The sequence below is a fragment of the Helianthus annuus genome, chromosome 17 (genome assembly GCF_002127325.2).
Source record: "Helianthus annuus cultivar XRQ/B chromosome 17, HanXRQr2.0-SUNRISE, whole genome shotgun sequence".
NCBI lineage: Eukaryota > Viridiplantae > Streptophyta > Magnoliopsida > Asterales > Asteraceae > Helianthus > Helianthus annuus.
The window spans coordinates 182335395-182479573 of record NC_035449.2 but is presented as its reverse complement, the minus strand read 5'-3'; the positions used below and the strand labels follow the sequence as shown (position 1 = coordinate 182479573).

General features: G+C 39.4%; 3 protein-coding genes, 2 long non-coding RNA genes and 2 other non-coding genes across 7 annotated transcripts; 2 read left to right on the top strand and 5 right to left on the bottom strand.

Annotated features, from left to right (window-relative positions):
• The first annotated feature begins 19423 nt into the window (after positions 1-19423).
• LOC118489412 lies at positions 19424-19530 on the top strand. The gene has a single exon (XR_004887431.1). It is a non-coding gene; the product is annotated as a small nucleolar RNA R71 (small nucleolar RNA).
• Positions 19531-62367: 42837 nt separating this feature from the next.
• Positions 62368-63082, bottom strand: LOC110867268. Its single transcript, XM_022116393.1, has 2 exons — positions 62519-63082; positions 62368-62433 (listed from the first exon to the last, which is right to left on the bottom strand). The coding sequence occupies exons 1-2, from the start codon at positions 63080-63082 to the stop codon at positions 62368-62370; spliced, it is 630 nt and encodes a 209-aa protein (XP_021972085.1).
• Positions 63083-77282: 14200 nt separating this feature from the next.
• LOC118489657 lies at positions 77283-77389 on the top strand. Its single transcript, XR_004887674.1, has one exon. It is a non-coding gene; the product is annotated as a small nucleolar RNA R71 (small nucleolar RNA).
• A 21714-nt stretch (positions 77390-99103) lies between these two features.
• On the bottom strand, positions 99104-99827 carry LOC110867267. The gene is made up of 2 exons (XM_022116392.1): positions 99264-99827; positions 99104-99178 (listed from the first exon to the last, which is right to left on the bottom strand). The coding sequence occupies exons 1-2, from the start codon at positions 99825-99827 to the stop codon at positions 99104-99106; spliced, it is 639 nt and encodes a 212-aa protein (XP_021972084.1).
• An 854-nt stretch (positions 99828-100681) lies between these two features.
• Positions 100682-101192, bottom strand: LOC110867520. The gene is made up of 2 exons (XR_002551658.2): positions 101021-101192; positions 100682-100890 (listed from the first exon to the last, which is right to left on the bottom strand). It is a non-coding gene; the product is annotated as an uncharacterized LOC110867520 (long non-coding RNA).
• A 38-nt stretch (positions 101193-101230) lies between these two features.
• LOC118488957 lies at positions 101231-102478 on the bottom strand. The gene is made up of 3 exons (XR_004885421.1): positions 102152-102478; positions 101886-102066; positions 101231-101364 (listed from the first exon to the last, which is right to left on the bottom strand). It is a non-coding gene; the product is annotated as an uncharacterized LOC118488957 (long non-coding RNA).
• A 16459-nt stretch (positions 102479-118937) lies between these two features.
• On the bottom strand, positions 118938-120184 carry LOC110867266 (translation initiation factor IF-2-like). Its single transcript, XM_022116390.1, has 4 exons — positions 120068-120184; positions 119633-119881; positions 119490-119543; positions 118938-119306 (listed from the first exon to the last, which is right to left on the bottom strand). The coding sequence occupies exons 1-4, from the start codon at positions 120182-120184 to the stop codon at positions 118938-118940; spliced, it is 789 nt and encodes a 262-aa protein (XP_021972082.1).
• Between the last annotated feature and the right edge of the window lie 23995 nt (positions 120185-144179).

Below are 144179 nucleotides of genomic sequence, written 5' to 3'. Positions count from 1 at the left end.
CATGGATCATCGGATATGCACGGTCGTGCGACCTTATGCACGACCGTGCCACACGCCCAGGTCAGTTTTTCTAACAGAAGGTTCACAGCTTCGTCGTTTTATCCGGAAAGTCCTCGTTTTCGCTATCATCTTGTCTGGTATGCTGTTTTAGGCCTGTAAACAAAAATGTAGATAATTAAGTATCCGAATGACGGTTTTACGGCCGAAAACGCATAAAATAGGGGTAAAACGGGGGACTAAAATTTGTGTAAATTAGCGAATATCACCTATTCGTATTTTCACTGATTGTGCCAGAGTTAACGAGTCCAAAAGGACTGCTGCTCGTCCAGTTACGACTCCCTTGTGTGGTGCTATTCTTCAAGGAAACTACAATCCAGAACATGATCCGAATTGGTTAAGCATTAGAAGTGGTGTTGATCAAATTTTTGTTGGAGATGCTCATGAGCCAGTGGTTGTTTAACCTCAGGTTGATCCTCAACAACCACCGGTTAATCTTCCGGAACCTGAACCCGTTCAAGAGCCAGTGATTTCTGAACCAGTTGTTGTTGCTTCTATTCAAGAGGTTGTGTCTGTTCAAGTTCCAGTTTCTACGTCTTCGGCAACAAGAGTTGCTGTAGAAACTAATGATGTGATTTTAGAACTTGATGCAGCTCTAGAGGCGGGTCCGTCCTCCCGTATAGTTGACAAAGGGAAGCGGCCTATGGAAGAAGTTTCTATGGATGAATCGTTAGATGATATGCCATCTGAAAAGCAATACCTTCTGTTAGTAATGAAGGAACTTCAAAATCGTCTGTCACCCTCCGAAAGAGAAAAGCTTGAGTTATTTAGAGCGAAGGTTGCTTCTCTCGGTCCCTGTTCCGATTGGAGTATACGCTTAGCTAGTTGGAATGACAGAGCGAATGATTTAGATTCAATTGTGTTTAGCTCGTCCTCTTCTGATGATGATGATGAAGATCGTCTTCGTCCTGTTATTGATACTGTTCGTGTGCCAGTTCCTCTCAGGACGTATAAGCGACAACGTGTTGCTGATTCGGATCTTCAGTCTTCAAGTCCGATGGTTGCTTCAGTGACGGTTACATCCAGCTCGGCTCCATCAGACTCCAGAGGTCTTCTTAATATGGAGTTATCTGTAGCTCTCCCGTCACTGTCTTCCTCACTTCCATTCACTTCTTTTGTGGAAGCTACCAGTATGGCTACAAATCTTCAACCAGTAACGCCGATGATGTCTTCTCCGATTCCTGCAGTACCATTATTTGGGTCGTTATCTTCTCAAATGGGTACGGTAATGTGTTTGCTTTATCAGGAAGTTCCTCTCTGCCACCGCGACCTAGTACTTTCACCGACTTGCAAGCTCCAGAGACACGACAAGCAGGTCCGAAGGTCGCTTTCGGTCGGAGTCCGCCGGCAGTGCGATCGAAGAAAAGATCTCTGCGTCCTCCAGTGATACCATCCTCAGGTCCTAGGCCATCCAGTGCACAGCCGTCTGGCTCAAGACCTCCTGCTCCTAGAACTTCTACAGTTTCTGCTTCGAGACCATCAAGTTCAGGTCAAGAGCAGAATTTTCAGGAATTCGTTTGTGGAAAATTTCAGGATGCAGCCAAGGTTATGGTTCAACACAAGAATCAGATCTCTAGGCAGCAGAAAGAAATTGCTTTCTTGAAGAAAAGGGATGCAGAACGAGACCAGCAGATGGCACCGCTTTTTCGTCTAACCAAAGATCAGAGTGTTCAGTTGGGTAAGTTCATATCACAAGATGCCTCGACGTCTGCCCGACAACAGAACTTGGTTAGTACTACGGATTGGGATTGTGACAGATCTCGTGTCACTCCTTGCTGCTCAGGGGGAGATTTCGGCTTCGGATTTTCAGGTTCAGGCTAAGTGCAAGATGGATGAACTAAAGAAAATCAGAGACGATCTTGACAAGGACAAGGATCCCAACGCGTCGAAGCAGGGGGAGCAGTCAAGGAGCGCACGTGCTCCTGAAGCTGCAACCTCGGCTCATGCTGAGGGGGAGTCCTCGGGTGCACCTGCAGGGGGAGATAAAGACCCTGTAGATTCTGATACAGGTGTCCTATCTGATTCTGAGTTAGATCCTGCTGCTGATTTGGTCTTAGGAGCTGGTGAAGTGGTTGAGGAAATGATTGAAGATTGGTGAACCGACGACGACTTAGCTGGTAAGTTCAATTTCATTGAGACTGTGAAAGGCAAGAGGATTGAGTACGAGTCCTTACCGGCAACAGTGATGTTATCAGAGGCTTTGTGTTTGGCTGTGAAATGCACGAAGAAATCTTTAATCCTATACGAATTCCCGAAGAAGTCAGTGTGGCAGCTCACAAATGGTTTAGAAATCTTCCAGATGACACTCAAAGGAAGAGGTACTTATCCACAAAAGGTGAGTATTCGGGTCAGATTCGTAGTTGGGATTTCGATGAGCAGCACGGCCTGGTAATGATCAAAAGGACCGATGGAGTACAGTACTTCAGGCCAAGGGCCAAGTATCTTCAGACTCTTCCAGCTCGTGATCTCCATCACATTGCTCAGCTCGATCTCAACAATCATACACATGTTGCTAGTATCAGAGGATTGATTCCTCATCTCGTTGCTGAGAGTCGAGAAAGCAAATGGAAGATGTTCAAGCCAGCAGTCGGTCGAGGAGTTAAGTACTTGAACAAGTTCACCGGTAAAGAAGAATGGAAGATGGTTTATCCTCCAGCCAGTTGCCTTCGTAAAATTCCTATGCGAAAGTTCGATCTTGATAAATTCGACAACATAGGTTATTGGTATCTCCATGGCAAGACTGGGGAAGCCGTGATTACTGAAAAGAAAGTGTCGGTTGAGATTGCTAAGATTATGGATCCGATTTGGCTTGCCAACCTTAGAGAAGCACATCTGAAGAAGCTTCGGCGACTGCCTCTAAAGTACAATGAAGAAGATCGTGTTCTAGCGGACCAGTTCATCAAGGTGGTTCAGTCGTTCTGTGTGAAGAACAAGGTCTGGGCAGGAAGCAACTTCTCGAAGAGAGTATGAAGATATCAAGACCAATGAAGACCATGCACTGATCAAGGGGGAGTTTGTTAATGCACTTTAGGTGATAAGTGCATGTCTCCCATGTTATAGGGTCTTTATTGTACATATAGTGAAACTTAGTCCCAACTTTATCCTTGGACATTTTGTCCAAGTTTTAGACTAGTTTTTTGTCTGTGTTTTGTTTTGGACAAAAGTCGGAGTTTTGGTTAGTTGTTTGTCTGGGCTTTCTAGTTTGTCTTGAAAGTCCGGGTTTTGCCTTGTATTTATATCTTTATGTGGAATAGACAAGGTAGCGATTCTGTGTGAAATTCTGTGCACCTAACCCTAATCATTGTGTGTGTTTTGTCTGGCGGCTGCTTTGTGTGAGTGACGTCATTCATCTTCATCGTCAAGAATACTCAGTGTATTCTTGATTTCTCTCACAAATCCTTGCATACTAGTGTTTCATCTGCAGTGGTTAATCATCAGGTGGATTCCGCACACCTGTTGGTGGCTTTAGCTGAGTGAGATCTTGGATTAGGAGGCCTTACATGTAGGTTCATGATTTCGGACCGAAATCGTGATTAGTGAGTGATTATGTTCAAGACGGTAGAGATTAGAGATGAATGTCAATTAGTTAGCTTAACTTAGTTGCTGGTAATGATTATTTTTGCAATAACCTAGTTACTATTGATCACCCTGTAACTGCTAATGCAGTTATTGGTGAATTACCATTGATTGATTAGTTCATAGTGATTGATCGGATTCTACTTCAATGTTTCTACCAACTAGGTAGATTCGAAGCAAGTTTTAGAGACGATATGTGAGACCATCTGCTAGAGGCTTAACCCATGAAACCCACTAGAGTCAGCAACAAATATGAGACCATATGGAATATGAAAAAGAATAGATATAAATGCTCATAAATTATGTCCCTTAGGGCTCAAAATGACTTATCTAATCTTATGGTTTAGATCAAATTGAGTTATTTGTTACTCTTTACATGTGAGAATTGAAGCGTCGTAGTGATCTTGATAAGAGGCAAGAGGTGGAAGGGCTAAATTTACCAAAAGTTTGGAATAATTTATCAGGAAAGTATATCAAGTCATTAAATTAGTATTTATTTAGTATGATGTGTTTATCTGCTAGTTTTATAAGTTAGATTAGGGAGCATGTTTTATGTTTAGCATAAATAGATAGTTAGAGTCTTTGTATTTTGTGTGGTTTTCGTTTAATAATAGTTTTTGTGGTGTCATGACTTGAGTTACTGATCAAATCATGGTTTTCTTTTGTGTGATATATGATTTTGGGTTGCTAATTGGTGGCTTAGGTAGTGCTCATACTCACTGAGAGGCTGTTGATCAATCGAGTCCTAAGGAGAGGAAGATCAGAAAGAGGAAGCAATTTGGACCATTGGTCGATCTGTGAGAGATTGATCATTAGAAAGAGGAACCTATTTGGACCATTGAAGAACCTACGCTTGGTTCATGCTACATGGTTAACGATATGTTATAGATCAAGAACAATACATGTGATACAGATAAGTAGTGCGCTAAGTATTCGAAACATGTGAGGGTGCGGCGAATAGTGGTGCGATGCTAGTCTTGAAGAATCGTGACTGTGAACAGTGTGATCAGTGATCACTTGTGGTAGGTGCATTCAGGAGAACTGTTGATAAAAAAGTTATCTGAACAACTTTTGGAGAGCTGTATAGGTGATCGGAAACTTGAGTAATTCAAGTGGTGCAAGAGAGTGAGGAATGACTGAAGACCGGTGTAAATCGGTTTAACTTATCTATTTAGTTTGGGAACAAGGCATATCGTAATTGGGGAATAGAAGAGGACAATAGGTAAAGTTATGAAGGCGAAGCAAAAGAAAAGGGGAACAAACAATTAATGTGGTCTTTGTTGGTAATAATAGTTGTAATGTAACTAGTGATTACTAACATAAAACCATGGGTGTTATTCAAGTTTGCCTAATCCAATATTTCAACAATTGGCAGCAAGTCAAATAGGTAGTTTGAATTTTGAGGAGAAGAAAAGAAAAGATACAACGCAAGGTAAGAAGAGAAAAAAGAAAACAAACAAGTAAATTGCTTGTAATTTTGGAAGGCGTTGGTTTTGTGTGAGGCAGGAAAAAAAAATAACATAAAAGAGACGTTGCAAGAGCTAATCCAAGGAAGAGGGCATGAAAAGCAATCTATGATTACTTTTGTTTGGTGCAAAATGTCAAGGATCATGAACGGGTCGGTGGAACAAAGACGTGTATTGTTGAGAATTCAAGATCTAGGAGGTATAAATACAAGATTAAGAGGTTAGAATGATGAAAGTAATCTCCATAAGATGTTGAATTAGTCAACTAAGAACTAAGAACTAAGAAGTAGAAGAGCAGAACCAAAAGTTTGATTTAGTTTCTTAGGAAAATATAAGTATGTGTTTAGTTTGATATATTTATCTCTTAGTTTTATATGGTAGGGTAGTGATGTAGCGTGTGTGAAATGACAATCAAGAATTGATCACCTTGATTCTGTGATTACCCATGATAATCTTCCCCAAACCCCCAAATCCAACCCGAAAGACAGAGAATTTGAAATGGCAAAATGATTATTGCAAAATTGATGAATGACCATCCGAATTAAATGAGAATAACATAAATAAGAACAGAAATTCAAAACGGACTATAGAAAGTCCATGGCTCAAACACAAGACTAAAAACAAAATGCATAAAATATAAAAAAAAAACATAAAAGTGCCTATAACTCCCACCAGAATGCGTTTTTTGAACCGAAACGTGCTTAAGGCCCCTGTTCGAGTCGTTGGCACGACGTGCTCCTTGTTTCAAGCTTCGGTTTGACTGGTTAAACGCCGAAAACGGAGACCCGTAGCCAATGTTATGGTCGTTTTCGTAAATCTCCCTGGTACCTGAATCATAATTTATAGGCCTCCAGAAATGTTATGGCTTGATGTTCCACACTTGGGCCTACATCAGGTAGTGAGCAAGTGTTATAATTTTGTAGATAGATGGTTAGAATCTTTGTATTTTGTGTGGTTTCCTTCAATAATAATAATATTCATAGTGTGTCCTCACTTATTTTAGTCACCGAATCCTAGTTTATTTCATTCATACTTACCAAGTTAAATCAAAACAGAAGGTAGACGGGCAACAAGCTGCGCCGCCACCCCAGTGTTCTTGTGTGTGGTATACGTTTCTAGGACAACAATAAAAGAGTTCACCTATGAGAAATCAATAATCAACATAGCGCGTAATAAGTAAAGCACAGATTTAATAGATAAATTTTTATAGTTTGTATACTGATCACATGTCATTAAAGACATGAATAAAACTCAAAAATAATTGAAAGAGTAGCAGTAAGGGAAACCGCGTAATAAGTAAAGCACAGATTTAATAGATAAATTTTTATAGTTTGTATACTGATCACATGTCATTAAAGACATGAATAAAACTCAAAAATAATTGAAAGAGTAGCAGTAAGGGAAACATTTCTCAAATCAAGAACTTTGTAAACTAGAGAAAACATGATAACCAACTGGGGTGTCCCAGTTGGCCAGCCTCACCCCTACTCTTCATAGAGACCCGGGTTCGAGTCCAGGCACGGGGACAATCGGCCACCTTCTTCCCAGAAGGAAACGGACTCAGCTCGGGATGGGGTATTCACCGCCAGGCAGCTATGGGGCTGAGCTAGCTTGTGGAGTGGGATCACTCCAGCGGTTGGGAGGACCGTGCAATATCCCCCCCCCCCCCCCTAGAGAAAATATCATATAATTAAAAAAATTTGCCATGGGCAAGCAAGAGATAAAGAGATACATTCGTAACCCAGACATGTTAGCAGCTTGAAAAAGAAAATGCATGAAGCAAGACACACAAAGGTCAACAAAGCAAATATATCCTGTCAAAGGTGGTTGATTAAGATTGTAATGGATACACTTAAAGAACCAAACCATAATGACTTTATGATTTTACACCTGGTGACTGTAGCAATCACTGCAAGGAATAGAGTTAGAAGCTAAACCTTAAAAATAAAAATCTAGCTAGTTGTTGGATGAAATCGATAGTAAGCATAAGATCATGACACCTACACCAAGATTAATATACTTTTTGTAAAACATATGAAATATATAATAAAAAAATATGTTTAAAATATTTGATATTTGCAGACTAGATATCATTTGAACCATTGACTTGCATCTTAATGAAATAATGAGCGACAATGCCTTTGATTGTGTTTCATATACATATAGAAACCGCATAATCATGTTTCATTGTTGTATTTTTTATTATACTTTTGCAATTTTACTTCAAAATTATGCTAACAAATAATCCTGAATAAAATATGTGTTCAGCAAAAGAACATCACAATTTATCCTTCGGAATCAGACCCCATATCTTCCGACATTTATTTCATATTAACGTTGTAACTAATAACATATTTTACTAAATAATTAACTTTAGATACATAGATTAATCCAGACAAGCAAATTATCAGAGTCTATACCTGATACGAACATATATACAAATGAATGCAACATGGAAGGAAATCTCACCATTCCCAAACTACATAGTTTCTGCAATTAGATGAACATTAAACACCCACAAACATCATTTAAAAATGCAGGAAACAACAACAGAAACCCCATAAATAAACCATACCTAAGTTTGAAATTTTAAAGATTCAAAATCTCTGACAAGAAAGTAAACCCAAGTGCAGGTAATTCACTAAGCACAAACAACATTGCAGTCACTTATACCTTACTATCTACTATCCAAAACACCAACAAATCTTTGATCGTTCACACAGCAGCTAGCTTCACATCTTTCCATTTTCGTTCACTTTGTATCTATCCTTATGAACTTTAGACAGGTGTAAACCAGGAGATAGAGCTTGTGAAATCAATCAAACAAGATTTGTTAACCCTTTATAGATTGATTCGGCTGAAAATTCATGAGTTGGGATAAACGATTTCTTACATCTAGTTTAACCTGAAGACTTCTAGGTCGCTTATTAGGTTTTCTTGGTGGTTTCTTCCCTGTCATAGCAATGAAATCTTCTTCAATTTCCTTACGTGATAGCTGGATTGAAAATTTCGGTCTTTCTTCCTTTTTTTCAAGGTTCCTTCTAGGCCTCGTTTTCATCGATCTCCGACCATCAGCCTCGGCAATATTTCCTCTGTCAGCCCCATCTTTTGAGTGAATCGCAGGCAAAGGCGATGGCGATGAGGCTTTGGATGTCAAATTTTTCAAACATTTGTATTTTGAAGGCGGTGAGTTCTCTTCACCTTCATTTGGGGGTCAAGACGCCTTGATCAAAGAAGATGATGAATTCTGCCTAAAATCCAACTTCTTTTGCCGATCATCGGTGGAAATAGGTTGTCCCGCAGAAGGGTTCTGGTTAGCCTCGCCTAAATCTGAAGATTCATTATCTTTAACCACATACATTGCAGGAACTGGATCAATGCATCTCAATAGATGTTGTTTCCCCCACCTCAACCCTGAAGGGAAAGTGAAATTGTGCAGATTTTTAGATTGCTCCATCCACAAGACTTGAATGTTGTTGCGAGTTTCTTCTAGTAGATTTTTGTGCTTGAAGAAGCAGCAGGAACTGAAGAACATGTTTAATCAAGTCCATCCGAGTGCAAGAAACGGCTTCGGGCCGGTATTGTTTTATTTATTTGTTTTAGTTTATTATGGGTCAAAACAGTTTATGTTTATGTTTATGTATTTGGGCCGGAGGCCACGTCTAGTGGGTCGAACAATGTAGTAAGTCTAGTTAGGTTGTGTTATGTTGAAAACAAGTGGGCTGGGCCGATATCAACGAACCGGTGCGTCCAAGATAATAACCGCAGGAGCGGTTATCATGGGAGCGACACATCTCCTCGTTGAAAAGACGTGACTATTGGAGACGTACCCTTTCGTTGTGCATATATACGGCTGCAGATCCATTTGTTCTAAGTTCGGTTAGTTATTCAAGTTCGTGTAATTACAAGTGATTGTTAGTAAAAGTTCAAGTTCGTTACAAGTTATTTTCGGTTAGTTTCATTATCATTCACAAGTTAGTTTTGTTCGATTCATGATGATGCACTGTGATTATTGTGGGTTGTATGAAAACGATTGTGTGTGCGGTCACAACACCGTCCGTTCCGAATGGTCCTGGGTTTCCGATGACGATGATACCAACATTGGTATCAGAGCCAAAGGTTTAACAGGAAGCGGAAGGAGTTGTGATCAAGATGGGAACCGGGTTTGTGGAAACAAAGGAAAATCGGTGGAAACCGATTACGGTGAGGATGTTTTTGTTCGTAGTGGAAAGTGCGGCCGGGCGGCGGAAGAGGATGAGTACGCGCAGGGGAAGCCAACCATGCGAACCGGGAAATCACCAACGAAGAAGTTTCCAAAGAAAGTGTTTCAAAAGGGTTTCGTGAAGAAGTTCGGCAAGAAATCAAATGCACCAGTGGGTAGGCCGAGGAAACCGGGGATCCGGTGTTTCAAATGCAAGGAATTCGGTCACATCGCATCGATTTGCCCAAGTAAGTATATCAAGTTATCACCGTTACCAATTGAAAGTGATTATGTTGTGAAAGATACTTGTGGTGGCAAATGGGATTCAATATGGGTTGTAGATCCCACGTTCAAAACACATATGACGGGAAACCGGAATATGTTTAAGTGTTTCAAGAGACATTTTGGGGTTGTGACAAACGAAAGTAGGAAAGATTTTTCGTTTGTGCATGGAATAGGAGAAGTGAGAGTGCCGGTGGACGGAAAAGACAAGACGATCCCGTGCGTAAGTTATGCACCAAGTCTAGACAAGAATGTTCTAAGTCTAGAACAACTCTTGTTTCAGGGGATAGAAACGGTCACCATGGGGGATACGTGTGTGTTAAAGAAAATGTTTGGTTGTCGGTCGAAGGGGTTCGACATTGACATTTATGAAGACAAGTCGGAAGTCGACTTGGAACAAGATTATCTCAATGCGTTCTACGATAATCTTGGGGTTGACAACGACTACAAGAAGGAAAAGAAAGAATTCCAAGAGTGTTTGGGTGATTATTACGAAAGGGAATTCGAGAAAGCAAGAAACAAGAAGAAAGTGTACGGTGAAAATACAAAGGGTAGAAAGAAAGAAGTTGTGTACTCCAAGAAAGCGAAAAAGGCACTGTTGATTTACATTGAAGGCGAGAAAGATAACCCGCGTCAATCAAGAGAAACGCTTCGGGAACGAGCGTTATGGAAAGTTGTGTGGAACCGGGAGATCTTATTACATTGCACGAGGAAATAAAGAAACACCAAAGGTTCTTTGATGCACCGTTCGAAGAAGTCTTGGTTTGGTTCATTACGGATTTCCTCGGGATTGTATGTGAGAAAGCAATGCCGCCAGAATTAATCGACGGCCGAGACCTTAGTCTCATATTGTTACACCGCATCGTGAAGCACAACCTTGGGTTCAAAGAAGTGATGGAGAAAAATATGTGGGACGTACTTGCGGCCAAGTACGGTTACGAACCGGATGACGCATATGAGATGAAAGTCACCTACATCTATTATTTGGAACTAGTCGAGTGGTACTTCGACTACATGAAGAAAGAGCGTGAAAGAAAGAAAGATGGCATGGCTGGAAATTCAAGTAACAATTGCGGTTGGCTCGACAAATCAAGCGACGACGACGTGGTGGTCAAGATAGAGGTCACCAACAATCGCAAGGAGTGATCGCGGCCGGAGACTCGGATGTTCTTGCTTAGGGCGGTGAATGAAGAACATGTTTAATCAAGTCCATCCGAGTGCAAGAAATGGCTTCGGGCCGGTATTGTTTTATTTATTTGTTTTAGTTTATTATGGGTCAAAACAGTTTATGTTTATGTTTATGTATTTGGGCCGGAGGCCACGTCTAGTGGGTCGAACAATGTAGTAAGTCTAGTTAGGTTGTGTTATGTTGAAAACAAGTGGGCTGGGCCGATATCAACGAACCGGTGCGTCCAAGATAATAACCGCAGGAGCGGTTATCATGGGAGCGACACATCTCCTCGTTGAAACGACGTGACTATTGGAGACGTACCCTTTCGTTGTGCATATATACGGCTGCAGATCCATTTGTTCTAAGTTCGGTTAGTTATTCAAGTTCGTGTAATTACAAGTGATTGTTAGTAAAAGTTCAAGTTCGTTACAAGTTATTTTCGGTTAGTTTCATTATCATTCACAAGTTAGTTTTGTTCGATTCATGATGATGCACTGTGATTATTGTGGGTTGTATGAAAACGATTGTGTGTGCGGTCACAACACCGTCCGTTCCGAATGGTCCTGGGTTTCCGATGACGATAATATACTTGAATGTTGTTGCGAGTTTCTTCTAGTAGATTTTTGTGCTTGAAGAAGCAGCAGGAACTAGGGTTTTCTAATCTCTACAATTATGCGACAATCGCCGCAAATCATTATATATGCTACACCAACACTAAACGGTGGCGTATCATGGTGGCAAGGCAAAATTTAATTTAAAGCGTAATCGTTAATTAGTGTAGATGTTACACTTACTTGTAAACGTTAAATTTAAGTGTAAATGTCACACTTTTTTAAAATCACTATATATGCCAGCAAACACTAAACGATGGTGTATCAGGATGGATAGGCAAACATTACATCTTTAACTATAGATTTTGCACTTAAGTGTAAATCTTACTGATAAATGTGTGGTGGAATGGTAAAGAGGGAGTCTAAATGCTTAGTATTACAGGTTTTAAGGTTTTATGGCGTTTATTCAATTGGAATTGTTTAACTACAATACAATGTGTTTTTCAGGTTTTGCGGGCTTATAGGGTGTTTAAATAAGAAACCTGGAGGTCGAATGATCTAAAAAGAGCAAAGAAATGGAATTTCGAAGAATGGTCTAGCCGTAAGCCACTGCCGTAATAGAGTGCCCAGGCATCTTAAAGGTGTTTTGGCCATAAGGCGGGATCAGGATGGCCGTAGGGCTACTTCAGCATCGTAAGCCTACGACGGCTGCAGATGAAAACTCGTATTTTGGGTATAAAAACGGGAATTTTAAGGTTTTTCAAGGATCTCTATCATCCAATTCGTAAGGGAGATGTTGGGGACGATCCTAGGCAACTTGAAGCAATTTTGTACACCATTCCACACCTTCCGATCATTCCTTCATAACCCATCATGCATTCCAACATCAAATCTGAATATCAAATCATCGTCATGAATGGCTATAACTTTTGTGACTTTGATGTAGCGTGTGTTACGATAACTAAGAGCAAAACACGTTGATTCTGCGAATACCCGTGTTGATCTTCCCCAACCCCCAAAATTCAACCCAAAGGGCACATAATTTGAAGTGAAAATTGAGTAATTTCGAAATTCAAGTCTAACCATCCAAATTACAAGAGAAAGACATAAATAGAGACAAAAATTCGAAATGGGCCACAAAAAGGCCATGGGCCAAACACAAGCCCAAAACAAAATGCCCAAAACACCGAAAAAACATAAAAAGATAAATAACTGATAGAAATAGGCATTTTTTGGCCCGGACGATGACCCAATTCACCGTAGGCTGTTTGCAGCAAGATGGAGCTCGTTCTCATGATCGTTTCGCCTGGTCGCACACCCAAAACGGACCCCGTAGCCCAAGTTAGAGCTATTTTAGTGAAGCCCCTTTTGTTACACGATCCTGGGCCTCCAAATACAAGATGACCCGCTCCTCCACACTTGGACCCGCCTCAGACTTCCTCTAGGTGGACAATTCATATTTGTTTTGCACATTATTTGGTTTATGTATTGGATATTATTTTATTTGTGATGAGAAACATCTAAATCTAATTGATGTATTAGTTAACTTAAACAATGTGTGTGTGTTTTGAGTTCTCTTTTTACAATTACATTCGGTTGATGACAAACCTAGAAGCGGGTTGGATGACTTAATAGGGTTGACTTAACACTAATAAATTGGGTAATTGACATGGTTTGAGGACAAGAACCTTTTTTGATTGCTACTTTAACTAATTTCCACAATTATACCTATGGGGTTCCCAATTAATTCTGAATTTTGTGTTAAACCTAGAACCTGAAGTTTGGAGGAGGTTACCTTTCTCATTATTGTTTTTCAACTAAACTAAAAAACACTTTTCTCAACTCAATTAAAACTAGGAATCAATAGTTTAGGAAATTTAGATAAAACCATAACTTTCCACAAATTCCCTATGGGTTCGACACCATACTTGCCCTTACTAGTAAAGGTGGTTATGACACTTTAAAACATATCTTTTGACTGACCATTTGACATGGACCAGTTACATATTTTTAAGTGTACATTTAATTTACACATAATTAAGTTGGTTTAGAAAAACCAGGAACCTAAGCTTTACTATTTGAATTTTTGTTATTGTGAAAGTATCCTTGATATCGAGGTTAACTGGTAATTATTTTTCTTGATATTAATATAGATTAATAAAATACATGGATGGGGAATCTATCAAGAGTAAATCATGCTCATATATGATGAAAAAGTGCATGTTGAATATGGAATTTAGATAGTGGAAATATTAAATTAATGTAGTGCAAATGTGTATACTGAGCTTCCATCTGTGTTTCACTGGTACATCTCATCTCGTGTATACAAGATGTGAAGTCAGACGATTATTGTGAGTTTCGATCTGCAGATGTCAGGTTAGGTTTTAGGTTTTGGGGAACGCCTATAGACCTTGTAAAAGAGATAGATCAAAACTTATCGACATGGTGTCATATATTCAAAACATGGGGCGAAGGACATTTTAAGCGGATACGTAGGAGCCTAACTTGGCACTCAGTGGAACCTTGTCCTGAGAGTCAATAGATGGAAATGTCCCAGACGGGGCTTCTTCTTGCACAAAGGTATTCTGTCGTCGTTCACTTGTTAAGCATCACTAGGAGTTGTACATTCTTCCCATTATTGGATCATCATGTTGAGCCACAACCTCAAGTGATGATGCTCATAAGTGATGATGCTCATACAACGGGGAACACTTCATACATGTTAAGCTGGACGGGGACTATCCTATGCCTTCAGCGAGCCATAACCATTTATGGCTGATGCACCGAACACTTGCTGCGGAACGGTGGGAAAATATGTTTAGGCCGCGTCTACAATGGTATGCATAGATAATCGGGAACCAGACCCAGACTCTAGTGTAAATCTTATCGAAGAAATGATTTAAACGGAAATTTGTTATTGTTATTAATATTATTTTTTTAATAACAAATATTATTTTTATTAATATTATTGTTATTAATATTATTGTTTTTAATATTAATATTATTTTTATTATTGTTATTGATGTTGATGTGCGTTAGGTGTAATATAATTTAGATGTATATTTTAAGCCCTTTTACACTTTTAGCCAAGTTTTAAATTTATAAAACACGATATTTACTAACACTAAACACACATATGGGCAAGTGCACCCATCGTTGACGTAGTATAGTGTTGGTAAGATACCGAGGTCGTCCAAGGACACAAGAGCTTTTAGTACCGGTTTATCCTCAACGTCTAACCAAATCAAAATTGTTAGAAAAGAATTTTAAACTAAGAAAATAAAAACTAACTAAATACTGAAAATAAAATAAAAATAAAAACAGATAGACAAGATGAATCACTTGGATCCGACTCGTGTATTAGTATAACCTTTGATTATTTTCGCACTTTTGCACTTGTTTAAGAGATTATCTTAGTTATTGTAGTAGGCCCCTCTTTTGAAGGCGACGTTACCCTCAACCCAGTAGTTTGAGTCAGCAAGGATACAATCCTAAAGGGTCAGATTATTGATAGATAATGAATTAAGTTATTAATGCAAATTATGGTAGGCCCCACTTTTGGAGGTGACGTTACCCTCGACTAAGTAGTCTGAGTCAGCAGGGATACAGTCCTAAATAGCTGGGTTATAGTACTAATAGTAGTTAACTTATGAGGCGGTCAAAGAGTTTGGATCCCCGCCATCCAATACCTATGGGCATTGAAGGAGATCCTACTAAATTTGACCCAGGTCCCTTGCAGGACCTCTAAACGCTGAACAAGGGCAAGACCCTTACCAAACCGTTCCCTTAACCCCCGACCAGGTAGCCAACATACCTCCATATAGACCGTGGAGATATGAATGGTGAAAATCTTTTATTTTATATAGACAGTAAAATAATGCCAAGACACCACGGACAAACGATAAGGAAAGATCACCTTCAACATAAGCAACTAGTTATTAAAGTCATTAATACAAAACCAAATAAAAAGTGCAAAATATTAAAAATAAAAAGTATTATACTAAACACTTTTCTTCACCAAGTGATGTAAGAGACTTAGGCAAACATGGCCTTGATTGTCAAGAACTCTTACGATCAATCTTGGATCCCGAGACGACTCACACACTCTATGATGGACAATGGATGATGGTGGTGGATGATGGTGTTGTGATGGTGGTGGGTGGTGGATGAAGTGTGAGAGAGGTGGTGTGCCAAGGGATGAGTTGCAATGAAACCAAGCACTCCTATTTATAGGCTGAACAGAAGGCTGGACACGGCCCCGTGTTCGCTGGACACGGCCCCGTGCCTGTCTGACAATCTCTCTTTTCATTAATTGTAATTCGCAATTACAATTAATGCGCCTGCTGTACTTTCGCCACGCCGCCGTGTTCACTGGGCACGGCCCCATGGTGGGCAATAGAAGCTTCTATAGGTTTGTCTTTTCTGCTGCTTCTTGGGCACGGCCCCGTGCTGGCTGAGCACGGGGCGTGTTCAGTCTTCTGCCTTCTCTATTTTGCTTGGGAGGATTCTGTTGAGGGGTCGGGCAATCCACTTATGTTCCTTTTCTTGTATTTATGTTAGATTTAGCTGTCTTTTTGCTTCTTTTGTGAATTTGAGCTCATTTAATCCTGAAAATACAAAAGGAAGACAAAAACACTCTTTTTCCAACATTAGTACTTAAAAACGGTTAGTTTTATGCCCCATTTGATGTAATTTATATGTTGCATTTTACACACATCAAATACCCCCACACTTCAATTTTTGCTTGTCCTCAAGCAAAACTCTTTAATATGTGGCTTACACTCCCAAATGGAATGGCTAGAAGAGAAGGTTTTGGCTTGTCATAGAGTGTCGGGAATCCAAGGTCTTTTTGGTTTTATTTTTATTTATTAACAATCCTATTCGTTATGATTTATTTAGAACGTTTCATAGGATAAATTACTTATTTGGGCATAGCATGCCTTTTTAAAATTCCATTTATATACAAGTTCACATACCTCACGGGAGAAATCACTCACACTCGGCCGAAGGTGTATTTTTAGTGAATCACTCGAGAGCGGCGTGGAACTTATCCCTACCATAGGCTTGCCAAGCAATCAATCCTCCTCCTTTTTAACTTGTTACCTTTGTAAATATCAAGAGGACTTTTTTGGGTAAAGGCTTGGGCTAAAGGTGGGTAGTTGGGTTAGTGGTTAGTAGAAAAGGGCGAAAAGCGTAAAAAGCGTCGGTTTACGTAAACATTTTGTTTTAGTGACTTTTTATTCTTAATGAAGTATTTCTTCAAACAAGCTTTTGTTTTAAGAGCTTTGTTTGTTTATTTCTAACTTCATCATTTTTTTTTCAGTCACACGAAAACCGAGCTTGTTACTAAAATAAAGGGTAAAAATAAAAAGGGTTTTGGTGGGTAAAAGGGTTTTAGGGTAAAGAAATGAAAGGTTTAGGCTCAAAGGGGTTAACTAGGGGGAGTTTTTGGGTAGGTGAAAAGAAAAATAAAAATAATGGTTTTGAAAGAAAAAGGGTTAGTCCTAATGCCTCCATCATTTACTTACTTGGGTTTAAGTTGGTAAGGACCGGGAATGAATCGTCGTGGCAAGTTCTAGAGTCGTAAGAACCAAGCGACTATTCACACAAGAAACGAAAAATGAGCATTTAGTCTAAAGATGTGTATTTGTATGCTCAATAAAGGCTCAAAACTCACTTTTTATGGGAATGGGTTTTTCTATGTGATCAAGTATATATAATCGAATTTTAACTAAGCTTGCCATGCCGTTTCACAATTTTCTTATGTTAGTTTTTTTTATCACGACGCTATCGGTTGTAAACTTGCAAAAATATAACCTTATTAATCTTAGAATTCCCAACTTAAACTTTAGACAAGTTAAAAAAAAATGAAAAATTTTTTGAAAAAAATTTGGGGTAATTAGCGGTTCCAATAGAGTTTTGTGTAAGGCTTGTTATTTGGACTTGCAAAATTTCAAGGTTTTAGCATCTCCCCCACACTTAAATTACACATTGTCCTCAATGTGTCCCAAAAAATAAATTTTTAGGTTGATTGAATGTGTAACATGGTGTTTTAAAGCAAAAATTTATATTACTGGCAGCCTTGACACGGCCCCGTGGGGACCGGGCACGGCCTCGTGTTCAAGTGCCAGTAACGATAATTAAGAAAAAGAAACAGAAGCCTGGACACGGGGGCGTGTCTGGTGAACACGGCCCGTGTCCAGTTACCTGAACTGGGCATTTTCTTGCAGGGGGTTCAGCACGGGGTTGTGTTGGTTGGGCACGGCCCGTGTTGATCCTTCTGTAATGGAGAAATCGTCGACGTGTGGCCTTGTTCTTGTGCATGGGGCCATGTTTCTCAGTTCCCTTATCATCCTTTACCACCATGAGTGTGTCTTATTTCTGCAAATTAAAACTAAAAGATTAAACTAAGCTAAGGATAGTTCCGCGGAATGCCTCCGTGGTGCGCCACGTTTATAAGGGTCCTTGGCTAGACCCAAAGTGAGGTTATATAATTTCTGAGTGGGATGTTTTGCATCCCATGTTGCACCGTCGGAGAGCAGCATCCAAACTCGAATCAATAACCTTCATGTAGTTGACCGGGTCATCATCCTCTATTCTCTTCCCAACACCGAACTTTACTTCATCATCTCCATACCTTAAGGTGAGCGTTCCGTTATTCATGTCTACCACTGGTTGTGTGGTGGCTAGAAATGGTCTCCCTAGTATGAGGGGGACTTCGGTGTCTTCTTCCATATCAAGTATAACAAAGTCGGCCGGGTAGACAAATTTGTTTACCTTTACTAGGACATTTTCGATGACACCTTGTGGGAATTTGACGGACCGATCAGCAAGTTGTATGCTCATTTTTGTAGGACTCGTTGTTCCTAGGTCGAGTCTTTTGAACATTGATGAGGGCATGAGGTTAATGCTAGCCCCAAGGTCGGCTAGCGCATTACGAACGGGGGAGTCCCCGATCGAGCAAGGAATTGTGAAGCTTCCGGGATCGATTTTCTTTTGGGGGAGTTTGTTGAGTACGAGGGCGGAGCATTCTTCGCCTAAGTTAACTAATTGCAACATTTCAGTTATCCTTTTATGAGTGAGGAAGTCCTTCATGAACTTAGAATATTTAGGCATTTGGGTTAGGACATCAATAAAAGGAATGTTGACATGCAATTGTTTTAGTAGACTTTCGAATTTTGCGAATTGCTCATTGGTCTTTTGATGAATTAACCGACCAGGGTACGGAACTCGAGGAGCTTTGGTAGGCTCTGATGATGGAGGGGAGTCCTTTTCTTGCAGAGGCGGTGGTATAGTCTCCTCTGTCGGCGGTGGTGCTTCTGCAGGCCCCACGGTGCGGTTTCGTAACGTGATGAGATGAACTTGCGCTTTTGGGTTTGTTTCGGTATTGCTTGGTAATGCGCCTGGTGGTCTCTCGGAAAAATTTTGGGCTAGTTGACTTAATTGTTTTTCTATGTTTTGAATACTAGCTTGTTGATTTCTAAAATTTGATTCTAATTGTAGAAATCTTTCCGAGTTTTTCTTTTCAGTGTCGGAGATGAGGCGAGATACAGTATCTTCAAGCCTTTCTCGTCCACCTTGTTGTTGAGTGAAATTTTGTGACTCATTTCTTGGTTGTTGAAAGTTTCTTCGTTGGTTTTGTTGGTTACTACTATTGCCGGGTTCTCTCCAACCAAGGTTAGGATGATTCCGCCATCCTTGGTTGTAAGTGCCCGTTGGAGGACCCGACGGCCTAGGTCTATTGTCAATGTAGCTTACCGACTCTTGTTGATCGTCTGTTTCTTTCATACAACTCCAATTTTCATGTGGCCCACCACACCCTTCACAAGCCATAACCGAGACCGTTTTTGTCATTTCCAATTTTTTTATTTTTGAAGAAAGGGCCTCGATTTAGGCTTGTAAAGAAGTGTTTTCATCAACCTTATGGGCGCCCGGGGCAATAGATTTATTGCCTCGGGGAGTGTGCCACTGGAAATTGGTTTGAGCAATTTCCTCAATTTGGTTATATATTTCATGCGGGCGGCGATTACCTAAAAGTCCCCCGGAGCTAGAGTCAAGTGTCTGCCTTGTGTGTGGCAACAACCCATTATAGAAAGTGGATACTTGTTGCCATATCGCAAGGCCATGATGTGGACACTTTCGCAATAGCTCCTTGAACCTTTCCCAAGTTTCATATAAGGATTCCCCGTCCTCTTGTGAATATGTATTAATTTCAGTCATTAATTTAGCCGTTTTAGCGGGAGGGAAATACTTATATAGAAATTTTTGGGCTAGCTCATCCCAGGTGTTTACCGATTCAGCTGGGAGGGCGTTAAGCCAAGCTTTTGCTCGGTCTTTTAGTGAGAAAGGAAACATTCGAAGGCGGATGGCGTCATTTGATGCTCCATTGATCCGAAAGGTATCACATATTTCTAGGAAATTAGTAATATGTAGATGGGGATCCTCGTCCGCAAGCCCATGGAAGGTTGCGGAGTTTTGTAGCATTTGTATCAAATGCGGCCGAAGTTCGAAGTTATTGGCTTCAACATTCGGTGCATTGATAACGGCGCCGAGGTTACCTACGGTGGGTCGTAGATAATCCATGATAGTACGTTGATCCGCCATTGGAAGTGGATTTCCCGAAACCTTCTCTTGGTTTTTGGCTTTTAGTCTTTTCCTGAGAAAGCGTTCGGGTTCTTCTAGAGGTTCTTTTATGTCCTTATTAGAACTGGAGCTCATACACTACGTAGGGGTGGCGTCTGGTTCCAAGTCTTGCAATAAAAACAAAAAAGAATGCTGGTCAGAAGGTTCACCACGGCCCCGTGCTCAGTGAACACGGCCCGTGGTCGGAGTTACAGTGATTGTTTTCCAGATCCCAGTTACTGGAGAGTTGGACACGGCCCCGTGTTGCACCGACACGGCCCCGTGGTCAGCCTTCTGTAACTTGGAAAACTAAAAACTGCCAGTAACAACGCTAGGCACGGCCCGTGTCCGACCAGGCACGGCCCGTGTCCGACCAGGCACGGCCCGTGTCCGACCAGGCACGGCCCGTGCTGAGCTCTGCAGAAGCTGAAAAACTAAGAAAATCTCAAAAAAATTAAAAAGAAAAATAAAAATATGATTAGGCCGTTGATTCCTAACTTTCTTAAAATCCTTGTGTCCCCGGCAACGGCGCCAAAAACTTGATGTGCGTTAGGTGTAATATAATTTAGATGTATATTTTAAGCCCTTTTACACTTTTATAAAACACGATATTTACTAACACTAAACACACATATGGGCAAGTGCACCCATCGTTGACGTAGTATAGTGTTGGTAAGATACCGAGGTCGTCTAAGGACACAAGAGCTTTTAGTACCGGTTTATCCTCAACGTCTAACCAAATCAAAATTGTTAGAAAAGAATTTTAAACTAAGAAAATAAAAACTAACTAAATGCTGAAAATAAAATAAAAATAAAAACAGATAGACAAGATGAATCACTTGGATCCGACTCGTGTATTAGTATAACCTTTGATTATTTTCGCACTTTTGCACTTGTTTAAGAGATTGTCTTAGTTATTGTAGTAGGCCCCTCTTTTGAAGGCGACGTTACCCTCAACCCAGTAGTTTGAGTCAGCAAGGATACAATCCTAAAGGGTCGGATTATTGAAAGATAATGAATTAAGTTATTAATGCAAATTATGGTAGGCCCCTCTTTTGGAGGTGACGTTACCCTCGACTAAGTAGTCTGAGTCAGCAGGATACAGTCCTAAATAGCCGGGTTATAGTATTAATAGTAGTTAACTTATGAGGGGGTCAAAGAGTTTGGATCCCCGCCATCCAATACCTATGGGCATTGAAGGAGATCCTACTAAATTTGACCCAGGTCCCTTGCAGGACCTCTAAACGCTGAACAAGGGCAAGACCCTTACCAAACCGTTCCCTTAACCCCCGACCAGGTAGCCAACATAACTCCATATAGACCGTGGAGATATGAGTGGTGAAAATCTTTTATTTTATATAGATCGTAAAATAATGCCAAGACACCACGGACAAACGATAAGGAAAGATCAACTTCAACATAAGCAACTAGTTATTAAAGTCATTAATACAAAACCAAATAAAAAGTGCAAAAGATTAAAAATAAAAAGTATTATACTAAACACTTGTCTTCACCAAGTGATGTAAGAGACTTAGGCAAACATGGCCTTGATTGTCAAGAACTCTTACGATCAATCTTGGATCCCGAGACGACTCACACACTCTATGATGGACAATGGATGATGGTGGTGGATGATGGTGTTGTGATGGTGGTGGGTGGTGGATGAAGTGTGAGAGAGGTGGTGTGCCAAGGGATGAGTTGCAATGAAACCAAGCACTCCTATTTATAGGCTGAACAGAAGGCTGGACACGGCCCCGTGTCCGCTGGACACGGCCCCGTGCCTGTCTGACACTCTCTCTCTCTTCATTAATTGTAATTCGCAATTACAATTAATGCGCCTGTTGTACTTTCACCACGCCCCCGTGTTCACTGGGCATGGCCCCGTGGTGGGCAATAGAAGCTTCTATAGGTTTGTCTTTTCTGCTGCTTCTTGGGCACGGCCCCGTGCTGGCTGAGCACGGGGCGTGTTCAGTCTTCTGCCTTCTCTATTTTGCTTGGGAGGATGCTGTTGAGGGGTCGGGCAATCCACTTATGTTCCTTTTCTTGTATTTATGTTAGATTTAGCTGTCTTTTTGCTTTTTTTGTGAATTTGAGCTCATTTAGTCCTGAAAATACAAAAGGAAGACAAAAACACTCTTTTTCCAAAATTAGTACTTAAAAAGGGTTAGTTTTATGTCCCATTTGATGTAATTTATATGTTGCATTTTACACACATCAATGTTGATATTATTGTTATTATTATTATTATTATTACTAATATTATTTTTATTGTTATAATTTTTTTTTATAAAACTTAACTAATAAAACTTAATATTAGTGTACAGACTCTTTTCCTGGGCAATAATGGTAATTTTCCTAGTCAAAGCATCTTTGACCAGACTAAATTTCCGTTATAGCCCTCGAAAAGGGTCTGTAGACAACTTATTCCAGGGCTATAATGGTAATTAGCCTATGGCTTTCCAGGGCCGGGGCTAGACTGTCACACCCCGGCCGCGTTAAAACAACAAACCGCGGCGGAAACGCTGGGATGTGAGGCGACAGAATTATTGTTCCACAACCATGGTAGTTAAAAGTTTTGTTTTATTGAAATATTGGGAAATGTTCATTGTCATTAAACCAAACAAACAAACTACATATTGTTTATAATTGTTTTTAAGTCACTAAGGCCTTGTCCAGATCCTAAGTGAACTCGCTTCCTAGCAAACAACATCAAGCAATACCACCTGAAACATATGTAAAAATAAAGTCAGCAAAGAAATGCTGGCGAGTACATAGGTTTTATGGGAGTATCGGATTCATGGCTCGTTTATATGTTGCAGTATCTCGTTAGACTACAAGAGTCAAAATACAAACCTTGTTTTGAAAAGTGTATTGCAACATAAATAACCAACACAAATCAAATTGGTTATAGTTTATAAAATCTCGTAGCTATGACTCTTAACTCAAAAATATTTGTTTTAGTATAACAACTTGTAAACATCTCGTAAAAACTCGTTAATAAAACTCGTATGGTTTATATCGTTTCGAAAACCTCGTGGTGTGACATCGTTTCAAAATCGTTTCCCCAGTGAACTAAATAATGACACGCAATGTAACATGATAGAAGCACTTATATATAAGATGTACCAGCGGCGTATCTACCATGATTCTATCATACTACACCCGTCCCATTATCTAATCACTACCCAAAACCAATCGTTTAATTCGTTTAACTCGTTTCAAATCATGTATCTCGTTTCAAATCATTTAACTCGTCCCAAAATCGTATTCGTTTTAATAGTGAAACTACTTTTGGTCGTCTCGTTAACAACATTCAAACCTTCGTGACTCGTCTAACTCGTTTCTCGTTTCGTATTAACAAACCACCAAAGGGTAAGTTAACAATCATCAGGTTCGGTCGTTACCTACATAACCCCCACACATAACCATGGGTGTAGTCTGATAACGGGATTTGTCAGATCCTATGGTACCATAACCTAATACTGGTCGGCTCGGCCAAAGCTAATGAATGTCATTCGTTATGTAATCACAACCAACAAGTCTTGTTCACCTTATTGAAATCGTTATTAATTTACTATAAACCATCGTTTTTGAAATTATCGTTTAAACCTTGAAATTCGTTTTGTACATATGAATAACCCCAAAACAATTGAAAATAGTAAAATAGGGGAACTATGTACTCACTTGGGATTGCTAATTAGTCTTGAGAATAAGACCAATTTAAGCTCCAAGGGTCACGGAATCAACCGGTACCTAGTATAGGTAACTATGTTAATAAATCGGCTCCTAAATCGGGAGATAGGATAGAATGAGGTTCTATAAATCAAATGAGTAATTGAACTCATATGGTATGATTTAATAGTCCCAAAATTCTGATTAGAAAGCCTACCTAAGTGCTTTTGACCCGTTTCGACACATTATGGTAACATAAGTCACTATAAGGCGTCATTAGCGTAAAACTATGTTCGGATGGTTAACTATGTGCTATGCCAAGTCTTACATGCCCAATAATCCCTAAACATGTTACTAAATCAGGTTATATGTCAAAATTATGTTCACATAGTCAAAATACGGATTTATGCTTCAAAAGGGCATTTTGGTCATTTCCTATGGGCATACAAGCTAACAAGCATATGACTAACCAATCCTATGTGATCATAAGGTATAACCTCAGTGGTTATTACCTATGTAACCATGATCACTAAGTGTGCTTGGTCGGATCCTAAAGATCGACCAAACGGGTCGGGTTCGGAAGTATAAGCGGTTGTTTAGACCGCTTATCTTACGACCCTAAACAAGCACAAACTAATAGTGTCGAGTTAAACATGTCAAAACATGTCTAACCTACTGATTTGGTATCAAAACAAAGTGTTTTGATACCCTAAAGTAGTTCCGAGGCAAAATGCGTGCTAAAACGCATCTTGACCAAAACTTTGACTCGACACTATAACTAGCTAACGTGGTAATCAGCGGCTATAATCACGAAGGATTATAACTATCGTGATTACAATCACGTTTCAAAGTTCAATTGAACTTTGACTTGACCAATTGATGGTCAAAACCGAAAGTCAATTTGTTGGCCAAACTGTTTGACTTTCTGCTTAAACATAAAGAACAAGCATGAAAGAAGACTTACAAAGGGTCCTAGCTATCTTTCCTACAAAGAATAAAGTTCCAAGCAGATTAGAAAGCTCCCAAATCAGATAAGAGATGAGAAATGAGAGGAATGAGCAAAGAATTGAGGAGTTTGGCCAACTATTTATACTTGTTGGTGATCAACTAGATCATGACAAGTGGTTTGTTTAGCCATTTGCAATGAATCACAACCATACAAGTGTTAGGAGCAGGTGCAAAGCCTTGGAGAGGTGGTAACTTGGCTACCACACAAAGAAATTGCAAGATTGGCCCCTGAATTTACAAACTGATGCTGAAAACAAACTTTCTGCCCAGATGTGATCGTCGCGTAGCGCGACCACAAGGCCTTATGGCCGTCGCGTAGCGCGACGATGTAGGCTGAACTTTCAAAGTTTGGCAGAAATGGTCCCTGCACGTGTTTTAAGCTTGTTTCAGGCCCTTTTGACCCCCGTTAAGCCATTTTCAAGGCTCTACAAGGTCAATAAGGTTTAGAGGACTCAAAATATGCTCAAAAACATCTCGGATGTCGGTTCGTTTGGTCGTACGGTCACGTTGTTCGGTTATTTACGACGAAACTCGAACGGACGCGTGTACGATCCAAAATGCGCGACGAATGGCGTTTTCGCATCCGAATCACTAAAATAAAAATATTTTAGTGTGTACAAAAATTTTGGATGTCCAGATGTGGCCAGAACGTAAGATATGCGCGAAAATGCAAACTTACGTCGTTTTTGACACTTTTAGTCCCTGTAAGATCAAATAATCATGTTTTCGCACACCGAACCTATCAAAGCTTATTTCTAAGCCATGTTTAGGTTATATATGGTATGTTTAACTTATGATCAAGTTCCGGACTGTTCGTTACCTTACGAATCGGTAGACTTTTGCAAGTTGACGCAAATAGTCCCTGAGAGCGAATAAACTTGTTTTCGACACACCAAACCATCCAAAACTTATTTCTAAGTTATGTGAAGGTTATTTAAGGTATGTTAAGCCTATTTCACTATTCCGGAGTGTTTGTCGCGTTTAACTGATTGCGTTCACGCACCAGTTTGCGTATAACTTTCCAGAAAGCGATTTAAAGCTTGAAATCGAACCGGATCGAATTGTAAAATCATCAAACACATAAAACACATATAATAACACCAAAACACATTGATTTATTGATAACTAACATTGTTTTTCATTGTTCATCGATTAAAGAGCACAGTTGTCACAGTCTCCCCTACTTTAGGAAATTTCGTCCCAAAATTTTAACTAGAGGAAACTTGTGAGAACAATTGCGGATATTTCGTCTTCATTTGGTCCTCACGTTCCCAAGTAAACTCTGGGCCACGTTTGGATACCCAACGAACTTTGACTAATTTAAATCCGTTTGTTCATCAACTGTTTGAATGTACAGTCCATTATCTCCACAGGTTTCTCGTCAAAGTGTATCGTTTCATCGATTTGGATCTCGTCGAGAGGAATGTGAAGATCAGCGTCAGCTAAACACTTTCGCAAATTGGACACGTGAAAAGTCTGATGAATATTTCCAAGCTCTGGAAGTAGCTCTAGTCGATAGGCAACCTTTCCAACTCTTTCAACAATCTTAAATGGTCCAACATATCGTGGTAAAAGTTTTCCTTTCCTTCCAAATCTCACCACTCCCTTCCAAGGTGACACCTTGAGTAGGACATGGTCTCTGACTTGAAATTCTAAGGGCTTGCGTGGTAAATCTGCGTAACTCTTTTGACGGCTTCTAGCTGTCACAAGATTATCGCGAATTTTCTTGATTTTGTCTGTCGTTTCCAGAATGAGTTCAGGTCCAGTAAGCTGAACCTCACCGATCTCATTCCAACAAACAGGTGAATGACATTTTCGACCGTAAAGAGCTTCGAATGGTGCCATAATAATGCTAGCATGATAACTATTGTTGTAAGAGAACTCGATCAATGGCAGATGAGAATCTCTATTACCACCAAAGTCGATCACGCATGCTCTAAGCGTATCCTCCAAAGTTTGAATCGTCCTCTCAGATTGTCCATCTGTTTGGGGATGATAAGCAGTGCTTAGATTTAGTTGGGTTCCCATAGCAGATTGTATGGTTCAAAAAAATGAGATGAAAATCGAGCATCACGATCGGAAATGATATCCAAAGGAACACCATGTCGTGATACAATCTCATCAACATAAATCTTTGCAAGTTTATCAGCAGATAGATCCTCATGAATCGTAATCCTAGAGAAGTTCATAATGAAACGACGATAATAACCAGCGAGACCAAGAAAAGAACGAACTTCTGTGGGTGTCGTAGGTGTATTCCAATCCTTAATTGCAATAATTTTGGATGGATCCACATGAATACCCTGCTCGTTGACTATATGTCCCAAGAACTGAACTTCTTTAAGCCAGAATTCACACTCGGAGAATTTAGCAAAAAGTTGTTCCTTCTTTAGGAGTTCGAGAGTCAAACGAAGGTGTTGCTCGTTATCGGCTCGAGACTTGAATAATTAAGAATGTCGTGATTGAACATAATAATGAACTTGTCTAAATAAGGTTTACAGACCCTATTCATTAAGTCCATAAAGATAGCTGGAGCATTTGTCAAACCAAAGGCATGACAGTAAACTCATAGTGTCCATATCTCATGCGGAAAGCAGTTTTGGGAATATCTTCTTCGAATACACGAAGCTGATGATACCCAGAACGCAGGTCGATCTTGGAAAAATAGGTAGCACCTTGCAGCTGATCAAAGAGATCATCGATTCGAGGTAGGGACTATCGATTCTTGATGGTAAGCTTATCAAGCTCACGAAAATCGATACACATTCGAAAAGATCGTTTAAGGTTTTTAGGGAAGACCACAAGTGATCATGGAAATGACAGAACCACACGAGCAGTTTGTCTTTGTGTTGACATTACAAGGTTGCATCAAACATTCATACAATTGCAGTAGTTTAAAATAAAATCACAAATTTTATTTATATAACAACCGCATTGTCTTTAAATGTTAAAAGATAACAACCAAAAGAAATACAAAATACTAATTGCTTATAGCTGCATCATCGATCGCCTCGTTGATGTTAAACACTCGTCCACGAGCGGGATTCACATTCACGTTCGCATTCGGATTTGAGTTATCATTCGCATTCGCGTTTACCAATCTCGGGCAATTGTTGCGGAAATGACCCATTTCTCCGCAATTGAAACACGAACCAGGTGGGAATCTCGCAGCATTCCCTTGAGCTTGTGCTGGAACCTGGGCAGCCTGATTTTGACCAAAACGACAAGTATTGGCCAAATGCCCAAGCCTACCACACGTAGCACACTGTTTACAGGCCTATTGGGCAACATGGTGACCATTACATCGAGTGCAGTGAGGTGCAGTACCAGCATATGCTTTCTTCGCAGGAGGTTGAGTTGGTGGGTTCTGAGCAGTTTGATTGGTGACAACAAAGTTTTGGGAAGCCTTGCGCTTCCTTGACTTTTTCGAAGACTCACCCTGCTGCTTACCCTTACCCTTTTCCTTATCAGAATCAGTTGACTCCTTTTTATCACCCTTGCGGGTGAGTTTACCCTTCCTGACTTGGGACTCAGTCAGGGTAGCAGACAACTCGATTGCTTGACGAACTGTAGTAGGATTAACGCCCGTCAGAATGTCCTGAATGGAATCGGGTAAACCATCGATATACCTCTCGATTGCCTTATCCAGCGGGGTAACCATCGTGGGACACAACAAACTAAGCTCCTCAAATCGATCCGTATAAGCACGGTGTTCTCCCCCGACTTGTTTCAAATCGTCAAATTCTGGTTCCTACACTCGAATCTCGTGACGGGGACAGAACTCTCTCATCATGAGAGCTCGGAGTTCTTCCCAAGTTTGTGCTAGTGCCACTTCAGCACCCCTATCACGTATCACTCCGTTCCACCATGTAAGAGCTCGCTTCTCAAACACGCTAGATGCAAACTCAACTTTACGCGCATTCGGACATTGCACATGTCTGAATGTGCTCTCGATACTCTCAAACCATTGCAGGAGCGCGGTTGCTCCTTGTGACCCAGAAAACTTAAGCGGCTTCGCAGAATTGAAATTCTTGAAATTACACGGTGCATTGTTGTTGTTATTATTGTTATTGTTGTATAACTCGTGGATTTGGGTCACGATGCCTGGAAGTACAGCAGCCATTTGCTGAGAGACAAGGGCTGCGACTTCCTCAGCAGTAAAAGTTTGAGCATCACGTCGAGGAGGCATTGTCTAACAAGGAAACATGGGAAACGAGTGAGGTTGACAATTGGAGGAACAAAAGAGGCAATGAAAACACCGACAAAACACAAGGAAGGCGATCATTCGTTCGTTACCTCGAACAAATAAATGACACGCAGTGACAAATCAAAGTAAATAGGTCATAATAATGTATCACCGAAGACATGCTCGCCTATAAGTGAACACTCACCCCAAGAGTTCCCAGGTAAGAGTGACTGGTCCGATAATGCGGATTTGTACGAACACTCTAGCCTTAGACAGAAAACTCAGGGTACAGGCATTCACTCTTCCAGTTTGCACGTGTTCACATTATTTAGACCCAAACTTTGACGAGATTTAGAAAATTCAGAAGGCACTTAAGCCAAAGTGGATCAAATCGGAAGGGTTCAAAACCATATAACAAAGGGTTCAAAACCTTATAATAGGAGGTTCAAAACCTAGTAATCAATCATCCAAGGATAGATGATTAATTTTCGAAGCGGATTCATTATTGTGTTCTCGTTGTGGTTATCACCTAAGGATAGGTGACAGTATTGTTTTAAAATCTAAACACAAGTAAACTTGTGTTGGGGTCCTAGAAAGTTATAGACTAGGTCAAAGCATTGCTAACAACCTAATTCCCTATAACCATTGGCTCTGATACCAACTCTTCTGTCACACCCCGGCCGCGTTAAAACAACAAACCGCGGCGGAAACGCCGGGGAGTGAGGCGACAGAATTATTGTTCCACAACCATGGTAGTTAAAAGTTTTGTTTTATTGAAATATTGGGAAATGTTCATTGTCATTAAACCAAACAAACTAACTACATATTGTTTATAATTGTTTTTAAGTCACTAAGGCCTTGTCCAGATCCTAAGTGAACTCGCTTCCTAGCAAACAACATCAAGCAATACCACCTGAAACATATGTAAAAATAAAGTCAGCAAAGAAATGCTGGCGAGTACATAGGTTTTATGGGAGTATCGGATTCATGGCTCGTTTATATGTTGCGGTATCTCGTTAGACTACAAGAGTCAAAATACAAACCTTGTTTTGAAAAGTGTATTGCAACATAAATAACCAACACAAATCAAATTGGTTATAGTTTATAAAATCTCGTAGCCATGACTCATAACTCAAAAATATTTGTTTTAGTATAACAACTTGTAAACATCTCGTAAAAACTCGTTAATAAAACTCGTATGGTTTATATCGTTTCGAAAACCTCGTGGTGTGACATCGTTTCAAAATCGTTTTCCCAGTGAACTAAATAATGACACGCAATGTAACATGATAGAAGCACTTATATATAAGATGTACCAGCGGCGTATCTACCATGATTCTATCATACTACACCCGTCCCATTATCTAATCACTACCCAAAACCAATCGTTTAATTCGTTTAACTCATTTCAAATCGTGTATCTCGTTTCAAATCGTTTAACTCGTCCCAAAATCGTATTCATTTTAGTAGTGAAACTACTTTTGGTCGTCTCGTTAACAACATTCAAACCTTCGTGACTCGTCTAACTCGTTTCTCATTTCGTATTAACAAACCACCAAAGGGTAAGTTAACAATCATCAGGTTCGGTCGTTACCTACATAACCCCCACACATAACCATGGGTGTAGTCTGATAACGGGATTTGTCAGATCCTATGGTACCATAACCTAATACTGGTCGGCTCGGCCAAAGCTAATGAATGTCATTCGTTATGTAATCACAACCAACAAGTCTTGTTCACCTTATTGAAATCGTTATTAATTTAGTATAAACCATCGTTTTTGAAATTATCGTTTAAACCTTGAAATTCGTTTTGTACATATGAATCACCCAAAAACAATTGAAAATAGTAAAATAGGGGAACTATGTACTCACTTGGGATTGCTAATTAGTCTTGAGAATAAGACCAATTTAAGCTCCAAGGGCCACGGAATCAACCGGTACCTAGTATAGGTAACTATGTTAATAAATCGGCTCCTAAATCGGGAGATAGGATAGAATGAGGTTCTATAAATCAAATGAGTAATTGAACTCATATGGTATGATTTAATAGTCCCAACATTCTGATTAGAAAGCCTACCTAAGTGCTTTTGACCCGTTTCGACACATTATGGTAACATAAGTCACTATAAGGCGTCATTAGCGTAAAACTATGTTCGGATGGTTAACTATGTGCTATGCCAAGTCTTACATGCCCAATAATCCCTAAACATGTTACTAAATCAGGTTATATGTCAAAATTATGTTCACATAGTCAAAATATGGATTTATGCTTCAAAAGGGCATTTTGGTCATTTCCTATGGGCATACAAGCTAACAAGCATATGACTAACCAATCCTATGTGATCATAAGGTATAACCTCAGTGGTTATTACCTATGTAACCATGATCACTAAGTGTGCTTGGTCGGATCCTAAAGATCGACCAAACGGGTCGGGTTCGGAAGTATAAGTGGTTGTTTAGACCGCTTATCTTACGACCCTAAACAAGCACAAACTAATAGTGTCGAGTTAAACATGTCAAAACATGTCTAACCTACTGATTTGGTATCAAAACAAAGTGTTTTGATACCCTAAAGTAGTTCCGAGGCAAAATGCGTGCTAAAACGCATCTTGACCGAAACTTTGACTCGACACTATAACTAGCTAACGTGGTAATCAGCGGCTATAATCACGAAGGATTATATCTATCGTGATTACAATCATGTTTCAAAGTTCAATTGAACTTTGACTTGACCAATTGATGGTCAAAACCGAAAGTCAAACTGTTGGCCAAACTGTTTGACTTTCTGCTTAAACATAAAGAACAAGCATGAAAGAAGACTTACAAAGGGTCCTAGCTATCTTTTCTACAAAGAATAAAATTCCAAGCAGATTAGAAAGCTCCCAAATCAGATAAGAGATGAGAAATGAGAGGAATGAGCAAAGAATTGAGGAGTTTGGCCAACTATTTATACTTGTTGGTGATCAACAAGATCATGACAAGTGGTTTGTTTAGCCATTAAGCAATGAATCACAACCATACAAGTGTTAGGAGCAGGTGCAAAGCCTTGGAGAGGTGGTAACTTGGCTACCACACAAAGAAATTGCAAGATTGGCCCCTGAATTTACAAACTGATGCTGAAAACAAACTTTCTGCCCAGATGTGATCGTCGCGTAGCGCGACCACAAGGCCTTATGGCCGTCGCGTAGCGCGACGATGTAGGCTGAACTTTCAAAGTTTGGCAGAAATGGTCCCTGCACGTGTTTTAAGCTTGTTTCAGGCCCTTTTGACCCCCGTTAAGCCATTTTCAAGGCTCTACAAGGTCAATAAGGTTTAGAGGACTCAAAATATGCTCAAAAACATCACGGATGTCGGTTTGTTTGGTCGTACGGTCACGTTGTTCGGTTATTTACGACGAAACTCGAACGGACGCGTGTACGATCCAAAATGCGCGACGAATGGCGTTTTCGCATCCGAATCACTAAAATAAAAATATTTTAGTGTGTACAAAAATTTTGGATGTCCAGATGTGGCCAGAACGTAAGATATGCGCGAAAATGCAAACTTACGTCGTTTTTGACACTTTTAGTCCCTGTAAGATCAAATAAGCATGTTTTCGCACACCGAACCTATCAAAGCTTATTTCTAAGCCATGTTTAGGTTATATATGGTATGTTTAACTTATGATCAAGTTCCGGAGTGTTCGTTACCTTACGAATCGGTAGACTTTTGCAAGTTGACGCAAATAGTCCCTGAGAGCGAATAAACTTGTTTTCGACACACCAAACCATCCAAAACTTATTTCACTATTCCGGAGTGTTTGTCGCGTTTAAAGTATGTTAAGCCTATTTCACTATTCCGGAGTGTTTGTCGCGTTTAACTGATTGCGTTCACGCACCAGTTTGCGTATAACTTTCCAGAAAGCGATTTAAAGCTTGAAATCGAACCGGATCGAATTGTAAAATCATCAAACACATAAAACACATATAATAACACCAAAACACATTGATTTATTGATAACTAACATTGTTTTTCATTTTTCATCGATTAAAGAGCACAGTTGTCACATAGACGTCCCCGGTATACACCACAAACAATACACACTAATAAACTGTGATTTTGTATATTGGACCGTATTTAGAGCGTATATTTTGCACCACCATGTACATATTCATCATCTCTCCATAATTTTAAGTTTGTACTGTATTTGAACCGTAGATTAGGTGAGTTTTGGTTGAATTTGATGACTTTGGGGCTCTAAGGATTTTGGGTGAACTACTATGGAGATAAACGATATGTGGCATACAGGCATGTACGCAACACTATACACAGCTTATTTTTTTTATTTTATTATTATCCGCATTTTGAACTGTATTTATTAGTAGATTAATATTATATTATTATTAGAATAAGTTAGAGACGTATATCGTATTTCGAGCGTATATTATTATTATTATTATTATTATTACTACTATAACTAGATTATATAACGATATGTATACCATATTTCAAGCGTGTATAACACTATTATATATTACATTATTATATATTATATTATTATAGCGAATTTGACGACGAATACAGTATGACGACCGTATATAACCCAAGTATATATTATATTATTATTATATCGAATTCGAAGGCGAATACGACATAGCGAGCGTATATAAAACTATTATATATTATATTATTATTATAAACGAATTCGATGATGCATACGGTACAACGAGCGTATATAACACTATCATATATATTATCCTATTATATAGAATTCGACGGCGAATACGGTATCCCAAGTGTATATAATACTATTAAATATTATATTAGTATTTTATCGAATTCGATGGTGAATATGGTGTCACGAGCGTATATAATGCTGTCATATATTATATTATTATTGTATCGAATTCGACGGTGTGACAACTCGAATTTCCAAGATTTCGATTACGCATTTATTACACGTTTATTGATTGTTTAATTGTTTACTTGCAGTTGGGTCGCTATGAAACTGTATACGTTTTGATACAATATAGTGTTTTGTGGTTGTGCATGGTTATGTGTTACTTGTGTAAGAATTGACAAATAATGGAATGTGGTGTTGAAACTGTAATAAATAATACTTATGGGTGTGTAGGGTTGATAGTGAAACTTTAACAACTCATAACCCTAATCCCCTCCCTAATCATTCACTAATCATTCTCAAAGAATCAAAACACGTACACCCACATTCCCTAATCCTCTCTACAACCACCATCTCATCATTCTTGGATTCACAAGTTCTTTGCATCAAGTTGATTGCCAATCCATCTAGAATTGAATCAAGGTAATTGTTTAATCATTTGTTTGTGATTAATTGTTGATTGATTGATTGATGTTAAAACCCTAGTTCTTCATGAGATAGGCTGTGGTTATTGATTTGATTCTGAAATTACTGTGATGACGATGATGATTAGTTATATGCCGGATGGATCGTTTGTTATATGATTGTTATTGGAATCATCGATTTACTGCTTATGAATTCTGTAATGTGAATTAGGGTTTGGATTGTATGTAAACGTAACTGGTGCAACATAAGAACGTAACTGATATAAACTTGATCATTCGTATGTATGTTGCTGTAAGTCAGAGTTTTATTGGATGTTAGTTGCCTGAGTTTTTTTAACCATGAAATCTTGCCCGACTTTTGAACATTGTCTGAGTTTTATTATAGCACCAGAATACCCGAGTTTCTTTGGTTTAAAATCATGTATGGCCCGAGTTTGAGAAACTCCCATGGTCCGAGTTTGAGAAACTCCCATGGTCCGAGTTTGAGAAGATTACATGGTCCGAGTCTTAACCCCCTCTCTTGTCCGACCTTGTACCCCTTTGATTTGTTGGTCCGAGTTTATTGAATGGATTGTGGTCCGAGGTTATCGAATAGATTGTGGGCCGAGTTTATTGAATTGAATGGTGGTCCGAGTTTGGTCATGAAAAGCCTATGTCCGAGTTTGTTTGAGGAGGTTTACCTGTCCGAGTTTTGCAATGGGGGAACCCATGGTCCGACCTTATGAAGGTCCCCACTCCATGTCCGAGCTTTGAGGGGAAACCCCCCCCCCATTACCACTGTCCTAGTTTCATGCATCAAAACCCCTCACCTTTTACCCGAACTTTTGCATGTTATGGTGTTATCTGAGTTGTGACTTCCTGTCAAGGGTTTAACTGGGTAGGTTGTAACTGTGATATTTATTGAACATGTACAATTTATGCCAATAGATTGTTCTGGTAAACTGTAAAGGGGTATTATTGATAAACTACGTTAGATTGTGCATTAAGTATTAAGCTACGCATGCTAACCCCGTTACGACTGTAAGGATATTAATTCAGTAGACGTATCACATTGCTAGTATGTAAATCCTGATAAGTATGTTAACTACATGTTCTCCCTATCAAGTATGATTTGTATAAAGAGGATTATCTGGTTGAATGCCTACTGTTAACTGTTACACACACACTTTATGATGAACTTTACATGCGAAACCTTACAACATGTACTGACTGTGGACACATGCATACTCTAGGCCTTGATTGATTGATTGATTGATTGTTCACGAGCATATAGTTAGCATACCGAGCAAACCAAGGTGAGTTCACACTCTTACTAAGGCATGGGATTCCCAGGGCACGGGAATTGGGATTGAAGGATTGTGATTGAATAGAACTGTACTTACACTATTACTAGACTACCATACCATCGTCCTCGGTTGTGAAGGATACTTATACATACTACTATCCTCGGTTGTGAAGGATACTTCTACATACTACTATCCTCGGTTGTGAAGGATACTTATACAAACTACTATCCTCGGTTGTGAAGGATACTTATACATACTACTATCCTCGGTTGTGAAGGATACTTATACATATTACTATCCTCGGTTGTGAAGGATACTTATACTTAATTACTATCCTCGGATGTGAAGGATACTCACGTAAGACCTACGTGAACTTATACTTACTACTGTTCTCGGATTGTGAAGAACACATATATGGTTACAAATAGTCTAGTGGTTATACAACATGGGAAGCCCCCACCAATAGAACGTACTAATGGCCCAGTAGAGCCACCTGTTACAAACGAACTACTATTACGCATTTACTTTCGGTGAACTCGCTCAACTAGTTGTTGATCCTCTGTTACATGCCTTGCAGGTCGATAGGTATATGGAGCTTGCACAGGGAGGAGCAGGTCGTTGTGGGCTTGGATCGTGATTATCCTGTTAAATACTTTTGATATTTGATACTTATTTACGATGGGTTTTTATTAATACGCTTCCGCTAAACAATGATAACTTTCTTATGGTTTGGAACACCTTTCATATGGATTTGGTTTGGTTTAAATGACAATTACTTTTATTATATGTATTGTTCTGTATGATTGGTGGCTTGATCCTGGTCAGTCACGCTCCCAAGCGGTGATACTCCGCGGGTGGATTTTGGGGGTGTGACAGATTGGTATCAGAGCCATTGGTTATAGGGAACTTGGTTTTAATATGGGAAAACGTTTTTATTAAAACCAGACTATAACCAGAACAGTGCTCTCAACGATCCACAACGACGCTTCGCTCCACGTGCAAGACTCAACATCCTAGGTAATAAAGTTTATGTTTATTGCCTACATGCTAGAATTGCATAGAACCTTGCTCGTAGTATGCTTACATTACTTTGCTCACTACTTGTTACTGCTTAAGAACACCTATGTGCCTACACTTTTCTGTCATCGCACTACTCGCGAACCATTCATACTTATGCTACCTTTACTGTCTGATCATGTCTGGACGTGTTAACATGACTCAAGCCCAGTTGACGGCTCTCATTAACGAACAAGTTGCTGCGGCGCTTGCAGCCGCACAAGCAGGAGGTATAACCTGCTATTCCAAGACCTATCCTAGGATGCTAGATCCTACTCTCGTGACCCAACTCTCGCGCTTAACCTTGATCTATCTTTCTCGCGCAACGGGTCAGGACGCACAGCAACCTGTCTGCACATTCACGAACTTCATGGACAGTCGTCCAAACACATTCAGTGGCACGGAAGGAGCAGTGGGACTACTTCAGTGGTTTGAGAAGCTCGAGTCATTGTTCGCGATGTGTGAATGCCCTGAGGCTTGCAGGGTCAAGTCCGCCACTGGTACTTTGGAAGGAATCGCGCTAACTTGGTGGAACGCGCAAGTACAGATCCTAGGGTTGGCAGCTGCTAACGCCACCCCTTGGAATGATTTCAAGGAATTGATCAAAAGGGAATACTGCACGCGTGATGACATCCACAAGTTGGAAGTGGAGCCTTACCATTTGAAAATGACGGGGTCAGAAATTGAAGCTCATACGAATCGGTCGAACGAACTGGCCATCTTGTGTCCAACCATGATGGACCCTCCAAGCAAGCGTATCGAATTGTACCTCAAGGGTCTAGCCTCTGAGATTCAGAGCCATGCTACATCGGCTAACCTCGACAATATCCAAGACATTCAGCGTCTTGCTCATCGCCTCGCGGATCAGGCAGTGGAACAGAGCAGGCTGCCTAGTTGTATCAGCACTATTACTACCGCTATCACTTCTGCTACTCCCGCTACTCCTAGCGACAACAAGCGGAAATGGGATGGGTATTCCAGCAAGGGTTCAGCTACCATTCAGTCTCAAGCACAGCAGCAGCGCAAGAATAGTGATCACCAGAACCGAGTCAGCCAACTTCTGGTGGTCAGGGTAGGGTGGATATAGGGGAATTCACCCAATGTGTAACAAATGCAACGGACACCACGGTGGTTAATGCAACGAGGGACGTTACCAGAGGTGCCTCAAGATGGGCCATGAAGCTAAGGATTCAGGAGCCCACGTCCTGCAAATCAGAATCGCCAGCAGCAACAGCAAGCAGAAATCCTATTCAAGGAGAAAATCATTCGTATTCCTCGTACGGGGAAGGAACCTCTCAAAGTTTAAGGCGACAAGAGTGGTGCTGTGGTTGGCATCATCTCTTTCCTGAAGGCTCAGAAATGCTTACGAAAGGGTCATACGGCTATCTTGGCACTTGTTACTGATGCATCGACAAAGGAGAAAAGAATAGAGGATATTCCAGTGGTACGCGAATTTCCTCAAGTGTTTCCTGAAGACTTACCAGGTCTACCGCCTCATCGTCAGGTCGAGTTACAAGTTGAGCTAGCTCCAGGAGCAGCACCTATAGCTCGCGCACCGTATCGTTTGGCTCCAACGGAATTGGAAGAACTGTCTAAGCAACTACAAGAGCTCTTGGGTAAGGGCTTTATTCGTCCAAGCTCTTCGCCTTGGGGAGCTCCAGTGTTATTTGTGTAAAAGAAGGACGGTACCTTCAGGATGTGTATAGACTACCGGGAACTCAACAAGGTGACAGTGAAGAACCGTTATCCTCTTCCGCGTATAGACGGCTTATTCGACCAGTTGCAAGGGTCGTGTTACTACTCCAAGATTGATCTACGGTCTGGTTATCATCAGCTGAGAGTCCGGGATGAGGACGTCTCCAAAACCGCATTCAGAACTCGCTACGGTCACTACGAGTTTCTAGTCATGCCATTCGGACTTACGAACGCGCCTGCAGTTTTCATGGATCTTATGAGCAGGGTGTGCAAACCCTATCTCGACAAATTCGTCATTGTCTTCATCGACGACATTCTGATCTACTCCAAGAGTCAGGAGGAACACGAGCAGCATTTACGACTTATCTTGGAACTCCTTCGAAAGGAGCAATTGTACGCAAAGTTTCCTAAATGCGACTTCTGGCTTCGTGAAGTCCACTTCTTAGGCCATGTGGTGAACAGGGATGGGATTCATGTCGATCCACCCAAGGTAGATTCAATCAGGAACTGGCCTGCACCGCGTACACCAACGGAAATACGCCAATTCTTGGGTTTGGCGGGGTATTACAGACGATTTATTAAAGACTTCTCTAAGATCGCGCAGCCGCTTACTATGTTGACATAGAAAGGTGTTACCTATCGTTGGGGTAATACACAAGAAACGGCTTTTCAGTACTTAAAGGATAGGCTTTGCAGCGCACCTATTCTCTCATTGCCAGAGGGCACGGATGATTTTGTCGTCTATCGTGACGCATCGATACAGGGGCTTGGTTGCGTATTGATGCAGCGGGATAAAGTTATTGCCTACGCCTCTCGTCAACTCAAGGTTCATGAACGGAACTACACGACGCACGATTTAGGGCTGGGAGCTGTTGTTTTCGTGCTCAAGATATGGCGACACTACCTGTACGGTACCAAGTGCACTATTTACACCGATCACAGGAGTCTCGAGCATATCTTCAAGCAGAAGGAATTGAATATGCGTCAACGACGATGGGTCGAGTTACTTAATGATTATGAATGCGCCATCAAGTACCATCCAGGCAAAGCCAATGTTGTGGCTGACGCTCTCAGTCGAAAGGACACTCTACCTAGACGCGTACGAGCCTTGCAGCTCACTATTCAGTCCAGACTTCCTGCACAGATACGTGATGCTCAGGTGGAAGCATTAAAACCAGGAAACGTCAATGCTGAAGCCTTGCGCGGCTCAAGGCAACGATTAGAACAGAAGGAAGACGGTGCTTACTATGTAACGGGGCGTATTTGGGTCCCACTTTATGGCGGCTTACGAGAACTTGTGATGGATGAAGCACACAAGTCTCGCTACTCGGTACATCCAGGGTCGGATAAAGTGTACCACGACATTAGAACTACTTATTGGTGGCCTAGCAGGAAGGCCCACATTGCAACTTACGTCGACAAATGTTTGACTTGTGCGAGAGTCAAGACAGAGTATCAGAAACCCTCAGGCCTACTCCAGCAACCCAGGATACCACAGTGGAAATGGGAAGAAATTTCCATGGATTTTGTTACTGGTCTGCCTAGATCCCAGTGCGGGAATGATACTATTTGGGTGATCGTAGATCGACTCACAAAGTCTGCACATTTCTTGACTATCAAAGGAACGGATAAGTTCCCTACATTAGCAGACATCAATCTTAAAGAAGTTGTTTCGAGGCACGGGGTGCCCACCTTCATCATTTCGGATCGGGATGCACGATTCACGTCAGAACTATGGCAAGCGATGCACAAATCTTTTGGCTCTCGATTAGACATGAGCACAGCTTATCACCCTCAGACGGATGGGCAATCTGAGCGCACGATTCAAACCCTAGAAGACATGCTTCGGGCATGTGTTATCGATTTCGGCAACGGCTGGGAAAAGCATCTCCCGTTCGTGGAGTCTTCGTATAATAACAGTTATCACACCAGCATACAAGCCGCTCCATTCGAGGCATTGTACGGGCGTAAATGCCGGTCACCTCTCTGTTGGGCAGAGGTGGGGGATAGTCAAATTACGGGTCCAGAGATTGTAGTGGACGCCACAGAAAAGATTGCACAGATACGACGACGCATGGCGGCAGCACGCGACCGTCAGAAAGCCTACGCGGATAAGCGTAAGAAGCCATTGGAATTTCAGGTCGGGGACCGGGTATTATTTAAAGTCTCACCCTGGAAGGGTGTGGTTCGTTTTGGCAAACGGGGCAAACTCAATCCACGGTATGTTGGACCGTTCGAAATCACTGAAAGAATAGGCCAAGTAGCCTACAGACTGAACCTACCAGCTGAACTCGGTGCAGTTCACAATGTTTTTCACGTGTCGAATCTGAAGAAGTGCCTATCAGATGAGACCCTTACCATTCCTTTTAAGGAACTCACTATCGACGAGCGGTTGCAGTTCGTCGAGGAACCAGTTGAAATCACGGACCGGGATGTTAAGGTCCTCAAACACAAGAGAATCCCTCTTGTTCGAGTTCGTTGGAACTCCAAACGTGGCCCAGAGTACACCTGGGAACGCGAAGGCCAGATGACAGAAAAGTACCCCTAATTATTCGAAACCAATGCAACCACTACTGAGGCTGAAGCTACTACTACTGAATTTCGGGACGAAATTCCAAATCAACGGGGGGATGATGTGACACCCCAGGAAAACCAGTGAACGATATAACTTACCTAGCTTCCTCAGTGAGTGCGTACCAAATTTCGGGACGAAATTTCTTTTAAGTTGGGGATAATGTGACAACTCGAATTTCCAAGATTTCGATTACGCATTTATTACACGTTTATTGATTGTTTAATTGTTTGCTTGCAGTTGGGTCGCTATGAAACTGTATACGTTTTGATACAATATAGTGTTTTGTGGTTGTGCATGGTTATGTGTTACTTGTGTAAGAATTGACAAATAATGGAATGTGGTGTTGAAACTGTAATAAATAATACTTAAGGGTGTGTAGGGTTGATAGTGAAACTTTAACAACTCATAACCCTAATCCCCTCCCTAATCATTCACTAATCATTCTCAAAGAATCAAAACACGTACACCCACATTCCCTAATCCTCTCTACAACCACCATCTCATCATTCTTGGATTCACAAGTTCTTTGCATCAAGTTGATTGCCAATCCATCTAGAATTGAATCAAGGTAATTGTTTAATCATTTGTTTGTGATTAATTGTTGATTGATTGATTGATGTTAAAACCCTAGTTCTTCATGAGATAGGCTGTGGTTATTGATTTGATTCTGAAATTACTGTGATGACGATGATGATTAGTTATATGCCGGATGGATCGTTTGTTATATGATTGTTATTGGAATCATCGATTTACTGCTTATGAATTCTGTAATGTGAATTAGGGTTTGGATTGTATGTAAACGTAACTGGTGCAACATAAGAACGTAACTGATATAAACTTGATCATTCGTATATATGTTGCTGTAAGTCAGAGTTTTATTGGATGTTAGTTGCCTGAGTTTTTTTAACCATGAAATCTTGCCCGACTTTTGAACATTGTCTGAGTTTTATTATAGCACCAGAATACCCGAGTTTCTTTGGTTTAAAATCATGTATGGCCCGAGTTTGAGAAACTCCCATGGTCCGAGTTTGAGAAACTCCCATGGTCCGAGTTTGAGAAGATTACATGGTCCGAGTCTTAACCCCCTCTCTTGTCCGACCTTGTACCCCTTTGATTTGTTGGTCCGAGTTTATTGAATGGATTGTGGTCCGAGGTTATCGAATAGATTGTGGGCCGAGTTTATTGAATTGAATGGTGGTCCGAGTTTGGTCATGAAAAGCCTATGTCCGAGTTTGTTTGAGGAGGTTTACCTGTCCGAGTTTTGCAATGGGGGAACCCATGGTCCGACCTTATGAAGGTCCCCACTCCATGTCCGAGCTTTGAGGGGAAACCCCCCCCCATTACCACTGTCCGAGTTTCATGTATCAAAACCCCTCACCTTTTACCCGAACTTTTGCATGTTATGGTGTTATCTGAGTTGTGACTTCCTGTCAAGGGTTTAACTGGGTAGGTTGTAACTGTGATATTTATTGAACATGTACAATTTATGCCAATAGATTGTTCTGGTAAACTGTAAAGGGGTATTATTGATAAACTACGTTAGATTGTGCATTAAGTATTAAGCTACGCATGCTAACCCCGTTACGACTGTAAGGATATTAATTCAGTAGACGTATCACATTGCTAGTATGTAAATCCTGATAAGTATGTTAACTACATGTTCTCCCTATCAAGTATGATTTGTATAAAGACGATTATCTGGTTGAATGCCTACTGTTAACTGTTACACACACACTTTATGATGAACTTTACATGCGAAACCTTACAACATGTACTGACTGTGGACACATGCATACTCTAGGCCTTGATTGATTGATTGATTGATTGTTCACGAGCATATAGTTAGCATACCGAGCAAACCAAGGTGAGTTCACACTCTTACTAAGGCATGGGATTCCCAGGGCACGGGAATTGGGATTGAAGGATTGTGATTGAATAGAACTGTACTTACACTATTACTAGACTACCATACCATCGTCCTCGGTTGTGAAGGATACTTATACATACTACTATCCTCGGTTGTGAAGGATACTTCTACATACTACTATCCTCGGTTGTGAAGGATACTTATACAAACTACTATCCTCGGTTGTGAAGGATACTTATACATACTACTATCCTCGGTTGTGAAGGATACTTATACATATTACTATCCTCGGTTGTGAAGGATACTTATACTTAATTACTATCCTCGGATGTGAAGGATACTCACGTAAGACCTACGTGAACTTATACTTACTACTGTTCTCGGATTGTGAAGAACACATATATGGTTACAAATAGTCTAGTGGTTATACAACATGGGAAGCCCCCACCAATAGAACGTACTAATGGCCCAGTAGAGCCACCTGTTACAAACGAACTACTATTACGCATTTACTTTCGGTGAACTCGCTCAACTAGTTGTTGATCCTCTGTTACATGCCTTGCAGGTCGATAGGTATATGGAGCTTGCACAGGGAGGAGCAGGTCGTTGTGGGCTTGGATCGTGATTATCCTGTTAAATACTTTTGATATTTGATACTTATTTACGATGGGTTTTTATTAATACGCTTACGCTAAACAATGATAACTTTCTTATGGTTTGGAACACCTTTCATATGGATTTGGTTTGGTTTAAATGACAATTACTTTTATTATATGTATTGTTCTGTATGATTGGTGGCTTGATCCTGGTCAGTCATGCTCCCAAGCGGTGATACTCCGCGGGTGGATTTTGGGGGTGTGACAGACGGCGAATACAGTATAACAGGCTTATAACGCACTATTATATATATATAGGAACAAGATCAGGAGAAAACGCCTCAAAGTGTGAGAACGATTCTCAGCCACAAGATCTTAGTTGCTTGTGGCTGAGATTGATACGGTGGCATTTTTGTAAATAATAGGGGCCTTGGAACTACCAGGAGGGGTAAATTAGAAAGATCCAAACAAAGGTGCACATGCTAATCACATGCCATTTTCACCCATCAAATTTAAGCGACAATAATTTTTTTATACGTGATTATTTGTTGAAAAAAATTACACCATAAAACTCAGCGTTTTTTTATCTTTCCAACGAGTATACTATTGATATATTTTTCGAAAAAAAAATTAACTGTGTTTATGGCGTTTTTCTGAACCGGGTGTTTTATGGCGTTTTAGACTAGGTACTTTCATGGCGTTTTTCTGAACTAGGTGTTTTTTATGGCGTTTTAACTAGGTATTTTCATGGCGTTTTTCTGAACTGAGTGTTCTATGGCATTTTCAACTGAGTTTTTTCATGGCGTTTTTCTGAACTGAGTGTTTTATGGCGTTTTTACAGTACAAATTATGATTTTTCTGAGCTCAAAAAATATTAGTTTAGGCGGTTAGACCAAAAAATTGTTTTTTTTGAGCTGTTGTAAATTATAGCTAAAAAAATAGCTTTTTTTCAGCTGTTGTAAATTATAGCTCAAAAAAATAGTTTTTTTTTTTTTTTTTTTTTTTTGTTATGGCGTTTTAATTGGGAGCTATATGGCTAAAAAATGGTTTTTTTTGAGCTGTTGTAAATTATAGCTAAAAAATAGTTTTTTTTGTTAGCGTTTTAACTGGGTATTTTAATGGCGTTTTGCTGAATTGGGTGTTTTATGGTGTTTTATTTGAACACCCAGTTCATGTGAGTGTGTTTTTTTAACATCAATGCCACATGTCACCACCAAAATCATTCTCACCGTGCTCACACTTTTCAATGTTCTCTCAAAATCCTGACCCTATAATACATACATATATATATATATACATACATATATATAATATTTATATCGAATTCGACACCGAATACGGTATAACGAACATATGTTACACTATTATTTATAGTATTACTGTTTATAGAATTTGACGGCATACACAATATAACATGTGTATATAACACTATGATATATTTTATTATTATTATTATATGAAATTCGACGGCAAATACGATGCAACGAGTGTATATAAAACTATTATATATTATATTATTATTATATCAAATTCGACGACGAATACGGTATCACCAGCGTATATAATACAATTATATATTATATTATATTATGATTTTATTGAGTTTGATGACGAATATGGTATCACGAGCGTATATAATACTATTATATATTATAGTATATATCGAATTCGAAAACGAATACGTTATCACGAGCGTATATATTACTATTATATATTATATTATTACTATATCGAATTCGGCAGAGAATAGAGAATACGGTTTAACGAGCGTATATAACACTATTATATATAATATTATTATTATATCGAATTCGACGGCGAATACGTCATAACGAGTGTATATAACAATGTTATATGTCATATTATTATTATATGGAATTCGATGGTAAATACGTTATAACGAGCGTATATAACACTTTTATATATAATTTTATTATTGTATCGAATTCAACGGCTAAAACGATTTCGCGAGCGTATATAACACTATTATATATTATATTATTCAATACCAGTTTTAAAAGGGAATACCCACTAAACCACAAACAATTGGCAAGTGTACTGGTCGTAGTGTACTAGAGCAAGTATCTCCAGATATCAATCTGTGGACACTATAACACAAACTTTAATATTGAACTGCTAATGATCGTAGCCTAAAATAATCGAAATTTTGTATTCAGCTAACAACTACTAAAGCAAGTAAATACGAAAACAGAGACTACTGGTAGACTGACAGAGAATTGATAATGATGAGATGCTAAACGAGAAAGATATGTGTTTTTTATGTTATATGATATATCACGGGGAGAATGTACGTCGCGTAAAGTACTCCAAAGAATATGAACACAAAATGAATGGTGTGAAGCAAAGTAAATCAGATTGAGCGTGAAACACCAGCCCCAAGGGGCATAACCTAGATGTTATGGGCGGGGGCGTTTGTGTGTTAACGATCTTGCCCAACAAAATCAAATCCATTTAATTATGAAAGCTGATGAAACTTGAGACATCACTACTTGTTTCTTATTTTTATTTATATATTTAATTCAAACATTATTTAATCAAAGTGGTCAAATGAAACAATTACACACTTTTCAGGGACAAGTGAGTGATAGCTCTCTACCAACGTGGCAAACATTTTCATACCTTTTATAGTTAAAGCACTATATGTAAGTCTTATAGGTATTGTGAGTAGTCCCGGTCCTGGATTATCTCTCTGAATTATGCAAATAATTAAATTTTAAAGTAAAGTATTTTGATATAAATCTCATAATCTTAATCAAATAATTCAGAAGGACTCAAAAATGAGTATTTAATTTCTGCTATAGAAACGTGTGCCTGAAATAGAACAAAGACTGTCTTTGTGTAAGTACAGAACCATCACAATTGACAACATTTGTTTAAATGATACAATGCTTCGTGAAAGAATGTCAATTAGTTAGCTTAACTTAGTTGCTGGTAATGATTATTTTTGCGATAACCTAGTTACTGTTGATCACCCTGTAACTCCTAATGCAGTTATTGGTGAGTTACCATTGATTGATTAGTCCATAGTGATTGATCTGATTCTACTTCAATGTTTCTACCAACTAGGCAGATTCGAAGCAAGTTTTAGAGACGATATGTGAGACCATATTCTAGAGGCTTAACCCACGAAACCCACTAGAGTCAGCAACAAGTATGAGACCATATGGAATATGAAAAAGAATAGATGTAAATGGTCATCATATATGTCCCTTAGGGCTCAAAAATGACTTATATAATCTTATGGTTTAGATCAAATTGAGTTATTTGTTACTCTTTACATGTGAGAATTGAAGCGTCGTAGTGATCTTGATAAGAGGCAAGAGGTGGAAGGGCTAAATTTACCAAAAGTTTGGAATAATTTATCAGGAAAGTATATCAAGTCATTAAATTAGTATTTATTTAGTATGATGTGTTTATCTGCTAGTTTTATAAGTTAGATTAGGGAGCATGTTTTACGTTTAGCATAAATAGATAGTTAGAGTCTTTGTATTTTGTGTGGTTTTCGTTTAATAATAGTTTTTGTGGTGTCATGACTTGAGTTACTGATCAAATCACGGTTTTCTTTTGTGTGATATATGATTTTGGGTCGGTAATTGGTGGCTTAGCTAGCACTCATACTCACTGAGAGGCTGTTGATCAATCGAGTCCTAAGGAGAGGAAGATCAGAAAGAGGAAGCAATTTGGACCATTGGTCGATCTATGAGAGATTGATCATTAGAAAGAGGAACCTATTTGGATCATTGAAGAACCTACGCTTGGTTCATGCTACATGGTTAACGATATGTTATAGAACAAGAACAATACATGTGATACAGATAAATAGTACGCTAAGTATTCGAAACATGTGAGGGTGCGGCGAATAGTGGTGTGATGCAAGTCTGGAAGAATCGCGACCGTGAACAGTGTGATCACTTGTGGTAGGTGCATTCAGGAGAACTGTTGATAAAAAAGTTATCTGAACAACTTTTGGAGAGCTGTATAGGTGATCGGAGACTTGAGTAATTCAAGTGGTGCAAGAGAGTGAGGAATGACTGAAGACCGGTGTAAATCGGTTTAACTTTTCTATTTAGTTTGGGAACAAGGCATATCGTAATTGGGGAATAGAAGAGGACAGCAGGTAAAGTTATGAAGGGGAAGCAAAAGAAAAGGGCAACAAACAATTAATGTGGTCTTTGTTGGTAATAATAGTTGAAATGTAACTAGTGATTAGTTACATAAAACCATGCGTGTTATTCAAGTTTGCCTAATCCAATATTTCAACAATTGGCAGCAAGTCAAATAGGTAGTTTGAATTTTGAGGAGAAGAAAAGAAAAGATACGAAGCAAGGTATGAAGAGAAAAAAGAAAACAAACAAGTAAATTGCTTGTATTTTTGGAAGGCATTGGTTTTGTGTGAGGCAGGAAAAAAAAATAACAGAAAAGAGACGGTTCAAGAGCCAATCCAAGGAAGAGGGCATGAAAAGCAATCTATGATTACTTTTGTTCGGTGCAAACTGTCAAGGATCAAGAACGGGTCGGTGGAACAAAGACGTGTCTTGTTGAGAATTCAAGATCTAGGAGGTATAAAATCAAGATTAAGAGGTTAGAATGATGAAAGTAATCTTGATAAGAGGTTGAATTAGTGAACTAAGAACTAAGAAGTAGAAGAGCAGAACCAAAAGTTTGATTTAGTTTCTTAGGAAAATATAAGTATGTGTTTAGTTTGATATATTTATCTCTTAGTTTTATATGGTAGGGTAGTGATGTAGCGTGTGAAATGATAATCAAGAATTGATCACCATGATTCTGTGAATAACTATGATAATCTTCCCCAAACCCCCAAATCCAACCAAAAAGACAGAGAATTTGAAATGGTAAAATGATTATTGCAAAATCGATGAATGACCATCCGAATTAAATGAGAATAACATAAATAAGAATAGAAATTCAAAACGGACTATAGAAAGTCCATGGCCCAAAAACAAAATGCATAAAATATGAAAAAAACATAAAAGTGCCTATAACTCCCACCAGAATGCGTTTTTTGAACCGAAACATGGATAAGGCCCCTTTCCGAGTCATTGTCATGACGTGCTCCTTGTTTCAAGCTTCGGTTTGACTGGTTGAACGCCTAAAACGGAGACCCGTAGCCAAAGTTATGGTCGTTTTTCTGTAAATCTCCCTTGGTACGTGGATCATAATTCATAGGCCTCCGGAAATGTTATGGCTTGATGTTCCACACTTGGGCCTACATCATGTAGTGAGCAAGTGTTACAATTTGTTAGATAGATTGTTAGAGTCTTTGTATTTTGTGTGGTTTCGTTCAATAATAATAATATTCATAGTGTGTCCTCACTTATTTTAGTCACCGAATCCCAGTTTAATTCATTCATACTTACCAAGTTACATCAAAACAGAAGGTAGACGGGCAACAAGCTGCGCCGCCACCCCAGTGTTCTTGTGTGTGGTATACGTTTCTAGGACAACAATAAAAAAGTTCACCTATGAGAAATCAATAATCAATATAGCGTGTAATAAGTAAAGCACGGATTTAATAGATAAATTTTTATAGTTTGTATACTGATCACATGTCACCAGAGACATGAATAAAACTAAAAAATGATTGAAAGAGTAGCAGAAAGGGAAACATTTCTCTAATAAAAAACTTTGTAAACTAGAGAAAATATCATATAGTTAAAAAAAATTGCCATGGGCAAGCAAGAGATAAAGAGATACATTCGTAACCCAGACATGTTAGCAGCTTGAAAAAGAAAATGCATGAAGCAAGACACACAAAGGTCAACAAAGCAAATATATCAATCTACTGTCAAAGGTGGTTGATTAAGATTGTAATGGAACACTTAAAGAACCAAACCATAATGACTTTATTGTTGGGAAAATTAGTGAATGGATATTTAGTTAATTTATAATTGAATGAAATTATAATTACTAATTAAACTCCATATGTGAAACTCTTGAGTAGAGTTTTATGTGACTTGATTAGCTTTTATTAGAGTTTTATGTCTCTAATTAAATTACTAATTAACTGGAACTTTTATTAGAGTTTTATGTCCCTAATAAAATCACCAAGAAACTCTTCACTACATACAACTCTTGTAAAAAATGGTAGGGTATGTGACTCATTGGAATGATGAGAAAACTACAAGAGAAAAATAATATGTATGAAGAATTCTTGGAGAAGTGGTGAAGACTTGAACATCCATATGTTGGGAATTATAGAGAGATGAATTTTCTCTACTGGATTCCATCACCTTCGTATCATTATTTTTCCACAAATTCAAACAGTATAATTCTATCAACCTCGGGCGCGTGGCCATTTCCGGCAGTACAGACTGCTTCGGCTGTTGTACCCTGGGAGACAGACGCGTCGTCTTTAGTAGAGGCGCGAAATCTGTTTTAAGGGAAGCGTGTTGAACACGTGCCTCAACCAAAATCGTCAACGTTTTAGTGTGATCTTTGTTGCAGTCAAGGAGTATTTTTCAAGAATCAAGATGATGAATACTCGAGTCTAGGATGTTATCAAGTGCGCATGAAGGACCCACCAGAGATGCGGCTTGGATCAAGATTGGTGTATATAATTATATTTTATATTCTTTTTATTTAGTTATTCCAACCGGTATTGTACTATGATATTTCCTACAAATAACGAGAGTCTCGTTATTATATATCTAGTTGACTCTATCTCACACATAATAGTGATTGTAGACAAGAAACATTCATCTTGTTGGTGATGAATGTGTTCACCAAGTGACTTGGGTTAAGACTTATGTTTAAGTACTTATGAGTCAATGGTAGATTGTTGGAGATCAAAGGTAATCAAGTTATGTTCCTTAAATGAGTGATGAAATTTAGCTATGTGCTATATACAATAATTTGTGAGACCTTCCTAAATATTGATGTTTTAGGATTATGAATAAGTCTCATTATTTTGTCTTAACAAGGGATGAATGTTGCAAAGTGATATTATGATATCCTTAGGGTTGTGAAGAATCAGAATGATGCATCTTCTGTTCATATGCTAAAGTATTGTAGTCTAAAGCATGCTAGACTAGTACTTGGTTAATTATGGGTCTTGACGGAGACTAATTAACTCTAAACATTTAAACGTGTATGAACACAAAAAGAATTTGTGTATAGACAAAGTTGAGGGAAAATTTTCATTCATTATAAGGACAAGACATGTAACTTTTTAAGAGTTTGTTCGAAAAGCTAATGAGGAGAACTCATTGTCTACGCTTATTCTAGATGTTATATTAGAATTATTCTAAGTTGGTGACAAACTTATGACATTGGCATGTGTTGCTTTGGTCAACTCGGAATGCAATATGAGTTGAATTAACACAATGAGGTTGACCTTGTTCAATCATATGTGTATAAATATCATCATAAGTGAAGTTACGGAAATGTTGATCAAATGGCAAGAAATGTGGGGAAGGATCCATTTAGAAACAACCCTATAAGGGTATGTAGAAATGGTTTTCATTACCCCATCTGGATGATATCCTATAACACTTAAAGGTGGGGTGTCTTGCATTTGTATCATAAAAGTTTGGCAATAAGGATTTTGTAATCCAATCTAACATTGCAAACAGACGACTATGTGGAGGACACAAAGGTCGCAATGCATAATGGAGATGTGTTTGCCTTAAATGATAAGCGTATCTTACAAAGACATATATTATAACCAGATTCATATGGCCACTGGCCATTGAGGTTATAGTCTTAGAAGTTGACAATAGGCAAAATTAACTTATGAGTTAAGAACACATCAGGACAACTGATCTCAAATACGCAAAGTTATTTGTTAATGTTATGGATCCAACAACCTGAGGGTTTATTAGAGATCAAGTTGTGGAATGAGACTGAAGCCCATGGAAAAAGGGTATGTGAAGGACACCTAACTTAGTTGACCGGAGATCCCAAGATCTAAGTTCAATAGGATAACTAACTCATATGCCTAAAGGTGGTCACTGTGGGGGCATAAATGATATGCATAAGCTAGTATATATGGTTATACATACCCCCAAAGTATAAAAGGGTGTTTAAATATGTCCTAGTCTATTACTATGATATTCAGTGACAAAGAGTGAGGCTAAGCATAATACGTGGTAAATGATTTGGATAAATCATGATAACCACAATGCTTTTAATGATCTAAGGAGAATCACCTATGTTAGAGAGAAGCGGGGTCGCTTCGAATGTAATTGGGGGCAAAATTCCTAGAGCTCTCACAGAACCAGGAAAGTGTTCCATGACCATTATTGGACACGACTATGAGGAGATGACCTGGCTAGGGAGAGTCTTGTGTGAAGTGTATTGTCGTCTACACAAACGGCAGACGAGTTCAAAGACATCGAGATCTACTCAGAGCTAGTGGGCTAAGTGCATTTCATGAGCGAAGGTTCAAAGGGTAACACCTACCTATCGTATGCAAAATTCAACTGTCGAGGTTACATTGGAAATTTTAAGTGTTTTGAACAATCTCCATTCATGTGGGGGATTGTTGGGAAAATTAGTGAATGGATATTTAGTTAATTTATAATTGAATGAAATTATAATTACTATTTAAACTCCATATGTGAAACTCTTGAGTAGAGTTTTATGTCACTTGATTAGCTTTTATTAGAGTTTTATGTCTCTAATTAACTCACTAATTAAGTTAAACTTTTATTAAAGTTTTATGTCTCTAATAAAATCACCAAGAAACTCTTCACTACATATAACTCTTGTAAAAAATGGTAGGGTATGTGACTCATTGGAATGATGAGAAAACTACAAGAGAAAAATAATATGTATGAAAAATTCTTGGAGAAGTGGTGAAGACTTGAACATCCATATGTTGGGAATTATACAGAGATGAATTTTCTCTACTCGATTCCATCACCTTTGTATCATTATTTTTCCACAAATTCAAACACTATAATTCTATTCGATGTAACCTCGGGCGCGTGGCCATTTCCGACAGTACAGACTGCTTCGGCTGTTGTACCCTGGGAGACAGACGCGTCGTCTTTAGTAGAGGTGCGAAATCTGTTTTAAGGGAAGCGTGTTGAACAAGTGCCTAAACCAAAATCGTCAATGTTTTAGTGTGCTCTTTGTTGTAGTCAAGGAGTATTTTTCAAGACTCAAGATGATGAATACTCGAGTCTATGAAGTTATCAAGTGCGCATGAAGGACCCACCAGAGATGCGGCTTGAATCAAGATTGGTATATATAATTATATTTTATATTCTTTTTATTTAGTTATTGCAACCGGTATTGTACTATGATATTTCCTACGAATAACAAGAGTCTCGTTATTATATATTTTGTAATTATATTTTATAAATGGTGAACCTAATTCCTACATTTATGATTTTACACCTGGTGACTGTAGCAATCACTGCAAGGTATAGAGTTAGAAGCTAAACCTTAAAAATAAAAATCTAGCTAGTTGTTGGATGAAATCGATAGTAAGCATAAGATCATGACACCTACACCAAGATTAATATACTTTGTGTAAAACATATGAAATATATAATAAAAAAATATGTTTAAAATATTTGATATTTGCAGACTACATATCATTTGAACAATTGACTTGCATCTTAATGAAATAATGAGCAACAATGCCTTTGATTGTGAATAGATAGTACATATATATATAGAAACCGCATAATCATGTTTCTTTTTGTATTTTTTATTATACTTTTGCAATTTTACTTCAAAATTATGCTAACAAATAATCTTGAATAAAATATGTGTTCAGCAAAAGAACATCACAATTTATCCTTCGGAATCAGATCCATATCTTCTGACATTTATTTCATATTAACGTTGTAACTAATAACATATTTTACTAAATAATTAACATTAGATACATAGATTACTCCATACAAGCAAATTATCAGAGTCTATACCTGATACGAACATATATACAAATGAATTCAATATGGAAGGCAATCTCACCATTCCTAAACTACATAGTTTCTGCAATTAGATGAACATTAAACACCCACAAACATCATTTAAAAATGCAGGAAACAACAACAAAAACACCATAAATAAACCATACCTAAGTTTGAAATTTTAAAGATTCAAAATCTCTGACAAGAAAGTAAACCCTAGTGCAGGTAATTCACTAAGCACAAACAACATTGCAGTCAGTTATACTTTACTATCTACTATCCAAAACACCAACAAATCTTTGATCGATCACACAGCAGCTAGCTTCACTGTTGATACATATCGTGTGGATACAGCTCGGCTCGGTTCGACTCGGCTACGAAGTGAAGGCCGTAGTCAAGACAACCTCCTGTCTTGACTCGGTATGCGATTTACTTTGTATCGTTTGATGAACATGTAACTGCGTGTGTGCAGTATACATCATTAGTTTGTGTTTAGATTAAGTTTGTATGTTTTCTGTTTGGTTGCTTGGCCCATCATTGATGAAGCCCATGACCAGGCCCAACACATGTGACGAAATCACATGTGATGAAAACCAAATAGGACGAAATCCATAAGTGGTGAAAACACTTATGGATGAAAACCAAATAGGACGAAATCACCTGATTTCGTCCATATTCTTGATTTCGTCCATGTGTTTTCGTGGGTCTTGATTTCGTGGACCACTTTACTATATAAACACAGACAACAGACATAACAAAAAAGGGACAAGTCTGAATAGATTTGAGAGTGAACACTGTAAACACAACACACACTGAGAGTTTATGAGAGCATCTTGTAAACATTGTATTGTAACCGTTTCATAGCATTAATACAATGGAGTGTTAATCGTTGAATCGTTGTGTCTTACGTGTTCGTCACTTGGTTTAACATACCCGTTTGGATTCCGCACTTTCGGGTTTGTGGGAATAGAGGTTACTCGATCCTCCGGGTGGACCTACAATTGGTATCAGAGCTTTGGCTTGATTCCTTGTTAAAACCAAGTAGATTTTCATTTGTTTCCAGATTTGTTCTTGATTTTTGAAACAAAAAGTTTATATTTTTAGAAAAATCAGGTTTAAATCTTTGAAAATCTTGTGTTTTTGCTGATTGTTCTTACAAAAATCTTGTTAGTTTTCATTTATACATGTTAAGAAAGGATTTTTATTGAACTTTATTGCAAAATTGTTGTTCGGAAATTTATTGGTCACCAGAAAACTCATCCAGTTCATCACATCTTCATAGTGTTCTTGATATTATATGAGTGTTGGATCTGAATAACACTTTGAATTAAAGTGATATAGATTATAATACTTTTTGTTTGAAAAGATTGTACTTTGAAATGATGAAAGTTGAAAAAGGAGAACCGAAAGTATGGTGATGATTTGACAAAAGAAGCCTTGTGTCAGAAAAGAATAGATAAGATCTAGTTTGAAAATATCTTGTTTGTCTGATCCCTTATTATCAACTTGAACGAAATCACTTTGGGTGATATCAACTTGGCCGAAATCACTTGTGTATATTGTCTGGGTTACACTTCATCAGTCAAAGAAAACATTTCAGTCAACATTATCAAGCTACTGGCCGAAAACCCTTATATATTTGTGGCCGAAAACACTTTATAAGCCAAAATCACTTGTGCAACCACAGCTGGACGAAATCACTTTGAGTCAACGAAAACAACCCCTGATTTCGTCTAAAACACATCAGCGACGAAAACAGCACCTGATTTCGTCATAAAAGGCACATCAGCGACGAAATCACTCTTTCAGCGACGAAATCACCCTTTCAGTGACGAAATCACCATTTCAGCAACGAAATCACCATTTCACAGACGAAATCAAACATTTCAGCAACGAAAACCCCTATTTTCATCACAAATCTTTTCATTTTATTAAGAGAAGCTTTTTAAAACATTTTTTAACTGTTGAGTTGAGTGTATCTTTCAGGAATTTATTCTCTCGTATATAAGATGAATCCAAGTTGGTGGGGTACTCCGGCTCCGGATGGGGGAAAGTATAGAAATACAAGTTCATCTCCCTCATGGTGGGGTACTCCAGCTCCAGATAGTGGAAAGTACACGAATACAAGTTTATCTCCATTATGGGCCGAATCTCCGGTGTCGACATCTTCGCAAGCAAATGCCATATCAACCGGTCAATGGCATTTGTATCGAATCAAACTCCGAGCATTCAAAGTATTCTATTAAGCGAAAGCGAAACCGGAAGTTTGAATCGACCTCCAAAGTTGATGCACTTAAATGAATATCTAGGATGGGCAGAGAGGTTCAAAACACACGTGCTTGGGCAAAATACAGAATTGTGGTTACGTTTCACCACAGATTTCAATCAAGCAATAGAAGTTGCCGCTTCATCTACTGCTACGTTTGCCGATCTTCCTGAAGATCAAAAGAAGACGTATGATCTGGAAAAGAAAGCATACGCCATTCTCACTCAGGCGCTAAGCAAAGATATTTACCATCAGTTTGTCAGTTTCAAGACAACGAAGAAGCTGTGGGACGCGTTGAAGACCAGAGGGGTAGGAAATGAAGCAACACGTCAATTGCGTCATGATCTTCTCAAGAAAGAATTCGATGGCTTCACGTGTATGGATAAGGAATCTTTGGGAGACATGACAAGTCGGTTTAATCATTTGCTTACTGAGTTGGGAAATTTTGGAGTAGTAACAACTACAGCAGAGGTGGTGAAGAAGTTTGATGATGCGTTGCCTCCCCAATGGAATAGTTTCTTGGAGATTTTGAAGTATAACGGGGTTTTGGCTACTACAAACATCAACGACTTCGTGCAGCTTTTAGAGAACAAGGATCAGGAGGAAACCCTGAAAGCAAAAAGAGTTCCAGTGCCACAAAATCCTGAAATGTATTATGGAACTCCAAGTACTTCTTCTGCAAAATCCATAGTGCCATGCAATCCTGAGATGTATTATGGAACTCCGAGTACGTCTTCTGCAAAATCCATTGTGCCATGCAATCCTGAGATGTATTATGGAACTTCCAGTTCTTCGTCTGCAAGACCTAGTTCACATGCTCCACTTCAAACGGCGTTTGTCACAAGCACGGATATGTATGGCAATCCAATACAAGTTCCTGTTAAGCCGGCTCCCACCACAGACTTGTATGGAAATCCACTACAACCACCTCCTCCTGCTCAACAACAAGCGTGTTATGGAAATACATCATCTGCTGGTCAGCAATCAAAGCCAAATACAGTACGGCTCGACACTTCAAGCTTTTCAAAGGTTAGTGTGGAAGTAGCAAGGGAACACATGGAGCTGCTTAACACTTTAGTGAGCGCGTACTGTTGGTTAGTGGAAGGTCAGATTGGCAACATTAATCTGACACAAGAAGACTATCAGCAGATTGACAAGGAAGTGATGGACTTGATGGACATCAAGTGGGCCTTTGCTAGTGCTGTGAGGAGGGCAAAGGATTTCATGGAGAGAACGGGCAGAACCAGCTTGGAAAGCAAGAAAGACACCAAGTATGGGTTTGATAAACAAGCAGTGAAGTGCTTCAACTGTGGTGAACGGGGTCACTTTAAAAGGGAATGTACAAGGCCAGCACAGCATGGGAACCAGAATCCCTTCAGAAACCAAGGCAACCAGCAGAACCAGAACAGGAACAATGAGCATACGTTGATACCGGTCAACAACCAAAGCCAAGCGGGATCATCAAATGCCAACCAGGCTCTTGTGGTTCAGGTAGATGAAGGTTGCGATTGGTCAATCCAGTTGAGTGGTGATGCTCCAGATAAAACAGCATGTTTTGCTGAAGTTGTGAAGGAGTTAACTCACGCCAGTGGTGGAGAATCTTCCGCCAATGGTGGTGAATCTTCTGAGGATGAAGACTCTTCGGGTTATAGCAGGAGTTCAGATGAAGAATCCTCAAGTTCAGGCGATGATCATGTGGGTGAGACATCTAGTGCGTCGGCTGATGCAGATATTGATGCACATATTGATGAGCTTTTGGAGGAAGCTGCAGCAGGAACGAACAGAAGACCTATTTTGGTGGATCAGGCTGTTTATTCTTCGTCTTCTCTCCATTCCGCCTTTATGGCGAATGTCGACAGTTCATCAAGTCCGGTATGTGTCGATGAACTCACTGCTATTAATTGTGATAATTGTGATAGTTTGACTGTTAAGTGTGCTGAGTTAGAAGAAAACATGTCTGAGTTGCAAGGCAAACATGATGCTTTACAAGCTAGTTTGTTTGACTTGCAAGACAAACATGCTTCTTTGAATGCCAAGTGGTGTGACTTGCAAAGCAAACACGAGGCTTTGCAAGAGAAGTATGATGTGACATTCATCCACAACCAGAAGTTAACCGTGGATCTTTCTAAGTGCACTGAAGCCAACATGTTTTATGAAAACCATGAAAAGGATTTTAAGTCGGTAATTGAGAAATTAAAGAAAGATAAAACCGAGTTAACAAAAATGGTTTCCAGAAAACAAACTGATATTAATTTGTATATATCTCGCCTTGAGATAATGCAAAAGGAGATGGCTTGTGTGAAAACCGAAAGTGAGGCGATCCAGCTTAAGCTAGACAGATATTTGAGCTCTAGCTATGTGTTGGATCACATCATTGACGTTCAGAAAGAAAAGCGGGATGTCACATGCATAGGCTACAAGAAATGTCCACCACCAGTGAGACACAATTATGATGCAATGCCTGACGAGGAAGACAGAACTTTCTTTGAACCATCTGTTCCTCTGGATGTTAAGGAGTTTGCAACAGGACTCGGATATAAGAAAGAAGTATCATCAGATTCAGATGCATCAGCAGATACATGTGTGTCTTCTGCTGAGCTGAATCAGGATCCTCCAGTTATCATTGAGGATGCTGATTCTTCTGATGATGAATCTGATGATGCTATCCCAGCAAAGTCTGATGCGGTAATCAAAGATGAGGACATACCTCTCGAGAATTACATTTTATGTGATCCTCCTACAAAACCCGCTAAGACTGTTGCAATCGAGTCCTCGTCTGCAAAAGAGTCGGAGAGTGTGAATTTGCTGTACACTCTTGTTGGTGATGATAAAATTTACTCAGACAAAGATTTTCCTATTAAGAATGTTAATCAATCTTTAATCAGTAAAGTCTTTGAAAACTCGACAAGTAAGTTTTTGGGAAAGACAGGATCACGTGTTACGGTAACACAGTGTCCTCCTATTCCAAATGCCGAAGTTCGAAAACAATTTGGCAATAAGAAATTACCCACAGTGGAAAAACAGCAAAATCACACAAAGCAAAAAGGAAAATTACAGGCTCAAGGTCAAAAGAAGCCGAATCAAAAGAAGAACAAGAATGTGAACTTTGTGAAATCAAAGGGAACGGACAAGATTGAAACGTATGAAAACAAATCTAACTTGGATTTTGTTAAGAAAGCAACTGTGTTGAAAAGAAATGAATCAAACAGTTCGAAATCTAGTACCTCGGGATCACAAAGTTCATCATCATCAGCAAGACGATCACATGATACTTCGGGGTTTGTTGAACGAAGATCATGTTTTGAATGCGGTACAATTGGACATGTAATTCGAAATTGTCCATATCTTCATAAACAAAAAGGGAAAGCTGATGTTCCCCGTGACCAAACTGACCGTAAGCGATCTGTTTTTGTAAAACAAGATCCCCGTCTTGTAAAAGAAAGGGAGAAGAAACAGAAATGCCAACAGGTCAAGGAAGTTGAAAAGGCGTTAAGACCGGAGGTTATCCAAACAAAATCTGTTAAATAGGATATTAAACATGAGAAACAGAAACAGATTTGGAAACCAAAATCGGTAACTGTTTCAGGGGGAGCCATATCAATTTCGAATCATCGGGAAATGGATGTTACAATTCTCGATGATGACGGACGACCCAAGTCTGTGAAGGCTTGGGTCCCCCTCTCCAACTAATCTCTAAATAAGTGTGCAGGCTGTTCCAGGAGGAACTATTGATAGTCTTACGATTGTTGATAGTGGAGCGTCCATGCACAAGATTGGTGACATAAGGCTCCAAAATATTGTTACAAACTAGGAGAATGTTGTTGCCATTGATGGAGAGAGAGGAAAGAAAAAGAAAAAGAAGAAGAATATGTTGGTGAAAGAATGTGGTTGAATGAAGTTGCAAAAGTCGACCAAATGAAGAACGTGCCAAAATTTGGTTGTTATGGTTTTTGATCGGGTCCTCAGGAAAGATTCTAATGAAATGTACGCACCTGCAGCACGCCTGAAGTTCACAATCAGCAAGATGAACGTGCAGTGTACATTTCTTCGCGGTGTGATTGAAGAAAATGTGTTTGTTGAACAAACCAACCAGGTGTACAGATACCGTGGCATGGATTGAACAACCGCACACTACTTCTCAAGAGGAAGACAAAGACCTTCGCTGGTGCAATGTGGAAGACCAGCCGGAACCAAAGGTTTTTGATCGTGTTGCTGTGAAGAGATTTTTCAGCAGCTACAAAATCGACTTTGAAGTCCACACCGGGTGGATATCCAGTTTGGGAGAGTGCTCAGATTCCTTGCAATGCACGAAGCAGTTGCAGGATACGGTTTTTTAAATTTCTAATCTCTCCTATACTTGTTGATTTTTAAGCTGCTTTATGAATTATTGTCATCTCATACAGCACTCTTTGACCTGACACGTTGAACTTTAATATCACCTCACACGTGATCGTTTCAATATGAAACTAATCGATGTTGTTAAGGTCCACACCGATGACCAACGTGCCGACCTTTTTACCAAAGCATTTGACAAATCAAGATTTGACTTTTTAATTTTGGTAAATGGCATTAAGGTCAAGCAAGAGTAACACCAACATCGAAAAAATCATTTTTGTAAATATCTTTGTGTCTTTTAAATTTATCTTAGTTTATTGATTTTAGGGGGAGTAAATCCAAAATTTGAAAATCCAAAAACATCGAAAAAATTTCAAAAACACAAAAACAATAGAAAAACAAAAATGATTTTCCTGGCGAGCAAAAGAGAACATGATAGTACATCAGTGGTCTATCCAAACCTCTTTAAACCTTAAATGAAAAACGATAAGCAGCTCTATATAAGATGTATCGGTAGGCTCACAATCATTTTAAAGTGTGCAGGGTGATATAAATCTTAATCGACTGAAGACCAGGTGGGAACCATTCATTGGCATATGGTCTTAGTACCGAAATTTCGTTTGATAGATTGCCGAGGTTCTGAGATATTCGGTCTTTATGCTGCTTATCATCTGGGTATCATGGTTGTTTCTTTTACCGAAAAATAACGGGGATGCAAGTCTAGATCTTCCATGATACCATACATACGTGTACATACTGCATACGACCTCAATAAGTGATAAACAATCACATGTCCAAACAAACAAGTGATAAAATATCACATTTATCCGGGAGTCAAGTTCGTCTCTCTGCTGTACGAAAGTACTGACCTGTTCACGGACTTGCTCCTGTGCCCTCATGCATCTGAAAATCAAGTTCCTCATCAATAAGTGATTCTATCACATAGGGCTTGTTTTCAATCAAAATAAGTGAGTTTCTCACATCATATACGGTCAAACAGATGATAATCGGTATACTCACCGGTAAGATGAACCCTCGTGCATACCTTGATACGGGAATGTGTCGTGATATGGATGAACACCGGTCGGTAAGTACAAATCATACCTTAACGTATCCCCTTGCCATGATTACATCTGATAAGTTGAGCTTAAGTGGACAACAATACCGATAATTGTTATAGGATGCTTATCTTAATGTTAATTAATTGAACAACAAGAGTGTTTTGGCATGACCATACACTGATATGATTCTCTTACCCTCGAAACTCACAAAAAGAATGTCTGTATATATTTATTTACTGCTTTCAGTCTTTACATTTCAAATATTCAAAAATACCAAAAAGATTTTAGGTGTGTTTTAATATAAACTTTCTAAAAGCCAAAAAGATTTTATTTCTATTTTATTTTCGATCGTACGATGTTGGAGCTCGAGTCTTGGTTACCTGAAACCTGAACGAAAACCGAATTGACTAAATCTTCATAAACGGTCGAAATTTGCAAGTTTTGAAAGTGAGAAATTAAAATTGACAAATTTGTTAAACTTTCAAGCTGTCGGACGGTAGTTGTTTGAACATGGTCATACGTGTGTCATTTGTTTATGCTAACTATATTCCAAGCAGTTGTACTCATTACGCGTTTAGATTTCTTGCATGTGCAGATTCTAAAGGCAAGGAGAACATGGTCGATGACAAGCTTCGGAATGAAGACACGACATGAAGGCACTCAAGTGATGAAGATGATCGAGTTGCCGCTGACCATCATCAACACCACAAGGATCTCAAGCATTAATAGTCGAAAGATTCACGAGCATAACTCAATGGAGAGTTTATTTTAAGGGGGAGTTTGTTAACACACTTCTTAAATGAAAAGGGAGTTTGTTGATACACTTCTACTTACGACGCGTGAAGACTTTAAAGATCCTTTCGAGAATGAATGCACCATCAAGAGATGGAGAACGAGACTACGAACCTCGCGAGCAGCATCCAAGGGGGAGTTTGTTGATACATATCGTGTGGATACAGCTCGGCTCGGTTCGACTCGGCTACGAAGTGAAGGCCGTAGTCAAGACAACCTCCTGTCTTGACTTGGTATGCGATTTACTTTGTATCGTTTGATGAACATGTAACTGCGTGTGTGCAGTATACATGATTAGTTTGTGTTTAGATTAAGTTTGTATGTTGTCTGTTTGGTTGCTTGGCCCATCATTGATGAAGCCCATGTCCAGGCCCAACACATGTGACGAAATCACATGTGATGAAAACCAAATAGGACGAAATCCATAAGTGGTGAAAACACTTATGGATGAAAACCAAATAGGACGAAATCACCTGATTTCGTCCATATTCTTGATTTCGTCCATGTGTTTTCGTGGGTCTTGATTTCGTGGACCACTTTACTATATAAACACAGACAACAGACATAACAAAAAAGGGACAAGTCTGAATAGATTTGAGAGCGAACACTGTAAACACAACACACACTGAGAGTTTATGAGAGCATCTTGTAAACATTGTATTGTAACCGTTTCATAGCATTAATACAATGGAGTGTTAATCGTTGAATCGTTGTGTCTTACGTGTTCGTCACTTGGTTTAACATACCCGTTTGGATTCCGCACTTTCGGGTTTGTCGGAAAACAGGGAATAGAGGTTACTCGATCCTCCGGGTGGACCTACATTCACATCTTTCAATTTTCGTTCACTTTGTATGGATCCTTATGAACTTTAGACAGGTGTAAACCAGGAGATAGAGCCTGTGAAATCAATCAAACAAGATTTGTTAACCTTTAAAGATTGATTGGGGTGAAAATTCATGAGTTGGGATAAACGATTTCTTACATCTAGTTTAACCTGAAGACTTCTAGGTGGCTTATTAGGTTTTCGTGGTGGTTTCTTCCCTGTTATCGCAATGAAATCTTCTTCAATTTCCTTATGTGATAGCTGGATTGAAAATTTTGGTCTTTCTTCCTTTTTATCAAGGTTCCTTCTAGGCCTCGTTTTCATCGATCTCTGACCAGCAACTTCGGCAATATTTCCTCCGTCAGCCCCATCTTTTGAGTGAATCGCAGGCGAAGGCGATGGCGATGAGGCTTTGGATGTCAAATTTTTCAAACATTTGTTTTTTGAAGGTGGTGAGTTCTCTTCACCTTCATTTGGTGGTGAAGATGCCTTGATCGAAGAAGATGCTGAATTCTGCCCAAAATCCAACTTCTTTTGCCGATCATCGGTGGATCTAGGTTGTCCCGCAGAAGGGTTCTGGTTAGCCTCGCCTAAATCTGAAGATTCATTATCTTCAACCACATGCATTGCAGGAACTGGATCAATGCATCTCAATAGATGTTGTTTCCCCCACCTTAACCCTGAAGGAAAAGTGAAATTGTGCAGATTTTTAGATTGCTCCATCCACAAGACTTGAATGTTGTTGCGAGTTTCTTCTTGGAGATTTTTGTGCTTGAAGAGGCAGCAGGAATTAGGGTTTTCTAATCTCTACAATTATGCGATAATCGCCGCAAATCATTATATATGCTACACCAACACTAAACGGTGGCGTATCATGGTGGCAAGGCAAAATTTAATTTAAAGCGTAAACGTTAAGCAATTTAGTGTAGATGTTACACTTACTTATAAACGTTACATTTAAGTGTAAATGTCACACTTTTTAAAATCACTATATATGCCAGCAAACACTAAACGATGGTGTATTAGGATGGCTAGGCAAACATTACATCTTTAACTATAGATTTTGCACTTAAGTGTAAATCTTACTGATAAATGTGTGGTGGAATGGTCATGAGGGAGTCTAAGTGCTTAGTATTACAGGTTTTAAGGTTTTAAGGCGTTTATTCAATTGGAATTGTTTAACTACAATAAAATGTGTTTTTGCAGGTTCGGCAGGCTTATAAGATGTTTAAATAAGAAACCAGGTCGAATGATCTAAAAAGAGCAAAGAAATGGAATTTCGAAGAATGGTCTGGCCATAAGCCACTGCCGTAATACAGTGCCCAGGCATCTTAAAGGTGTTTTGGCCATAAGGCGGGATCAGGATGGTCGTAAGGCTACTTCAGCATCGTAAGCCTACGATGGTTGCAGATGAAAACTCGTATTTTGGGTATAAAAACAGGAATTTTAGGGGTTTTCAAGGATCTCTATCATCCAATTTGTAAGAGAGACGTTGGGGATGATCCTAGGCAACTTGAAGCAATTTTGTACACCATTCCACACCTTTCGATCATTCCTTCATCACCCATCATGCATTCCAACATCAAACCTGAATATCAGATCATCATCATGAGTGGCTATAACTTTTGTGACTTTGATGTAGCGTGTGTTACGATAACCAAGAGCAAAACACGTTGATTCTGCGACTACCCGTGTTGATTTTCCCCAACCCTCAAAATTCAACCCAAGGGGCACAAAATTTGAAGTGAAAATTGAGTAATTTCGAAATTCAAGTCTGACCATCCAAATTACAAGAGAAAGACATAAATAGAGACAGAAATTCGAAATGGGCCACAAAAAGGCCATGGGCCAAACACAAGCCCAAAAACAAAATGCCCAAAACACCGAAAAAAACATAAAAAGATAAATAACTGATAGAAATAATCGTTTTTTAACCCGGCGATGACCCCAACCGCCATAGGCTATTTGCAGCATGATGGAGCTCGTTCTCACGATCATTTCGCCTGGTCGCACGCCCAAAACGGAGCCCCGTAGCCCAGATTAGAGCTATTTTAGGGAAGCCTCTTTGTCACACGATCCTGGGTCTCCAAATACAAGATGGCCCGCTCCTCCACACTTGGACCCACATCAGACTTCCTCTAGGTGGACAATTCATATCTGTTTTTCACATTATTTGGTTTATGTATTGGATCTTATTTTATTTGTGATGAGAAACATCTAAATCTAATTGATGTATTAGTTAACCTAAACAATGTGTGTGTGTTTTGAGTTCTCTTTTTACAATTACGTTCGGTTGATGAGAAAACCTAGAAGCGGGTTGGGTGACTTAATAGGGTTGACTTAACACTAATAAATTGGGTAATTGACATGGTTTGATGACAAGAACCTTTTTTGATTGCTACTTTAACTAATTTCCACAAATTGTCTGGAGTTCCCAATTAATTCTGAATTTTGTGTTAAACCTAGAACCTGAAGTATGGAGAAGGTTACCTTTCTCATTATCGTTTTTCAACTAAAAAACACTTTTCTCAACTCAATTAAAACCAGGAATGAATAGTTTAGGAAATTTAGATAAAACCATAACTTTCCATAAATTCCCTATGGGTTCGACACTCTACTTGCCCTTACTAGTAAAGGTGGATATGACACTTTAAAACATATCTTTTGACCGACCTTTTGACATGACCAGTTACATATTTTTAAGTGTACATTTAATTTACACATAGTTAAGTTGGTTTAGAAAAACCGGGAAGCTAAGCTTTACTATTTGAATTTTAGTTGTTGTGAAAGTATCCTTGATATTTAGGTTAACTCGTAATTATTTTTGTTGATATTAATATAGATTAATAAAATACATGGATGGGGAATCTGTCAAGAGTAAATCATGCTCATATATGATGAAAGAGTGCATGTTGAGTATGGAATTTAGATAGTGGAAATATTAAATGAATCTATTGCAAATGTGTATACTCAAACAGTTTAAGCCACAACTTCCATTTGTGTTTCACCAGTACATCTCATCTCGTGTATACAAGATGTGAAGTCGGATGATTATTGTGAGTTTCGATCTGTGGATGTCGGGTTAGGTTTTGCGGAACGCCTATAGACTTGTGTTCGAAAGGACCTTGTAAAAGATATGGATCAAAACTTATCGACATGGTGTCATATATTCAAAACATGGGGCGAAGGACATTTTAAGCGGATCAGTAGGAGCCTAACTTGGCACTCAGTGGAACCTTGTCCCGAGAGTCAATAGATGGAAATGTCCCACACGAGGATTCTTCTTGCACAAATGTATTCTGTCGTCGTTCACTTGTTAAGCATCACTAGGAGTTGTACATTCTTCCCGTTACTGGATCATCCTAATGAGCCATAACCTCAAGTGATGACGCTCATACATGTTTATGGGGAACACTTCATACATGTTAAGCTCGAAGGGGACTATCCTATGCCTTCAGCGAACCATTTATCGCTATGCACCGTCACTCGCTGCGGAAGAGTGGGAAAATATGGTTAGGCCGCGTCTACAATGGTATGCATCGATAATCGGGAACCAGACTCAGGCCCTAGTGTAAACTCAGGCCCTAGTGTAAATCTTATCGAAGAAATGATTTAAACGGAAATTTGTTATTGCTATTAATATTATTTTTATTAATATTATTGTTATTAATATTATTGTTTTTAATATTAATATTATTTTTATTATTGTTATTGATGTTGATATTATTGTTATTATTATTATAATTACTAATATTATTTTTATTGTTATAATTTTTTTATAAAACTTTAATAATAAAACTTAATATTAGTGTACAGACCCTTTTCCTGGACAATAATGGTAATTTTCCTAGTCAAAGCATCTTTGACCAGACTAAATTACCATTATAGCCCTCAAAAAAGGTCTGTAGACAACTTATTCCAGGGCTATAATGGTAATTAGCCTATGGCTTTGTACGTAGCCTACAAAGAGCTGTATGTGGCATACAAGTTAGCTTATATTCCAGGGACAGGGCTAGATGACCCCAGTATACACCACAAACAGTACACACTAATATACTATGATTTCGTATATTGGACCGTATTTAGAGCGTATATTTTGCACCCCCATGTACATATTCATCCTCTCTCAATAATTTTAAGTTTGTACCGTATTTGAACCGTAGATTAGGTGAGTTTTGGTTGAATTTGATGATTTTTGGGGCTATAAGGGTTTTGGGTGAACTACTATGGAGATAAACAATATGTGGCATACAGGCATGCACGCGACACTATACACAGCTTATTTTTTATTTTATTATTATCCGCAATTTGAACTGTATTTATTAGTAGTTTAATATTATATTATTATTAGATAAGTTAGAGACGTCTAGCGTATTTCGAGCGTATATTATTATTATAATTATATTATATAACGATATGTATACCATATTTCAAGCGTGTATACCACTATTATATATTATATTATTATTGTATCTAAATCGATGACAGATACGATATAACGAGCGTATATAAAACTATTATATATTATACTAGTATTAAGCCCCTGCGTTGCAGCGGTTGTTGTAAAACTGTGTAGCGACCACCAACACCGGAAAAGCTCGTAAAAACAAATTAAATAAAAACAGAAAACTAACGTCGAGCGAAAAGAAGACGTAAAATCTTTGACTCACAAACGCTCGTTGCAGAGAAATTAAACCGAAACATAAAACATAGAAAAAACAACTAAGTCAATCTAGGACCCGTGCGTTGGTTGAGCTTGTTAAACGGAGAAAAAAAGATGTGCTGCGATGGGCCAATCAAACGGGAAAAATATACGAAAAATGTTGAACCCTGATGCGTGTTAGTGTATATATGTTTTTAGATATATATTAAAGCCCTTTTTACACTTTTAGCCAAGTTTTAAATTTATAAAACACGATATTTACTAACACTAAACACACATATGGGCAAGTGCACCCATCGTGGACGTAGTATAGTGTTGGTAAGATACCGAGGTCGTCCAAGGACACAAGAGCTTTTAATACCGGTTTATCCTCAACGTCTAATCAAATCAAAAAGGTTAGAAAAATGTTTTAAACTAAGAAAAATAAAAACTAACTAAATGCTGAAAATAAAAATAAAATAAAAACAGATAGACAAGATGAATCACTTGGATCCGACACGTGTATTAGTATAACCTTTGATTATTTTCGCACTTTTGCACTTGTTTAAGAGATTATCTTAGTTATTGTAGTAGGCCCCTCTTTTGAAGGCGACGTTACCCTCAACCCAGTAGTTTGAGTCAGCAAGGATACAATCCTAAAGGGTCGGATTATTGGAAGATAATGAATTAAGTTATTAATGCAAATTGTGGTAGGCCCCGCTTCTGGCGGTGACGTTACCCTCGGCTAAGTAGTCTGAGTCAGCAGGGATACAGTCCTAGATAGCCGGGTTATAGTATTAATAGTAGTTAACTTATGAGGGGGTCAAAGAGTTTGGATCCCCGCCATCCAATACCTATGGGCATTGAAGGAGATCCTACTAAATTTGACCCAGGTCCCAAGCAGGACCTCTAAACGCTGAACAAGGGCAAGACCCTTACCAAACCGTTCCCTTAACCCCCGACCAGGTAGCCAACATACCTCCATATAGACCGTGGAGATATGAATGGTGAAAATCTTTTATTTTATATAGACAGTAAAATAACGCCAAGACACCACGGACAAACGATAAGGAAAGATCACCTTCAACATAAGTAACTAGTTATTAAAGTCATTAATACAAAACCAAATAAAAAGTGCAAAAGATTAAAAATAAAAAGTATTATACTAAACACTTGTCTTCACCAAGTGATGTAAGAGACTTAGGCAAACATGGCCTTGATTGTCAAGAACTCTTACGATCAATCTTGGATCCCGAGACGACTCACACACTCTACGATGGACAATGGATGATGGTGGTGGATGATGGTGTTATGGTGGTGGTGGGTGGTGGATGAGGTGTGAGAGAGGTGGTGTGCCAAGGGATGAGTTGAAATGAAGCCAAGCACTCCTATTTATAGGCTGAACAGAAGCCTGGGCACGGCCCCGTGTCCGCTGGACACGGCCCCGTGCCCGTCTGACACTCTCTCTCTTCATTAATTGTAATTCGCAATTACAATAAATGCACCTGCAGCACTCCGACCACGCCCCCGTGTCCACTGGGCACAGCCCCGTGGTGGGCAATAGAAGCTTCTACAGGTTTGTCTTTTGTGCCAAGGCTGACCATCCTGGACACTGCCCCGTGCTCGCTGAGCACGACCCCGTGTTGAGTTGGACACGCCCCGTGTCCGCTGGACACAGCCCCGTGTTCAGCTGGGCACAGCCCCATGCTCAGCTGGGCACAGCCCCATGCTCAGCTTTCTTCTTGTTTTTGCTTTGGGAGATGCTGTCGAGGAGTCGGGCATGCCACGTTTCTTCCTTTTCTTTGTATTTATATTGGATTTGGCTGCATTTTTGCTTCTTTTGTTCATTTAAGCTCTTTTAACCCTGAAAATACAAAAGGAAGACAAAAGCACACTTTTTCCAACATTAGTACTTAAAAAGGGTTAGTTTTATGCCTCATTTGATGTAATTTATATGTTGCATTTTACTCACATCAAATACCCCCACACTTGAATCTTTGCTTGTCCTCAAGCAAAACTCTTTAATATGTGGCTTACACTCCCAAATGGAATGGGTAGAAGAGAAGGTTTTGGGCTTGTTTTGAGTGTCGGAAATCCAAGATCTTTATTGGGTTTTATTTTTATACTATTTACAATCCTATTCGTTATGATTTATTTAGAACGTTTCATAAGAGAAATTACTTATTTGGACATAACATGCCTTTTTAAAATTCCATTTATATACAAGTTCACATACCTCACGGGGATCACTCAACACTCGGCCGAAGGTGTATTTTTAGTGAATCACTCGAGAGCGGCATGGAACTTATTCCTACCATAAGCTTGCCAAGCAATCAATCCTCCTCCTTTTTAACTTTATACCTTTGTAAATATCAAGAGGACTTTTTGGGTGAAGGGTTAGGCTTGGGCTAAAGGTGGGTGGTTGGGTTAGTGGTTAGTAAAAGGGCGAAAAGCGTAAAAAGCGTCGGTTTTCGTAAAACACTTTGTTTTTTTTTCTTTTTTCTTCTTTTTTTTTCTTCACTTTTTTTCTTATTCTAATGAAGCCTTTTTCAAACAAGGTTTCTTTTGATGAGCTTGTTTGTTTATTGCTAACTTCATCTCTTTTTTTTTTTCTATTTTCTTTTTTTTTTTTTTTGTGTCACAAGAAAACCGAGCTTTGTTACTAAAATAAAGGGTTTAAAATGAAAAAGATTTTGGTGGGTAAAGGGTGTTTGTTTTGGGGAAAGAAACGAAAAGGTTTAGGCTCAAAGGGGTTAACTAGGGGGATTTTTTTTGGTAGGTGGTAAAAAAAAAGAAAATTAATGGTGTAGAAATAAAAAGGGGTTAGTCCTAATGCCTCCATCATTTACTTACTCGGGTTTAAGTTGTTAAGGACCGGGAATGTATCGTCGTGGCAAGTTCTAGAGTCGTAAGAACCAAGCGGCTATTCACACAAGAAACGGAAAATGAGCATTTAGTTTAAAGATGTATATTTGTATGCTCAATAAAGGCTCAAAACTCACTTTTGTGGGAATGGGTTTTTATGTGATCAAGTATATATAATCAAATTTTAACTAAGATTGTCATGCCGTTTCATAATCTTCTTATTTGGTTCTTTTTATCACGACGCTATCGGTTGTAAATTTATAAAAATATAACCTTTTTAGAACTTGTTATTCCCAAATTAAACCAAGACAAGTAAAAAAAATGAAAAGTTTTTGAAAAAAATTTGGGGTGATTAGCGGTTCCAATAGAGTTTTGTGTAAGGTTTGTTATTAGGACTTGCAAAATTCAAGGTTTTAGCATCCCCCCACACTTAAATTACACATTGTCCTCAATGTGTCCCAAAAATAAGTTTTTCGGTTGATTAAAATGTGTAAAAGTGGGTTAAAAACAAGATTTTATGGTACTGGGTAGCTGAACACGGGGTGGTGTTGGCTGAACACGGCCCCATGTCCAGACTTCCAGTACCAAAAGTAAACAGAAGGCTGGGCACGGGGGCGTGTTCAGTGAGCACGGCCCCGTGTCCAGGTACCTGAACTGGGCATTTCTGCAGATTTTTGGGCACGGGGGCGTGTTGGGTGAGCACGGCCCCGTGCTGAACTTGCAGTAATGAAGAAAAGTTGTCGAGAGGCTCTGTTTTTGCGCATGGGGTGTTGGTTCAAGCTTCCCTTAGTATCCTTCACCATCCCGAGTGTGTTTTATTCCTGCAAATTAAAACTAAACTAGAAAGCGTAAAAGTTAAACTAATCTAAAACTAAGGATAGTTCCGCGGAATGCCTCCGTGGTGCGCCACGTTTATAAGGGTCCTTGGCTAGACCCTCCTTATCGGGTGGTTCAGGCTCATCTTCAATTAGGGGGTCATTATTTCCAAAAGGATATTTCATTGAGCGCTCAAGATCTATGCTCCTTTTGAATGCCCCTAATTGAAGAGGTAGATTGTTGAATTTCTGGTTTTTCAAAGCTTTGTGAGTTTGTACAAAAGGTTTTCCCAAGACTAAAGGAGCGTCATCGAGGATGACAATGTCGGTTGGGATTACCAATTGATTTGTGTGAACCAAAACATCTTCAACTACACCAATTGATTTTATCACTTTTCGATCGGATAGAAAAATGGGTATTTGAAGTGGAGTAAAATCACTAATACTTAATTTTTCAAAAATGTAGTTAGGCATTATGTTAACACAAAGATCTTTATCAATAGTGATGTTACTAATAAATGAATTTTGAAAGAAACATGGAACCGGTGTAATGTTAATTTCAAAAGGATCTTCTTTTATTAGCGAGGTTTGATCATTAGTTAACTTAACACTTACTAAGTCTTTGATTTTAGCACTAGTGTTTAACTCTTTTAAAAACTTGGCATGAGGGGTTATTAAACAATGATTTTCGAAAGTAGGTGACAAGAGGTTAATTTCTTCAAAATTAGACTCTTTTTGAATTTTAACATTATCGGACTCACCATTTTCGTTGTTTAACTCATGTGTCAGTTTTTCACTTTCTTGTTCTTCCATTTTTACACTTTCAACTATCTCTACGTTATTATCATTTTTTAGCTCTTCTCTTGCGCGGGATTCCTCTTCCCTTGCGCGAGATTCTTTTATGCAACGTTCGATAGTTTTAATGTGTTCCAATATCCTATTAGTTACTTCGGTGAGATTGAAAGAATTTGGATCCTCAAAGTTTGAATCCGGTTGTTCGATCCTTGGTTCCTCATAGTACTCATATGAAGTAGATGGTTCACACCATTGTTCTTCATTGTAAGTATATGATGGATAAGGGTCGAAACTTTGTTCTTCATAGTACTCATATGAGGTGGGCTGTTCACGCCATGGTTCCTCATAATAAGAGTATGAAGGTGGTGGCTCATATGTTGAATCTTCAAAGTATGAGTATGAAGGCTCATACCTTGGTTCCTCAAAATATGAGTATGAGGGAGGAGGTTCATACCTTTGGTCTTCATAGGATGTGTATGAAGTTGATGGCTCGTACCTGGGCTCCTCATAATGGTTGTATGAATTGGATGGTTGATATGAGTTATTATATTGAACCGAGCGTGCGTTACGACAATTAGTGCAATAATTACCCCTATAATCATCCTCATCATAGGTGTAGTTGTAACCTCTTGAGTATTGATCCATAAGAATCACTCAACAGATCACAACTGAGTCTCGGGACCAGAAAACAAAAATAAGACGGAAACAGAAGCTGGACACGGCCCCGTGTTGGGTGAACACGGCCCCGTGTTCAGGGTCTGTATCTGGGCGTTTTAATTAAAGTTACTGGTCACGTTGAGCACGGGGGCGTGTTCAGTGAGCACGGCCCCGTGTTCAGACTCTGTATCTGGGTATCTAACTAAAAATATGCAGCACGGGGGCGTGTTCAGTGAGCACGGCCCCGTGTTCAGGCTACTGTAAATGCAAAACTAAACTAAAATGCAGAAAAATGCGCGCGTTTTAAAAAAGGTTTTGAAAACTGATTAGGCCGTCGATTTTAAGCTTTCTTAAAATCCTTGTGTCCCCGGCAACGGCGCCAAAAACTTGATGCGTGTTAGTGTATATATGTTTTTAGATATATATTAAAGCCCTTTTTACACTTTTAGCCAAGTTTTAAATTTATAAAACACGATATTTACTAACACTAAACACACATATGGGCAAGTGCACCCATCGTGGACGTAGTATAGTGTTGGTAAGATACCGAGGTCGTCCAAGGACACAAGAGCTTTTAATACCGGTTTATCCTCAACGTCTAATCAAATCAAAAAGGTTAGAAAAATGTTTTAAACTAAGAAAAATAAAAACTAACTAAATGCTGAAAATAAAAATAAAATAAAAACAGATAGACAAGATGAATCACTTGGATCCGACACGTGTATTAGTATAACCTTTGATTATTTTCGCACTTTTGCACTTGTTTAAGAGATTATCTTAGTTATTGTAGTAGGCCCCTCTTTTGAAGGCGACGTTACCCTCAACCCAGTAGTTTGAGTCAGCAAGGATACAATCCTAAAGGGTCGGATTATTGGAAGATAATGAATTAAGTTATTAATGCAAATTGTGGTAGGCCCCGCTTCTGGCGGTGACGTTACCCTCGGCTAAGTAGTCTGAGTCAGCAGGGATACAGTCCTAGATAGCCGGGTTATAGTATTAATAGTAGTTAACTTATGAGGGGGTCAAAGAGTTTGGATCCCCGCCATCCAATACCTATGGGCATTGAAGGAGATCCTACTAAATTTGACCCAGGTCCCAAGCAGGACCTCTAAACGCTGAACAAGGGCAAGACCCTTACCAAACCGTTCCCTTAACCCCCGACCAGGTAGCCAACATACCTCCATATAGACCGTGGAGATATGAATGGTGAAAATCTTTTATTTTATATAGACAGTAAAATAACGCCAAGACACCACGGACAAACGATAAGGAAAGATCACCTTCAACATAAGTAACTAGTTATTAAAGTCATTAATACAAAACCAAATAAAAAGTGCAAAAGATTAAAAATAAAAAGTATTATACTAAACACTTGTCTTCACCAAGTGATGTAAGAGACTTAGGCAAACATGGCCTTGATTGTCAAGAACTCTTACGATCAATCTTGGATCCCGAGACGACTCACACACTCTACGATGGACAATGGATGATGGTGGTGGATGATGGTGTTATGGTGGTGGTGGGTGGTGGATGAGGTGTGAGAGAGGTGGTGTGCCAAGGGATGAGTTGAAATGAAGCCAAGCACTCCTATTTATAGGCTGAACAGAAGCCTGGGCACGGCCCCGTGTCCGCTGGACACGGCCCCGTGCCCGTCTGACACTCTCTCTCTTCATTAATTATAATTCGCAATTACAATAAATGCACCTGCAGCACTCTGACCACGCCCCCGTGTCCGCTGGGCACGGCCCCGTGGTGGGCAATAGAAGCTTCTACAGGTTTGTCTTTTGTGCCAAGGCTGACCATCCTGGACACTGCCCCGTGCTCGCTGAGCACGACCCCGTGTTGAGTTGGACACGCCCCGTGTCCGCTGGACACAGCCCCGTGTTCAGCTGGGCACAGCCCCATGCTCAGCTGGGCACAGCCCCATGCTCAGCTTTCTTCTTGTTTTTGCTTTGGGAGATGCTGTCGAGGAGTCGGGCATGCCACGTTTCTTCCTTTTCTTTGTATTTATATTGGATTTGGCTGCATTTTTGCTTCTTTTGTTCATTTAAGCTCTTTTAACCCTGAAAATACAAAAGGAAGACAAAAGCACACTTTTTCCAACATTAGTACTTAAAAAGGGTTAGTTTTATGCCTCATTTGATGTAATTTATATGTTGCATTTTACTCACATCAAACCCCACATGCACGTTGCGGTGCATTAACTCACAAAATTTAGACCGAAATGAAAAACTTGGGAAAGATGATAAGTATGGTGGACCGAAATTGAATTTATTGCAAAAGATGAAAAACTTTGGATTAAAATTAAAAAAAAGGGTCGAAAATGCAAAATTGAATTTATTTATTAATCTTAGATAAAGATAAGGATAAAAATAAATTATATCTATATATTAGTTATTAATATTAATATTAAAAGAAATTTATTAAGTAATTATAAATAAAATTTACGAGGTTGAAGGAGAGAATGCCATGTGACATTATTTGTAGTCTTTTATTATAAGTTAGATTATTATAGCAAATTTGACGGCGAATACAGTATAACGACCGTATATAACCCAAGTATATATTATATTATTATTAAATTGAATTCGACAGCGAATATGGTATAACGAACGTATATAAAACTATTATATATATATATATATATATATATATATTATTTTATTATTATAAACGAACTCGACGATGAATACGGTATAACGAGCGTATATAACACTATCATATATATTATCTTATTATATAGAATTCGACGGCGATGTGTGTCGGTGTGTTTATAATTTTAGTTATATTTTAAGCCTTTTAACACTTTTTTAACCAAGTTTTAAATTTATAAAACACGATATTTACTAACACTAAACACACATATGGGCAAGTGCACCCATCGTGAGCATAGTATAGTGTTGGTAAGATAGAGTTTTGTGTAAGGCTTGTGATTAGGACTTGCAAAAAATTCAAGTTTTTAGCACCCCCCCCCCCACACTTAAATTACACACTGTCCTCAATGTGTCCCAAAAATAAGTTTTTAGGTTGATTGAATGTGTAAAAGGTGTGAAAAAGCAAAAATTTATGTTACTGGGCGACTGAACACGACCCCATGGTGACCGGGCACGACCCCGTGTTCAGATCGCCAGTAACGAAAATTGAGAAAAAGAAACAGAAGCCTGGGCACGGGGGCGTGTTCAGTGAGCACGCCCCGTGTCTAGTTACCTGAACTGGGCATTTCTTGCAGACTGTGCAGCACGAGGCCGTGTTGGGTGGGCACGGCCCCTGCTGAACTTGCTGTAATGAAGAAAAATTTTCGGGACGTCCTATTTTCGTGCATGGGGTGCTGGTGCAAGTTTCCCTTGTTATCCTTCACCATCTTGAGTGTGTTTTATTCCTGAAAATTTAAAACTAAACTAGAAAACATAAAAATTAATCTAAGCTAAAGTAAGGATAGTTCCGCGGAATGCCTCCGTGGTGCGCCACGTTTATAAGGGTCCTTGGCTAGACCCAAAGCCTGGTCATATGTTACCCAAGTGGGATGTTTTGCATCCCATGCTACACCGTCAGAGAGCATCATCCAAACTTGAGTCAATGACCTTCATGTAGTTGACCGGGTCTTCGTCTTCTACTCTCTTCCCAACCCCAAACTTTATTTCCTCGTCCCCAATCCCCTCAATGTTAGTGTTCCATCATTCATATCTACCACTGCTTGGGCCGTAGCTAGGAATGGCCTCCCTAAGATGAGTGGTACTTCGGCATCTTCCTCCATATCTAGTATGACAAAGTCGGCCAGAAAGACAAATTCGCCGACTTTGACCAATAGATTTTCAGCAACACCTTGTGGATATTTGACGGATCTATCGGCGAGTTGTATGCTTATTTTTGTAGGGCTTGTTTTTCCTAAGCCGAGTTAATTGAACATTGATGAGGGCATGAGGTTGATGCTTGCCCCGAGATCGACTAGTGCATTACGAATGGGGGATTCCCCAATCGAGCAAGGAATTGTGAAGCTTCCGGGGTCAAGCTTCTTTTGCGGGAGTTTGTTGAGTAGTAAGGCAGAGCATTCTTCGATTAAATTAACTAATTTCAATGATTCAATTTTCCTTTTATGAGTGAGGAAGTCCCTCATAAATTTTGAATATTTAGGCATTTGAGTTAGGACTTCGATAAATGGAATATTAACATGCAATTGTTTTAGTAAATTTTCGAACTTTGCGAATTGCTCATCGGTCTTTTGACGAATTAGCCGACCGGGGTATGGAACTGGAGGAGTCTTAGTAGGCTCTTGAATTGGTGGAGAAGCTTTCTCTTGTTGGGGCGTGGGTGGAGTTGCGGCTTGGCTCGATTAGCTTCTTTCGCTTGGCGGTAATGGAGCCTCTTCGGGACCCACGGTACGGTTTCTTAGGGTGATGAGATGTACTTGCGCCTTTGGGTTGATTTCGGTATTACTTGGTAACGCGCCTTGTGGTCTCTCGGAGAAATTTTGAGCTATTTTATTTAATTGTTTTCAACGTTTTGAATACTAGCTTGTTGATTTCTAAAATTCGATTCCAATTGTTGAAATCGATCTGAGATTTTCTTTTCGGTGTCGGAGATGAGGCGAGATATAGTATCTTCAAGCCTTTCTCGTCCACCTTGTTGTTGAGAGAAATTTTGTGACTCAATTCTTGGTTGTTGAAAGTTTGTTCGTTGGTTTGGATTTTGTTGGTTACTACCATTGCCGGGTTCTCTCCAACCAAGGTTAGGGTGGTTTGGCCATCCTTGGTTGTAGGTACCCGTTGGAGGACCCGACGGCCTAGGTATATTATCAATGTAGTTTACCGACTCTGTTTGATCATCTACTTCTTTCATACAACTCCAATTTTCATGTGGCCCACCACACCCTTCATAAGCCATGACCGAGGCTGTTTTTGCCATTTCTAGCTTTTTGATTTTTGAAGAAAGGGCCTCGATTTGGGCTTGTAAAGAAGTGCTTTCATCGACCTTATGGGCGCCTGGGGTAATAGATTTATTGCCTCGGAGGGTGTGCCACTGAAAATTGGTTTGAGCAATTTCCTCAATTTGATTATATATTTCATTTGGGCGACGATTACCTAAAAGTCCCCCGGAGCTAGAGTGTGGCAACAAACCATTGTAGAAAGTGGATACTTGTTGCCATACCGCAAGACCGTGATGAGGACACTTTCTTAGTAGCTCATTGAACCTTTCCCAAGTTTCATATAAGGATTCCCCATCCTCTTGTGAGTATATATTAATTTCAGTCATTAGTTTAGCCGTTTTAGCAGGAGGGAAACACTTATATAGAAATTTTTGGGCCAGTTCATCCCAGGTGTTTACCGAGCCAACTGGGAGGGCATTAAGGCAAGCCTTAGCTCGGTCTGTTAGTGAAAATGGAAACATTCGAAGGCGGATGGCGTCGTTTGATGCTCCATTGATCCGAAAGGTATCACATATTTCTAAGCAATTCGTAATATGTAGATGGGGATCCTCGTCCGCAAGCCCATGGAAGGTTGCGGAGTTCTGAAGCATTTGTATCAAATGTGGGCGAAGTTCGAAGTTGTTTGCTTCGACATTCGATGCATTGATAGCGGCGCCGAGATTACCTACGGTGGGTCGTAGGTAATCCATGAGGGTACGTTGGTCCGCCATTGGAAGTGGGTCCCCTGAAACTTTCTCTTGGTGTTTAGCTTTAACTCTTTTTCTTAGAAAGCGCTCGGGTTCGTCTAGGGGTTCTTTTACGTCTCTACTAGAACTGGAGCTCATACACTACGTGGAGAGTTCAGATGTGGCGCCTGGGTTCCTAGTCCTGCAATAAAAAAAAAGAACGTTGGTCAGAAGTTTCACCACGGCCCCGTGTTCAGCTGAACACGGCCCGTGGTCGGAGATACAGTGATTGTTTTCTGGATCCCTGTTACTGGGGTGTGTTGGTAAGATACCGTGAGCGTAGTATAGTGTTGGTAAGATACCGAGGTCGTCCAAGGACACAAGAGCTTTTAGTACTGGTTTATCCTCAATGTCTAATCAAATAGAAAAGTTAGAAAAAGGTTTTTTAAACTAGAAAAATAAAACTAAATAAAATGCTGAAAAATAAAAATAAAATAAAAACAGATAGACAAGATGAATCACTTGGATCCGACTCGCCTTTAGTGTAACCTTTGATTATTTCCGCACTTTTGCAAATTTTTAAGAGATTATCTTAGTTATTGTAGTAGGCCCCTTCTTTTGATGGTGACGTTACCCTCAACCCAGTAGTTTGAGTCAGCAAGGATACAATTCTAAAGGGTCGGAGTATTGAAAGATAATTAATTAAGTTATTAATGCATAATGTGGTAGGCCCCTCTTTTGAAGGTGATGTTACCTTCGGCTAAGTAGTCTGAGTCAGGAGGGATACCGTCCTAAGTAGCCGAGTTAAAGTTTTAATAGTAGTTTATATATGAGGGGATCAAAGAGTTTGGACCCCCGCCATCCAATACAATTGGGTATTGAAGGAGGTCCTACTAAATTTGACACAGGTCCCTTGCAGGATCTATACACTGAACAATGGCAAGACTCTTACCAACCCATTCACTTAACCCCCGACCAGGTAGCCAACATATCTCCATATAGACCGTGGAGATATGAATGGTGAAAATCTTTTATTTTATATAGACAGTAAAATAATGCCAAGATACCACGGACAAGTGATAAGGAAGAATCACCTTCAACATATAAAACTAGTTATTAAAGTCATTTATACATAACCAAATAAAAAGTGCGAAAAGATTAAAAATAAAAAGTATTACACTAAATGCTTGTCTTCACCAAGTGATGTAAAAGACTTAGGCAAACATGGCCTTTGATTGTCAAGAACTCTTACGATCAATCTTGGATCCCGAGACGACTCACACACTCTATGATGGACAATGGATGATGGTGGTGGATGATGGTGTTGTGATGGTGGTGGGTGAAGTGTGAGAGAGGTGGTGTGCCAAGGGATGATTTGCAAGTGAGCCAAGCACTCCTATTTATAGGCTGAACAGAAGCTCGGACACGGCCCCGTGTCCAATGGGCACGACCCCGTGTCCATCTCTCTTCACTTTCTTCATTAATTGCATTTTGGCTGCATTAGTTGACCACGCCCCCGTGTCCCCTGGGCACGACCCCGTGTGCAGAAGCGTATCTGTACTATCAAGATTTCCTCAAATTCTGCGAATCTTAGAGTTGACCACAGCCCCGTGTCCTGTGGGCACGCCCCCGTGGTGGGTGATAGAAGTTTCTACAACTTTGTCTTTTCTGCAGACACTTGGGCACGCCCCCGTGCTCATTGAGTACGGGGTGTGTTCAGCCTTTTGTTTTCTTGTTTTTGCTTGGGAAGATGTTGTCGGGGGGTCGGGCATGCCACGTTTGTTCCTTTTCTTGTATTTATGTTAGATTTAGCTGTCTTTTTTGCTTCTTTTGTTCATTTGAGCTCATTTATTCCTGAAAATACAAAAGGAAGACCAAAACACACTTTTTCCAACATTAGTACTAAAAAAAGGGTTAGTTTTACGCCTCATTTGATGAGATTTATATGTTGCATTTTGTGCACATCAGACGGCGAATACGGTATCGCGAGTGTATATAATACTATTAAATACTTTATTAGTATTTTATCGAATTCGATTGTGAATATGGTGTCACGAGTGTATATAATACTTTTATATATTATATTATTATTGTATCGAATTCGACGGCGAATACAGTATAACAGGCTTATAACACACTATTATATATATATATATATATATATATATATAATATTTATATGCAATTCGACACGGAATACGGTATAACGAACGCATATTACACTACTATTTATAATATTACTATTTATAGAATTTTATGGCGAATACAGTATAACGTGCGTATATAACACTATTATATATTTTATTATTATTATATCAAATTCGACGGCGAATACGCTGCAACAAGTGTATACAAAAATATTATATATTATATTATTATTATATCTAATTCGACGACGAATACGGTATCACCAGCGTATATAATACAATTATATATTATATTATATTATGATTTTATCGAATTTGAATTTGACGGCGAATATGGTATCACGAGCATATATAATACTATTATATATTATATTATATATCGAATTCGAAAACGAATACGTTATCATGAGCGTATATATTACTATTATATATTATATTATTACTATATCGAATTCGGCAGAGAATACAGTTTAACAAGCGTATATAACACTATTATGTATAATATTATTATTATTATATCAAATTCGACGGCGAATACGGCATAACGAGTGTATATAACAATGTTATATGCTATATTATTATTATTATATCGAATTCAACGGTAAATACGTTATAACGAGCGTATATAACACTTTTATATATAATTTTATTATTATATCGAATTCAACGGCTAAAACGATTTCGCGAACGTATATAACACTATTATATATTATATTATTCAATACAAGTTTTAAAAGGGAATACCCACTAAACTACAAACAATTGGAAAGTATACCGGTCGTAGTGTACTAGAGCAAGTATGTCCGGATATCAATTTGTAGACACTATAACACAAACTTTAATATTGAACCGCTAATGACTCTTAGCCTAAAATGATCGAAATTTTGTATTCACAAAATGATATATCATGGGGAGAATGAACGTTGCGTGAAGTACACCAAAGAATATGAACCCAAAATGAATGGTGTGAAGCAAAGTAAACCAGATTGAGCGTGAAACACCAGCCCCAAGGGGCATAACCTAGATGTTATGGGCGGGGGCGTTTGTGTGTTGACGAGCTTGCCCATCAAAATCAAATCCATTTAATTATGAAAGCTGATGAAACTTGACACATCACTACTTGTTTCTTATTTTTTTTATTTATATATTGAATTCAAACATTATTTTAATCAAAGTGGTCAAATGAAACAATTACACACTTTTCAGGGACAAGTGAGTGATAGCTCTCTACCAATGTGGCAAGCATTTTCATACCTTTTATAGTTAAAGCACTATATGTAAGTCTTAATGGTATTGTGAGTAGTCTAGGTCCTGGATTATCTCTTTGAATTATGCAAATAATTAAATTTTAGAGTAAAGTATTTTGATATAAATCTCATAATCTTAATAAAATAATTCACAAGGACTCAAAAATGAGTATGTAATTTATGCTATAGAAACGTGTGCCCCCGAAATAAACAAAGACTGTCTTTGTGTAAGTAGAGAACCATCACAATTGACAACATTTGTTTAAATGATACAATGCTTCGTGAAAGAATGTCAATTACTTAGCTTAACTTAGTTGCTGGTAATGATTAGTTTTGCAATAACCTAGTTACTGTTGATCACTCTGTAACTGGTACTGCAGTTATTGGTGAGTTACCATTGATTGATTAGATTCTACTTCAATGTTTCTACCAACTAGGCAGATTGGAAGCTAGTTTTATAGACGATATGTGAGACCATCCGCTAGAGGCTTAACTGTAACAACCCGAAAACGGGTTTGGTAATTAAACCCCGTTAATACTAAAGAGCGGGTAAAATACTGTTAGTGGTAAAAGTAAACCCTATGAATATTAGGATTTAATTAAATAAACCTAATGTTAAATAAAAGTTGAACAAATCCTTTCGAGGAAATTGTAGTTGATAAAAGGGCCGAGTTAACGGGACTTAAAAGAAACTGAGTCATAAAATCCCTGAACCCACTAAGATACCCAGGAATATCTAACCTAGTTAACAAGTGGGAATATTGTTAGAAAGAATTAGGTTGTGGCTAACTTAATAACTAGCCAAAATATGAGGGACTAAAGTTGGATAACTTGAAAATGGAATTATAAAAATAAAACATAACACAACACACACACACACACAGAGTGTGTGTAGAGATCGATCAGAAGGTTCCTATGGAGCTAAGAACCCTAGTTCAGCTATTCCTTCAAATTGAAAGGCTAATTAAAGCCCGAATTCGGATCTGAACACATAATAACGATCACCTAATCATGTGAATCAAGAGGATGTCGAAATTTATATTTTGATGATACTTGTGAAATTTGATAATCATGCATGAATGAAATTCTTGTATGAAATATGAATGTTATAGTGAAATTGTGATGTCTATGAGTCTAGGAACAAACCCTAGATGTGAATTTAGTAAAATAGTGCCATAAAACTAGAGATTTAACTAATGACCTTGTAGGTGATAAGTGGGTTTTATGGTACTATGATGAACACTTGAAAAGTGATGATAAATATGTGAAATTTGTTGTTGTAATAATAGTTCTAGATGATGTTCATATACACTAGACATAGAGGTTTGAATTCCATGTTAAAACTTGGTTAAAACGATAACCATGAACTTGATAAAAGAAGTATACGGATTTCGCCCATAAGGTGTTGGATAAAATGCCTAAGTGAAATTGGGTACCTACTAGTTCGTAGATAGATCTTGATTAGAATAGGTATTTGGATGAATGCCAAATAACATGATGAAACGGGTTTCATCTATAGATGAAAACCCGTAGATTTTTGCGTAATGAAAGAATAACGTAACGTTAATAATTGAGAACTAAGATAACTTAATATTAAAAATAGCATGAACTCGGATTAAATATTAGTTCAATTGGTGGCCTAAGAATAGAGACATCGAGTAAAGGGCGGAACGCCAACATAAGTTTGTCAAACTTAGTTGCTCAATTTCATATGCTATAAGGCGGGTTGACTCTTAAAAAGTCAAACCGACCTATGATAGAGTTCGGTAAGAAAAGTAATATAAAGTTTCATAAGGCGAAAAGGTTATGATCTAGAACGACTAACCTAACCACCTTGTGAATACTATATGATAGTTGACGCTTAACAAGCTAGGTAGAAGCTTGTGGATGGAGCGGGACAAACGGAGCAAGTACGAGAAGAAAAGCGTGGAATGGATGAAAGGTAAGTGAAACTTACACCTTTTTGTAGAACACTTATTTATTTTATAAGTTATAAACTCGAGAAAGATAATATTGGAAATATGGATTCCGACGCGATTGATACGAGTCGGAACATATACAAAATTGATGAAAACCATGGTTTATGGTAAAAGGGGCGAAACGGTAATTTAGTCATGTAATGACGAAGAAATGATGAAATTTCGTTAAGGTTACCTTATAGTGTAACTAATAATGAGAAAAGAGGTAAAAATGGAAATTTAGTCAAGTGTCAACTAATGTAAACCGAAGCTAAAAGGATACCCATGGCGTAAGCCAAAATGAGCTAAATAAGTAAGGAAAGGGATCTATTGAAAGAAAAATCCGAAATGGGTCGGATGGGCAAATTGGTAATTAAAAACCATGGTTTTGATACATAAGTAAATGTTTGGTCATATAGGCCAAACGGATCTAATGGTGGTGATAACGCCATTTGACAAAATCGACTAATGTGGTTGTTAAGTCTTATGTCAACAGGAGCGATTAGCAATTCAGATAATCGCGTCGCCATAGAATATGGAATTAAGTGATTAGAAAGATACACATAAATCAATGAATGTAAATGCGTACGCGAACCCCGTAATGGGATTGAAAATGCTATGGCATGAAGGAAAATAACTTACTGTCGAAACCAGGGCGTCGCGTCGCGCGACACCCCCATTCTGATATCGTCGCATCATGCGACAGAAGTCGCGGCCCGTGGCGGCTTGAGGGCGACTTCGTCGTGTCCCGCGAGGACCCAAAAAGCTGGCAAACGTGTTATTTGTTGTTCGTTTCAATTTACGGACATGTTTAGACAGGTTATAAGCATAATATAACTAAAATCATTTCATGATTATGAAATGTAGGTACCTCTTTGATGCCGTAAGACGATCAAGCTTAATGAAGGACCGAACACGATCAAGATACAAGCTTCCGCACACCGTTTCGTTGTTACTTTTAAATGACGAATTTAATTACATTATGTTGTAAACTTTTAAATTGTAAAAGTTTTAATTAACAAGTATTTTTCAAAATATATGTAATCCTAATTACATGTTCATTTTCGTAAATTAAACGAAAACCGCTTATTAATAGCATGGGTGTTACAAGTTGGTAATCAGGGCTCAAGGTTAAAAAGAATAAAGTGTTCGGTTCGAGGCTTGATCGCAAATCCGGTAACTACATGTATATTAATAGTTTAAAATGATTAAAGTATTGTGAACAACACATAGGGGCATCGTGTAATACACGTTACCCAAATTAAATCGATAAAGGACCAATATAGTCAACAAAATTACGTGTGTCGACAGATATAGTGGGGAAGCCTTGTATTATAATATGGGCGTTCATTAATGTCGAAATTACTAATTTTTATAAATGTTGTAGTTGAAGGACACTCGCATCCGAAGATAGCGGGAGTTTAACAAATTGCGGATCTGACAAAGGAACGGTCCAACGTATGACAAGCAGAGCATGCTCATCAAGGACCTAAATCGCGTAACGGTCGCGAGTAAGTTTATGGCAAGGAAAGCCCATAAGGGCAAGCATTTACCAGGTGCACGTTTTAATTTTAAATTGCACGAATAGTAATATGCAACAAATATGTAGAGACTAACTGTTGCATATGTAGATTAAAAACTTGGAAAAACCTGAATAGAATACCTATCCAGGATATTGTTTCCAAGAGAAATAAATAGAGGTATTACTTACATGGTGCGTGATGTGAAAATTATAAAAAGGTCATGTGTGTCAGGTGTGAATCGCTTACTCTGGCCAAGTAAGTGGTGAACACATGATACCTTGAACTTCTTATGATGGACACACTTAAGTCCGATGTGGTAAGGATGGGATGAATGCGAAAAATTAAAAAGATACCCAAATGAATCAAATAAGTAGGATGTTTAATAATAAATGTAAACGCAAGTCGGATGATGAAAGCGTATTACATAAGAATAATGAGCCCAAGAGAAGGGACAAAGATTAATGTAAATGAAGATATAAATGAATGACCTAAGGAAAATTCCTGAAAATAAGTCATTATGGACGAAAGAGCCATGGTCGGATAAATAATAAAAGACATAGTTGAATAAAAGAGATGGATTTCGCTAAGACAACCAAATAAATCAAAGTGAAGTCTTAATGCATACGGGAAGGGTTGCAATGATAACCGACTTCGGTAAAACATCCGGTTGATGGGTAAGGATTTAACCACATGCGTAGACTGAGAAACGGGAACGTGAAAGGAAAGTCAAAAGACTCGGGTTTCGAGTCATGACTAAAAGACGATAAGATACTGCAAATAGAAATTTTGATAAATTACGTTCAACTATTTTAAAGTTAAACGGGTTGAACAAAGAATGAAGTTTGACATTCATAAGTGATGAATTCTCACACGAACAAGTCAAACGAATTTAATAAAGGATGACACTTGCTGATGTAAGTAAGCACGAACCGAATAAATAAAACGTGTGAAATATTAATAAACCGATATAAAGGGTTATAGACATTAAAAACATTAAGATTAAAGAACCCGGGTAATGGGTTGTAAAGAAGTGCAAGTACATAACAAGAAACGGTGAGCGTAGAACAAACCGATGTGTAAATAACGTAAAGAGTCATAACGTCGGAGAACTGGTTTGAAAGTGAACGAATAAAGCCTTAGACTACGGTTAAGGTCTACGGGACCAAAAAGACCCTTGGTCACAAATAGAAAGAAACGAACGGTTAGGGTCTCACCTTAATAAGGTAAAAAGGTGAAAATCTAAAGAAATAGCCTACTAGGCTAAGTGAAATAACCTATGGGTCAATAGTATAAAGCGAGGGAACTGGTTATTATTCCCCGTGTAAAACGAGAACGGAAAAGAATAAATTACTGATTGTCAATTTCCTTGATATGAGTAAATGACGTAAGTTAAAGATAAAACGTTAAAGCTAAAAATCAGTTTTAGTAAGAAACGACGTTTTAACAAGATATGAATATTATGAGACGAATTTGGAAATGGTTAGTATTAAAGGATGTAAACACCGATGGGTTTAAAAACGATACACTTGAAAGAACGATTTTCGATAATGAAGGGTCGACATAAACTTAAACATGACGTGAGGAGATCACGGTCACAAAAGCAATATAGAATATAACCACGTTTTAACGTGAGTTACAAGATATGAAATCATAGACACGCAAAAGGCCGATGATGGCAATGTAGCATACCCAAATGGCGAAATATAAGGTTACCGGCGGCTAGTAAGTCTAACCGCGAAGACCATTTAAGGTCAAAATAGTAATTATAACTGAATAAAGCGCTTGTCTCAATAAGATTAGCATAAGATAATGTATTGACAACATCAGATAACCGAGTGGCTAAAAGATGACTCGATATTACAAGTGATAAAAACGAGCAATGCTCGAATGGAAACGAAACTAAGTTCGTTTAGGCCAAAATTAAAGAAACCACGTAAATAAGGTTTCGTGGACAAAACCTCTTTAAGGGGGGTAGACTTGTAACACCCCGAAAACGGGTTTAGTAATTAAACCCCATTAATACTAAAGAGCGGGTAAAAGTTAGTAGTAAAAGTAAACTCGATGTATATTAGGATTTAATTAAATAAACCTAATATTAAATAAAAGTTGAACAAATCCTTTCAAGGAAAATTTAGTTGATAAAAGGCCTGAGTTAACGGGACTTAAAATAAACTAAGTCATAAATTCCCTGAACCCACTAAGATACCTAGGAATATCTAACCTAGTTAACAAGTGGGAATAGTGTTAGAAAGAATTAAGTTGTCGCTAACTTAATAATTAGCCAAAATATGAGGGATCAAAGTTGGACAACTTGAAAATGGAATTATAAAAATAAAACATAACACAACACACACACACTGAGTGTGTGTAGAGATCGACCAGAAGGTTCCCATGGAGTCAAGAACCCTAGTTCAGTTATTCATTCAAATTGAAAGGCTAATTGAAGCCCGAATTCGGATCTGAACACATAATAATGATCACCTAATCATGTGAATCAAGAGGTATGTCGAAATTTATATTTTGATGATACTTGTGAAATTTGTTAATCATGAATGAATGAAATTCTTGTATGAAATATGAATGTTATAGTGAAATTGTGATGTCTATGAGTCTAGGAACGAACCCTAGATGTGAATTTAGTAAAATAGTGCCATAAAACTAGAGATTTAACTAATGACCTTGTAGGTGATAAGTGGGTTTTATGGTACTATGATGAGCACTTGAAAAGTGATGATAAATATGTGAAATTTGTTGTTGTAATAATAGTTCTAGATGATGTTCATATACACTAGACATAGAGGTTTGAATTCGATGTTAAAACTTGGATAAAACGATAACCATGAACTTGATAAAAGAAGTATACGAATTTCGCCAAATGCCTAAGTGAAATTGGGTACCTACTAGTTCGTAGATAGAACTTGATTAAAATAGATATTTGGATGAATGCCAAATAACATGATGAAACGGGTTTCATCTAGAGATGAAAACCCGTAGATTTTTGCGTAATGAAAGAATAATGTAACGTTAATAATTGAGAGCAAAGATAACTTAATATTAAAAATAGCATGAACTCGGATTAAATATTAGTTCAGTTGGTGGCCTAAGAATAGAGCCATCGAGTAAAGGGCGGAACGCCAACATAAGTTTGTCAAACTTAGTTGCTAAATTTCATATGCTATAAGGCGGCTTGACTCTTAAAAAGTCAAACCGACCTATGATAGAGATCGGTAAGAAAAGTAGTATAAAGTTTCGTAAGGCGTAAAGATTATGATCTAGAACGACTAACCTAACCACCTTGTGAATATTATATGATAGTTGACGTTTAACAAGCTAGGTAGAAGCTTGTGGATGAAGCGGGATAAACAGAGCAAGTACGGAAAGAAAAGTGTGGCATGGATGAAAGGTAAGTGAAACTTACACCTTTTTGTTGAATACTTATTTATTTTATAAGTTATAAACTCGAGAAAGATAATATTGGAAATATGGATCCGATGCGATTGATACGAGTCGGAACATATACAAAATTTATGAAAACCATGGTTTATGGTAAAAAGGACGAAACGGTAATTCAGTCACGTAATGACGAAGAAATGATGAAATTTCGTTAAGGTTACCTTATAGTGTAACTAATAATGAGAAAAGAGGTAAAAATGGAAATTTAGTCAAGTGTCAACTAATGTAAACCGAAGCTAAAAGGATACCCATGGCATAAGCCAAAATGGGCTAAATAAGTAAGGAAAGGGATCTATTGAAAGAAAAATCCGAAATGGGTCGGATGGGAAAATTGGTAATTAAAAACCATGGTTTTGATATATAAGTAAATGTTTGGTCATATAGGCCAAACGGGTCAAATGGTGCTGATAACGCCATTTGACAAAATCGACTAATGTGGTTGTTAAGTCTTATGTCAACAAGAGTGATTAGCAATTCTGATAATTGCGTCGCCATAGAATATGGGATAATTTAAGCGAGGTATAAATCGGGTCTATATGTTGACCCGAGCCAGGTACGCATAAATAGGTTTATAGTTATGAGCGAATTTTGGTCAAATAATTAGTGAATCCCTTGTAGTAAATGAAGGGCTGAAAGTTGACCAAAAAGCCCTTAATGGGCGAACCGGGTAAACGACCCTTAGAGGTTGTTTAGGAACTTGTTTATTGATTATGAAATCCTTAGATACATATAAAAGTTATAGGCAAAAACCTTTGTGGGTCGAATGCCTAGAAATGGGTCATTTGCATAAAATGACTAGTCGAAGGCTAAAATTGGGATTTTGGGTTCCTAATTAGTTATGGTGGAAATGCGAGGTACGAAAGAAAAATTGGGATTTTGGGTTCCTAAAATTGGGATTTTGGGTTCCTGAGATTGGGATTTTGGGTTCCTAATTAGTTATGTTGGAAATCCACCACAAAAAATAGTTGTGGTGGAAGCTAATTAGTTAATTAGTATGGAAATGCGAGGTACGAAAGAAAAAAAGGGAGTTTGATGCTTAATGCTTAAAAGTCCACTAAACGGGTCAAAATAAACTAAGAAGTTAAATGTGGATTAAGTGATTAGAAAGATACACATAAATCGGTGAATGTAAATGCGTACGCGAACCCCGTAATGGGATTGAAAATGCTATGGCTTGATAAGCACGGGATGGGTAGGAAATGTTTGAAACGACATCTTGTTAACATTATCGCAATGTAATTTTGAACAGGTCGAATAATAGGAAAAGGGATTTATAGACTAGTTGCCTATAAACCGGTTTTTAATACAAACAACGATGGTAAACGGGTCCGTACTTTAATTACGGACACGTAGGAAAAAGAATCAGGTAAAATGGACATCTAGATTGAAAGATATGCGCGTTTTTGTAAATTATAAGTTTGAGTAATTGAGCTGGGAATCTGCAGCTCAAAGAAAAATAACTTACTTTCGAAACCATGGCGTCGCATCGCGCGACACCCCCATTCTGATATCATCGCGTCACGCGACAGAAGTCGTGTCACGCGACAGAAGTTGTGGCCCGCGATGGCTAGAGGGCGACTTCGTCGCGGCCCGCGAGGACCCAAAAGCCGGCAAACGTGTTATTTGTTGTTCATTTCAATTTACGGACATGTTTAGACAGGTTATAAGCATAATATAACTAAAATCATTTCATGATTATGAAATGTAGGTACCTCTTTGATGCCGTAAGATGATCAAGCTCAATGAAGGACCCAACACGATCAAGATACAAGCTTCCGCACACCATTTCGTTGTTACTTTTAAATGACGAATTTAATTATATTATGTTGTAAACTTTTAAATTGTAAAAGATTTAATTAACCAGTATTTTTCAATATATATGTAATCCTAATTACATGTTCATTTTCGTAAATTAAGCGAAAACCGCTTATTAATAGCATGGGTGTTACATTAACCCATGAAACCCACTAGAGTCAGCAACAAGTTTGAGACCATATGGAATATGAAAAAGAATAGATGTAAATGGTCATAAATTATGTCCCTTAGGGCTCAAAATGACTTATATAATCTTATGGTTTAGATCAAATTGAGTTATTTGTTACTCTTTACATGTGAGAATTGAAGCGTAGTAGTGATCTTGATAAGAGGCAAGAGGTGGAAGGGCTAAATTAACCAAAACTTTGGAATAATTTATCAGGAAAGTATATCAAGTCATTAAATTAGTATTTATTTAGTATGATGTGTTTATCTGCTAGTTTTATAAGGCAGCTTAGGGAGCATGTTTTATGTTTAGCATAAATAGATAGTTAGAGTCTTTGTATTTTGTGTGGTTTTCATTTAATAATAGTTTTTGTGGTATCATGACTTGAATTACTAATCAAATCACGGTTTTCTTTTGTGTGATATATGATTTTGGGTCAGTAATTGGTGGCTTAGCTAGCGCTCATACTCACTGAGAGGCTGTGGATCAATCGAGTCCTAAGGAGAGGAAGATCAGAAAGAGGAAGCAATTTGGACCATTGGTCAATCTGTGAGAGATTGATCATTAGAAAGAGGAACCTATTTGGACCATTGAAGAACCTACGCTTGGTTCATGCTACATGGTTAATGATATGTTATAGATCAAGAACAATACATGTGATACAGATAAGTAGTGCGCTAAGTATTTGAAACATGTGAGGGTGCGGCGAATAGTGGTGTGATGCTAGTGGGGAAGAATCGCGACTGTGAACAGTGTGATCACTTGTGGTAGGTGCATTTAGGAGAACTGTTGATAAAAAAGTTATCTGAAGAACTTTTGGAGAGTTGTATAGATGATCGGAAACTTGAGTAATTCAAATGGTGTAAGAGAGTGAGGAATGATTGAAGACCGGTGTAAATCAGTTTAACTTATCTATTTAGTTTGGGAACAAGGCATATCGTAATTGGGGAATAGAAGAGAACAACAGGTAAAGTTATGAAGGGGAAGCAAAAGAAAAGGGCAACAAACAATTAATGTGGTCTTTGTTGGTAATAATAGTTGAAATGTAACTAGTGATTAGTTACATAAAACCATGCATGTTATTCAAGTTTGCCTAATCCAATATTTCAACAATTGGCAGCAAGTCAAATAGGTAGATTGAATTTTGAGGAGAAGAAAAGAAAAGATACAAAGCAAGGTATGAAGAGAAAAAAGAAAACAAACAAGTAAATTGCTTGTATTTTTGGAAGGCATTGGTTTTGTGTCAGGCAGGAAAAAAAATAACAGAAAAGAGACGTTGCAAGAGCCAATCCAAGGAAGAGGGCATGAAAAGCAATCTATGATTACTTTTGTTTGGTGCAAAATGTCAAGGATGATGAACGGGTTGGTGGAACAAAGACGTGTCTTGTTGAGAATTCAAGATCTAGGAGGTAAAAAAATCAAGATTAAGAGGTTAGAATGATGAAAGTAATCTTGATAAGAGGTTGAATTAGTGAACTAAGAACTAAGAACTAAGAAGTAGAAGAGCAGAACCAAAAGTTTGATTTAGTTTCTTAGGAAAATATAAGTATGTGTTTATTTATATATATTTATCTCTTAGTTTTATATGGTAGGGTAGTGATGTAGCATGTGAAATGATAATCAAGAATTGATCACCTTGATTGATTCTGAGAATACCTATGATAATCTTTCCCAAACCCCCAAATCCAACCAAAAAGACAGAGAATTTGAAATGGTTAAATGATTATTGCAAAATCGATGAATGACCATCCGAATTAAATGAGAATAACATAAATAAGAACAGAAATTCAAAACGGACTATAGAAAGTCCATGGCCCAAACACAAGCCCAAAAACAAAATGCATAAAATATGAAAAAAAAAACATAAAAGTGACTATAACTCCCACCAGAATGCATTTTTTGAACCGAAACTTGGATAAGGCCCCCTTCCGAGTCGTTGGCACGACGTGCTCCTTGTTTCAAGCTTCGGTTTGACTGGTTGACCGCCTAAAACGGAGACCCGTAGCCAAAGTTATGGTCGTTTTGTAAATCTCCCTTCGTACATGGATCATAATTCATAGGCCTCCAGAAAAGTTATGGCTTGATGTTCAACACTTGGGCCTACATTAGGTTGAGCAAGTGTTATAATTTTGTAGATAGATGGTTAGAGTCTTTGTATTTTGTGTGGGTTTCGTTCAATAATAATATTCATAGTGTGTCCTCACTTATTTTATTCACCGATTCCCAGTTTATTTCATTCATACTTACCAAGTTACATCAAACAGAAGGTAGACGGGCAACAAGTTGCGCCGCCACCCCAGTGTTCTTGTGTGTGGTATAGTTTCTAAGACAACAATAAAAAAGTTCACTTATAAGAAATCAATAATCAATATAGCGTTTAATAAGTAAAGCACAAATTTAATAGATAAATTTTTATAGTTTGTATACTGATCACATGTCACCAGAGACATGAATAAAACTCAAAAATAATTGAAAGAGTAGCAGAAAGGGAAACATTTCTCTAATCAAGAACTTTGTAAACTAGAGAAAATATCATATAATTAAAAAAATTTGCCATGGGCAAGCAAGAGATAAAGAGATACATTCGTAACCCAGACATGTTAGCAGCTTGAAAAAGAAAATGCATGAAGCAAGACACACAAAGGTCAACAAAGCAAATATATCCATCTACTGTCAAAGGTGGTTGATTTAGATTGTAATGGATACACTTAAAGAACCAAACCATAATGACTTTATGATTTTACACTTGGTGACTATAGCAATCACTGCAAGGTATAGAGTTAGAAGCTAAACCTTAAAAATAAAAATTTGGCTAGTTGTTGGATGAAATCGATAGTAAGCATAAGATCATGACACCTACACCAAGATTAATATACTTTGTGTAAAACATATGAAATATATAATAAAAAAAATATGTTTAAAATATTTGATATTTGCAGACTACATATCATTTGAACCATTGACTTGCATCTTAATGAAATAATGAGCAACAATGCCTTTGATTGTATAGGAAGGGATTATTTTTATTTTTAATGTCGAACACCTTGTACCCCTTTGTCCCATGTGGGTAACCTAGGAATATTCCCGGTCTCCCTCTTTCTACGAACTTGTCGCCCCTCGTCTCGACACTTTGGTAGTAGGCGAGACAACCAAATATTCTCATGTGGTCATAGTTCGGTTTTCGGTTGTAAACGAGCTCATAAGGGGTCACATTATTTATTGTTTTGGATGGGAGCCTATTTATTATGTAGGCTGCGGTTAGAATACACTCGCCCCAAAAATTGGATGGTAATCTTGCTTCAAATTTTAAGGCTCTTGCGGTTTCGAGCAAGTGTCGGTGTTTCCTTCGACAACACCGTTTTGTTGCGGGGTATGGGGACTTGTGGTTTCAAGTAAGATACCTTCCTCATTGTAAAAATTTGCCATTCGGTTTGATGTGAATTCCCCTCCATTATCACATCACACGGTATCCTTTTCACACTTTTGGCAAACTGCGTTTTGATCATTTTATGAAAGGCGATTAAGAAATCACTTGCATCCGACTTTCGTTTTAAAAGGTAGACCCAAACAGACCGACTAAAATAGTCAACTATAGTTAAAAAATAGTTTGCCCCTGTTAAAGTGCGTGTGCGATATTTTCCCCATATATCACAATGCAAAAGTTCAAAACATTGCTCTGTCTTAATAGAACTTGAAATAAAAGGCAATCTAGTAAATTTTGCTTTCTCACATGAATCACAAACATCACCATTGTTCTTAAAAGAAACAAAATCAAGAAACGAAAGTTTACTATGTGAAGCATGCCCCAAACGTCGATGCCACACGTCATTTCCAACCGCTATAGCCATCTTTTCTCGTCCCACCATCCTCATCCGGTATAGACCTTGTTGACATTTACCCGTTCCAATCAATTTCCTTGAACTCAAGTCCTGCATGATAAAAAAATCCGGAAAAAATGTTACTGTGCAATCAAGGTCTCGGGTTAAACGACTGACCGATAATAAATTGCAAGTAAATTCAGGAATGTATAAGACATCACTGATTTTAATCCCGTTTGACAAGGTGCACGACCCTTTCCCTTTAACGGGTATAGAGTCACCGTTAGGAATTGTCACGGGTAGTTCACGTGTTGTTTCGATGTTGCCATGAAACGAATCAAGAATGGGGGTTATATGCTCGGTACAACCCGAGTCTACAATCCATTTGCTACCATCGTCCAATCTACCTGCCATATTCGCCATCGGTTGGGTTATTTCGAGATTAGAAGAATCCTTCACAGTGAACATGTAGACAAACTGCTTATATTGTTCGCCATTTAACCCCGGAATCGGGCTCGATTCATCCTTGTTGTCACTAGCTTCAACACAAGCAGCCTTTGCGCGTCCTTTATCTAGTTTCGTCTTCCCAGGCCACCATTCCAGATATCCAATGCGTTTGAAACAACCGTCACGATTGTGCCCGTCTTTTCTGCAAAAATCACAATGTTCCAACTTGTCGTTGTTGGGCTTCCTGTTGATCTTTGGCCCGCTTCTGTTTTGCGTGGCAACAGAACTATCACGCTTCATGGAAGCTTGAAACGCAACGGAATCGGTGTTTGTCCTTTTTCCCGTGGATACCGCTCTTTGTTGCTCATCTTCTGCAACGAGATGGTATGCTTCGCTTAAGACAGGAACGGGTTTCATGGCGAGGATTTGGGTTCTGATGGTTGAGAATTCACTGTCGAGTCCAAGCAGAAACTCGTACAACATCTTTTTATCTTTTGATTCAGCCATCCTTTTGCTAATACCACACGTGCAACCTATACAGGAACATTTTGGCACAGAAAAAACTGAACCTATTTCATCCCATAAGGTTCTCCGTCTTGTGTAGTATGCTGATACAGAAGACCCTTCTTGTTTTGTTGTCACCAGCAATTGCTTCAGTTCATACGCCCTAGGGGCACTCTCTTTCCCGAAACGTTCTTGTAAATCAATCCATATTTCTCTTGCAGAATTAGCATACTTCACGCTAACCCTGATTTCTTTCTCCATGGCTGTGGTTAGCCATCCTTTAATCATGGCGTCGCAGCGTAACCATGACATATGATTAGTGTCTTTTTCCTCTGGTTTCTTCAAGGTTCCATCAATGAAACCTATTTTGTTTTTGGCGAACAGAAAATTCTCCATCTCTTGTATCCAATCAAGATAGTTGTTGTCGTTCAAGGCTTCGTTCACGTGCATCTGCCTCGGGTAGTCTGACGGGTTGAGATAGTATGGAGAAGTGTGGTCGGCAGCAGGGTTACTTGGGTTGGTTTTGTTCTGGTCGTCGCCGGCCATGGTAGTGAGCAGACGGCGACAGAATTAGGGTTCGTGAGTTTTTGGTCGAGCGGATTGGAAACCACGCTCTGATACCATATAGAATTTTGGTATCTCCAATCTTGTTTCATTCACCAAAGGATACGATCATATATACAGGTATAAAACCAATTAGCCTAAGATTAAGCCCTCAAATAAGGAAACTTAATCAAGTAAAAAGAAAACAATATTAGGCTAAAATAAAACCGAAAAATAATCCCTTCCTATACTCCCTCTCAAGTTGGAGCATGAGGATTACGAATGCCCATCTTGTCAAGTAACAGTTGTAGTTGTCGGGCTCCCAAGGGCTTTGTAAAAAGGTCCGCGATTTGAGATTTGGTGTGAACATGAACCGGCTTTATTTCTTGTGACTCGACTCGTTCTCTTACAAAATAACATGTTTCATTTTTGTATTTTTTATTATACCTTCGCAATTTTACTTCAAAATTATGCTAACAAATAATCTTGAATAAAATATGTGTTCAACAAAACAACATCACAATTTATCCTTCGGAATCAGATCTTCCGACATTTATTTCATATTAACGTCGTAACTAATAACATATTTTACTAAATAATTAACTTTAGATACATAGATTACTCCATACAAGCAAATTAACAGAGTCTATACCAGAGTCTATACCTGATACGAACATATATACAAATGAATTCAACATGGAAGGCAATCTCACCATTCCTAAACTACATAGTTTCTGCAATTAGTGTTGGTATCATCGTCATCGGAAACCCAGGACCAATCGGAACGGATGGTATTGTGACCACATACACAATCATTTACGAACAACCCACAACATTCACAAGTGTTCATGATGAATTGAAACGAAAACAGATTTGCAAAACAAACTAACCGAATTGAACTTTGAATGATACTAGAACTTGAATATGATAACCGAATGTAAACAGACGTTCTTGATTACAAACTAACTAACTGACCGAATGACAAGGAAGTTTGGCAGCCGGCTTTTATAGGAATGAATGGTCACGTCGTTTCCCAGTCACACCGTTTCACGAACGGTTGTGATGTTCCACAATAACCGCCTGGTGGTTATTCGCTGATAAGGGGACGTGACGTTTCATAAACTCCGGCCCAAATTCCTTGTGTTAACCGCTAACTACTGGACTAGACATAACATACTAGTTCGACCCGTTCATGTGTCCTACGACCCAAATATAAACATAACATAAACAATTGTTTGACCCATTACTAAATAAACTAAAACTAATAAACATTAAACCGGCCCGAGGCCCATACGTGTAACTCGGATGATCTTGATTACCATAACGATCTTCATTCTCCGCCTTAAGCAAGAACATCCGAGCCCTTCGATCACGATCACTCCTTGCAATTTTTGGTGACCTCGATCTTGACCACCATGTCATCGTCGCTTGAATCATCGATCCATCCGCAATTGCTTGAGCTTTCGGCCATGCCAACTTTCTCTCTTGCACGCTCCTTCTTGATGTAATCAAAATACCATTCGACCAACTCTAGATAATAAATGAAGGCGACCTTCATCTCGTAAGCGTCATCCGCGTCGTAGCCATATTTCACCGATATCTCGCCCCACTTGTCTTTCTCCATTATCTCATCAAACCCACCGTTGTGCTTCACGATGCGGTGTAGTAGTATGAGGCTAAGATCATGTCCATCAATTAACTCCGGCGGCATTGCTTTTTCACAAACAATCCCTAGAAAGTCCGTGATGAACCAAACCAAAATTTATTCGAACGGTGCGTCGAAGAATCTTGGGTGCTTCTTGATTTCTTCGTGTAGTGTGATAAGATCCCCTGGTTCAATGCAACTTTCCATGATTAACCCCCTTTCAACAACGTCCTCCTCGAGTTGAGAGAGGGTTATTGCCCGTTCCCAAAGCATTTGCATTGATTGGCGTGGATTATCCTTCTCGCCTTCGATGTAGATCAATAAAGCCTTCTTTGCTTTCTTCGAGTACACAACCTTCCTAGCGTTTGGGCGTTCATCGTACACTTTCTTTTTATTTTTTGACTTCTCGAATTCTCGTTCATAATAATCCCCCAGACACTCTTGAAACTCTTCTTTCTCTTTCTTGTACCCATTATCGACCCCGAGATTATCGTAGAAAGTGTTAAGATAATCTTGTTCCAGATCCGTTTCCGACTTATCTTCGTATATGTCGAACCCCTTTGATCGACAACCGAACATCTTCTTTAATACGCACTTCTCACCCATAGTAACCGTCTCAATCCCTTGAAACAGGAGTTGTTCCAAACTTAGAACATTCCTGTCAAGTTTTGGTGCGTAACTAACACACGGGATTGTCTTATCCTTGCCGTCCACCGGCACCCTTACTTCACCAATTCCATGAACAAACGAAACGTCTTTCTTGCTTTCATTCGTTACAACCCCGAAGTGTCTCTTGAAACACTTGAACAAATTACGGTTTCCCGTCATATGCGTCTTAAACGTGGGATCCACAACCCAGATTGAATCCCATTTACCCCCGCAAGTATCCTTCACAATATAATCACACTCGACTGGTAATGGTGATAGTATAATATACTTACTAGGGCAAATTGACGCGATGTGGCCAAACTTCTTGCACTTGAAACACCGAACCCCCGGTTTTCTTGGCCTACCCACTGGTGCATTAGGTTTCTTCCCGTACTTCTTCGTGAAACCCTTTTGGAATACTTTCTTTGGAAACTTTTTCATTGGTGATACCCCGGTCCGCATGGTTGGCTTCCCATGCGCGTACTCATCCGCTTCCGCCGCCCGGCCGCACTCTCCACTACGAACAAACACATCTTCACCATAATCGGTCATAACCGATTTCCCTTTGTTTCCACGAACTCGGTTTTCTTCTTGATCACAATCCCTTCCGCTTCCTGTTAAACCTTTGGCTCTGATACCAATGTTGGTATCATCGTCATCGGAAACCCAGGACCAATCGGAACGGATGGTATTGTGACCACATACACAATCATTTACGAACAACCCACAACATTCACAAGTGTTCATGATGAATTGAAACGAAAACAGATTTGCAAAACAAACTAACCTAATTGAACTTTGAATGATACTAGAACTTGAATATGATAACCGAATGTAAACACACGTTCTTGATTACAAACTAACTAACTGACCGAATGACAAGGAAGTTTGGCAGCCGGCTTTTATAGGAATGAATGGTCACGTCGTTTCCCAGTCACACCGTTTCACGAACGGTTGTGATGTTCCACAATAACCGCCTGGTGGTTATTCGCTGATAAGGGGACGTGACGTTTCATAAACTCCGACCCAAATTCCTTGTGTTAACCGCTAACTACTGGACTAGACATAACATACTAGTTCGACCCGTTCATGTGGCCTACGGCCCAAATATAAACATAACATAAACAATTGTTTGACCCATTACTAAATAAACTAAAACTAATAAACATTAAACCGGCCCGAGGCCCATACGTGTAACTCGGATGATCTTGATTACCATAACGATCTTCAATTAGATGAACATTAAACACCCACAAACATCATTTAAAAATGCAGGAAACAACAACAGAAACACCATAAATAAACCATACCTAAGTTTGAAATTTTAAAGATTCAAAATCTCTGACAAGAAAGTAAACCCTAGTGAAGGTAATTCACTAAGCACAAACAACATTGCAGTCAGTTATAGCTTACTATCTACTATCCAAAACACCAACAAATCTTTGATCGATCACACAGCAGCTAGCTTCACATCTTTCCATTTTCGTTCACTTTGTATCGATCCTTATGAACTTTAGACAGGTGTAAACCAGGAGATAGAGCCTGTGAAATCAATCAACAAGATTTGTTAACCCTTTAAAGATTGATTGGGCTGAAAATTCATGAGTTGGGATAAAAGATTTCTTACATCTAGTTTAACCTGAAGACTTCTAGGTGGTTTATTAGGTTTTCTTGGTGGTTTCTTCCCTGTCATCGCAATGAAATCTTCTTCAATTTCCTTACGTGATAGCTGGATTGAAAATTTCGGTCTTTCTTCCTTTTTATCAAGGTTCCTTCTAGGCCTCGTTTTCATCCATCTCCGACCATCAGCCTCGGCAATGTTTCCTCCATCAGCCCCATCTTTTGAGTGAATCGCAGGCGAAGACGATGGCGATGAGGCTTTGGATGTCAATTTTTTCAAACATTTGTATTTTGGAGGCGGTGAGTTCTCTTCACCTTCATTTGGGGGTGAAGACGCCTTGATCGAAGAAGATGATGAATTCTGCCCAAAATCCAACTTCTTTTGCCGATCATAGGTGGATCTAGGTTGTCCCGCAGAAGGGTTCTGGTTAGCCTCGCCTAAATCTGAAGATTCATTATCTTCAAACACATGCATTGCAGGAACTGGATCAATGCATCTCAATAGATGTTGTTTCCCCCACCTCAACCCTGTAGGGAAAGTGAAATTGTGCAGATTTTTAGATTGCTCCATCCACAAGACTTGAATGTTGTTGCGAGTTTCTTCTTGGAGATTTTTGTGCTTGAAGAGGCAGCAGGAACTAGGGTTTTCTAATCTCTACAATTATGCGATAATCGCCGCAAATCATTATATATGCTACACCAACACTAAACGGTGGCGTATCATGGTGGCAAGGCAAAATTTAATTTAAAGCGTAAACGTTAAGCAATTTAGTGTAGATGTTACACTTAGTTGTAAACGTTACATTTAAGTGTAAATGTCACACTTTTTTAAAATCACTATATATGCCAGCAAACACTAAACGATGGTGTATCAGGATGGCTAGGCAAACATTAGATTTTTAACTATAGATTTTGCACTTAAGTGTAAATCTTACTGATAAATGTGTGGTGGAATGCTAATGAGGGAGTCTAAGTGCTTAGTATTACAGGTTTTAAGGTTTTAAGCACTACTAGAAAAAACACATTTATTGACATGCATTGCGTGTCATAAAAGGGTCTTTATGACACGCAAATGAAAGTCGTTGATTGAGGAGTCATAAAATTAACATGACATGCATTTGTGTGTCATGTTTATGTTTTTATGACACACATTTAATGACACACATTTCATGACACGCATTCATGACACGCATTTTATGATACCTTTTAATGACACACATTCATGACACTCATTTTATTATGACACTTTTTAATGACACACGTTCATGACAAGCATTTATGACACATACGTATGACATTCATTTACGCGTCCAATGTTTTTAATTGTATAAATTTTTTTTATAAAATTACTAATTTGCCCTGGATACATGTATAATAACAAAAACAATAAATCTTTTTCATAAAACAAATATACACACACATATGTATACCAAAACAATCCATTACATAATCATTTGTCAAGTATACTACAAATATTTTAACGTTAACAAAAAAAAAAGAATTGTTTGTCAATACATCGTCAACACCTAAAATACGATTTGTCACTTAAAAATAGAGGTAACCGCACAAGTCGACCAATCTTCACGAATGCCATCTATATCCGCAGCCGAGTATTCCTCTACTCCTTTCCCAACCTGAGACAACGATTAAATAAAATAAATCTTAAAAATCAAAATTTAATCCTAATATATGAATTTAATAATTTCTTTGGATATATAAGTACATATTTCTCTAATATACAGACTAAAATATGCCTAAACTTACATTATCATTGTCAAGTATTTCAACTCCTTCGTAAGCTATCTCCTTCATGAATTCATCAAAATTTGGCGTTACAAAAGCATAAAAATGACATTCAAGCTATGTTGTCAAAAGCATGTGAGGCACGTACCTAGGTGCTAAGGTGCAGCGAGGCACACCAACTACGCACTATCCTAGTTGTTGTCAACATTCGGCTTTTATTGGGAACTAGTTTTATACCCTGTGCGCGTTGCTGCGCGCTAAACCAAATTGTCCTCGGCTTAATAACATGTAGGTTCTTGATGAAACGTATGTGTGAAAACTGTTGAATATGGGTTAAAATTTTTGTGTCGTTCATCTCGTGTCCCCTGTTTTCAAGAAAAACGCGACAACATTAGTCGTTGGGTGTAATTAAAACAAGTCATATTTGTAGGTACTAACAACATTTGATGTATGAGGTTGTGTAAAGATTCATAAAACTACTTTGATAATCTCGATAGGGTGTGTAAAAAATAATTACAACAGCGTAGCAAATTCAAAAAGTTCACATGAAGCTCAAACCTAAAATTGTATCCAAAACTTCTAGTCATTAAAGGCAACCAGCCTTCATCATCAGTTGGCTTTAAACGCAGCAAACTATGACTCGAGTGGAAATTTAATTCTTTGAATGGAAGAATTCTGAGAATATACTCATTGGAAACACCTAACCGTTTGACCTGTTCCCCCTCTAGCTAAACTTTTTGGTTACACATGTCAAAAAATGTCATTTTTTGTAGAACGGGTCGAGTTGGGGTTGACTCGCTAACATTAGAAAGCTTCTACTTAGAAAATGATAATTACTTGCAACTTACCATGAAGTTATCTTAGTAAATCCAAAAGAATTACTTACCAGATGTGACAATGGGTTCAACAAATGCCATTCCAAATAAGTTTGTCCTCGATTTAATAACACGTAGGTACTCGATGAATTTTAGAAAGGCACGAACCATGTACCACTTTTCGTACCGCATACCGGAGCGTACCACGATCCATGTGACTATGAGCCAAACCACTCCAGTTCATACGTAAAACTGATTCATCCCAAAGGAGATAAATTATCAGTTTTCAAAGACGAAAAGCGAAATATATAATAGCTAAGTAGATAATAGAACTTACAGACATAATCACAGCAATGCTTCTCTTGTATCTTTGGTTAGGAATGTTTTACCGGTTGGTTCAGCCTTAACACAGGTGATCAATAAAAGATTTATCAGCTAAGTTGAGGCGTATATCCTCTGTGAACAGAAATCATAAACATAATAATTATTATCCAAAAACGATATACCATATAAAAATTATTGTATGTTTGGTTTTTTATTCCATAAAAAACTAACAAATCAAATGTGACTATATGCCTTTTGTTCGAAAAAGTAACAAAGTAATAATTTGTGAATATGTGACGTTTAATTGTCCTTTGTATGTGAAAGCACTATCTTAAGCAAATAGTCGATCTTTTCAAGTTTTAGACATGTTGAGGCCAGGTTGATGGATTAAATTTATAATTTATAATTTCTTAATACTATTTTAAACAGGTTTTAATGTTGAAAATTGGTTGGTCAGGCCACCCAGCCCAAACCGTTTAATAAACGGGTAAGTCATGTCAACTTGTGTACGACCTGAACCCGTTTAGTCCCAGCCCAAACCCATTTATAGAGGCGCTGTGGCAATGAGTCGTGGCGGGTAATTTGTCAAAACAAGTTGATTGGTCAACCCACAAACACTATCCACTTTTTAAGTATTAAATTGGAATTGTTTATTCAATTGGAATTGTTTAACTACAATAAAATGTAGGTTTGGCGGGCTTATAGGATGTTTAAATAAGAAACCAGGAGGAGGTCGAATGATCTAAAAAGAGCAAAAAAATGGAACTTCGTGGTCTGGTTCTAAGCCACTGCCGTAATACAGTGCCCAGGCATCTTAAAGGTGTTTTGGCCATAAGGCGGGATCATAATGTCTGAACGATGATTTTTGTATGCGATGTGTTGGGGATCAGAAGTCACATTTGCAGCAGTCATGTGATGTGATTGGGTTCTTGTTTGTGAGTGATCCGAATTGGATTTCCATAGTGCAAAATGATGAATGAAAAACAATGAATATCGAAAGAATGATGAACAATTCTAGCAGAACTTGAATGTCTTGATATCCGACAATGTTGCCGGCAATCATGAATAAATACATAATGTTTTGGCGGTTGAATTTTGGCGGGTAACTGCCTCCGGCAGTTATTCGAAAATATTCACCCGCTTATCATACCGGAAATTACATAAGCTTATCATCTAATATTCGAGTGCATATCATATCTACTTATAAGTTCGATTAAATACATATAAAACATAATAAAGTTTAATAATTCTAACATAACCCCCCTTAAACTTTAGTTATATTTCCAAGCTTGCTCCATGACACTCCGGTTGGCTTCTTCGACAGCCCATCTTGCGTGATTGAAGTTGAAACGTTTCCTCTTCTTCAGTTGATTCCAGTCATCTTCATTGTTTCTGGTAAAGAGTGCAAATTGAGCCGATGCAGCAGGTTCCTGTTGAAGATCACTTGCACTTTTCCGTCTCCTATGGCAGCCATGAGAGGACCCTTCTTCCTCAATCACCATCTCCTTGTCATGCACTTTTCCTTGAACCGTTTTAAATTTGTAATAATACTCTAGGATATCGAGATACACGGCATAAATAACCCTCATGTAATCTCCGTCTTCGTAACCAAATCCTAGATCTTTTGCTATTGCAGGCCATAGATTTTCTGTTGTAACTTCCCGGTAGCCACCTTCTCTTGCCATCAATATATACAGACTTAACAGGTCTATCCTTCTTTTGTTTGGAGCAAATGGAGGAATTGGTCTTGAGGATATTCCCATATAATCGATCAGAAACCATTTCACCATCTCCTCAAATTTTGACTCCAATGTGTGTTTGTACTTAAAAACAAACTCTCTATCATCGATTAAATCCAGAAGAGCCTTGCAGTCGGAAAATTCGTGGAATTCCATTGCTTTAACGATCATTAAACTCCAATCCGTCACTTGCGAAGACAGATTTAATTCTTCGAAATAGGAGTTCAAGTATCGTTCCTTGAATTCATCATCATAAACACTCACATCGAGTATGCCCTGTTTTTCAGTTAACCCAATTTCTTCTTCCCTTGTCAGACCACTTACATCATTCACGGAGTTGTTCACCGGAGTTGAAAACATAGGATAAATTCTGCAAGTATCACCGGCCTTATTGACGGTGTAGCCTTGCAAGGTCAATTGATCCATGCTTAAAACGTTCCGATCTAACTCCAGAGAATAAAAAAACGCTTTGTATTCTCATTGTTTCATTGCATGTTTTAATTTCAACCGATCCAACCCCTCGTGTGAACAAGAAGTTGTTTCCCCCAGACCATATATCAACCCCAACAATATGTTTAATGCGTTTAAACACATTTAGATTTCCGGTAATGTGATGTGTAAATACAGAACTAACGTACCAAATATCGCTCCATAGCCCTCCTTCGGTACCGACAACAATCATCTCCTGATGATTACATATTTCTTCTTCTTGTTTCTGTATTCCCGTATTCATTGCCTGTCGGATCAATTGGGTTGCCTCGTCAGTTTCATTCTTCTGAAATGAATAAATTTGGTGCCCCGGTTGGTGACAGTAATAACATGTTTTCTCTCGAGGAATTCGCTTGTTCTTGCCGTTCATCTCATCTGTGCAGTGTTGGCATGGCAATAAAGTGGAAGTGGATTTGATTTCAGTCTTCTTCTTCCCCAATGATGCTCTAATACCACTATGTTGGGGATCAGAAGTCACATCTGCAGCGGATTCATGTGATGTGATTGGGTTCTTATTTGTGAGTGATCTGAATTGGATTTCCATAGTGCAAAATGAAGAATGAAAAACAATGAATATCGAAAGAATGATGGACAATTCTAGCAAAACTTGAATGTCTTGATATCCGACAATGTTGTCGGTAATCATGAATAAATACATAATGTCTTGGCAGTTGAATTTTGGCGAGTAACTGCCTCCGGCAGTTGGCAGTTATTCGAAATATTCACCCGCTTATCATACCGGAAATTACATAAGCTTATATCTAATATTCGAGTGCATATCATATATACTTATAAGTTCGATTATATACATATAAAACATAATAAAGTTTAATAATTCTAACACGATGAATGTATACATGATTAAATGTTAAACAATGAACTAAACACTGTTATGCTCGAAATAAATCTACTGATGAATGATGATTTCATGTAAAGCTTGATATTTGATAGAAATATATAAGGCTGAGTCGATAGGGTAATTACAAATGATAACGATAATGATTCATGTTAATGCTTCTGTATGCCAATAATGTTTTGTTCACGTTGATGTTTGCTCTGTTCATGATTGAAAGTGCGATGCCGGGTTTTTCTTTGAATGTACAACTGCACATGCCCAGGGCACAACCTGGTTATGCTTGTCTGTATGATTAGAAAATAGGGAATGATTGTATGTTGTGTTATGTGAAAAGCAAATGGAAATGATGACTTCGACTAAGTGGTTAAGGATGATGATAGTATTGTTATGTGTGCGAGTCTGATATCCGGTGAATCGGAAGTGCTTCGAGGATTGGCGATATGGTTTTTGGCATGAGCATAGATCTGGGTTTCTTTCTCTTAAATGATGGGTTTATTTGTTGGTTTAATTTGAAAACATGAATATGAAGTTCATATGATAAAACTAGGGTTTCTTTTGAATACTTGATCTTGTAATTCCATGGTGTGTACAAATATGTATGCATGAGGTACAACCCACTTGGGGATTGCACGATTTGAAAATTTTATGCTAAATGTATTTGTCCTATCTATTCATCAACATACACTAACAAGTACATGATACAAGATTCGTTTTTATAAACAAAGAGAGATGGATCCGCAAGACTGCACGAAAAACCGTGGGGAGTGAGAAAGGAACTAGGATTATGGAACCAAGCACGAGGTGCTTGTTTGAGGCCATATAAAGCCTTATTTAGCTTGCAAACATGATTCGGAAATTTGGTATTTACAAATCCCGGAGGTTGTTCCATGTAAACACTTTCGGTGAGATGGCCATGCAAAAAGGCGTTATTAACATCTAATTGATGCAATTTCCAATTGTTAATAACGGCCAAGGAAATAACAACTCTCACCGTAGTAGCCTTCACGACGGGGCTAAAAGTATGAGAGTAATCCAAACCCGGAATTTGACTATAACCTTGAGCAACAAGACGTGCCTTGTAACGGTCAATAGAACCGTCCGAATGAAACTTGGTCTGATAAATCGATTTGGAGCCAACAATATTTCTATTTGTAGGTCTCGGAACCAACGTCCAGGTGTTGTTTTTATGAAGAGCATCAAGCTCATGTTGCAGGGCAATGTTCCATTTTTCATGCTTTGAGGCAGTGCGGAAAGTTGTTGGATCAGAAGAAGCAAAAAGAGTTTTATGTAGAGGAAGCATTACAACGTGCGATAATTCGGCATGATGACGGGGTTTAAAAATACCAGACTTGGTACGAGTAATCATTGGGTGAGTGGGTATAGGAGGTGGTGGTGGGGGCGGTGGTGGGGGTGAGGCTGAGGAGGCAGTAGGAGGAGAGGAGGGTGGAGATGAGTTTCATGAGGAAGTGGGAGATGAGTCTGTTGAGGGAGTGGGGTTCGGTACAGGTGGTTGAGGAGTTGGGACAATGGGTAGCGAGGCAAAAAACGGAGTAGGTGTTGATTTAGTGTCTATGCATAAAGTGCAAGGAGAAGGAATTTCGTTTGGTGGTTGAGACATTATAGGTGGGGGTGGATTTGGTGTTTCAATAGGGTTGTTATGTGAGGTTACATAACCAAAGTCTAAAAAAAGTGGTCACTTGAAGTTGTGAAATTGGTGTTTCTTGAGAGGACCCTGTAAACGGAAACAAGGTTTCATCAAAGCGTGCATGTCTGGTAACATAGACACGGGATGTGGATGGATCAAGACAACAATATCCCTTATACTTTGAGCTATACCCAATGAAGATACATGGGAGACTCTGAGGAGATAGTTTGTTCGGAGCATAGTCACGTAGAAGAGGATACACTCGACAACCAAAAGCACGAAGAGACGCATATGTAGGTGGTTTGGTGTACAAAACTTCGAACAATGATTTTCCTTTAAGTAAGGAAGTCGGAAGCCGATTTATAATATATATTGCTGAAGTAAAGGCATCCATCCAAAATTTCGATGGTAATTTTGCATGAAATAACATGGCAAGACCTGTCTCAACAACATGTCGATGCTTTCGTTCGGCGCGTCCATTTTGTTCGGGAGTATATGGACATGACAAACAATGTAAGGTTCCGTTTGATTCAAATAAATAATTTGTGAACACGATGATTAACAAACTCGGTTCCCCGTCACTTTGGAAAGTTTTAATTTTGGTGGAAAATTGTGTTTGCACAAAGGTCATGAAAACGGATAAAGCATCATAAAATTCTGATTTTGCACGTAAAGGATAAGCCATGAGAATCATGAGAAATCATCGATAAAAATGGCCTAATATAAATAATTGTCAACGGACTTTACCGGTGATGGTCCCCATAAATCGCAGCAATGAGCCAACTCCAATGGATGCAAAGCACGCCTAACATTATTATTAAAAGGTAGTCGTTTCGCCTTTGCCATTTGACAAGGAGAGCAAAGGTCGGGTTTTGGCAAAATAGATGTCAAACTTAAACGACCAAGTTTATTTAACATAAGTAAAATATCCAAAGAAGCATGTCCTAAGCGAGAGTGCCAAACATCAAAAGAGGCTTTAGGACAAAAGGAGGAGGCAACAAACGCTTCATGCTTGGTGTGATGAACATACAATCCATCTTCATGGTAGCCTTTGGCTAGAACCTGTTTCGTTTGGCGATCCTGAATCAAAAAATGAGGATATGAGAATATAACATCAACTTGATTGTCTTTGGTAAGTTTGCTCACAGATAGAAGACTGTGAGTAAGTTTAGGAACCACTAACACATTATTTAAATTAAGGGATCCGAAAAGACACATATTACCCGTGTGAGAGACCGGAAGAGCTTGACCATTACCAAAGAAAACATGTTCATTACCTTTTGTTGGGGAGGGGTTTGCTACCGTAGCCGGGTTTGGAACCATATGGTCCGTTGCACCAGTGTCAGAAACAAACCAATCTGGTCCAGTAGTATTGACATGACACTGTGCATGAAACGCACGGGCCAGAGTGTCTTCTGATGGAGTAGAAGTAGGAGCATTCGCAGCATATGAAGCAAGACTGGGACAAGCATTAGCATAATGCCCTTGGGTCCTGCAAAGTTGGCAATGAGGAGGCCTACGGGGACGGAAATTGGGCTGTCCCTAAGGATGTGGATAAGACCCACGACCCCAATTTGGTGGTCTAAATTGACCACGAGTCGGAACAAAATTTCCAGCGGGTTTAGAGGACTGAGCAGAAAAAGCAACGGTAGGTGTACTTTTGATAAAAAAACTCATGGCTCTCGACCTTGGCTGATAAGTTTGTAAAAGATGGAAGTGGAGTAGCGGAACGTACCGATGTTGAAAACATTTCAAATGAAGGACCTAACCCACAAAGAAACCAGTGAATTTGGTCGGTTGTCTCGACAGGGTGACCAATGGCCGCAAGTTGATCGCAAAGAGACTTGAAGAAACGACCAAATTCTGCAACCGTTTGTTGCCTTTTGTGGTTTGACGGAGTTGGTCGCGCAAATTCTGAATGCGTTCAATAGAGGAGTTTGCATAAGCGGCTTCCAATGCGACCCATATTTGTCTCGCGGATGTTAATCCGACAATAACGGAAACTGCCTCTTCAGTTAAAGAAGCATGAAGGATGATGATAGTTTGCTGATCATTCGCGACCCAGTTCTTAAATTCAGGATTGTCAATAGTTTTATCACCTTGAACAATAGTAGGAGATGGGGCAGATTGAGACCCATCAACATAATTCAGAAGCTTTTGATATAAAAGTATTGTCTCATTTTGTGTTTTCCAATACAAGTAATTTGAAGATGATAATTTGATTGTGATCATATGAAAGACAGAAGATAGGGGAAGATGAAGGTCTGTAGATGATGAAGCCATGGCAGCAACAAAAGAGAAGGGAATAGAGAACGAGAGGGAGAGGGAAAGATAGTGAAAAAGAAGGAGAAAAGATGGGGAGCTCAACTACTAGGCTGATACCATGAATGAATTTGATTGTGAATGATCTCCTCATAAGAGGAGATGTGTATAAATAATAACAAAACTTACAAAAAAGGTGTACAAGAATAAAGGAATTACAAATAGGTACATCTAAATACAAAATGTTTATCTAATAGTATGCATGAGGTACAACCCACTTGAGTATTGCACGATTTGAAAATTTTATGCTAAATGTTTTTGTCCTATCTATTTGATCCTAGTATGTGTGATCTTAGATGGTTAAGGAATGTACAATTTCATAAGCATATAGTATAACTTATTGGAATGATATATGATTGAAGCATGAATATTATATGTTGATATATGAATATCGCACACTTCAAAACCTTGTACGACAAGATGTAGTATGACCGCACACTCCCTGTCTGGTCCCACTGATTGTATCATACACTTTTTGTTCTGGTCGCACAAACCGTTTGCAACCGCACACTAAGTATTGAACATGCACGCACCTAATAGGCTCCATTTATTTGGGCCACATGTGCACTATGGGGCCGCACAGTGGTGAAATCCATGTTTTTAGAATAAGTCGCACACTTATTAAATGGATCGTACTCTTTGGATCATTGTAGCACAAACTGTTTCAAGTCGCACACTTAAACTGTTGGCGTACAAGTCTACTATTAGACTTCAACTGTTGGGCTACAATCCATCTGGGCTGCACTGTTTGTAAAAAAAAAACCCATGTTGTATATAGACCGCACACTTGGGCTGCTTATATTGGACCCATGAGGCCGCACATTCGACACTGTTTTCACTACTATTGTTATAATACTTGTGCAAACTTATTTGTATAAACATACTTGTGGTACGAAATACATGTTGTGTATTGTTTGTACACTACTTGTGAAATACGTGTTATATGTGAACTACTTGCATACGGTCCTAACGATTGGTAACCGTTATAGGACGTGGTTGACCAAGTTTAGGATAAACGTATTATCTACCGAGCAACCTAAGGTGAGTTCACACTACAAATAAAAGCATGCAATCCCGGTGGGTTGGGAACTCAATATATATTCCCGTTAGGACGGGAACTTCATATATTCCCGGTGGTTTGGGAACTTCACATATTCCCGGTGGTTGGGAACTTCATACACTAAACGAAATTTTACCATAAAAGCCCCTTTTTTCACTTATACCAATTAATCGCCGTGCGAGGCGGACAGGATACTAGTTGATAGCGCTATTAGGTTTGACAACCTCACACCATGCCTTTGGAGGAGGACGGGCGTGAACTATTATCTAGGAATTCTGGTCAGTGACGGTAGACATTGATCAAAAGGGCGAAATAACAATTACGTCAAAGTTTCGGTATTGCACAGTTTAGTGGTTGGTTCATTTATACATTTAAATAGGGTAGCACCCCACTGCATGTGTTAATCTCGTGGTAACTTCATAAAACGATGTTTTTGGACAAAACGAGAAAAACCTTTTCGAAAACCGTGAACTCGCCAACTTTATGTTGACACACTACTACATGCTTGCAGGTCCGTAGATGTTGCGCTGGAGTATGCCTGGAGCGTTGTGGTGGTCGTCTAGAATCCGTTATCGGATTCCTACATTTAAACTTATGTTTTAATCTATTTCTGAACTCAATGCTTCCGCTAAACATTCGAACTTTATTTTGTTAAAACTTGCTATGTTTTGGAACTTTATTTCAAGCCTACTAAGTTTTAGACTTATATGTCACGTCACTAGTCATATTGATGATGGTTTTATTTTACTTATGATAAATGTTCAAAGTGATTGGTTGCTAGATCCTGGGCAGTCATACGCCTCGTGGTAATACTCCGCATGTGGAATTTGAGGGTGTGACAAAACTTAACTTAAAAAACTTAATATTATTGTAGAGACCCTTTTCTAGGAATAATGGTAATTTTCCTTGTTAAAGCATCTTTGACCAGGCTAAATTACCGTTACAGCCCTGGAAAAGGGTGTGTAGACAACCCATTCCAGGGCTATAATGCTAATTAGCCTATGACTTTGTACATAGCATACAAAGAGTTGTACGTGGCATACAAGTCAGCATATATACCAGGGCCAGGGCTAGACGTCCCTAGTATACACCACAAACGATACACACTAATATACTGTGATTTCATATTTTGGAACGTATTTAGAGCGTATATTTTGCACCCCTCACGTACATATTCATCCTCATTCAATAATTTTACGTCTGTACCGTATTTGAATTGTAGATTAGGTGAGTTTTGGTTGAATTTGATGATTTTTGTAACATCCTAAATTTTTAGGATTTACACTTATATAAATTTACAGAGGCTTCGACAACGTGTAACATCCCAAAGTAATGAAATTTACACACAACTATGTGTGTATGTATGTTTTATTTGATGGTGTGTGGTTCGTATAAACACTGTCATATATCTATACTATATTATAAAGAATTTCCCAAGGATACCAACAAAATTTAAGTAATTACAATGTTTTATGCTTTTGATACAACAACTTAATGAAGTTGATAAAATGGCAAAATAGTCTTTCTACATTAATATTAAAAAACATATAATTAAATTAAATTAAATGAAAAAAGATAAAATCATTGAATAGCATCTGAATTATAACTTTGGTTACTTGCACCATTAAAACAAAATAAACCCTTCAACTTCAAGATTGAAGGGGTATGGTCCCAGATCTCGCGTCAGCACGACCGCGAGTGACCATTACCCTTATCAAAACCCCCACTAGCTGACAACTTACCTGTGTCCATCCGGGAACGCGCAGACACAGTAGTCGAATCCAATCTGCCCAATGATGGAGGAGGACTTACCTGGAATATGAGAACGGTATAGTAATGCGGCATGGAACCGCATCTGGTGTATGAAAATGGAAGTACTCACAGCGATGCGGCCTAGCACCGCATCCAGTGAACACTTCTATCAATACAAGGGAGTTGGATAACAGCAACAGTCACCACGGACGACGATGCGGCTTGGCACCGCATCTCGCGTATTTCTTGATCAAAGAATGAGACGCGGGAACATCTAGAGTTACCGCAAGCAGGATGCGGACCGCACCGCATCTTGTGCACTCAGCAAGTGGGACTGACAACACAGAGCAAGTGGCACCAACGACAGTCGCCTATCAGACCACACGTAAGCAACAGACTGGCACTGCAGTAGGACGTGGCACCATCTCCGCAACCGACAAGCCTGACACACCTGCATAAGGGCTGCACGTTGTCAGTCTGTCTCTTCAACTCCTCTTTCACTCCTCGGCTATAAATACCAACCCCAAACCAGGTTTGCGGTATCTCTTCATAACTCTCTCACTACTACTACTATCACACTTTGCTTCCCAAGCAAAACTGATTCTCACGCCGGAGAGTGGTAACAAGGAGCACCCCCCACCCCATCCTCCTTGTTACGAGTCACGGTTTGTTTCCTTGTGCAGGAGATCAACCAGCGGACGATCTAGCCAGCGATCCTCGCGAGGAAGGGATTAACCCTTCTTGACGAGACCAGTGTGTTAACCCTGCCTGGTTAACCATTGTTTCATCACTGGCGCCCACCGCTACTCTTAGCACTTTTTAACCATCCCTCTCCCTCTCAAAAGATCATGTCTGATCGTCTAAACAACACTAATGGGGATAACCTAAACCCCACCAACACGGGGCCTGCGGGGACCATTCCCCCAGTCCCAAATCCTGGCCACATTGGCACATCAACGCAAGGGGCGCATCCCTTACGTTTGAACACGACCTGTCACAATACGCAGCTGTGATCCCTCCGGGCATGAACCTTCATACCTGGTATGACCAGCAAACAGCCCTGCTGGCAGCAACATTCAACAGAGCCTGCGCAGGTATCTGCCGGCCCTACCCCGGCACCACATACCCATGCGGATCGTATTTTACAATACGACGGCAGGACTCCTTCACGCCCAGCCTCCCGAAGCAGGCGGGAAGACCGCGGATCCTCTTACTGTGAGGTCCGCACAATTGATGAGGATGATTCCTCATATGGGTCTCGTGCCAGAGGCCCAATACAAAGCCGCCTAGGCCCTCAAGGCGGTAACAGGCGGCAATCCACAGCCCATCACGGCTTCGGCATTCAAAGCCGACTGGGACCGCAGTCCCATCACGAAGGGTATGGCCGTACCGACTTGGACGACCATACATATTGCGGGGAATCTCATGCCACTAGCAGCAGACCCGGAGGACGCAACTATTTTCCTCCCACTCACCCCCGAAACACATACCTCCGCGCTCCAAAGCGCCCCGAAAGCCAAACCTACAGGCCAAAAGCTGCGGCCGAAAACTCCAAATTCATCCCAGCAATCGCCAACGCCCATGTCACCACCACAGAATTCCCATTTAATATTGGGAAATACAACGGTTCGTCCGACCCAGACGATCACATGAACATTTTCATGGGCGCAGGGTGCAACGGCAGGTGGGACGAGCCCACTTGGTGTCATTTTTTCCCCCAGACCCTCACGGGTCTGGCCAGGGCTTGGCTCGATTCTTTGCCAGTAGGATCACTGGCCTCATTCGAGGACTTACATGCAAAGATCCTCGCACAATTCAGCCAGCAGCGATGTCACAAACGTGATTCGATGGACGTCATGAATATCTGACGCAGGGACGACGAATCTCTTGAAGCGTTCGTCGTCCGATACAACAAGGAATCCCTGGAGATAGGTCACGTGGCAGACCAAATGGCACGGAACCACTTCATCAAAACCGTCAGAGACGAACAGATGGTGATGACCATCTCCGGCAAGGATGGCTTGCCAAAGAAATGGGAAGATGTCATGGCTGCGGTCAAGACATACGCCCAGACTCAGTGGTCCCTTAAACCGCATCTCGCAAAGGCACAGCCCCAAGCGGAAGGTCAAACCTCCCCCTACGAGCCCAAGCGCAACAATAAGCGCAACCGGGACACAGGGAATCACAACAGCGATCCCAAACCATATTTCCCGCGAACCAACCAGTTCGACGCAAGGGCAACAATCAACGCCCAACGGGATAACCGGGCGTCAAAGAAAGAATCTCAGGACCGCAACTGGACCGAGATCACCAAGTCGCCAAGCGAAGTCCTTCTTACGGACGCGCAGTACCTGCGACCGGCCCAACCAATGAAGCCCAAGAAAAATCAAGATCTCACTCTCTATTGTGAGTATCACAAGGACCAGGGCCATACAACAAACAACTGCATCAGTCTCCGACTGGAGATTGAGCGAGCCCTAAAGGAGGGGAAGCTGCAACACTTGTTGCCAGGTGGGCAAAAAGCCACCAAGCGCATCACCCCCCATGGCGAGGGCACCTCCTCCGGGAAGAGGACCATGTATGTGGCCTTGACCCATATGATCCATAGAGGCAAAGGAAGGCTGCGCAAGGCGGCGAGAAGACCGGACAATGACTGGAAAGATGAGCAAGTCGTCTTCCCAAAAGTCTGAGGCGGCCCGCGCGACATGCGCGCTGTCGTTATTACAGGCCACCTAGCTCATTACTGCACTGAGCGATTATTCATCGACCTAGGCAGTACTTCTGATATCATATACGAGCAGTGCTTCAACCAGTTCGACCAGGAGGACAAAGATCGGTTGCAAGCGGTGGATTACCCGTTGGCCGGGTTCGCAGGGGAAACTGTTTTTTCCCCTTGGCCAAATTACTTTTCCTGTGCGCCTCACCAACGGAAGGCACACAAGAACTGAGGAGGTGAACTTCATGGTTTTGCCTCACACATCCAAATATGACGTGCTCCTCGGGAGAGAATCCCAAGGCGATTTCAACATGATTACGTCAGTACCCCACTCTGCTGTCGGTTTCCCAACCGAAACAGGGGTCGCGATAATCTACGCGCGAAGAGACGTCATGCTGTCGGACGAAGTGCGTCCGACCAAGGTAGCAAGGCCTACCCCCAACAACCAACCTGAAAAATGGGTCCTCAACGCGAGGTACCCAGAACAAAAGATCACGTTGGGCCACGCCTTGTCCCCCAACATCAAAGCGCACCTGAAGCAGCTTCTCTTCAGGAACCAAGACATTTTTGCATGGACACCCGCAGACATGATGGGGTCCCACGCGAAGTTGCGCAACATTTCTTGAATACCTTACCAGGTATCAAGCCAGTGATCCAAGGCCAACGCCACCTTGGATCCGTAAAGAACCAGGCGATGCAGGAGCAAGTCGAAGAGCTGCTCTCCGCAGGTATCCTGCGAGAAGTCAAGTATCAGACTTGGTTGTCCAACCCAGTCATGGTAGAGAAACCATCCGGGGGCTGGCGCATGTGCGTCGCTTATAAAGACCTCAACAAAGCCTGTCCCAAGGATTGTTACGCACTTCCAGAGATCGACGAGAAGGTCGATAATCTCGCACGATTTCGATGGAAGTGTTTCCTCGATTGTTACAAAGGTTGCCAGCAAGTACAGATGGCAATCGAGAACGAAGACAAAACGACATTCCGCACACCTACCGGAAATTACTGCTATACAAAAATGCCGTTTGGGTTGCGCAACGCGGGCGCAACCTACCAAAAACTGATGAACGACACTTTTCGCGGGCAAATCAGCAAAAGTGTCGAAATCTACATGGACGACCTAGTCGTCATGAGCATGGAAGAGGATACCATGCTCACCGATATCGAAAGAACATTCCAAACTCTGCGAAGCGTCAATATGAAGCTCAATCCAGGGAAATGCTCGTTTGGAATGGAAGAAGGCAAATTCCTTAGATTCATAGTAACCAAAGATGGATTCAAGGTAAACCCGGAAAAAGTTCAGGCGATCGAGCGCATGCCATCGCCTTCAACGATGAAAGAGATGCAACGACTAGCCAGCAGGCTAGCCGCACTAAACAGATTCTTAGCCAACCATGCAGCTAAATCTTATCCTTTCATCAAGACCCTGCGGAACTGTCTAAAGAAAGAACAATTCCAATGGACCACAGAGGCTGAAAACGCTTTCCGGGAAATGAAAGAATGTTTGATACAACTCCCAACTTTTACCGCACCACGCAAAGGTGAACCACTTATATTATACCTATCCGCCGCGGACAACGCGGTAGGCTCGGTACTAATAGTGGAGCGCGAAGGAGTTCAAACACCCATCTACTACATCAGCAAGATGCTCAACGACCCAGAGACAAGATATTCAATAATGGAGAAGTTGTACTAGCACTGGTACACGCGTCAAGACGGTTACGACGCTACTTCGTGAACCATGTCATCACGGTGTTAACTAACTAAAGTATCTGCCCGATCCTATCCAAGGCTGATATCTCTGGGAGATTAGCAAAATGGGCAATCGAACTGGGCGCGCAAACGCTGAACTATAAACCGCGCCCCGCGATTAAAGGCCAAGTTCTGGCAGATTTCGTGGCTGAAGTACCGGTAAATCGCATCCAAGAATGCGAAGAAGAACAAAACCCTGCACCTTCACCATCTTCTTCAGAAACCTGGGCACTTTTTACCGATGTGCCTCCAACGAAAAAGGTGCAGGCGCGGGTATGCGACTCGTCAGCCCCGATGGCCAAGAGTTACCTATGCAATCTGCTTCGATTTCTAAAGCACAAATAACAAGGCAGAGTATGAGGCTCTATTGGGAGGACTGCGTCTGGCAGTCAAGCTCGGCGTACAACATCTGGAAGCACACGTCGACTCACTTTTAGTTGCAGGGCAGGTGCGCGGTGACTATGCTGCGAAAGGGGATATCATGATCCTCTACCTCGAGCAAGCCTTGCAACTAAAATCAAAATTCACTTCCTTCAATATCCGTCACATCAACAGAAGTGAAAACAAATCCGCGGATGCACTGTCAAAACTCGCATCCACCAGCTTCCAGCACCTGGCGAAGGAGATACGTATAGAGATTCTGCAGAATCCCTCAGTACCCCTGCGCCAAGTCAATGTCATCCAGTACGGTACATCATCATGGATGACACCAATCATTGCATACTTGCAATCAGGTGTTACTCCCGAAAGCAAGTCAGAGGCACGTAAGTTGCAATACAAAGCGTGCCATTATCAAATGGGAGACGGTATCTTGTATCGTAAATCATACCTGGGCCCACTCCTACGCTGTGTCAACCCTCAAGATGTCGCATACCTTATCAGAGAAATACACGAGGGAATGTGTGGCATACACGCAGGACCACGCATGGTAGTGGCTAAAATTATGAATGTTGGGTATTACTGGCCCGGCATGCACCTGGATGCAGTCAAAGAATTGCGCAAATGTTTTAATTATCAGTGACATGCTCCCAAGACTTTGCGCCCCAAGAACAACTTGATCCCGGTCACCACCGCATGGCCTTTTCAGAAATGGGCAATTGACGTGGTCGGACCTTTCCCGGACTCACCAGGTGCGGTCAAATTTATCATAGTAGCTGTCGATTACTTCACAAAATGGGTAGAGGCAAAACCACTCGCCTCAACCACTGCTATGATAACGAGGAAATTCATCTGGGAACACATCATCTGCTGTTTCGGCCTACCAATGTGCATCGTTACCGATAACGGAACCAACTTTGCTGCTGACGAATTTCATAAATGGCTAGAAGAACTACATATTGAACACATATTCTCCTCCGTGGCACACCCGCAAGGAAATGGCCAAGTTGAGAGTATCAATAAAAGTCTAGTCGAAGGCATCAAAGCCAGGTTGGGAATAGCCAGGCGTGGCTGGGTCGATGAACTGCCAAGCATCTTATGGGCTCACCGAACAAGCCAAAAAACGAGCAACGAGGAGATACCCTTCAGCCTGGTCTATGGCTCAGAAGCGGTAATCCCCGCGGAAGTAGGTCTTCCCTCACCTCGATTGTTGGCTATCAACAAAATAGCCAACAATGAAGCACGCAAGCTTGACTTGGACCTCCTAGAAGAAAGGCACGAAAACGCTGCCATCAACGAGGCCAAGTACAAAACCAAGCTTGAAAAGGACTACAATTCACGCGTACGGGTTTGTACCTTTAACCCGGGAGACTACGCCCTTCGCGATAATGAAGCTTCTAACGCGGAACGCCCGGGAAAACTTGCCCCCAAGTGGGAAGGACCCTACCTCATCAAAGAGGTCCTGGGCAAAGGCGCGTATAATCTACAAACCTTAGAAGGCGAAACTATCGCACGCACATGGAATGCACAACAGCTTCGACGCTGTTACATGTAAGCCATGTCCTTTACATTTCCATGTAACCTATCGGGCCGCAGGCCATATGCAAATAAATAAACGAGCAATTTAATGCAATATTGTTTGTTACTACTATTACAAATGCGTGTTCCACTTTGCGGTATCTACAAAAATAGATTGGCAACATCTTCATTCGCGATACCCACACAAAGTGGTGACCACACACAAATATTGTAATAGGCCAGCAAAGGCAAAACATTAAGTGTCTATCCGACCGGATACACACATACGGTTTTTATAAAACCTACACGATTCCTAAACCCTAACGGGACGAACACAGAAGTTGACTAATACTCATACGAGGTATAGAGTATACTCAACCGCGTTTACAACGGGTAGAGTTCTACATACAAACGTTCAAACATGCAAGGAGTAAAAACACTTATACAAATTGAGCAAAAATAGTTAAACTTTATATTCAAAAAAGTCATACACCCGCACGGTGTATAAAGGATTTACATAAAGTTCTAACATTTACATGAGGAAAACAAAAAAGGGCACGCAGGCCAACCTAGTCCTATTTTGTACCGCTGGTACTCGCGCCACCTTTGGCGTCACCAGCAAATTCTTCCTCTTCCGAGTCATCGGCATTCGCATATAACCACCGTAAACGGTCTACATAGTCAGGCGCATCCAGGCACTTGTCAAGCTCCTCAACCGCAGCGATAGACGTGTCGTAAAATGATGCACAAGCCGCCTCAAGAAACGCTTCGGTGTCCACATCACGAAACCCGGACCGTTCATCAGTGTAGCCACCTTTAGACAAGATGTTTATATAGCCAATGCATCGGTTATAACCAGCTTTAAAACTAGCATCCCGGGCACGCTGCTTAATCAAGTCTATACCAGTTACAGTCTCAGGCGCATCCAGGATAGCTTTAACAATCTGCAACAAAAGAGCAATAAGATTAGATTATCACGTGCTAATCCAAATAAATACAAAGGCACCAGATACTTACATGTGCAATACCGTGACACCGCATCCACTCACGGTCAGTCTCAAGCTGGTTAAACGAAGAGGTAAGGCCATCTCTAACCTCGACAGCCTCGTTAGCTCGATTCCAGCTACAGCCACGCAGGCAGTAATCTCCGCAAGCTTGGCCTCGCGAGTCTGCACCTCAGCCTTTCGAAAGCAAGACACACAGTATGTACAAAATCATTAAACATACTCAGAAAGTAAAAGGAAAGTTCAACTGAAAAGGCAACTCATACCTGAAGGCTCCCAACAATCTGTTTCAAGTGGCCTCGATCAGCATTCGCTTCTTCAAGAGCCTTAGAAGCGTGGCCCTCCCTCTCCTTGGCCTCTTCAAGAGACTTTGCAGCACGGGCCCCCGCCTCTTTGGCCTCTTCAAGCGCCTTTGCTAACCGGGCCTCTGCCTCCCGGGCCTTAACAACAACCGCTTCGGCCGCAGCTTTCTCCTTGCCCAAAGCAGCATTTGCTGCCATGACATTTAACAACTCCTGACGCACACGAAACAATGTTTCATTCTGTTTGGCCCAAGATGCTTTCCAGCTCTTGCGCTCATCAGAAAGTTTTTCGTTCCAACTCTTGCGTTCATCAGAAAGTAGGTTGGCAAGAGTACGAACCTGTTTAAGCTCAGCAGTTGCAGCCCACTCCTCGGTCTGCTTGTGCTTCTCAAAAGCAACCTTATCCTTTTCAAGCTGCTCCGCACCCTCGCGAGCAGCTTTCACCATCTTTTCTGTCTCAGCCCGCAAGCGCGCAGCTTCCTCCTCCCTGCGGCCTAACACCTTGTAATCTTCCATAATGGCATTCGCCACTATGAACTCCCCACAAGCATGGTAGAGAGTTGGTTGATACGAAGTTCACGCGAGGCGGCACGAGCACGATCAACTTCAAACGGAGTGCCCAGACCACCTAAAATCTCCAAGCAAGCAGAAGGATCGTTGGAAATGTCATCCCCCTGCATAACGCTCCAGGGGGTCGGTGATAGCTGGTACTCCGGTCCGGGGTGTAGGTGCGGTAATAGTACTCCAGCTCAGACTCTCCAGGCTGAATTGGAGGCCCTTCGTAACCCGCACCACCAGAAGCGGACCCAGAAACCTTCTCAGCAGCAGGAAACTTCTGCTGTTCAGCACCAGATTTTTGTTTCCCAGCATCAGAGAACCTCAAGTCCAAATCATCAGCATCATTCGGAGAGATCAGGTTGTTGGATGTGTCAACAGTATCAAAAATCTAGGACGTAGCTTTCCCCACAGTCTCCTCTGCCTGCACTGAAGGATCAGGCACCACCTTGGCAGAATGATCGGTGAAATCTTTAGTCACCCCCACATCCGCAGCTGTGTCATGCGGGGGAGACGAAGGCATCTCAAACAAGGAGGAGAAGTCCTTTCGTTGCGGTTCTACAAAACAAGAAAGCAATAACTATCAGAAAACATGTTGTGCATGCAAACACTTACAAAAGTTATAAATCACTTACCAGCAATAACCGAAGGTTTCTTGTACGTCGCACCAGTTGACCTTTTGGTCTGCATCTTCCGACGCTTTACTTCACCAGCACCAGTAGTTTTCTCCTTCGGCTTTCTCTTCTTTTCAACAGCAGGCTGCGAACCCGCAGAGGTCCCACCTGCAGCTGCATCACCACCTGGAACACCCAAACCCTCAAGGGTGTCAGATACACCAAAGGAGGGGCAACAGAACCCTCAGGTTTTCCCTTACCGCGACCCTGCGCGGGTTTCTTCACCTGCTTCCTCTCCACATGTTTCTTAGGGCCAGTTTTCACTTCAAACTTCCCCAAGTCCCCAAGATTACCTGCATTCGACACAATCAAGCAAGCAGATTACAAGGGTGAACTTTAAACAAACAAGGAAATCTTAGAAAATACCTTTGCCTTCTGGCATGGGTGCATTCAACACCTTACGCGGGGGAACGCGGAAATTGCCAACGATCTCCAAGTTAAAACCTTCCCGTTCCCCACACGGAAGCAACTCAACCTTGCCCCCGAAACCTGACTCAAACATCCTCCACAAAGGAGCGTCCTTTCATAAAACACACGCAAAATTAGCAAAACAAGAAAAGGAAGCAAGGAAATCGCACAAGGGTGATGATGCTTACCACCACTTGTTTCCCGCAGAACAGGCCTTGCCTTCCTATCGGGTCGAGTTAGCATCATCCGCAACACCCAAAGTTCATTGTTGTCCAGTTTCTTAAATTCAATAGGCTTCAGCCTAGAGAACCAATCTACAGTCTTTGCGGTGGGAAGAGCAATATCTTCCCTAGTAACGCCCACATTCACGTTCCGAAAGGTCATGTTGGCATACACCGCACAAGCTTTAACATAGAAAAACCTCCTTTTCCACTTCGTAAGACCCTTCGGAGGGGTCATCAACTTCGGACTCCCATACCGTTGGTTGAAAGAGAAAAACCTGGTGTTTACCGTTAACTGGTAGAACCGCCGGAAATTGTCAACGGTAACGTCCAGACCAAGAGCGCGGAAAGTGTACTCGAAGTTCCTGATCCAGAACATCCCAAATGGACTCAGTTGGGAAATATGAAGGTGATAATATTCCAACACCTCGGTAACGAACACCGTCACAGGCAGTCGGAGGTTGCCATCATTAAAAAACTCAGCCCACAAAGTGATAAATCCTGCCAGAGCATCGGCACCAGTGTCACCCTCTTGTGGGTAGGTTGCAGCCCACTCATTTGCCATTTGTACACTGGTCATTAGGGTATTAAATTGACCCTTTGACCACTTCAGTACCGGTAGACCACCACCGGTTGCACCACCATCATCATCTTCATCTACATCAACCGCCGCCGCCGACTGTTGTTCAGGGTTTTCACCCTCCACATTGTGTGGATTAGATGGTTCGGCCATAGAGATGTAGAAGAAAAGAAAATGAGTACTAAAACTCAAGCAATCTCACCGGAATTTCAGAAAACCTTATCGGAGAAGACGGAGGAATCTTTTTTCTCTCATCGGAAATTTTAAAATTTTGAACAAGTGAGGGGAAACCACGAACTGTTTCCCCTTATATACTCATCGCAATAAATGCGGAAGGAAACTGAATCATCACGTCCAAAAAGAACGAATTATGCGGCACCACGTGTCAAGCGACGTTTCCGCTGACGGTTACCACGCGCGCGTGGCCGCACACGCGCCTGACATAAGAGACGTTTACACTCCTGCTACAGTGCATTTATGACCTCGGGCAGTGCAAATGTCCTTTCATTTCAGCACATGCCAGGAAATCTCACCAACTTCCACCAACTCACACGTGCGCTCAGCCACGTATGAAACAAAAAGCGACAACATTATCCAAACACAAGCGGCATGCGGTTTCTCTGGTATACCGCACCATAACCCATACCGCATGTCGTTTTTTTACACCCCCTCAAAAAAGGCAAAATATATATATATATCTATATTATAGGGGGATATAAATTATATCCGCACATGCCCACAAGCACACGTGGAATATGCGAAAGTGACACACATGAGCCCGTACAGGTGTGTCTGATGCTCAGAACCAGCGTTGTTCTTTGGACTGAACCGCATCTCAGAAACAGGTAACCCGCACTGGCTTCATTCTCTTCAAGCTTCAAATCCCTCGTGTCCGGTTCACAACCACAGAGGGTGCGCAAACAGCTTCTCCTTAGAGAAAAAGGATGGGAATGTACGCGACCGCACATCAGCAACCCTGACTCCTGATCCTTCAAGAGCCACATCCAAGCAACACACTCTTTTCAAGTGAGTCTGGGGTTACAAAACCACAGACACTCATGAGTTGCTGCGGACGCACCTATAGCTCCGCAAATGGTTGCTACGGTAGAGCCACAACTAAGTCATCACAGAGATGAATGAAGCTACTTTAAGGAAAGCTCCTCGGTATTGGACCGTGAAGGAAAGTGGCTAAAGAAGAAATGCAGACGAGATTTCCAATAATCATAAGAAATCTCGTTGAACAACAAGCGGTCGAACAGCGGTAACAAGTCTGCTTATGACTTTGCTGCCCCACTTGTGAGACAGATAGAACTCTTACGATTAATCTTGGATCCCGAGACGACTCACACACTCTATGATGGACAATGGATGATGGTGGTGGATGATGGTGTTGTGATGGTGGTGGGTGAAGTGTGAGAGAGGTGGTGTGCCAAGGGATGATTTGCAAGTGAGCCAAGCACTCCTATTTATAGGCTGAACAGAAGCTCGGACACGGCCCCGTGTCCAATGGGCACGACCCCGTGTCCATCTCTCTTCACTTTCTTCATTAATTGCATTTTGGCTGCATTAGTTGACCACGCCCCCGTGTCCGCTGGGCACGACCCCGTGTGCAGAAGCGTATCTGTACTATCAAGATTTCCTCAAATTCTACGAATCTTAGAGTTGACCACAGCCCCGTGTCCTGTGGGCACTCCCCCGTGGTGGGTGATAGAAGCTTCTACAACTTTGTCTTTTCTGCAGACACTTGGGCACGCCCCGTGCTCATTGAGTACGGGGTGTGTTCAGCCTTCTGTTTTCTTGTTTTTGCTTGGGAAGATGTTGCAGGGGGGTCGGGCATGCCACGTTTGTTCCTTTTCTTGTATTTATGTTAGATTTAGCTGTCTTTTTGCTTCTTTTGTTCATTTGAGTTCATTTATTCCTGAAAATACAAAAGGAAGACCAAAACACACTTTTTCCAACATTAGTACTAAAAAGGGTTAGTTTTACGCCTCATTTGATGAAATTTATATGTTGCATTTTGTGCACATCAGACGGCGAATACGGTATCAAATTCGACGGCGAATACGCTGCAACAAGTGTATACAAAAATATTATATATTATATTATATTATTATTATATCAAATTCGACGACGAATACGGTATCACCAGCGTATATAATACAATTATATATTATATTATATTATGATTTTATCGAATTTGACGGCGAATATGGTATCACGAGCATATATAATACTATTATATATTATATTATATATCGAATTCGAAAACGAATACGTTATCATGAGCGTATATATTACTATTATATATTATATTATTACTATATCGAATTCAGCAGAGAATACAGTTTAACAAGCATATCAAGTTCGACGGCGAATACGGCATAACGAGTGTATATAACAATGTTATATGCTATATTATTATTATTATTATTATTATTATTATTATTATTATTATTATTATTATTATATCGAATTCAATGGTAAATACGTTATAACAAGCGTATATAACACTTTTATATATAATTTTATTATTATATCGAATTCAACGGCTAAAACGATTTCGCGAACGTATATAACACTATTATATATTATATTATTCAATACAAGTTTTAAAAGGGAATACCCACTAAACTACAAACAATTGGAAAGTATACCGGTCGTAGTGTACTAGAGCAAGTATGTCCGGATATCAATTTGTGGACACTATAACACAAACTTTAATATTGAACCGCTAATGACTCTTAGCCTAAAATGATCGAAATTTTGTATTCACAAAATGATATATCATGGGGAGAATGAACGTTGCGTGAAGTACACCAAAGAATATGAACCCAAAATGAATGGTGTGAAGCAAAGTAAACCAGATTGAGCGTGAAACACCAGCCCCAAGGGGCATAACCTAGATGTTATGGGCGGGGGCGTTTGTGTGTTGACGAGCTTGCCCATCAAAATCAAATCCATTTAATTATGAAAGCTGATGAAACTTGACACATCACTACTTGTTTCTTATTTTTTTATTTATATATTGAATTCAAACATTATTTTAATCAAAGTGGTCAAATGAAACAATTACACACTTTTCAGGGACAAGTGAGTGATAGCTCTCTACCAATGTGGCAAGCATTTTCATACCTTTTATAGTTAAAGCACTATATGTAAGTCTTAAAGGTATTGTGAGTAGTCTAGGTCCTGGATTATCTCTTTGAATTATGCAAATAATTAAATTTTAGAGTAAAGTATTTTGATATAAATCTCATAATCTTAATAAAATAATTCACAAGGACTCAAAAATGAGTATGTAATTTATGCTATAGAAACGTGTGCCCGAAATAAACAAAGACTGTCTTTGTGTAAGTAGAGAACCATCACAATTGACAACATTTGTTTAAATGATACAATGCTTCGTGAAAGAATGTCAATTAGTTAGCTTAACTTAGTTGCCGGTAATGATTAGTTTTGCAATAACCTAGTTACTGTTGATCACTCTGTAACTGGTACTGCAGTTATTGGTGAGTTACCATTGATTGATTAGATTCTACTTCAATGTTTCTACCAACTAAGCAAATTGGAAGCTAGTTTTATAGACGATATGTGAGACCATCCGCTAGAGGCTTAACTGTAACAACCCGAAAACGGGTTTGGTAATTAAACCCCGTTAATACTAAAGAGCGGGTAAAATACCGTTAGTGGTAAAAGTAAACCCTATGAATATTAGGATTTAATTAAATAAACCTAATGTTAAATAAAAGTTGAACAAATCCTTTCGAGGAAAATGTAGTTGATAAAAGGGCCGAGTTAACGGGACTTAAAAGAAACTGAGTCATAAATTCCCTGAACCCACTAAGATACCCAGGAATATCTAACCTAGTTAACAAGTGGGAATATTGTTAGAAAGAATTAGGTTGTGGCTAACTTAATAACTAGCCAAAATATGAGAGACTAAAGTTGGATAACTTGAAAATGGAATTATAAAAATAAAACATAACACAACACACACACACACACAGAGTGTGTGTAGATGTAGGATCGAGTATGATCTCACTGAGGAGTCAATCTAAGCTAGAGCCTGCTAAAAATGTGGCGGAAACACATTTAAGCATGATACTAAGATGTACGGTACAGAAATGAGTAGAAAACAGACAGGTCTTCACTTTTAATACTTTTACTTCATTCAGCAACGATTGACAAAGAGTCAGCACTTCGACATACAATTCAGGACAACCGTTCCAAATGACTAGACAAACAGGGTATTTATAGGTGAACTGGAACCGCTTATGTGACATGACCACATAAGCGATCCAGCCTGGGTCGCTTATGTGGACAGATGTCACATAAGCGGTCCAAACCTACAAACATTACATAATTACATAAAAACCCCTGTTCTAATACAAAAACAACCTATCAAGACCTTATACGTTAATCTAAATTTACAAAGACGCAGGCTTTAGACATTATGCACCAACAAACTCCCCCTTGGATGAAGCCGCAGTCTTTGTCTAGAATATTGGTCTTCAGGTAGCTGCTTTGTAACTTTCTTCACGCCCTTTAGGCTTCCTGCTCAGAGCAACTCTGATCTTCTCACGCTTTTGCTTCTCAGCCTTCTCTTCTTCCTGTTGTTTCATCAAAAACTTTCCTCTTTTCTCTTCCATCCTGCGATTTTCTCGTTCACGTTCACGTTTAGCTTTCATCTTCATCTTTTCATCCAATACCCACCAAGACGACTTCCACTTGTTTTCGGAATTAATTCCTTTTTGAAAACACAGAGATACCACACGCTGGAACTGTTGAGCTTGATCTATATCTTCTGCTTTATAACGTATCTTGTTAATAAACAAGCATTCGATGTCTTTTGCCGAACAATTCACCAGCCACATCGGATCATAGACACAAATATATCTTAGCTCACTACCAGCTCTGTATGTGATGATAGCTTCAGTTGTAAGACAGCTATACACCCAATCAATAAACCCTTTGTAAAAATCTTGTTCCATTTCTGGCATAGGAATCGTCGTCATGGTTCTTGGAGGCTTTACCTTCAGAATAGTTTCCTGTACACCAGTTTCAGGATCTATTCTTTCAACTCTTCGTGGATGATGAGGTTTCCATTTCAAATAACCTCTGAGATTCTCGTATTTGATATAACCCCACATTGCTTTATCATTCTGTCTCACCTCATATTCCAATGTTCTCACCTGAGATAACTCATCTACATCCCACCAAGGTAATGACATGATGTCATATAAGCGCTTAAAGTACTGGACACCAAATTCTCTTCTGACTGCATAGGCATTGACCTGAGGAAGAAAACCCCAACTGATGATATCGCCAAGAGAAATAGATCTATCACGTTGAAAAAACTTCAAAGGCCTCTTGAACTTTCTTTCATGACCGTCTTTAAACCATTTTGAATGATCTTCTTTTCCAACATTTGATTGCTTCACTGGTTCAGCTTCTTTTCTTAAACATTCGAACACATTTTCATTTACTGCTTCAGTCACCTTTTGACGTAACTCATCTCTGTTTTCAGCTGCGAAAAACTCCATCAACGTTGGAAGTTTTGATGTATCTTCAGGGACATCCTCATTATCAGAACAGTCCTCTACTTCAACCCTATCATACTGATCTGCATCCTCAACATAGTTATACTTGTAATCTTTCTGTTTATTGATATCAAAAGATTCCAGATCAGCTTCCAGATCAATTGGAATCTCAGGGTTTACATCATTTAACATCTCCCTATACACATCTAGACATAAAAACAAGGGTTCGTGATGCTCTACAATCTGATTCTTGCTCGACTCCCCCTTTCCCCCAGCTTCACCACTTTCCTCATTCACTGTGTCGTTCAGCAAATCTTCAACGACTTTTTCTTTTGCAGATTCAGTAACTTTCACACCAGAACCTCCTGCAGCGTCATCATCATCATCACCTTTCGAACTATGACTGCTTGCAGAATAAACAAACTCTTCCTCATCATCATCTTCATCATCCTCTTCTTCTTCGTCACCAATTAGCTTTGGCGATTTAACTTCTTCTTCAGTTATACCCGGAACAGAGGATATAGGCACTGGATTATCAACCACCATTGAAGGCACAATCGACATAACAGAACTTCCTTCAACAGCTTTACCTTTTTCTTTCATTTGTCTTTCAACTTCTGCTTTACGTTCAGCACGAAGATCATCCAACTTCAATTCTTCATACTTCTGTTCCACAGACGTCTCCAACATACTTTCCACAACCCTATTCAGCATGTAAAACTTATGTTCATGTAGTGCTTTAGCAGCCATAAGTTCTTTGTTCTTCAATTTATAGTACTCGTTCTCACTTTCCCGACGACTCTTCTCCTCTTCTAACTCAGACACTCGAACTTTCAAAACATCAATTTCTGTCTGATCAACTTCAATCTTTAACTCCATCACTTTAATTTCACCTTCTAATCTCTGCACCTTTCCAGCAAGAAACTTTTCTCTTTCAGAAATTCTTTCACATTCATCTTCCAATCTTTTGTTTTCTGCTTTCATCTCATCAATTCTCTTTTCCAACTTTAATACTTGAGAATTGTTTGCAAAATCAAAATCAACATCCAGCAGATTATCATGTGGTATTTCAAGACCTCTACTTGAAGAACCATGTTGTGTTTGAGCAAAAGGAGGTGTACCAAAAAGATTTTGTGAAGAGAAAAATTGTTGATGTGGAGGTGGTGATGGTGGAAACAAAGGAGATGGTTGTCGTTGTGGAGGTGTAGGTTGATTTGGTGATTGTTGTGGTGTTGGTTGTCTAGGTGGTGATTGATGGATTGGAGATTGTGGAGGTGTAGGTTGTTGTGGAGGTGAATGCAAGATCTTTTGAGGACGTTTTGATACTCTAATCTTTGACACACTCTTCTTTCGACCAATAGCTTTTCTTTTAATTCTTGAAGTAGATTTGGAAGCTGAAACATGTTCCGGAGAAGGCATATACGGTTCATCCTCCTTTTCTGCTCTCTTCCTCTTCCTTAACAATTTTTCTTTCTCCAACTCCTCTCTCATTCGTTTTTCACTTTCTCTTGTATCGATCATCTCAAAATCAGACATACTAGATGAACTAGTCGTGTCTTTGTCTACATCGTCACCCTCAATATCTTCTACCACCTTCTTTTTCTGAATCTCTGACGTAACTGTATGCACAACATCATCAACAAAATCAGGGTTAGATGTGAACGTATCTACATTGATTTCTATATTCTGAACCATTTCTTGTTCTTTTTCAATGTTTGCAGCAACATCTTTGTCAGATTCATCTATCAACATTGTCTGAACCTGTTTCTTTCCTTTCTTCTTTGACTTTGACGACGAACCTTCACCCTCAACTACAGGAGTCGCAAGTCTACGTCTTCGTCCTGACTCTTTCACAAACCATTCATTCTTGACTGGTTTATAACCCTGAATTATCTGCAATTCAACAGCGTACATTGCTTCTTTCTTTTCCTCTTCATTTCTCCAGTCTTGATGATTTACTGGATCAGGATCCACATAACTTGCATCTTTAAGTAATCCGAAGTTTTCAATCACCAACTCCGGTTCTGGATGATGAGGATGGTACTTGATCAAGTTCTTCAAAGAGAAGTTAGACATATGTGACTGAACAAGAATATCATCTTTAATGTCTCTGTCAATACCAGGATAAGCACGATCTATCATCATTTGAACAAAGCGTGGATACTTCCAAACTCTAGCTTTTGAAGTTATATTTTCCACCATGTAATGAAACACGATGTGCGAGAAGTTATATTTCTTGTTTAACACCAAAGCAGTTAACATATTCATCTGATAATCCCTCATTTGATCATAACTTCCCTTTGTGTGACTCAGGGAAATCAAAATACAATGTATCAGAAACTTAAACGACTTCTGGAATTTAGACTTCAAATAATTTCCAGTATTCAGTGTGCTTCTATAACCCAATCTCAGCATACACCCTTTCACCATCTTCTCTGGAAATCTTGTCGGATAATTGGCTTCATCAGGAAAACTCATAACTTCTCTAACCAATGCTTCGGTCACCAGAATAGTCTCTATCTTTCCATTTACTTCCACTTCCGCTGAAATCACCTTGTTAACATCATCATATTGTGCACTGTTCCAGAATCTGCTGATATGTGATCGATACAATGGCCTTTGTTCTGTCATGGCTTTCTTTACGGGAATGCGATCCATATAGCTCAGAATACTGCTAACTTCAGAAAGCAGTGGACATTTCTCCACATCCAACTCCACACAACTGTTATGGACTGGATCAAACAACACGTTTGTAGAAGCCTGCACATATACAACAGAAGTCAATACTTAGAAAAATTTGAACTTATTACACTGACCAAAAAGCGATCCCATATAAGCGATACAAACTCATTCTAACCATAAAAGCGGTTCATGATCTAGTATTTACACAAAAAGCGATCCGCCCTTGGTCACATAAGCGATACATCACTAAGATGCCCTAAAAGCGATTCCAAATGTTGTTCAAATGGGCGATTCTACCAGGTTACACATAAGCGGTTCACATATGGCACATATAAGCGGTCCACACCAAGTACATAAGGGCGGTTCACAAATGTTCACAAACACGATACTAAACATGAACTATAAGCGGTTCACAGATTAGACTTATGGGCGGTCCTAGAATGTGACTTATGAGCGATTCAAGAAAGGACACAAGAGTGATTCTCAATAAGCTGTCTGTATAAACGACCTTAAACACAAAATCATGTAAAACACTTCTAAACCCTAAAATTGATTCTTTAATCAGATTTTTCATGCAATTCCGATCCTAAGGGTATCTTTTAACCTATACAATTCTATCTAAAACACCCTAGATCTACGTTCTAACCTAACAAACTATCGACATCCCATCAGACGATCAAATTGAAACAATCAGCACCTATCAGTATGTTCATTATCATCAGAAAATTACAAACCCTCTATCAATATACACATATATGCTGTTTAAAAACACGAAAATACGAATTGATCATATAAACATGCCGACAGTTACTATTCATAGCTTTAGGATTGAAATTGAAAGGAAACATACCTTGCCCATGATGTAAAAAATGATAATCTATCAAAGATACACGAAATCAGGGCTCAAATCAGCTAAAATCTTGATGAAAACGAAGAAACAAGTGGAATCGCCCCAGAGACAATTTTCGTATAAGCGGTCTAAGGTAATGACAGAATAAGCGGTCCCTGTTATATATATATGAGAGCTTGAACCGCTTATATGTCATACCCTAAGAGCGGTTCACATTGTAACTTTCCATAAGAGCGGTCCATAGATGTCATAAAAGCGACCCACTCTTCATTTTTTTTAAAAAATTCAAATTTTAATCATTTTTCAACTTGTTCGTTTTCACATGCTGGCACCCAGTTGACCAAGTCCAAGTTAATGACCTTGGAACAACTGATTTATCGTCCAAGTCCAAATTAATGACCTTGGATAATCAGATTTATAAAGTACTTTATCGGTTTGTTTCAACAAGCAGTTCAAATTAATGAACTTTTAACTTTTCAAACACTTTTTCACAAACTTTCTCACGAACATCATACCAGATCTTGTTGCAATCACAGCTTACCCAAACCTCATCAAATACCGACATGTTCAGCACACAGGCTTTGATCTTCCAATCCCCAGTATCAGTTGTAGAAACTAAACTAGAAAAGAAAATCTTTTGGGTTTAAAGCTGTACAAACAAAAATATATACACACACTATTTTTTCGAGCATGTTAAGGGATCATATCAGCTTCTGACAGAACACAAGCACCGTTAAGCTTATTTCATTTTAAACATTTAAACAATTCGCGTTAATTGTCGGTATATTGGTCCATTTTAAATTCTCACAGAATTTTCAAACTGTTCGGGATACGTTAATAGTGTTTTAGAGACTTAAACGTCAACGTGTGTTCCCACCTCAGTATATACTCCCGTATCCGGATCCCAGTATTCAGTCTTACAGGTGAATATACCACAACTGATATCTGTTAGAGGTAACTGCGAAACCGTGAGAGCTCAGGTCAGAACTTCCGTTCAGCAGAGAGATGACGGCTCGACTTTTCGGTGGGTCCCCTTTAGAGGATCTTTTGCATTTCAACAGCAGCGACTATCAATTTTATTGTTTCATCAGCATGCTGAGGGTGAAGCTTATATTTCAAAGCTTTTTGCATAAAGTATTATCCGGGGACTAGGTCAGTATTTCCATACAGCAGAAGTCCCGGGATAATACCCCAGATATCACCGAGTATAAAGACCTAGTATCTCAGAATACGGGACCTTTCAAACAGGATTTCAGGGGTTACCTATATATCCTGGAGGTGTTCCCCACGAAAACGCAAGTTAAATTTAGTTTATATCCCAAACTGATTTACTAATTTTGTAAGAACCTACCGGCACATCTTTAGCGAGATTGCTTAATTGCATTTTTCATTACATATCTTTAGCGTACTGTGCCTGTCTAGCTAATGTACTATCATTTCCCTATACAACACAGCTCTTTTTCATTTTTTAATGTTTTTGGATTTTTATGATTTTATCATGTTTTTGTATTTTTCTGCTAAAATCTCCCCCTAAAACTAAAACATATTTTTGTGTTTTTGTTTTAAAAAAAAAACAGAAAATACAACTGTACAAAAAAAATTGACAACATGATACAGTTCAAGTCAGATCGCCGCCCAGCTCGGCTTCACACTCTATTACCCTCCCAGATTGCAGATTTTTTAACCCATTAATCTTTAAAAGATAATAAAATCTCTTTTTATCAAAAGGTTTTGTGTAAAAATCAGCCTTCTGATCATCGGTGCTCACATGTTCAATCCGAATTAGTTTCTTTTCATAACAGTCTCTAATAAAATGGTGTCGGATTTCTATGTGTTTCGTTTTTGAGTGGTGAACCGGATTTTTCGTGACATTGATGGCCGCTTCATTGTCCACAAATATTGGAGTATCCAAGAATTGCAGGCCGAAATCGCGCACTTGCTGTTGAATCCAGAGAATCTGAGAACAACAGCTTGAGGCTGAGACATACTCTGCCTCGCAAGTAGAAAGCGCGACTGCGGTTTGCTTCTTGCACTGCCAGGTAACAAGCCGAGTTCCGAAGAACTGGCACCCAGCAGTGGTGGACTTGGCGTTCTGTTTACAACTACCAAAATCGGAATCAGCAAAACCAGACAATGTAAAATCACCCGAGCGAGGGTACCACAAGCCGATGCTTGGGCAACCCTTCAAATACCGTAGAATTCTCTTGACGATTGTCAAGTGTGATTGTTTCGGGTTTGACTGGTATCGTGCACACAAACATGTCGGGTACATGATGTCGGGCCTGGAAGCTGTAAGATACATCAACGAGCCGATGATTGATCTGTATAATGTTTCATCCAGCTTTACACCTTGCTCATCTGGACATATACCGTGATTCTGTGCCAGGGGGGTTGACGCAGGACTGCAATCTGTCATGTCAAACTTTTCCAGCACGTCCCTGACATATTTCGATTGATGAATGAAAATTCCGTCGGGTAGTTGTTCAACTTGTAACCCAAGGAAGAATTTCATCTCCCCCATCGAACTCATCTCAAATTTCTTCTTCATCACAACTTCAAACTCTTTGCACAACTTGTCATTTGTTGAACCAAAAATGATGTTGTCGACATAGATCTGCACAATCAGCAAGTGGCCAGCTACTTCTTTTGTGAACAAGGTGCTATCTACTGTTCCTCTTGTGAACCCGTTGTCCAGCAAGTAGGTGGATAGTGTCTCATACCAGGCTCTCGGGGCCTGGTGAAGACCATATAGTGCTTTATCCAGCAGATACACCTTGTCTTTGTTTTGTGGATCTGCAAACCCCGGTGGTTGCCCCACATAAACTTCTTCACGAATCTTTCCATACAGAAATGCCGATTTGACATCGAGTTGATAAACTTTGAAACCTTTCCATGAAGCAAAGGCTAGGAAGATGCGGATTGCTTCGAGTCTCGCAACTGGCGCATAAACCTCTTCATAGTCTATCCCTTCCTGTTGGCTGAAACCCTGAACCACTAACCGTGCTTTGTTTCTCACCACTACGCCACGATCATCACGTTTACACTTGAATACCCACTTTGTTTTTATCAGCTTTTGGTTTTTCGGCAGATCTACTAATCTCCAGACGCCCAATTTTTCAAATTGTAGCAGTTCTTCCTGCATAGCATTCACCCAGCTGTCTTCGGTCAATGCTTCTTTGTAAGTCCTGGGCTCGATCTGCGAAATAAAACATTTATAAGAAACTTCTTTTTGCATATCAGCTATATCAGAATAAAAACAAGTAAATGCACGATCAATCTGGTGTCTCGTCTTAACACCGCTTTGTAAGTCGCCAATAATCTGTTCTGATGGATGGTAAGACAGTGTCCTCGGCATCACAGTATCTGGCACCACAACTTCCGATTCCAGATTTGAAATATCAGGATCAACGATTTGATCAACAGTCTCCTCTGCAGTCTCATTTGGTTCCTCGTCATAGGTAGGAGCGGGTTCCTCCTCTGAGTCGTCAGAAACATCAAATGACGGAGCTGGTTCCTCTGGTTCCTCTGGCGGGATGTGAACGGTTCCACTCGGTCCTGCTTCATCATCGTGAGTACCCACAGTGGGCGTAAGAACTTCTAGCGGACGAGACTCTGGCTCTTGTGACTGACTCTGTTGATACAGGTACATGAGAGCAATTTCCTCCTCACTCGGCTCGGACGGTAGATGAAACGATTCCCAGAGTTTATCATAGTCAAAAAGGAATCTTTGTCCGGGAAGTTGTTGTGACGGTGTATGCTTCTGACAATCCACATGAAGAACCTGAATTACCTTCCCCAGACATGGTACAAATACCCTCTTTAACGGGCTGGCGTATCCTACGAAAAATCCTTCGTTCGCTTTCGCTCCGAATTTTCCATCAACATCGATGAACGTACACGGAGAGCCAAAAGGTTCCAAGAACTCAAGATTTGGCTTATAGCGATGCAACAACTCGAAACATGTCTTTTTGTACTTCTTCACTGTCAACACTCTATTCAACGTATAGCAAGCTGCGGATACTGCTTCACTCCAGAAAAAGATTGGAAGCTTTGAGTCAGCCAACATAGTACGTGCAGTCTCGATCAGGGTTCTATTCTTTCTTTCAGCCACGCCGTTCTGTTGTGGTGTATGTGGCGCACTAAATTCGTGAAGAATCCCTTTTTCATTGCAAAATTCGTACATTTTGTTGTTTTTGAACTCAGTTCCGTTATCACTTCTAATTCTTCTGATCGGCAACTTGTACACTGTCTCCATCTTCTTGAACAAAACCATTAACGCCTCGAACGTCTCATCCTTCTTCTCCAAGCAAATTACCCATGAAAACCTTGTGTAATCATCCGTAACCACCAGACAGTAAGAATCTCCACTGATGCTTTTTACGTTGACCGGCCCAAAGAGATCCATATGCAATCTCTCGAGAGGTAACCGGATGGAGTTGAGCATCTTTATCGGATGAGATTTTCGTACCTGTTTTCCTTTCTTACAAGCAACACAATCGTCAGGTAAATGAAAGTTTTTAACATTAACTCCTTCAACCAAATCGTTATGCACAAGAAAGTTCATTTTACGAATATGTATATGACCCATCTTTCTGTGCCACATAACTGACTCTTTTTCTGTAGCTTTAGCTTTTGTCACAAAACACTGTTTTTGAGGAGTTGTTGGTGTTGCAGCGCTCATGTCTAAGATATAAAGATCATTGACCCTAGGTGCGCGCAACAAAACCAACTCGTCAGGGACTTTAAACCCCGGTTTTAAGACCAAACATTCAGTTTTAGTAAAGTGAACACTAAAATCTTTATCACAGATTTGCGATATACTCAACAAGTTGTTGGTCAGCTCAACTATATAATTGACTTTATCAAACGAAATAACGCCATTGGTGAGCATTCCTTGACCAACTATTCTACCACCTTGATTGCCTGCAAAGCCCACATAGCTTCCATTGATTGCTTTCACATCATATAGCAAAGCCAATGATCCTGTCATATGCCGCGAAGCTCCACTATCCATAATCCATCGAGAAAGCACAGACTTGGGCAACTCCTGCAAACAAACCACTAACACATTAGTTAAACAATGATACCCACGATTTTTTAACCTCTGACACAGTACCAAAAATCACATTACATTTTTCATTTGTTTTAGGAAAACTAAAAATTACATTTGACTCAACATTCTTCTTATCTTGTTTTACTTTGTTATGCAATTTTGGAAATTCCGACATGAACCTATCGAGTTCAAATTCACATTTACCCACATCATCTTTCACACATTGTGATTCATTTTTCAACTCGGTTTCCATCTCTTTAATCTCATTAGATGGTTTAGGTTTTGCGATCCATGATTGTTTATCAAAAGTTTTCTCTTTAAAGTAAATTGTCGAAGTCTTAGGGATTTTAGAGGACTCTCCAATTTCGAAGGTCGATTTTGGCCTGTCCTCCGACTTCAACCTTTCACCTAGTTTGAGAATTCGGATCGGCGAAACCATCACTTGCTTATCTTTTGTAACAATCGGTGATTTTGGTCGGGGTTTTTGAATGCATTGTTTTGAAAATTTGTTGTTTTCAACCTTAGGTTTTTCAACCTTCGGTTTCTCAACAACCTTTTTAGCAACAGTTTTTACCACAACCGGTTTCTCAAACACCTTTTTACACTGCTTTGCCATGTGGCCGACTTCATTGCAGCGATAGCATACACGTTTGTCATATTCGACAAATGTGCTACTCACAGTTTCTGCTTTCAGCTTTTGCGCTGCATTGAAGTCTTCCACGGCCTTTTGACTAAAAATATACTCCTTTTCGATCTCAGTACTCGGACCACAAACAAAAACATCATCAATTCTCTCTTTCGGCTTTACCACCTGTTTAGCCATCCTTTTCTCGAATCCAATACCTTTGTTCTTTAATTTGTTATCTCTGTTTTTGCCTTTACCCACCCCCACTACTTTTTCTAGACTAGTAGAGCATGACGATCCAACTGACTTGTTCAGTTTTGCCAAGAAATCACTTTTCTTTAACTCATTTACGCTCAACTCGACCATCCTAAACACTTTCTGAACAGACTCAAACTTAACACTCTGAATCGGAAACTCCGTGTTGGAATAAAGCTTGTCCGATCCAATCATAGTATAGGCTACCATAATCGAATCATCATCCGTACTTTTATCCTGGTTTGTCAAATAACGGTCTAAAAAATTTCCATCTTCCTCAGACTCACTCCCGGACTCCACTGATTTTGCCTGTTCAGATTTTTCACTAACATCGTCCAAAACTTGATCAATAACATTTTTGACAACCTGAGATGAGTTATCAATGTCAGACGCACTAAAAGTGATATCTATGTTATCAGGTAAATCATTCTCAATCGTTTTCAGTTTTATATTTAAAGCAGCTTCCACCCCATCTGGATATTTCTGTGTGTAATGATTCCACATTGGGGGTGGAACGCTGTTAAAGGCGGGTTTAGCATGTGGCTGTTGTGGTGCAATTTGCTCTAAGACATAAGATTATGCCACATAACTCATCAGTTTCTTATCAATTCTATCGTTTTCTATTTTCGTCAACTCAAGCTGTTTTCGCAAAGATGCGATAGTATCCAAATGAATGTTTACTTCTTTCTGTTTATCGAATAACGTTGATTGAGCCAGCTTTGTTGCTTTGTCATTTTCAAAACTTTCCTTTTTTTATGATTTTAATCGACCTAGATAAAGTGTCGTAGGCTTCTTTTAATTGTTCTAAATCAAATTTCATCATATCAGCATGTTGTTTCAAGTCTTGATACATAGTGTCTTTTACAAGGCACTCCGTGCACGTTTGTGAACAACGTTGACACGGTGTATCAAGGATTGGAACCTTTTCACCTAAAGCCTCATTCTCACAAGCCATGTTACCGACTGGAATTGACTCTGACTCAGACACTTTGACCTTGCTGATTTCAACAGCTTCAGTTTCCTCTAGACCAGACTCTTTGTCAACTGACTCTAGAACAACTGAGTCTACCTCTCTTAGTTTTCTCATAAGCGCTTTATCGGCTATCTCCTTCAGATCTTCCTTCGTCATCTCTTTTGACACGTCGATTAACTCCACAACTTCATCTTTCTTTGCTTCGAATCTCGGACATGTACCAGTTCTTGGGTCTTCGAAGAAATCTGCAAAAGTATCAAACACATTAGGAGAGAAGATAGATTTCATAGTGTAAATAAATTCCTCCCTTTGATATCCGAAACTAAGATCATCAGATATAACTTCTTCAGCTTTAGCAGAATCTTTCACGGAATCTTCGGTAAAAGTTTCCGGAATTTCTTGATTAACGCTTTCAACAACTACTTCACTCCCAATCTCAGGAACAGACTCAACATTCTCAGTAACTGTTTCTTCAACCACCTCAGAATCAGAATAAGCAACATCAGCAGCTTTTCCATCACCATCTTCAGAAACTACGACTTCCTGCTCAGCATCTGACTCGGTAATCTCTGTCACTTTAGCCATCATCGCTTGATCATCTTTTTCAGGAATGAACTTATCCCAACTAAATCCGGAGGCAACTTCTTCATCATCCTGATTTACTATCAACGCTTTTTCAGGTTTGTTTTCGATCTGAGGTCTTTGAACTGCCGGCTGTTGGTTTGGACGATGATATATAGCTTGCTTGTAATAATCGTTTGTGAATGGATTCTGATGATTCTTGACTTCACGATTAGGACATTCTCTCTTAAAATGACCTTTTTCTTTACATTTGAAGCAGGTGACTTTGCTTTTGTCAAACCCCAACTTCTGATCTGGTCCTGACAAACTATTTCTTCCCGTGATTTCCATAAAACGCTGAGCTCTCCGTACCAAACTTGCCATTCCCCACTTGATATCGATCAATTCCAGCTCCTCCGGGTCTATTTGATCGTAATCCTCTTTGGTCATGTCAGGATTTCCGATCTTGCCCGCAACCAACCCTTCATACGCCTCCAAGACCGATCCCAATAAAGCAATATGTTGTTTTGCTGCAGTTTCAGTAATCTCATTACCATTTTTGATGTTGATTGCTATATTACAATGCACCCCAGTCACAACTGTTTGTTGATTCGATCCACTTGAACTTTGAGGAGAATAATCTGAAGATTTTGCGTTCGGCTCATAACTTGCAAATTTTGTAGTTTGATTTGTCTGATATGCGTTCGGAGTAACAGTAGAACTACTATCTGCACTAAAACCCGTATGAATTTTTGGACTTTGAGCGTTTGTCATTGCAGGACTGCTCTTGAAGTACAATGAGACATCTTGAGTTATGTTTGTCGAATTCATTTTCTTAATCTTCACTAACTCTAGTTCATGCGCCTCTATCTTTTCAATAAAATCACTCAAGCTGTAATTGATAAAATCAGTTTTATTCTTCAGCATCATTAAGTATGTACCCCACTCATCGTACGGAAGAGCATCGCAAAGCTTATCAATCCATTCTTCGTTTGTTTTTACAATCTTCAAACGTCTCATCTCTAACACTAAATGACAATATCGTTCAATCAGCTGTTTCGTTGATTCACCTTTTATCCCAGTAAATATATCAAACTCCTTTTTTAGCAACGCTGTTTTGCTCTTCATCATCGACTCACTACCATTGAACTTTTTTTCCAGTGAAAACCATATCGATGCAGAGGTATCTTTATGCTGTAAAAGCACTAGGATATCTTCTTTTATAGCTTGCTGCAGGATGCTAATCATTTTCTTCTCAGTCTTAAATTCTGCCTGCTCTATATCTGTTAAGCTTGCAATTGATTTCTTACCCCCCACCCCGTCTTCTGGAGGTTCATATTCTCTTTCAATCTTGATCCAACTCTCCAAATGATTGGCTTGCACCCAGGTCTTAAATCTAACTGACCATCCTGAGTATTCGTCTAAACTCATTAATTTTGGAGGTTTCTGCATCGTGCCCAGCTCATTTTCAAGATTCACATTCTGCAAAATGTTGGTTTGGCCTTGAGTAGCACTTACACCTGAGAACATGTTGTAGAAGTCTTGACTATCCATTTTCTGATTTTTCGGAAAAATTTTCAAACACTGACACAATATGCGATCCAGAAACTTTGCACTAAAAATGATTCAGGGATTGCACTAAGAGCGATCCAGACTTTGCACTAAAAGCGATTCAGAATAACCCAATAAGCGATCCAAAATTGCTTGAAAAGCGATCCAAGATTGATCAATAAGCGATCCAGAAAAGCGATTCCGAAGAGCGATCCAAGAAAACCTGTTTGAATAAGCGGTCTAGAAAAACGGTTCAGAAAAGCGGTTTAGAAAAGCGGTTCAAGGAAACTTGTATGAATGAGCGGTTTAGAAAAGCGGTTCAGAAAAGCGGTTCAAGGAAACTTGTATGAATGAGCGGTTCAGAAAAGCGGTTCAAAGAAAATTGTATGAATGAACGGTTCAGAAAAGCGGTTCAAAGCTGACGTCAGAGCGGTCTAAACTTTACGAGTGTTTTTGACCAACTTTTAATCCGAATTTTTGTCCGAAACTTTCAAGGGTTTACAATTACTGTGTTTTGTATCTACTGTCCAAAATTCAGGTCATTTTCACCGTCCAATCAGTCCAGTTCTGCAAATGTCTCAGAAAACTACCTCGTATCTGGCAACTAGCTTACAACTGGCTCTGATACCAATTGTAGGATCGAGTATGATCTCACTGAGGAGTCAATCTAAGCTAGAGCCTGCTAAAAATGTGGCGGAAACACATTTAAGCATGATACTAAGATGTACGGTACAGAAATGAGTAGAAAACAGACAGGTCTTCACTTTTAATACTTTTACTTCATTCAGCAACGATTGACAAAGAGTCGGCACTTCGACATACAATTCAGGACAACCGTTCCAAATGACTAGACAAACAGGGTATTTATAGGTGAACTGGAACCGCTTATGTGACATGACCACATAAGCGATCCAGCCTGGGTCGCTTATGTGGACAGATGTCACATAAGCGGTCCAAACCTACAAACATTACATAATTACATAAAAACCCCTGTTCTAATACAAAAACAACCTATCAAGACCTTATACGTTAATCTAAATTTACAAAGACGCAGGCTTTAGACATTATGCACCAACAGTAGAGATCGACCTGAAGGTTCCTATGGAGCTAAGAACCCTAGTTCAGCTATTCCTTCAAATTGAAAGGCTAATTGAAGCCCGAATTCGGATTTGAACACATAATAACGATCACCTAATCATGTGAATCAAGAGGATGTCGAAATTTATATTTTGATGATACTTGTGAAATTTGATAATCATGCATGAATGAAATTCTTGTATGAAATATGAATGTTATAGTGAAATTGTGATGTCTATGAGTCTAGGAACAAACCCTAGATGTGAATTTAGTAAAATAGTGCCATAAAACTAGAGATTTAACTAATGACCTTGTAGGTGATAAGTGGGTTTTATGGTACTATGATGAACACTTGAAAAGTGATGATAAATATGTGAAATTTGTTGTTGTAATAATAGTTCTAGATGATGTTCATATACACTAGACATAGAGGTTTGAATTCGATGTTAAAACTTGGTTAAAACGATAACCATGAACTTGATAAAAGAAGTATACGGATTTCGCCCATAAGGTGTTGGATAAAATGCCTAAGTGAAATTGGGTACCTACTAGTTCGTAGATAGATCTTGATTAGAATAGGTATTTGGATGAATGCCAAATAACATGATGAAACAGGTTTCATCTATAGATGAAAACCCGTAGATTTTTGCGTAATGAAAGAATAACGTAACGTTAATAATTGAGAACTAAGATAACTTAATATTAAAAATAGCATGAACTCGGATTAAATATTAGTTCAATTGGTGGCCTAAGAATAGAGGCGTCGAGTAAAGGGCGGAACGCCAACATAAGTTTGTCAAACTTAGTTGCTCAATTTCATATGCTATAAGGCGGCTTGACTCTTAAAAAGTCAAACCGACCTATGATAGAGTTCGGTAAGAAAAGTAATATAAAGTTTCATAAGGCGAAAAGGTTATGATCTAGAACGACTAACCTAACCACCTTGTGAATACTATATGATAGTTGACGCTTAACAAGCTAGGTAGAAGCTTGTGGATGGAGCGGGACAAACGGAGCAAGTACGAGAATAAAAGCGTGGAATGGATGATAGGTAAGTGAAACTTACACCTTTTTGTAGAACACTTATTTATTTTATAAGTTATAAACTCGAGAAAGATAATATTGGAAATATGGATTCCGACGCGATTGATACGAGTCGGAACATATACAAAATTGATGAAAACCATGGTTTATGGTAAAGGGGGCGAAACGGTAATTTAGTCATGTAATGACGAAGAAATGATGAAATTTCGTTAAGGTTACCTTATAGTGTAACTAATAATGAGAAAAGAGGTAAAAATGGAAATTTAGTCAAGTGTCAACTAATGTAAACTGAAGCTAAAAGGACACCCATGGCGTAAGCCAAAATGAGCTAAATAAGTAAGGAAAGGGATCTATTGAAAGAAAAATCCGAAATGGGTCGGATGGGCAAATTGGTAATTAAAAACCATGTTTTGATACATAAGTAAATGTTTGGTCATATAGGCCAAACGGATCTAATGGTGGTAATAACGCCAATTCAGATAATCGCGTCGCCATAGAATATGGAATTAAGTGATTAGAAAGATACACATAAATCAATGAATGTAAATGCGTACGCGAACCCCGTAATGGGATTGAAAATGCTATGGCATGAAGGAAAATAACTTACTGTCGAAACCAGGGCGTCGCGTCGCGCGACACCCCCATTCTGATATCGTCGCATCATGCGACAGAAGTCGCGGCCCGTGGCGGCTTGAGGGCGACTTCGTCGTGTCCCGCGAGGACCCAAAAAGCTGGCAAACGTGTTATTTGTTGTTCGTTTCAATTTACGGACATGTTTAGACAGGTTATAAGCATAATATAACTAAAATCATTTCATGATTATGAAATGTAGGTACCTCTTTGATGCCGTAAGACGATCAAGCTCAATGAAGGACCGAACACGATCAAGATACAAGCTTCCGCACACCGTTTCGTTGTTACTTTTAAATGACGAATTTAATTACATTATGTTGTAAACTTTTAAATTGTAAAAGTTTTAATTAACAAGTATTTTTCAAAATATATGTAATCCTAATTACATGTTCATTTTCGTAAATTAAACGAAAACCGCTTATTAATAGCATGGGTGTTACAAGTTGGTAATCAGGGCTCAAGGTTAAAAAGAATAAAGTGTTCGGTTCGAGTCTTGATCGCAAATCCGGTAAGTACATGTATATTAATAGTTTAAAATGATTAAAGTATTGTGAACAACACATAGGGGCATCGTGTAATACACGTTACCCAAATTAAATCGATAAAGGACCAATATAGTCAACAAAATTACGTGTGTCGACAGATATAGTGGGGAAGCCTTGTATTATAATACGGGCGTTCATTAATGTCGAAATTACTAATTTTTATACATGTTGTAGTTGAAGGACACTTGCATCCGAAGATAGCGGGAGTTTAACAAATTGCGGATCTGACAAAGGAACGGTCCAAAGTATGACAAGCAGAGCATGCTCATCAAGGACCTAAATCACGTAACGGTCGCGAGTAAGTTTATGGCAAGGAAAGCCCATAAGGGCAAGCATTTACCAGGTGCACGTTTTAATTTTAAATTGCACGAATAGTAATATGCAACAAATATGTAGAGACTAACTGTTGCATATGTAGATTAAAAACTTGGAAAAACCTGAATAGAATACCTATCCAGGATATTGTTTCCAAGAGAAATAAATATAGGTATTACTTACATGGTGCGTGATGTGAAAATTATAAAAAGGTCATGTGTGTCAGGTGTCGATCGCTTACTCTGGCCAAGTAAGTGGTGAACACATGATACCTTGAACTTCTTATGATGGACACACTTAAGTCCGATGTGGTAAGGATGGGATGAATGCGAAAAATTAAAAAGATACCCAAATGAATCAAATAAGTAG

Bases quoted from the DNA above. Each gene is read 5' to 3' on its own strand.
- LOC110867268 (XM_022116393.1), bottom strand. From the start codon at position 63,082: ATGGAGCAATCTAAAAATCTGCACAATTTCACTTTTCCTTCAGGGTTA. The intron at 62,434-62,518 runs GTAAGAAATCGT...TTGATTTCACAG, and splicing joins GTCTTCAGGTTAAACTAGAT to GCTCTATCTCCTGGTTTACA.
- LOC110867267 (XM_022116392.1), bottom strand. From the start codon at position 99,827: ATGGAGCAATCTAAAAATCTGCACAATTTCACTTTCCCTACAGGGTTG. The intron at 99,179-99,263 runs GTAAGAAATCTT...TTGATTTCACAG, and splicing joins GTCTTCAGGTTAAACTAGAT to GCTCTATCTCCTGGTTTACA.
- LOC110867266 (XM_022116390.1), bottom strand. From the start codon at position 120,184: ATGGAAGATTACAAGGTGTTAGGCCGCAGGGAGGAGGAAGCTGCGCGC. The intron at 119,882-120,067 runs GTTGCTTTTGAG...CGTGTGCGTCAG, and splicing joins AGCAGCTTGAAAAGGATAAG to GAGTTGTTAAATGTCATGGC. The intron at 119,307-119,489 runs GTAGCTGGAATC...CTTTTGTTGCAG, and splicing joins AGATTACTGCCTGCGTGGCT to ATTGTTAAAGCTATCCTGGA.